The sequence below is a fragment of the Entelurus aequoreus genome, linkage group LG07, assembly GCF_033978785.1.
Source record: "Entelurus aequoreus isolate RoL-2023_Sb linkage group LG07, RoL_Eaeq_v1.1, whole genome shotgun sequence".
In the NCBI taxonomy this organism is placed as follows: Eukaryota; Metazoa; Chordata; class Actinopteri; order Syngnathiformes; family Syngnathidae; genus Entelurus; species Entelurus aequoreus.
The window spans coordinates 69836401-69980579 of NC_084737.1; the positions used below are offsets into that span (position 1 = coordinate 69836401).

A 144179-nucleotide genomic window follows, 5' to 3' on the forward strand; every position below is an offset into this window, starting at 1 on the left:
ACCGGAATTCTCTAATAACTAAAGTTCCTTGGGTGAATAATGTAAACTCACTACACCGGTATGTTTTAGCACTTTCATGGCGAGTTTATTGACAGATGTAGTAAGAACTTTACACTACTTTATATTAGAAATGGCAACAGCAAAGGATGAATGTCCCACAACAAGAAGATAGAGAAAAAGAAGAAGCTTATCGACTACAGTGGACGCGCGCACATTTTCAGGACTTATACAGGTCCCAAATACAGATCAGCAGGTACCAGAAGGTAAGAAAAGTTTCTTTTGCATAATATTGCGAAACAAAACGCCAGATAATATGTCTTACCTTATACACACACCATAATAATACTGGTATGTTGAAGCACAGTACAATCCATCAAGCGGTGCGGCTTCATAGCTTACCAAAGTCGTACTAAAACAATTTAATAGATTTTTGAGCACTGTGTGTAATGTTCTATATTTTCAATGGAACATATAAAATGTTGGAGTTGTTTACTTGAGTCATATTGCAGTCTACGCGTATCTCTTATGTGTGACTGCCATCTACTGGTCAAACTTATCATTTCACCATGTACCCAATAAAATATCTTCAAGGTCGGTAAGCACAACCAAAATGATTCCATATATTATATTGCACCGGGTTTTAAGGCGCACTGTCGAGTTTTGAGAAAATTAAAGGATTTTAAGTGCGCCTTATAGTCGGAAAAATATGGTACCTTAGTGCACTTTATTTGCTAACTCAATGTCACATTTTTGGTGCCTACTGTGTTGTTTGTCAGTGTAGACATGACTGGGACTGGGCACAATTTAGTTTTTCTTATTTTTGCATCAGCAAATCTTTTTTTTTTTTTTTTTTTAGTTTTACCACATTGCATTTTTGTATTCTGTATATATTTAATGTTTGCATCGTTTTGCCATGACCCAGCCTAATGTAACAGCGACGTCTGGCGGGTGTGGTGTGAGGTTTACCAGTTTTAATTGCAAAAGGCTTAATAATCCTATAAAACGAAGAAGGAAAAAAAAAGATATTACATCATCGCTGTCATCTGGACGCCCAGGTAATCTTCTTGCAGGAGACTCATTTTAAAACGTCTGATAACTTGAGGCTGAGGAGAGGATGGATAAGACAGGACTACCACTCTTTATTTCCGGGCAAATCGAGGGGGGTTGCTATATTGCTACACAAATATGTTCCTTTTGTGCACTCGAATAGTCATTCTGATTATTATTATTATAGAGGTTTATTTGAAATAGGGACAGATACAAAAACATAGACATCTGAAACAGTTATCCGATGCATGCATCACAGTGTTTGTAGCCAAAGCTAATTTACAACACTTGTCCCAAACAACAACAACAACACAGATCCAACATCATTAAAATGGGAAAACAAAAAATAGAATGAGTTGATAATAATGATAATAGTAATAATACAAAGTGCAGACTAGATAAAAGCCAATAATAATAATAATAACACAGACAAAGTGCAGACTAGATAAAAACCAATTAGTAAAAATGAGTAAAAACTAAATATGAGAACACGATTGTTGCTCAACTAGCCATAATTTTGTTTGTTTTTTGAAAGTGACAAGTGCAAGTATACTTTCCATAGTTGTGGTCCTTTTATTGAAAAGGCAGTCTGGGCAAAAGATGTTCTACGGAATGGAACACAACAGTTGCCTTTTGACACTGCTCGGGTGGTAGATCTGGTACCACTTTGCAGTCTTGTAATTGCCTTGCAGAGCAATTGGGGAGCAGAGTTATGCAAGCATTTAAAAACCAGTTTGACTGTGTGTGACAAAATAAAATTGGTAAAACATAAAATATTGTATTTGGTTAAAATTTGGCAATGATGATATCGTATACTCTTCTTGTCTAGAACTTTCAAGGTGCGGTTATAAAGACACTCAAAGGTCTTGATTGATGACTGGTGTGCCTGGGACCATGTGGTTAAGCCATCCCAATGATCCCAATGGGAGGTTTGTTTTTGTCACAGGCTAGATTCCCTACACCCCAGTAGCCCTTGTAATTGTTTATGCTCCCAACTATGGTGATGACACCTTTTTCAAACATATTTTCTTAATCCCCCTGACTTTTCAATGCACTATTTAATACTAGGAGGAGACTTAAACTGTTTGGCTCGATCCCCAGCTTGATCCGTCATCAACCAAACCTTGCCCTCCTTCAAAGTCTGCTAAGGTAATCCAGTCTTTCATGAAGGTAATGTTCTCTTTCAGATGTCTGGCGTTTTTTTAATCCTTCCAGAATGTCTATCACACTTTCACCCACATTGACTACTTTCTAGTTTATAATAAATTACTTTCATCCATATCTATATACAAATATGACACAATTGTTATCTCTGATCATGCTCCAATTTCAATGGATTTACTCTTTAAAAACCTGTAAATCCCACGTGCGCCATGGTGTCTAAATAGACAATTACTTTTAAATGTGGACTTTGTGTTGGGCGTCAAATAGATTGTTTTTGTGCTCTTGAACAAGACTCCCGGGATGTCGGCCTATGTACCATTGGAGGCGCGAAAGGCATACATTAGGGGGGAGATAATAGCCTGTACAAGTTATGAGAAAAAATCAGGAAGAGAAAAAAATGTAGTAGTTTGACACAACACATGCACTATTTTGCCAAAAGTATTTGGCCACCTGCCTTGACTCACATATGAACTTGAAGTGCCATCCCATGGAATTGTCCAAAATGTTTTGGTGCCCTGGAGCATTCAAAGTTCCTTTCACTGGAACTAACGGGCCAAGCCCAACTCCTGAAAAACAACCCCACAGCATAATTCCTCCTCCACCAAATTTCACACTCAGCACAATGCAGTCCGAAATGTAGCGTTCTCCTGGCAACCTCCAAACCCGGAATGGTCCATCAGATTGCCAGATGGAAAAGTGTGATTAATCACTCCAGAGAAGGCGTCTCCACTGCTCTAGAGTCCAGTGGCGACGTGCTTTACACCACTGCATCCCACTCTTTGCATTGGACTTGGTGATGTATGGCTTAGATGCGGCTGTTCGGCCATGGAAGCCCATTCCGTGAAGCTCTCTGCGTACTGTACGTGGGCTAATTGGAAGGTCACATGAATTTTGGAGCTCTGTAGCAACTGACTGTGCAGAAAGTCTTTGCACTATGCGCTTCAGCATCCGCTGACCCCTCTCTGTCAGTTTACGTGGCCTACCACTTGGTGGCTGAGTTGCTGTTGTTCCCAAACTCTTCACTTTTCTTATAACAAAGTTGACTTTGGAATATTTAGGAGCGAGGAAATTTCACGACTGGATTTGTTGCACAGGTGGCATCCTATGACAGTTCCACGCTGGAAATAATAATAATAATAATAATAATAATAATACCTGGGATTTATATAGCGCTTTTCTAAGTACCCAAAGTCGCTTTACATGTTAAAAACCCATCATTCATTCACACCTGGTGGTGGTAAGCTACTTTCGTAGCCACAGCTGCCCTGGGGTAGACTGACGGAAGCGTGGCTGCCAATTTGCGCCTACGGCCCCTCCGACCACCACCTATCATTCATTCAACATTCATTCACCGGTGTGAGCGGCACCGGGGGCAAGGGTGAAGTGTCCTGCCCAAGGACACAACGGCATGGTAAGAGGCGGGGAGCGAACCTGCAACCCTCAGGTTTCTGACACTGGCGCTCTACCCACTACGCCACGCCGCCCCAAATCACTGAGAGCGGCCTATTCTTTCACAAATGTTTGTAGAAACAGTCTCCAAAGTGCTTGATTGTATACACCAGGCCAAGTGATTAGGACACATGATTCTCATCATTTGGATAGGTGGCCAAATACTTTTGGCAATATAGTGTATCTCCGTTAGATAACTTGAACTGTGCCTCCCAAACCCTTGACACTTGTAAGTAACTTGATATCCTTGCAACAGACCGTCTTACTGAACCAATTCTCTATGGTTCTTTGAACATGTCGATAAAGCTGGTAAACTATTAGCTAATCAACTCCGCCAGATATCTATTTGTGTCCCTCTAGTCATCTGCTTATTGTTCTACTCCTGAGCATGTGTCTGGTTACAATTTGAACTTGGGGAGAAGTGAAATATTTCCTATAAATTCTGCTGCTAAATTGCCTCGAGTCAAGTCTGGGGCTCAACTACTATAAAGATTTATACATTGCCAACATTTTTGCCTCTTTCCAGCAACTTTGTGATACATTTTAATCCTTAATATTATCTTTTTTAGATATCCCAGTTTTGTTCGTGATCCTTTTTTTTAGAACCTGGTTCAGTTTAAGCGCAATTTTGGCTTGCAGACTATATCTAGTCTTGCACCCATCACTGCTAATCATACTTTCCCTCCCTTATCATGCTTTTTAGGATGATCAAGTCTGAGGATCAACAACATTAAGATGTATACATTTCCAGCACCTTTGTGATACATTTTCACTCCTCAATAATCACATTTTCGATATCCACAGATCCGCAGTTTTGTTCGTAATGCTTTTCCCAAGGTTTCCAGATTTGGGGCAGGGGGGGGAGAACATTTGATTTGTATTTTATTGTATTTCTGGTAACTGTGTAAAAAAAAATTTTATGAACAAATGTTTTTTAAAAAATTATATCAATTGACGTGAACATGTGTCGCCATGGTGATGTAAGTGTGTGTATGCACGTGACAACAGCTTCTTCTTCCTGGCTGAGTGCTAATAATAAGCCGTGGATTCAACTTTGTTTCACTTTTTATAAAGTGAAACAAAGTTCAAACCTGATGTTATCTATAATATTAAGAGTTCTGTTTAGTTATGCCGTGACGCGTCAGAGGGGCTTGATAGCTGTGTGTGTTTGTGTGTGTTTTATGTTAACTGTCGAAGAATCAATCTAATCAATTGATAAACACTCAATTATAAATGTAGTTTCTATTAAATAGTCACATAGGTCAGTAAGCATGGTCCAAATGCATTAAAGGGATCATACTATGATATATTTTTTACATTTAAAACACTTCCTTGCGGTCTACATAACATGTAATGGTGGTTCTTTGGTCTAAATGTTGTATTGGTTTTGTTTTCCAGACCCTTTCTGATGTGCTGTTTTGTGGGCGGTCTTATTTACGTGCCTCCACTTCGACTGTGTCTTCTCCCCGTCAGCCATGTTGTAGTTTCTAGCGCTTCCATATAAGGTCCACTGACAGATATAAGTTCTATCTCCATGTATGGTAAAGTTTTACCTGAAAAACTATGCACGAGTCCGCCATTGTAGTCTAAGGCTGTAACCACTAAGCGCCTTCTTTTTTGCTATCCTCTTGTTGTGGGGCAGACTGGCTCGTACATGCGCATGCATCCTCCGCTTACAATATAACGATATGCTCTGCGCCCACTTTTGCTTCAAAACAAACCTCGATGGAACTTTAGATAAAACTGAGGTAATTAGTTAGTATTGCAGGGACAAACTTTCTTATCATTGGCGCACAAGTTTAAAATAGCATCTTATAGCGAAATATGAACGTGAGGATGGCGCCGCTACCATAAATGCAACTTAAATAGGGTTTCCAAATGTCCCTTGAAACACAGAATCATCCCGTATTCAGAAACAAAAGTATGCATTCTGTATTGAGCTGTTAAGAGACGCACTTTGTCTAGTCCGATTATTTTTTGTTTTTGTGTTCCCGGGTTGATGCGCTCTATAAAAGAGAAAGGTAAATCGTGACTTCACACGCCAGTTTTAGACTTGGACTTAGACTTAGACTTCCTTTTTATTGTCATTCAAATTTGAACTTTACAGCACAGATAACAACGAAATTTCGTTACATAAGCTCATGGTAGTGCAAGATAAAAAAGCAATAAGGTGCATATATAAATAAATAAATATATATAAATAATATATAAATATATATATAAAATAAATAAATATATATCAGTATATATAAATAAATAAATAGATTAATGTACAGATAAATATATTGCACTTTTTCACATGTGTCCACGTTTATGGATGTATGTTATATTGTCTTTTTTATTCCAGCGAGTTAATCCATTTTGGGGGAAGTTGAGGGGATAATTTAATTAAATTTTGACTCGGTAGTTTCACCACAGTTGCCAAAACAATACACGTGTTCTGCTGTCTGTGGCTGCAATAAGCTAAATATTTATGCGAGCATGTTTGTTTGGTCCTTCAGTGTAGTTGGTTCAAGGTCATCTTTCAATGAGGATATTACACATCCAGTTTGCTCCCTTCAGTAGCAGACGAGAGGTATTTGGCTTAAAACTATTAAGGGGATAGCAGATCCATTCTATGTGTCATACTTGATCATTTCACGATATTGCCATATTTTTGCTGAAAGGATTTAGTATAGAACAACAACGATAAAGTTCGCAACTTTTGGTCGCCGATAAAAAAAAAAGCCTTGCCTAAGTAGCGTGACGTCACAGGAGGAAGGATTCCTCACAATTCCCCGTTGTTTACAATGGAGCGAGAGAGATTCGGACCGAGAAAGCGACGATTACCCCATTAATTTGAGCGAGGATGAAAGATTTGTGGATGAGGAACGTTAGAGTGAAGGACTAGAGAGGCAGTGCAGGGTGTATCTTTTTTCGCTCTGACCGTAACTTAGGTACAAGGGTTCATCGGATTCCACACTCTCTCCTTTTTCTATTGTGGATCACGGATTTGTATTTTAAACCACCTCGGATACTATATCCTCTTGAAAATGAGAGTCGAGAACGCGAAATGGACATTCACAGTGACTTTTATATACACGACAATACATCGTTGACGCACTTTAGCTACGGAGCTAACGTGATAGCATCGGGCTCAAATGCAGATAGAAACAAAATTTTAAAAAACCCTGACTGGAAGGATAGACAGAAGATCAACAATACTATTAAACCACGAACATGTAAATACACGGTTAATAATTTCCAGCTTGGCGAAGCTTAACAATTGAAGCTAACGTAGCTACGGAGCTAACGTGATAGCATCAGGCTCACATGCAGATAGAAACAACATTTTAAAAAACCCTGACTGGAAGGATAGACAGAAGATCAACAATACTATTAAACCATGAACATGTAAATACACGGTTAATGATTTCCAGCTTGGCGAAGCTTAACAATTGAAGCTAACTACGGAGCGGTGGCGGGCGTTGTAGCTTTCGACGACACCCCGGCCGCCATCGGTCGGCAAGAAACATATATTTCCCCAAAGTTACGTACGTGACATGCACATAGCGACACGCACGTACGGGCAAGCGATCAAATGTTTGGAAGCCAAAGCTGTACTCACGGTAGTGCGTCTTCTATCCAACTCAAACACAACACAACCTCCTGATTGTGTTGCTGTAGTCTGCCGCTAATACACCGATCGCACCTACAACTTTCTTATTTGCAGTCTCCGTTGTTCATTAAACAAATTGCAAAATATTCACCAACACAGATGTCCAGAATACTGTGGAATTGTTCGATGAAAACAGAGCAGTTTGTATGGTGACACATTGGGTACGAAAACTTCCGTTGCCGTCGTGACGTCATGTGCATATGTCGTCATACATAGACGTTTCCAACCGGAAGTTTAGCGGGAAATTTCAAATTGCACTTTATAAGTTAACCCGGCTGTATTGGCATGTGTTGCAATGTTAAGATTTCATCATTGATATATAAACTATCAGACTGCGTGGTCGGTAGTAGTGGGTTTCAGTAGGCCTTTAAAATAAAGCAAATGATGCAATTTTTCTTGGTCCCCTTTATTTAGAAAAGTACCGAAAAGTATCGAAATAATTTTGGCACCGGTACCAAAATATTGGTATTGGGACAACACTAGTAGACTCCATATGGAAGCGCTAAAAACAACAACAAAGATGACGGGGAGAAGATGCAGCCGAAGTGGAGGCACACAAATAAGACCGCCAAAAAAACGGCGTATCCTGAAAAGACTGTCAGAAAGGGGTTAGAAGATGGTCTGTAAAACAATCTATGCAACATTTTGGACCAAAGAACCACCATTACATGTTATGTAGACCACAAGGAAGTGTTTTTTGTACAAAAAAAAATCATAATATGACCCCGTTAAGTTGATGAGAGAATAAGCCAAGGCCAGATTTGACAAGGAACGCCCACATGTTATGGTTGCTCCACCCAGAGTGTGTATCTCCGATGAAAGTGCGCACTGACAGGCTTAAGTTAAGGGCAAAATTTGTGCGCAACCAAAATCCGCACAATCGCTCCGCTTTTTCTACCGAAGCACATGGGACAATAGGGCCCGTAGTCAACAGTATTAGGTGACCACAGATGAAGCGCTAGCTGTCCAAAGTCGGGACCCAGGGTGAACCACTCATCTGTGCATCAGTTGGGGACGTCTCTGAGCTGCTGACCTGTCTCCGCTCGAGATGATCTCCTGCTGGCCCCACTACGGACTGGACTCCCACTATTATGTTAGATCCACTACGGACTCGACTCACACTATTATGTTAGTTCCACTATGGACTGGACTCTCACAATATTATGCTAGATCCACTCGATGTCCATTGCACCGGTCGCGTAGGGGCGGGGGGCGGGGGGGGGGGGGCGGATGTTCCCAGATGTTCCCACATCTGCGGTCCCCTCCAAGGTTTCTCATTGACATCCCATTGGGTTGAGTTTTTTCTTGGATCCGAGCCGAGGATGTCGTTGTGGCTTGTGCAGCCCTTTGAGACACTCGTGATTTAGGGTTGTATAAGTAAACATTGATTAATTGATTGATTGAACAGTATACCATCTACTTCAGGGGTGGCCACACTTTTTCTGCAGGTGAGCTACTTTTGAATTGACCAAGTCGAGGGGATCTACCTCATTCAAATACATATTTTATATTTATTTATTTATGGATACATTTTTGTTAACAAGTTAAATGTGTTTTATGATAATACAAGCATGTTTAACACATATAGATTATTTTCTTTCATGAAGACAAAACTATAAGTTGGTGTATTACCTGATTCTGATGACTTGCATTGATTGGAATCAGACAGTAGGGCTGATAACGTCTGCATTTTCAGATGGAGGAGAGAAAAAAAAACTTCTTTCTGTCCAATACCACATGAAAATGGTTGGTTTTTGGCATCTTATTTGTCCAGCTTCCATACTCATTTTTATACACTTTACAAGAAATACATTGGCAGCAAACTCCGTAGCTTGCGAGCTTGTGCACGCCAGCTTTCTGAGACTCTTATGTTGTTAGCGCAGGCAGGATGAAGCAGCGCTTTTATTCTGAAGACAGGAACTGTGCAGTCGGTCTTTAGAGTTTTGACGGCAGGAACGGCGCGAGAATCTATTGAAATAAAAAGTGTTTCTCGCCTTCCTGTCTGTCATTTTTTTCTTAATAATGAGCTCGCAGCAGTCAGCGTCATCTGACAAGACCCTCGGGTGCCGTGAATGTCAATCAAGTGACAAAAGTGACGTCATAGTGAAGATTGATGATCGCTAATTTTGAGGTCTATTTTTTTAATGCCTGGCTGGTGATCGACCGACACACCCTCCACGATCGACTTTTGCCAGTGTTTGGTAATTCCATAAAACACATTAAATGCCATGATAGTGCCATGATATCAACATGATATTGGTTCAAAAGGTTATCCTGAATATTGTAAAACCATTAACTTATATATGTAATTTATCATTCCAGACTGGCTGCTTTCCAAGTCAAATGAAAATCGCTAAAGTAACTCCGCTCTTCAAAAGTGACAGCAAACACGCTTTCACCAATTACAGACCAATCTCTCTTTTGCCTCAGTTCTCAAAAATCTTAGAGAAACTATTTAACTCTCGACTTGAATCTTTTCTTGAGAAGCATCATATAATCAATGACGGTCAGTATGGCTTTAGGTCCAAAAGAACAACTTCAATGGCAATAACTGAATCTATTGATGAAATTACTAATGCACTGGAGCATAAAAGATATGCAGTTGGTATTTTTATTGACCTAAAGAAAGCATTTGATACCATTAATCATTCAATTCTACTAGATAAAATGGGAAGATATGGAATTAGGGGGCTGGCTGGTGACTGGTTAAAAAGTTATTTAACAGGGAGGGTACAGTTGTTAAAATGGGTCAATTTTTATCTGATACTCTTGGCATTGCTTGTGGTGTCCCCCAAGGGTCCGTGTTGGGGCCAAAACTGTTTAATGTATATATTAATGGTATGTTTAATACATCCAAAATACTGAAATTTATACTTTTTGCAGACGACACAAATTTATTCTACAGTAGTGATGCCTATAATGAGCTCATAAATACAGTAAACACAGAACTAAACATAGTAAAAAAAAAATGGATGGACACAAATAAATTATCTTTGAATATAAATAAAACTAAGATAGTAATGTTTGGAAATCGCAACATAACGTCTGAACAGAAAATAAGTATTGATGGTACCCAAATTGAAATCGTAAATGAGAATACATTTTTGGGAGTAATAATTGATAGTAAACTGTCATGGAAACCTCATGTCAGACACATTAAAACAAAAATCTCCAAAAGCCTCTCAATTATAAACAAAGCAAAACTATACCTCAATGAAAATGCACTCCGTACTCTACACTGCACCTTGGTACTGCCATACCTTACATACTGTGTTGAAGTATGGGGGAATACTTACCAAAACACAATGCATCCTCTGATCATATTCCATAAAAGAGCAGTACGGATCATTCACAACGTTGGTTATTTAGAACATACTCATAATCTGTTTATGCAATCAAAGTTGCTCAAATTTGATGACCTTGTTAAATATAATACATTAATAATCTCATATAAAGCTTTTAACAAATTATTGCCACCTAATCTACAACGTTTTTTTATAAGACGAGTGCAAGCTCATAACTTGAGAGGCTTTGGATATTTCTTATTGCCGAGAGCTCAAACCACTCGTAAACGTTTTTGTGTGTCTGTATGCGGAGTAAAACTATGGAACAAACTGGACTTACAACACAAGCAATGCCAAACTATTATTCGATTTAAACTATTATACAAACATGGGGTCTGGTTCAAATATAGAGATGAGGGTCTTTAATTTGACCTGCTGCTGTACTCTGTCTCAAAGTGTTAACATGTGCTCAATGTTTCCTTACCATTAATGCTATGTTGTCTATTACCATTATTGCTATGATGTCTATTACCATTGTTGCTATGTTGTCTATTACCATTATTGCTATGATGTCTATTACCATTGTTGGTATATTCATTATTCCTACATTGTTGATACAAATGATTGTTACAGTGTAATAATTATTGTTACCTGTGGTAATGCCACTATGATACAACATCTGTATTATAATCCTTGAACAAAGTGAGAGTGAAACTCATGTGAATAATCACTGAATGGAGAACTGGGGGTGGGATTAAATAAGTTATCTTCTTCCCACTCCCTTTCAGGCAAAACTGGACAATAATGCACTATATTAATTTATATTATTATGTTTTGTCAACTTGTACGTTTTTGTCATTGCCTGAAATAAATAAATAAATGAAAAAAATAAAAATACAAAAAAATAAAGACTCTGCAGGGTGTCCCCATAGGAAGCATTCTTGTGAACTAAGAGTGAAGTACTGTATTATACGGACACAATTCTCCATTCATAATACATACATATCATAATTGTTAAAACATGACATCAATACCGCAATCACACAAAGCTTTGCGATCAATTTAACTGCGACTTCCGGTCACCGTTTCCCTGTGCTTGAAAGTTCAGTTAGGGCGAATGTTTTCTCCTGCATGTTGCTTCTGTGTGGCGATGTCTAAAACACATGGTTTCACTTTTTCCTATGGAGCGCGCGGTCTTCAAAGTGTCCCCCTTCTTACGACACTGGATGTGAGCAATGGCTCGTCACGTCATTACGCTTACATTTCTTTTTGAAGAACTTGTACAAGGTGTTTTTATTTGTCTTACGCCAAGGGTTGGGTCAACTTAGCCTTTTTAGGAATAAGAAAAGACAGAGTCGGTTCTCCTTAAGGTCTCCAAAGCACGTGAAACAAAAGCTGTCAGAATTATTGATGGTGTGTTATCACAAGAAAACTGGCTGACTCCCTGTCAACCTCAGTCTTCTTTAAGCTGTTTGCTGTACATTTTCTCATCTCTGTTTTTTTTCCCTTATTTCTGGCAAACTCCAAACCACAGATCTGTAGGATTTCAACAGCTTGAGAGTTTAGGAATTTGACATTTCCTGCCTGTTGGTTACTGAGGTGTGTTCAGCATTCCTACAAACATTGTGAATGGTTCAACGTCTTATTAATCATGCTGCATCTATATATCTTAGAAGAGAGGGTCTATTGGTCTCAATGGGAAATGACTCTGCTGAGAAAAATACTGGCCCATGGAAAAAAGTAATTGAGAACCCGTGTGTTAAAGGCCTACTGAAATGATTTTTTTAAAATTTAAACGGGGATAGCAGATCCATTCTATGTGTCATACTTGATCATTTTGCGATATTACCATATTTTTGCTGAAAGGATTTAGTAAAACACATCGACGATAAAGTTCGCAACTTTTGGTCGCTGATAAAAAAAAGCCTTGCCTGTACCGGAAGTAGCGTGACGTCGCAGGTTGAAGGGCTCCTCACATTTCCCCATTGTTTACACCAGCAGCGAGAGCGATTCGGACCGAGAAAGCGACGATTACCCCCATTAATTTGAGCGAGGATGAAAGATTTGTGGATGAGGAACGTGAGAGTGAAGGAATAGAGTGCAGTGTAGGACGTATCTTTTTTCGCTCTGACCGTAACTTAGGTACAAGGGCTCATTGGATTCCACACTTTCTCCTTTTTCTATTGTGGATCTCGGATTTGTATTTTAAACCACCTCGGATACTATATCCTCTTGAAAATGAGAGTCGAGAACGCGAAATGGACATTCACAGTAACTTTTATCTCCACGACAATACATCGGTGAAGCACTTTGGCTACAGAGCTAACGTGATAGCATCGTGCTTAAATGCAGATAGAAACAAAATAAATAAACCCCTGACTGGAAGGATAGACAGATCAACAATACTACCAAACTCTGGACCTGTAACCACACGGTTAATGCTGTACTGCCGGACGAAGCCTAGCAATGCTGTTGCTAATGACGCCATTGAAGCTAACTTAGCTACGGGACCTCGACAGAGCTATGCTAAAAACATTAGCTATCCACCTACGCCAGCCCTCATCTGCTTATCAACACCCGTGCTCACCTGCATTCCAGCGATCGACGGCGCGACGAAGGACTTCACCCGATCATTGATGCGGTCGGCGGCTAGCATCGGATAGCGCGTCTGCTATCCAACTCAAAGTCCTCCTGGTTGTGTTGCTGCAGCCAGCCGCTAATACACCAATCCCACCTACAGCTTTCTTCTTTGCAGTCTCCATTGTTCATTAAACAAATTGCAAAAGATTCACCAACACAGATGTCCAGAATACTGTGGAATTTTGAGATGAAAACAGAGCTGTTTGTATTGGGATACAATGTGTCCGAATACTTCCGCTTCAACCATTGACGTCACGCACAAATGTCATCATACATAGACGTTTTCAACCGGAAGTTTCCCGGGAAATTTAAAATTGCACTTTATAAGTTAACCCGGCCGTATTGGCATGTGTTGCAATGTTAAGATTTCATCATTGATATATAAACTATCAGACTGCGTGGTTGGTAGTAGTGGGTTTCACTAGGCCTTTAAGGTCTTTGTCAGGGGTATTCAACTAAACCAGGGGTGCCCATTACGTCGATCGCGAGCTACCAGTCGATCGCGGAGGTGTATCAGTCTAAAAAAAAATAGACCTAAAAATGTGCGATCATCAATCTTCACCAAGACGTCTTTTTCGTCACTTGATTGACATTCACGGCACCCGAGGGTCTTCTGAGATGCTGCTGCGAGCTCATTATTAAGAAAAAAGACCGACAGGAAGGCGAGAAACACTTTTTATTTCAACAGACCCTCGCGCGGTACCTGCCCTCAAAACTCTAAACACCGACCGCATAGTTCCTATCTCCACAATAAAAGCGCTGCTTCATCCTGACAAAATAAGAGTCTCAGAAAGCTACAGAGTTTGCCGCCAATGTATTTATTGTAAAGTGTATAAAAACGAGCATGGAAGCCGGGACAAATAAGATGCCCAAAAACCAACCGCTTTCATGTGGTATTGGACAGAAAGAAGGACTTTTTTTTTCTCCTCCTTTTGAAAATGCACTACTGTCTGATTCCAGTCAATGCAAGTCATCAGGATCAGGTAATACACCAACGTATTAACTTGTCTTCATGAAAGAAAGGAATCTATATGTGTTAAACATGCTTGTACTATCACTAAACACCTTTAACTTGTTCACAAAAACGTCTCTTTCATAAATAAATAAATATAAATTATATATATATATGAATGAGGTAGATCCCTTCAACTTGGTCAATGGAAAAGTAGCTCGCCTGCAGAAAAAGTGAACTAAATTGTTCAGGGGGCCACTTTTCCAGAAAGTTAAGGACCAGGGGGCCAGATGTTTTAGTCTTATTTTGTATATTCTGAGGAACCAGTGTCCTCTAAAGTAGATTTTTGATTTGGGTTTATTTAATGTATTCCAGGAGAGTTACAGAAGCGCTCTGCTGTTTTTAGGGACCTTCTGTCAAAAAAGCTAGTCCAAAGATCTTTATGACAGCGACTCTCACGTTTTTAAGAATCTGCTGCCAAAATGTTAGTTTTTCACAAGTTTTTTGAACCAAGCCCAAATTATGTAAAAGAGAGGCCCTGAAAGGGAACCTTGAGTAACACTACCAGTATAACTAAAGAAGTTGAACAAATGACTACTGACTGCATCTAAAGTAAACAAGCTACAACACCTTAGTGACATATTGTAAAATCACATTACGAAACAAATGTGTAACTGCCAAAAAAGGAGAGGACTTAAAGCGGTGCCTAACTGGCTCCAGTTATGTAAATCACAAGTTGGGAACCCAGTGTTCTACATTTGCTCGCAAGGTTAAAAAGTCAATGCAAGGATCTGCCAATGTGTTTACAGTGGTCCAAGTTCCTCTAGACATAAGGAGCACTCTTGTGGTTTTTAGGAGTTTGCTGCAAAAATGTTTGTCTCCCAAGTTTTGAACTGAACTCGGGGGCTGGTATGGTGTCATTCCTGGACCAACTTTGGCCCTCGGGGCCGGCAGTTGAATAAGCCTGGTCTGTGTAATTAGCGATAAGGGACTAAATGCAATTGCAGTCTTTAGATATACATAACTAAATTGGGGCAGCACGGTGGAAGAGGGGTTAGTGCGTCTGCCTCACAATACGAAGGTCCTGGGTTCGATCCTGCGCTCGGGACCTTTCTGTGTGGAGTTTGATTGGCCCTAGTGTGTGAATGTGAGTGTAAATGTAGTCTATCTGTGTTGGCCCTGTGATGAGGTGGCGACTTGTCCAGGGTGTACTCCGCCTTCCGCCCGAATGCAGCTGAGATAGAATCCAGCAACCCCCGAAAGGGATAAGCGGGAGAAAATGGATGGATGGATAATTAAATTGCTGAGAGAAAAAAAACAGTAGGATATTCACAGTGTAATTCTGACAGTCACAATTCAACTGGCAGGAGATTAACACCAGTAGAAATTGGGGACCATGAGAAAGGCGTAAAGGTTAGAGTGTTTTTCTGGCCGTCATTGCCCCTGCCTCGAGTCAAACTTTGACTTCCAAGAGTTTCTGCTGGGCTTGCAGTCACTTGAAAAATGAGCTGGCCTGGCGCCTAATGGGAGCAGCATCGCAGGCCTACACCTGGTGTGGTTTGCTCGAACGTTTGCCTTGCAGGCACGTCAGACAGTTGCGCAAATGACATTTTTTGTGCGTTCAATTGTCGTTCTGAATCCTCACTGACTGAGTAGAGTGTTCTTTTGTGTCAGCATTGTAACAGGTATGAGTAAGTTTACAGATATCTGAAGTTTGATTGTAGGAAGCAGTTAGTGCTTTGCTCAAGGGCATGGAAGTGACTCGGGCAATCGGTCTAAATGTACATATTTCAATCCCTGACACTGAGTTATACGGCTGGTTTAACGTTAGATTCTGTTCATCAAAGCATACAATAACTAGATTGTTATTATACATAGTGCATATTCATATACAATATATAACTGAAATACTGTTAAACGTCCCTGGGCCTTTTGGAAGGCGCTATATAAATCCAAGTTATTGTTATTATTAATAAACATGCATGTTCGTAAGTACATTTTGTGTGTCAGATATGCAATGAAATTCTGTGAATATCCACCATACATGAACTTTTCTGTCAGTATCAGTCAACTACTTGGTATGACGTGTTAGTTCAACATTAGTTGCATGTATACTAAATCTATTGAGGCATATACTATACATAAACATGGCTGTTTGGGGACGGCATGGCGAAGTTGGGAGAGTGGCCGTGCCAGCAATCTGAGGGTTACTGGTTCAATCCCCACCTTCTACCATCCTAGTCATGTCCGTTGTGTCCTTGAGCAAGACACTTCACCCTTGCTCCTGATGTGTCCTGGTTAGCGCCTTGCATGGCAGCTCCCGCCATCAGTGTGTGAATGTGTGTGTGAATGGGTGAATGTGGAAATAGTGTCAAAGCGCTTTGAGTTCCTTAAAAAGGTAGAAAAGCGCTATACAAGTATAACCATTTACCATTTACCATTTACTTGTCAGTGCAAAAGTAGTGTTAGTAACCACAAGCAAAATATACAGTTCAACCCCCTAATTACAGGGCGCGAAGAATTAGTCCAGGGCGGGTAAAGAGTTGTGTAAATCAAATTCTGGTCGGAGATGTGTCAGGAAGAAATGCAAATGTTTTAATTATGTTGAATTCGTTTTTTTTAGCACTAAAAAAATATATATATTATTGACTAAATACTTTCACATGATTGTTTTAGCACAAACATGTATGTTTGAATAAGAAATTGTTATAATCGTTTTACATTGATAAGAAGAAAAAAAAAATAATAATAATAGAGGGTGTCTCAAAATAAAATTCTGCTGAAGACCTCAATTTAGACAAAGTGAAGTGAATTATATTTATATAGCGCTTTTCTCCAGTGACTCAAAGCACTTTTACATAGTGAAACAAAATATCTAAGTTACATTTAAACCAGTGTGGGTGGCACTGGGGGATCAGGTGGGTGAAGTGTCTTGCCCAAGGACACAACGGCAGTGACTAGTATGGCGGAAGCGGGGATCGAACCTGCAACCGTCAAGTTGCCGGTACGGCCACTATACCAACCGAGCTATACCGCCCCACAAAAGGTAGCCCTGCCTAATTATTCATACCCATGGCCAATTGAAGTGAATTGATTAATGTCGAAATTATTAATTTATAATTAAAGCGAATGGGTTTATTTTAGCTAATTGACACAAGAAAGTTGAAAATGTTATTTTGTGGAGGAAAATAAAAAAAAAATGAAAACATAATTTCCTTTTTTTTTTTTTTACATTTTGATAAACAGCTGAATTCATGTAAATAAAACATTCACTGATTTTCCTAAAAACGAGCATCCAATATTCTTTATGTGAAGTAAAATAAAATAAAACACAGGGTGATTAAAAAAACAATCATCACGCATGTATTCAGTTGTAAAGCATTGTAATAGACCAGGGGTCACCAACCTTTTCGAAACCAAGGGCTACTTCTTGGGTACTGATTAATGCGAAGGGCTACCAGTTTGATACACACTTAAATAAATTGCCAGAAATAGCCAATTTGCTCAATTTACCTTTAACTCTATGTTATTATTAATAATTAATAAATATTTACACTTAATTGAACGGTTTAAAGGATGAGAAAACACGAAAAAATTACAATTAAATTTTCAAACATAGTTTATCTTCAATTTTGACTCTTTGAAATTCAAAATTCAACCGAAAAGAAGAAGAGAAAAACTAGCTAATTCGAATCTTTTTGAAAAAATTAAAAATAATAATTTATGGAACATCATTAGTAATTTTTCCTGATTAAGATTAATTTTAGAATTTTGATGACATGTTTTAAATAGGTTAAAATCCAATCTGCAGTTTGTTAGAATATATAACAAATTGGACCAAGTTATATTTCTAACAAAGACAAATCATTATTTCTTCTAGATTTTCCACAACAAAAATTTTTAAATAAATTCAAAAGACTTTGAAATAAGATTTAAATTTGATTCTACAGATTTTCTAGATTTGCCAGAATAATTTTTTTGAATTTTAATCATAATAAGTTTGAAGAAATATTTCACAAAAATTATTTTTCGAAAAAACAGAAGCTAAAATAAAGAATTTAATTAAAATGTATTTATTGTTCTTTACAATAAAAAAAAAAAAATTTACTTGAACATTGATTTAAATTGTCAGGAAAGAAGAGGAAGGAATTTAAAAGGTAAAAAGGTATATGTGTTTAAAAATCCTAAAATCATTTTTAAGCATTTTTTCTTTAAAACTGTCTTTTTGAAAGTTATAAAAAGCAAAGTAAAAAAATTAATGAATTTATTTAAACAAGTGAAGACCAAGTCTTTAAAATATTTTCTTGGATTTTCAAATTCTATTTGAGTTTTGTCTCTCTTAGAATTAAAAATGTTGAGCAAAGCGAGACCAGCTTGCTAGTAAATAAATACAATTTAAAAAATAGAGGCAGCTCACTGGTAAGTGCTGCTATTTGAGCTATTTTTAGAACAGGCCAGCGGGCTACTCATCTGGTCCTTACGGGCTACCTGGTGCCCGCGGGCACCGCGTTGGTGACCCCTGTAATAGACCGACTCAATGGTCATTTGATACAGGAGTTATCCAAGTTTTACCATTTCACCGTTGTGGTCATGGAATCCTTTCGGCGCCGTTCAAGTGTCGGAAGACCGCGTGTTTATCTACCCTCAAAATGGCGACTCCTCGACAGAAGGCATTTTGTGTGCTGAAGTTTGCCAAAACAAATGGCATTTGCGTGCTTTTAGAACAGAATTTGGCATTGATCCACCCCATGGTGGGAGCATTCGATGGTGGGTTAAATTGTTTAAAAGAGACTGGCTGCTTGTGTAAAGGAAAGAGTCCTGACATGAAAGATGGAATAACAGCAGCAATCAACATGGTGGATCGCGACATCCTGGGGCGCGTTTGGGAGGAATTTATATATCAGGGGTAGGGAACCTATGGCTCTCGAGCCAGATGTGGCTCTTTTGATGACTGCATTGGCTCTCAGATAAATCTTAGCTGACATTGCTTAACACGATAAGTAATGGATAATTCCGCTGGTAATCACGGTGTTAAAAATAACGTTCAAAATAAAAAACATTCTCATGCATTTTAATCCATCCATCCGTTTTCAAGAAGTCGTATTAACGGTAAGAAGTATTTTATTTATCATTGGTTAGCTTCAGAATAACAATGTTATTAAAAAGAATAAGAGACGTATTAAACTCTAAAAAATCTTGGTCTCACTTAAAAATACACGCATTTAGTTATATTCAGTGTTAAAAAAAATATTATATGGCTCTCAATGAAATACATTTTGAAATATTTGGCTTTCATGGCAATCTCAGACAAAAAGGTTCCCGACTATATCGTCTTTATGTTGCATGAAATAAATACTCAAAAGTTTTGCTCAACACGTGTTCAAGCTAGGTTTTCTATGGTTTTTCATTTTTGAAATATCGGGTGGCGTATTTTTTTTTTAATCACCCGTTTTACATATTATGGGCAAACAATTTGTCCTAGCTGTAGTTTTCCTAAACTAACTGGTTAGTCTTTTGTAACTTTCTTGTGTAGTTGTGGTCATTCACCAAAAATGAACAAACAAAAAGTTGCTTTCATCCAAAGTTTGCCCAAGATGTCACTTAATTACTCTCGCATGTGTTCCCTTATATATATATGAGCAGTATACGTAACGACTTTTTGCAAGCCGGAAAATTTCTAAAATGTCAAAGTCGTCAGCAGAAAGCAACTGTACCAAGTATCAGTAACAACTATATTTAGGAGGGATGTTACGTAAAGTTGTTTGTCTACTTGAGAGGGCAGATGGCTGTTTGAAAAGGCATCAGATAAGGAATGACCAAAGCATGTCTTACTCAGGCGTATTGATCCAGATGATGTCCAAATGACAGTAATAGATGCACTCCTTATCCTTGTAGGAATAACAGGTGCAGCGCTTAGATCTGGACTTTGGTTCCGACGCCTCATTGTTAAGAGCCGCGACTCCACCGGAGGTCAACTCCGTGCCGGGGCCTGAGACACCTCCGGGCTTGACCTCGGATATGACCCACGCCTCACACCTCCACACACCTTTTAGTGCACAGGAAATATGTTATTAGGGAAAGAAAACTGGCAAAGGTATGGCTCGTGTGACTGACCTTGTAAGACAATCAATGCAAAGATTTTGCAGAGCATGATTCTCGCCTGCATGGGAAATACCCTCGCTTGTGTTAAATATTCCCAAATCGAAGGAGAGCCTGTTGACAACGTGGCGATACGGTCATATTAATCCGCTTGCGTAGAGAATCAAAATCCACTGATGTCCATGTCGCAGATCCGGGTGTCAGAAAAATGTGTTCATCCCCGCTGCTCCGTTCATTTTTGTGCCTTCATGCCGTACATCCCCGCGTGCAGCGCTGCTGGAGATGACATCAAAAGTGCTCGCCCTGCTACACTCCCTCTGCAAAGCACCGTGTGCAGTCGAGAGCCAAGCTCCAGCCCGCCCTCTAAAAAAAAAAAAAAACAAATTAAACCTAGACGGGCTTTGGAGAGTCTTGGGTACTCCCAAACCTCCCCCTTCTCCCACCCCCTCCGACAAATGTGTGTGTGAGACGGACCGCTCCATTTGACCTGCCGCTGCGGATGCACGACAGGGATAGTACTTATCTTTAGTTTAGAAAGAGAGATATATAATCACTGCATGCTGTAGCGTGAGCCTTATAATATTCGAACATGCTACAAATTAGTCTAGCTATAGAATGTGAAGTGAATTATATTCATATAGCGCTTTTTCTCAAGTGACTCAAAGCGCTTTACATTGTGAAACCCAATATCTAACTTATATTTAAACCAGTGTGGGTGGCACTGGGAGCAGGTGGCTAAAGTGTCTTGCCCAAGGACACAACGGCAGTGACTAGGAAGGCGGAAGCGGGGATCGAACCTGCAACCCTCAAGTTGCTGGCACGGCCACTCTACCAACCGAGCTATACCACCAGAATGAGGGGGTTTTTGTTTTTTATTATTATAATTGTTACCTGTGCTCGAGTCATAATAGCCTTAGGCCACTCTGTGTGCAATGTGGAAAACAGGCTGAAGCAAAGATCCAGAAAAGATCCACCATGCGAAGATGAGGTGCTGCCTCTTTAGTGCAATAGCGGGCATTTTAGCACCATGAAGAGGAACAGGCACAGTTTATACCTGTGCCTTTTTTAGTAGTATTTAAGTAACAATAATTACATGTCATTTCTTTGAAGGTATAATTAGGCAATAGTATGTGTACTCACCTGTTCATTTGACGACGTACCGCGGGGCTGACTCTGCAGAGTACATTCCGTTCTCCTGACTTTACGCTTAATATTGTCTTTTTGTACTGAGCAGCCTGGACAGAGATGCACGTGTGTCAAAGCGACCGCATTCCTAATTGCATGAGAAAGCAAGCCTGCCATTGTCCAAACTTTTTCCACTGAGGGCCGCACAATGAAAAATCTAAGGATTCTGATGCGTATATTTAATTTTCAAAGCCAATACAACATAAGGAAGGGATTCATAATAATAATAATAGATTTTATTTGTAAAAAGCACTTTACGTTGAGCAAACAACCTCAAAGTGCCACAGTGTTAAAAAAAAGAAAATAGTAATAAAAATAATAATAATAAAAGATAATAAAAATAAATAAAACATAAAATTAGAAACAGCCCAATAGCTACAACCAGCATGCATATCTATAAAAATCTATAAAAAGGCTTTTTTAAAAAGATGGGTTTTTAAGCCTTTTTTAAAAGCATCCACAGTCTGAGGTGCCCTCAGGTGGTCAGGGAGAGCGTTCCACAGACTGGGAGCAGCGGACCAGAAAGCCCGATCTCCCATAGTTCGTAGCTTTGTCCTTGGAGGTTGGAGGAGGTTAGCCTGTTTGGAGCGGAGCTGTCGTGTGGAGGATTTGGGGGTGAGCAGTTCTTTAAGGTAGACGGGGGCATTTCCATGGAGGCACTGGTGAGTTAGTAAGGAGATTTTGAATTCAATCCTGAGTGGAACAGGAAGCCAGTGAAGGGATTTGAGAGTTTGTGTGATGTGGTCATATTTCCGCACTCTCATCAGGATCCTAGCAGCACTATCTATTTATTTACTACCATATAGCCCCATACCCGGATGGGTCTTGTGTGTGAGTGCGTGTGTGTGTATGAGGAAAAAGTCAGAATCACCACCACAGACTCAGTAACATCCGGGTATTTTAAAAAGGAGAGAGTTAAAAAAAAAAAAATCACATGTAATTACTCCAAAAACAACAAAACCCAATAAAAAGGTGGAATGTTATTGCATGGCCCATAGCCCGAATAAAAGTGCCAAGATTGGCTGCTGAAAATGATAACAACTGACGCGGTGGCCAAAGTTGGAATCGCCGCAAAACACATTTTAAGATATTCGACACTCTACTGCCATCTGGCAGCTACAGTGGATTGTGCCCCCGTCACCCCAAAGTAAATGGTGCACCACGCCCCAATTTGTCATGGTTCATGTGTCAGGTAAACCGTGACGAATAGGGCCTTATAAATCAGCTTCCAATTGTAAAAAAAAAAAGAAAAAAAAAAGATAATGATAAATATTGAACAAATGATTTCTGGGCCGATAAATTTAGTAACAAAATAGCTCCAACAGATTAAGAAAATTAAATTAAATACCGGCGTATAAGTCGCACCGGCCGAAAATGCATAATAAAGAAGGAAAAAAACATACATAAGTCGCACTGGAGTATAAGTCGCATTTTATGGGAAAATTTATTTGATAAAACCCAACACCAAGAATAGACATTTGAAAGGCAATTTCAAATAAATAAAGAATAGTGAACAACAGGCTGAATAAGTGTACGTTATATGAGGCATAAATAACCAACTGAGAACGTGCCTGGTATGTTAACGTAATATATTATGGTAAGAGTCATTCAAATAACTATAACATATAGAACATGCTATACGTTTACCAAACAATCTGTCACTCCTAATCACTAAATCCGATGAAATCTTATACGTCTAGTCTCTTACGTGAATGAGCTAAATAATATTGTTTGATATTTTACGGTAATGTGTTAATAATTTCACACACAAGTCGCTCCTGAGTATAAGTCGCACTCCCGGTAAAACTATGAAAAAAACTGCGACTTATAGTCCAAAAAATACGGTACAATTAATGAGGTGGATTAGGGTGAGCAAATCAAGTTGCTCCTTTTCGTCCCCTGAGCTCTTTGTAAACAAACATGGCATCAATCATTTGGGATGTCTTCACTGTTTAATTGTTTCAAAGGAAGACATTCTCCGTGCTATTTGCACCAAATGCAAACCGCTCGGAGGAAAACACAACACGCTTCAGCACATCAAGCATTTTAAGCCACATGAAATGCCAGCATCACTACGAGGGTGTTTTGAAAGCCTACGAAGACGCCTGAAAGCCAGCTGCCCCAAAGGAAGTCTCACAGAAAGGTGTGCACAAACTACATTTAAATTTACATTTAAAACATAATAGATATCTGCAAGTTCGTCGGTTATCGGCTTCGTTCTTGAGGAGCAGGAAGCTATGTGTCGTACCGGCTTAAAAAAAACACATTATGCAGTTTTAAGCGTCAATATTTCAACTTTTTTCCGTTACTTTACACGTATTTGCTTTTTTATTGAACCTTTCGCATCTTTTTGGACAATCCTGCACTAAGCTGATGTCTTGTGAGATTTACACTGAAACACACCTCCAAGTTATTGTGCAACTCATGAAGCAGGTTTTTCCATTTCAAATTCCACAACTTTAGAGGTGCTCAACCCTGCGGGTTTTCCTGTTTTTGTTATGTTTGGGACTGGACAATTTGATTGACCTCACGGCATGGCGTGATGCACCATACTGCATGGGCTGTGGTTCTCTTCTTACATTTTTACAATGGAATCTTGAAAAAACATTCCACGGTAAACTTCGGTCCGAATCTACGAAGAGAGTGCGTGTTATTAAGTGGGCGTGTTGGGGTGGGGGCTCTACCAAAACCGCGTGTGCAATTGATAGCAAGTGCAAAAGTGGTGCAGACTGCACTATTTAAATGAAGGGTTTTTTTGTCACTATGGAGACACTCATTTATTCCACAACATGTACTCTAACCTGTCTATAATCTGCACCACCGTTTGGCAATATAAAAGCACATTCTAGGCCAGTGGTTTCTCGAACTTTTTTCACCAAGTACTGTCACGGCCCGAGCGCACCCCAGTGCGCAGTCATCTGGGCGCATCTCCAAAAGCGCCACTCCAGCTTCAGCATGCGGCTGCATTCCATCGCCAATCAGCAATCTACACACCTGTCGCTGCCTTCTTAAGCCAGCGCAACCTGCTATCCTGTGCCAGAACGTAGTGACCTGTTCCTGTAGAGTAAACTGTGATATGTATCGTATTGTGAAGTCCTTTTCAATACCCAGCCCCGAGGGCAAGGATAACCTTACTTGGACAAATTTCCCGAAATGCGTTGCAAGAGACGTTTCAGGGATTTTGACTCATTCTTTCAATTGCATTAAAGTGTCTATTTATAATAATAACAATGATGGATTAATCCGCATATCCGTAGAGTAAGCCAAAATTATCCAAGCTATATGCACACTCTCTCTCTCTGTGTTTCTCCCCCTCCGTGTTGATTGGTCTCGTGTCCCCCTTGTCGCCTTCCAGCAGCATTCCTCCGTTCCCGCGTTACAAGATGCGTGTCTCGTCTCCCTGTGTTCCCCTCTGGTTCTCTAGCTGCTCGACCTCCCGCCTGCACACGGACTTTGACGCCTCCCTCCTTCCCTCGACCTCACTCCTGCTCACGAACTTCCGAGCCAGCCTTGCCCCTCTTGGACTTCCGCCTCTCGCTTAACACTACTGGTAACACTCCTCAGTTAATTTACACACATAGTCGCACACCACACATATTCTGGATTAGTCACACTCCCTTCTATTGTGTATATATATATATATATATAATAACAGAGCTAAAACGACGTCACTGCTGTCTGTGCCGTCTTCTTCCCCTGTACACACGTAACAAGTACCACGTAATGACCAACATTAATATACAGTAGCGTAGTAGGCCTAAACAGAAATCAAAAATAAGATATGGGTTTTATTTAACAAAGCAATTTAATATTTTTGGACAGTATTTTCATTTGCACTTTAATTTGATTGACAGTTTATTTATGAAACTTATTTATTATTAATTTAGTTGGTCTATTTTAGTACAACATAATTGTATGTAAATTAATGTTCTTATTGTTGATTCCCCTCTTATGCAGTACATTTGGTTAGTACTTATTTTTCTAATCAGCCTGACCTAAGCCTAATGTTTATGTGTTAAATTGATAATAATGTTTCTGATTAACACACAGTTTCATATAATTTTACAAGGTTGTAAACTGTAAGTAGATTAGGTGTAATTATTGAATATGATTAAAATCAAGACTGATATTTCGAATTCTGTGTTAATATTTGAGTGGGACCCGGGGCCCTATGTAGCGGAAAAGTTGGGCTCACAGGTCAAAAAGGATAAAAACCCTTGATCTAGTGTACATGTATACAATTTGTATTTTAAGCTGCATTTTTTAATGTATCGGTGAACTATGTAGATCGTAGAATATTGCAATACATTGCAATATGTCGCCACATCAAAATACCGCAATGCTGTATTATAAACTGTGATATGTATCGTATTGTGAAGTCCTTTTCAATACCCAGCCCGAGGGCTATGATAACATTATTGGACAAATTTCCCGAAATGCGTTGCAAGAGACGTTTCAGGGACTTTGACTCATTCTTTCAATTGCATTAAAGTGTCTATTTATAATAATAACAATAATGGATTAATCCGCATTAACGCATTCATTTTGGCAAATAATAAAATTAAAACCACAGTATATATCCAAAAAAATAGACGGCGTGGCGTAAAGCGGCCGTGCCAGCAACTTGAGGGTTCCAGGTTTGATTCAAGCTTCCAGCATCCTAGTTACGGCCGTTGTGTCCTTGGGTAAGACCAGGGGTCCCCAAACTTTTTGACTCGGGGGCCGCATTGGGTTAAAAAAAATTTGGCCGGGCTGTGTATATACACTACCGTTCAAAAGTTTGGGGTCACATTGAAATGTCCTTATTTTTGAAGGAAAAGCACTGCACTTTTCAATGAAGATAACTTTAAACTAGTCTTAACTTTAAAGATATACACTCTATACATTGCTAATGTGGTAAATGACTATTCTAGCTGCAAATGTCTGGTTTTTGGTGCAATATCTACATAGGTGTATAGAGGCCCTTTTCCAGCAACTATCACTCCAGTGTTCTAATGGTACAATGTGTTTGCTCATTGGGTCAGAAGGCTAATTGATGATTAGAAAACCCTTGTGCAATCATGTTCACGCATCTGAAAACAGTTTAGCTTGTTACAGAAGCTACAAAACTGACCTTCCTCTGAGCAGATTGAGTTTCTGGAGCATCACATTTGTGGGGTCAATTAAACGCTCAAAATGGCCAGAAAAAGAGAACATTCATCTGAAACTCGACAGTCTATTCTTGTTCTTAGAAATGAAGGCTATTCCACAAAATTGTTTGGGTGACCCCAAACTTTTGAACAGTAGTATATATATATATATCTATATATATATATATATATATCTATATATATATATAGATATATATATATATATCTATATATATATATATATATATATATATATATATATATATATCTATATATATATATATATATATATATCTATATATATATATATCTATATATATATATATATAGATATATATATATATAGATATATATATATATATATAGATATATATATATATATCTATATATATATATATAGATATATATATATATATAGATATATGTATATATACATATATACATTGTCTTTATAATCCGTTTTGTCATTTAACATCAATTAACATTGATGTTTATCAACATTTAACATTGTCACGTTATCGATGGGAAAATTCATTTTTAGACAATATGATTTGCCTGAGCGACTAGGAGACACCAAGAGTAACAAGCGGTAAAAAATGTATTGTAAAGGAAAGATTTAAAAAATAAATAAATAAAAATAAAAATCTTTTTATTTATTTATTTATTTATTTTTTAACTTGGGACTTCCTGTGGGCCGGATTTTGGATGCTGGGGGGCCGGATCCGGCCCGCGGGCCGTAGTTTGGGGACCCCTGGGTAAGACACTTCACCTACCTTGCTCCTAGAGCCACTCACACTAGTATATAAATGTGTATGAATGTGTATGTGTACCTCTCAACATCCATCAGCATCAGCACCGGCTCCCCCAGGGCTGCGTGCTAAGCCCCCTACTCTACACCCTCTACACTCATGACTACACCCCTGCTCATGCCAGCAATACCACTATTACATTTGCAGACGACACCACAGTAGTGGGACTCATTTCTGGGAGGGATGAGTCTGCCTACAGAAATGAAGTGGAGCGGCTGACTGGGTGGTGCAGGGAAAACAACCTGGTCCTTAACACCACCAAGACCAGGGGTGTCCAAAGTGCAGCCATTTGCGGCCCGCAGCTAATTGTTTACCGGCCCGAAATGCCTGGAAATGCTATTGCACAAAATAAAAAAGAACATTAAAAAAAGTGGAATGAGGTGAAATCTAACGAGAAAAAGTTGCAATGTTGACACAAAGCTGCCATGCAGGCTGTTTTTCTTTTTTCTTTTGTCTTTCTTTATTTTATTTTTTTTTTGCCATTGCTCAAAAAAATAATAATGACAAAAAATCCATGTTATAATGAATTATTTTCAGGGCTCCAATTACTTCAAATAGTTCACTTTAAAATGTTTTATGTGGTAAATATTGCATATATTGTGTAGTTGCCTTTTAAAAACATCAACGTTTTCTTTGACAACAGAGCAAAACAAACAAAATAATAGTTCAAACGTAAAATCGACAGATATATCTGAAGTTGATCTCGTAACTCAAGTGTTGAAAGTTTAAAAAAAATAATAATAATAAAAATGTATCACTTTATGAGTGGGGCACCTTTTGGATCCCAAATATATTTAGTGGTATTTTATTTATCTTTTCACTGTGATGACTCAAAAATATTAAATAATTAAAATCAATGGTGTCCTGCATTATTGATCTTTTAGGGCTCTAATTACTAAATACTGCATATTTCAGTTGTACTATAAAAAAACAAAGTTGTTTTTGGCAGAAAAGCCATAAAACCTTTATTTTTTTTAAGTTGATATAGAGATTTACTGTAAGCGTTAAATAAAAAAATAATAATACAAATTAGACTTATTTTTAACATTTTAATAACTGAGACCCTTTATGGTCCCCGGGACCCCTAAAGGTAAAATAAATAATGTCACATCGAATTATTTCCAGCTGTGTTCTTTCCGTAACTTTAAATTATTTAAGTGATTTATTAAAGCTGGGGTACCTAAGTTATATTCTTTAACTAAAAAAAATCATATTACAATCGTATTGTACATCGTAACAGAGAGAGAGAGAGAGAGAAAAACGTCCTTTGTCATTCCAAATTTGAACTTTACAGTACAGATAAGAACAACATTTTGTTGCATTAGAGTGTTGTAGTGCAGGACAAAAGAGCAATAAGGTGCAGATATAAATAAATAGATTACTGTACAGATAAATATATTGCACTTTTGCATATGCATCCACGTTTATGGATGTATGTTATATTGTCTTTATATTCCAACGAATTAATCCTTTTTTGGGTGGGAATTGAGGGGATTATTATGATGCGTTCAAGAGTCTTATGGCCTGAGGGAAGACGCTGTTACAGAACCTGGAGGTTCTGCTACGGAGGATGCGGAACCTCTTTCCAGAGTCCAGCAGTGAAAACAGTCCTTGGTGGGGGTGGGAGGAGTCTCTGCAGATTTTCTGAGCCCTGGTCAGGCAGTGGCTCAACAGTAATAATTTCTGACAAAATTGTACGTCTGCATGCTGTCTGGGCCTTATAATTAGATATTTTAGTCAATAAAACCCCGGAAGACAAAATCATTAGTCAACCACTCCAGATCCAACCGCAGGATTTAGAGAAAGGAGGGGTCAGCAAAGCCCACGATAGAGCCTCCTCATTGGCATATGCGATATATAGTGAAGAGCGTGCAAAGTGCAAACTTGTTTGCTTGCACTAAAGCAAGGCTTCCGAACACCCACTGGAAAGATCGCAATACCTGCGCTAATTGTTACAGCATACTCTGCTAAAAAATCCAAAACAAGGAAAGAGCCAAAAGTCTGCAAATAAATGTATTCAAGATGAAGGCATTTGGGCCAGCCTTCGACTAACTTTGGACGCGCAAGTGGCTGTTTTCCTTCTAGACAGGTAATCTAATGTTCCATTTTTCTACATTTTCTGTGTATCCTTTTGCGTGGCGATGTGCGTTACCGATAGTTTGCAACAAAATACAAAGTAGGGGATCCTTCGATGCAACTTCAGACTGTGCACAATGTTGTGCACTTCCAGAGAGGAGGAGGAGGGACTATCAGCGAGGTGCGCATTTGCAAAAGAGTCGGGGGCGGGATTTATATTTGGAATTCTGCCTGGTGACACAAGATTCAAGTACCCCAGCTTTAAGTAAATAATTTAGATTTTCATCTAACTTTGTCAGCATGTTCGAAATAAACTACGACTGCGAATTGATGCATTCCAGGCTAATACGGTCGTCACTAAGAAACATGTATTAACTGTCCAGGCACTTTACTGTATGACATTTAAACATTCTTAACTGTCATGCAAGTATAAGGAGAAGTTACACAGGTATAACTTTTATATATTGAACTGCCGTTGTGTCCACCTGCTCCCAGTGCCACCCACACTGGTTTAAAAGTGTAACTTAGATATTGGGTTTCACTATGTAAAGCGCTTTGAGTCACTAGAGAAAAGCGCTATACAAATATAATTCACTTCACATATAGCTGAACTAAAATAAAGTCAAACTCAACTTTTGACGAACACACATGATATAATAAAAGGGAACGGAGAGTGATACTGTTGGCAAATTTGCCTTTTTTTAAAGTATTGAAACACGAATAATTTGTAGCAGCAGGCAGCTTTATTCCATGTGAGTGCAGTTCATACAGAACACTTAAATATACAGTGTGAAGGGGGCTTGTGTGCAAAGGTGTTTTCAATGCTGGGACGCAGGATGTGTAGTTGCAGTCACAACTTGGTGGTGTTTAAGTAGTTGTGCAACAATAATCATCATCACCATGGACTGGACTTTCGCTGATGTGTTGGACTTTCACAATATTATGTCAGACCCACTCGACATCCATTGCTTTCGGTCTCCCCTAGAGGGGGGGGGGGGTTACCCACATATGCGGTCCTCTCCAAGGTTTCTCATAGTCATTCACATTGACGTCCCACTGGGGTGAGTTTTCCATATGTGGGCTCTGTACCGAGGATGTCGTTGTGGCTTGTACAGCCCTTTGAGACACTTGTGATTTAGGGCTATATAAATAAACATTGATTGATCATTTGTCCAATTGTCTAATTACCGGATGTTGTGTCGCTCTGTGAAAACACTTTTTCAGAATCGGAATCAGAAATACTTTATTAATCCCTGAGGGGAAATTAAGATTTTCAGCACAATCCCATTCAAGAACAAACAAACATTACAAGGAGACAGAACATGATCGCTGACGGGTCTGCCAACTTCCAGCGCCCTTTTACACTTGTAAAGAACATAATGTCATGGCTGTCTTGAGTTTCCAATCATTTCTACAACTCTTATTTTTTTGTGGTAGAGTGATTGGAGCACATACTTGTTGGTCACAAAAAAGATTCATAGAGTTTGGTTCTTTTATCCGATGAGATGGCAACTTGTCCAGGGTGTACCACCCGAATGCAGCTGAGATAGGCTGCGGCACCCCCCGCGACCCTCAAAAAAGGGACATGCGGTAGAAAATGGATGGATGGTTCTTTTATGAATTTATTTTGGGCAAACTCCGCCCAAAGAAGAAACCTTGGGTCACTAATGAACTGCTAGACTTGTGTGACAAGCGGAGAGCCCTGAAGAAGAGTAAGAACTCACCTGAAGGATCTGATGCTTATAGAGTAATCAATAAGAGCATCAAGAAAGGCATGCAGTCAGCAAAACAGAACTGGATTGAGGGAAAGTGCCAAGAAATAGAGAACAGCCTGAATGCCAACAACAACACCAAGAAGGCATATCAAACTGTTAAGGAGCTAACAAGAGCAAAACAAACCAGAGTCTCTGCAATCCAGAGCAAGACCGGTGATTGCCTAGCGGAAGAACAGAAGATCCTAGACAGGTGGACAGAATACTGCTCTGAGCTCTACAACCACACGGCACGCAGAGATCCAACAATCCTGACATGTCCTCAACCCACAGAGGATGAAGACACACTCCCCATCCTCCGTGAAGAAGTTGAGGCAGCAATCCGAGCACTGAAAAAAGGAAAAGCAGCTGGAGTGGACAACATCCCAGCTGAGCTCGTACAAGCAGGGGGAGAAGCCATGATCGACACCCTCACCATCCTGTGCAACAAAATCTGGCAGAGTGGTGAGTGGCCTACATCATGGACCCAGTCACTTATCATCACACTTCCGAAAAAAGGCAATCTCCAACTGTGCCAAAACTACCGCACCATCAGTCTTATTAGCCATCCCAGCAAAGTCCTACTGAAAATAATACTAAATAGGTTAAAACCCCAAGCTGAACTGATTATAGCTGAAGAACAGGCTGGATTTAGAGCAGGGCGGAGCACCACAGAACAGATTTTCAACTTGAGAATCATTTGTGAGAGACATCTGCAGCATCAACAACACCTTTACCATGTGTTTGTAGACTTTGAGAAAGCCTTTGACCGGGTATGGCATGCTGCACTGTGGGCAACCATGAGGAAATACAACATCAGTCCTAACCTTGTCAGAGTCATTCAACATCTGTACAATAAAGCTACCAGCGCAGTTCTCTACAACGGCGCTATCGGAGACTGGTTCAGGACAACAATTGGAGTGCGCCAAGGATGCCTTCTCTCTCCCATTCTCTTCAACATCTTTCTGGAGCGTATCATGACGGATGCCCTAGCAGATCATGAAGGAACTGTCAGCATTGGAGGCAGACCAATCACCAACCTCCGTTTTGCAGATGATATCGATGGGCTAGCTGGAGAAGAAAGAGAACTTGCCAGTCTAGTTGAAAGGCTTGATACCACCTCCCGAGCCTACGGAATGGAAATCCATGCTGAAAAGACCAAAATGATGACCAACAACAAAAATGGCATCCGCTCAGACATCAAAGTCAATGGACAGGCACTGGACACGGTGTCAAGCTTCAAGTACCTCGGTGCAATCGTGTCCGATGAAGGATCCAAACGGGAAGTCCTTGCCAGGAGTGCTCAAACAACTGCTGCCCTGGCAAAACTCAAACCCATATGGAAAGACACAAACATCAGTCTGGCATCAAAGGTGAGATTACAGCGCTCACTTGTAATGTCGATCTTCCTTTACGCCTGTGAAACATGGACCCTTACAGCAGAGCTGCAGAAAAGAATTCAGAACATGGAGATGAGATGCTACAGAAGACTCATGGGTATCTCCTACACCCAACATGTCACAAACGAAGAAGTCCGGCAAAAGATCAGCCAAGCCATCGGCCCACATGATGACCTGCTCACCACGGTCATAAAGCGGAAACTGAGGTGGTACGGACACATCACCAGATCCTCAGGCCTTGCAAAAACAATCCTGCAAGGCACCGTACAAGGTGGCAGGAGACGAGGGAGACAAAAGAAAAGATGGGAAGATAACATCGGAGAATGGACTCACCTGAAACTCACCGAGGCAATGAGAGCTGCTGAGGACAGAGAGGGATGGAGAGAGCTGGTCAACAGATCGTCTGTGGTGCCCCAACGACCCTTTGGGGTTATGGGATAGGTTAGGTTAGGTTAGGATTATGGGTCTACTGAAAATGTGACCAAATCTGCTGGGTCAAAAGTACAGCAATGTTAATATTTGGTTACATGTCCCTTGGCAAGTTTCACTGCAATAAGGCACTTTTAGTAGCCATCCACAAGCTTCTGGTTGAATTTTTGACCACTCCTCTTGACAAAATTGGTGGGAATTGTGGCCAAACAGCTCAATTTTTGTTTCATCTGACATCACATGGACAAATGTAAGACCTTCTGGAGGAATGTTCTGTGGTCAGATGAAACAAAAATTGAGCTGTTTGGCCACAATACCCAGCAATATTATATCAGGGGCGGTATGGCGTAGTGCAGGGGTCACCAACGCGGTGCCCGCGGGCACCAGGTAGCCCGTACGGACCAGATGAGTAGCCCGCGGGCCTTTTCTAAAAATAGCTCAAATAGCAGCACTTACCAGTGAGCTGCCTCTATTTTTTAAATTTTATTTATTTACTAGCAAGCGGGTCTCGCTTTGCTCGACATTTTTAATTCTAAGAGAGACAAAACTCAAATAGAATTTGAAAATCCAAGAAAATATTTTAAAGACTTGGTCTTCACCTGTTTAAATAAATTCATTAATTTTTTTACTTTGCTTCTTATAACTTTCAGAAAGACAATTTTAGAGAAAAAAAATACAACCTTTTTACCTTTTAAATTCCTTCCTCTTCTTTACTGACAATTTAAATCAATGTTCAAGTAAATTTATTTTTTTTATTGTAAAGAATAATAAATACATTTTAATTTAATTCTTCATTTTAGCTTCTGTTTTGTGAAATATTTCTTCAAACTTATTATGATTAAAATTCAAAAAAATTATTCTGGCAAATCTAGAAAATCTGCAGAATCAAATTTAAATCTTATTTCAAAGTCTATTGAATTTATTTTAAAATTTTTGCTCTGGAAAATCTAGAAGAAATAATGATTTGTCTTTGTTAGAAATATAGCTTGGTCCAATTTGTTATATATTCTAACAAAGTGTAGATTGGATTTTAACCTATTTAAAACATGTCATCAAAATTCTAAAATTAATCTTAATCAGGAAAAATTACTAATGATGTTCCATAAAAAGATTCGATTTAGCTAGTTTTTCTCTTCTTTTTTTCGGTTGAATTTTGAATTTTAAAGAGTCGAAATTGAAGACAAACTATGTTTCAAAATTGAATTGTCATTTTTTTCGTGTTTTCTCCTCTTTTAAACCATTCAATTAAGTGTAAATATCATTAATTATTAATGATAACATAGAGTTAAAGGTAAATTGAGCAAATTGGCTATTTCTGGCAATTTATTTAAGTGTGTATCAATCTGGTAGCCCTTCGCATTAATCAGTACCCAAGAAGTAGCTCTTGGTTTCAAAAAGGTTGGTGACCCCTGGCGTAGTGGGTAGAGCGGCCGTGCCAGAAACCTGAGGGTTGCAGGTTCGCTCTCCGCCTCTTGACATCCAAATCGCTACCGTTGTGTCCTTGGGCAGGACACTTCACCCTTTCCCCCGGTGCCGCTCACACTGGTGAATGAATGATGAATGAGTGATAGGTGGTGGTCGGAGGGGCCGTAGGCTCAAACTGGCAGCCGCGCTTCCGTCAGTCTACCCCAGGGCAGCTGTGGCTACAAATGTAGCTTACCCCCACCAGGTGTGAATGAATGATGGGTTCCCACTTCTCTGTGAGCGCTTTGAGTATCTATTATATACAATATATAAAATCTAATCCATTATTATTGTTATTATTATATGTTTGGAGGAGAAAAAGTGAGGCCTTTAATCCCAGGAACGCCATTCCTACCGTCAAGCATGGTGGTGGTAGTATTATGATATGGGCCTGTTTTGCTGCCAATGGAACTGGTGCTTTAAATGGGACAATGAAAAAGTAGGATTACCGCCAAATTCTTCAGGACAACCTAAAATCATCAGCCCGGAGGTTGGGTCTTGGGCGCAGTTGAGTGTTCCAACAGGACAATTACCCCAAACACACGTCAAAAGTGGTAAAGGAATGGCTAAATCAGACTAGAATTAAGGTTTTAGAATGGCTTTCCCAAAGTCCTGAAGAAACAAGTCCATGTCAGAAAACCAACACATTTAGCTGAACTGCACTAATTTTGTCAAAAATTCAACCAGAAGCTTGTGGATGGCTACCAAAAGCGCCTTATTGCAGTGAAACTTGCCAAGGGACATGTCACCAAATATTAACATTGCTGTATGTATACTTTTGACCCAGCAGATTTGGTCACATTTTCAGTAGACCCATAATAAATTCATAAATTGAACCAAACTTCATGATTGTTTTTTGTGACCCACAAATATGTGTTCCAATCACTCTATCACAGGGGTCACCAACCTTTTTGAAACCAAGGGCTACTTCTTGGGTACTGATTAATGCGAAGGGCTACCAGTTTGATACACACTTAAATAAATTGCCAGAAGTAGCCAATTTGCTCAATTTACCTTTAACTCTGTTATTATTAATAATTAATGATATTTATCTTTGTAGAAACACTGATCATCTTAATGATTTCTCACAATAAATATATATAGAAACAGATAAATATCAATATGCAACACTTTATTTTTATATTTTTTCTAAGTGCACATTTTTCAAATTGAACATTTTCAAATGATCACTTCTAAGACAGTCTTGTGAAATCACAATATCCCATTTTAACTAGCTAGCCACTAACATTTTTTAACAAATCATGAATTACTTTGCATCATGTTTGTACAAATAATAACTCATGTAAAATACAAAAGTAAACTCTCAAATTTTTAAATCATGCCACACTTTGAACTGGACACCAAATCTGTTATCTGTTTCTTTGTCAGTTAGTGGGAAGCCTGGCATTGCATGCTGTTAACTAGTGTGTTGTACTCTGGTGTGTAACTTGACACTGCAACTCTGAGTGAGTCTTGCAGATGTGCATCAGTGAGGCGTGTTCTGTGTTTGTTCTTGATGGAGTTTATGTCAGAAAAGGCTGATTCACAAAGATAAGATTTTTCCTCATTGTTTGCGGAACCTTCTTAATCTTTTGGACATATTTTCACAGCAATCTGGCCTTAAGCTTAATTATGATAAATGTAAAATGTTAAGAATCGGAAATCTAAAGGGAACGTCCTTTCGAATGGAATGCAAAGTGCCTGTTTTGTGGACAGATGGACCAGTTAACATACTTGGTGTTGTTGTCCCAGAAAATCTGGAAGATCTAGGCTCAGTAAATTATGATAATCGACTAAGAAAGCTGGACAAAATTATGCAATTATGGAAAGGGAAATCCCTAACCTTGTATGGTAAAATGTCTATTGCCAACTCGTTAATTATTCCTCAGTTTATTTATTAGTTTTTGTCATTACCAGCTCTATCACAAAACTTTTTTAAGATTTATGAGCGGAGGGTCTTCGATTTTGTCTGGAACGGCAAACCAGAAAAGATTAAAAGAAAGGTTTTGTACAAAGAGTATGAATATGGGGGCCTGAAACTTCTCAACCTTGAAGCTATGTGTCTGTCTTTAAAAGCATCAATTGTTCCAAAGATGTATTTAAACATTGAGTGGTACACAAATGTCCTGTTGGACAAAAAACATGTACTGTATCAAAAGAAATTGTATCCTTTTTTACAAGTGATCCCCTCCCAGAGAGTCTGCTGGGAAACATGGCGGGGTTCATAAAGGAAATAATCCACTCATAGTGGTGTTTTCAATTTTATGTGCCAGAAAAAAGAGACGATATTTTGCAGCAGTTAATATGGATGAACTCTAATATTGTAATAGATGGAAAGCCTTTCTTTTGGAAAAATATGTTTGAAAGAGGAATCATTTTTGTAAGAGGAATCATTTTTGTCAATGATATTATCAATGAGAATGGTAAAATTAAGAAGTATGATGAATTTAGAGCTATGTATGGTGATGCTTGCTCAAGCTTTTCATTTTATTAACTAACTGGAGTAATTGGGAAAAGATGGAAACAAATAATTAATTATGGAACTACTAAATTATTAGTTTGTAAACCTCTAATAAGAAATTATAGTTGGCAAAAAGGAACTAAAATAAATAGAAAAATATATAATTTTTATTTAATAAAGAAATCTTTGAAGGCTGCCAAATGGAAAATGGGAGGACTTTTTTGACTGCCCGTTGCCATGGGATGCCATATTCAAACTAATCTATAAAACCACTATCGATGTGCAAAATCGTTATTTTCAAATTAAAATTATTTATAACTTCTTACCCACAGGGAAAATGTTAAAATTATGGAATATGACAGAGTCAGATGATTGCCGATTTTGTTGTCAGGAGCCTGAATCCACCCTGCATTTGTTTAGGTATTGTCATATTGTGTCTTTGTTTTGGGTGGAAGTTGAAAAAATGTGTTTAAGGATTGGTGTGTTTATGAAGCCTAATGTGGTTTCTGTTATTTTAGGAGAGTTCATTGACAATCATGATTTAGTCAATTTAATTATAGTACTCGGTAAAATGTTTATTTTTAAGGCCAAAAACAGATATTCACTTACTATTACTTTCTTTAAAACATTTATTCAGTATTTTCTAATTTTAGAAAGTTACATGGTTGAAAACGATAATGATGCCAAAAAACATTAAAAAAAAGATGAGAAGTCCTCAAAGGCTTATTTTGAAAGTATAATTATGTTTATAGATTATATGATATCTGTTGTTGTGTTCCCTAATTTGAGTGACCTGGACATAATCTGGACTGTACATAAATGCTTATTTTGAAAATGTAATTTTGTTTATAAATTATATGCAATCTGTTGTGTTCCCTAATTTTTTTCTGTGTACATGAATGAAGGTGTGTGTTGCTGAGTCCGACTTGGACATTATCTGGACTGGGCCTGGTTAAAAAAAACCTTTAAACAAATCTAATTTCATTGACAACCTGGTCTGTTGAAGATAAGGCCCTTTTTTAAAAATAAAATAAAATAAGATAAATAAATAAAAAACATTTTCTTGAAAAAAAAAAGAAAGTAAAACAATATAAAAATAATTACATAAAAAATGGTAATTAATGAAAATGTTAGTGGACCAGCAGCCTATACAATCATGTGTGCTTCAGGGACTGTGTCCCTTGCAGATGTGTTGTCTATGTTGTGGGAACCAGAATATTGGTAGCAGAAAGAAATAACCCCTTTTGTGTGAGTGGGTGTGGATGAGTGTGCATGGGGGAGGTTGTTTGGGTTGATGCACTGATTGAAAGTGTATCTTGTGTTTTTTCTATGTAGATTTAATTTAAAAAAAAAAAAAAAAAAAATATTTTTTTTTAAATTTTTTTTTTTTTTTTTTTTTTTTTTTTTAGAACAGGCCCGCGGGCGACTCATCTGGTCCTTACGGGCGACCTGGTGCCCGCGGGCACCGCGTTGGTGACCCCTGCTCTATCACATAAAAATAAGAGATGTAGAAAGTATTGGAAACTCAAGACAGCCATGACATTATGTTCTTTACAAGTGTATGTAAACTTTTCATCTCGACTGTACACTGTGGTGGCCTCTGCAGTGTTCCACGGGGTGGGGGGGAGCATGGCCAGAGACAGGAGCAGACCCAACAAAGCAACCAAGAGAGCCGACTCCACCCTCGGCCGCCCACTAACTCTCGGCCAGTGTCCAGTCTGCATGGATGAGCGAGGATGCGTCTAAGGAGACCGAGGTGTCCGATACCTGCTCATTCAGCCAAGACACTGTGAAGCTCGTCCGTCCAGGCGCTTAGCGCTAGCTCCGCATTCCTGTCTCTTCATCCACATTTCCTCCTTTTTGGGAAAGTTCTTAATGGGGTTTTATGCTGTTTCGGGGGTCATCCTGCTGTTTTGTGTAAAACAGACGTACGGTACATCCTCAAAAACAGCTACATTTGATATTTGATTTTTGGACATATTCAGCGTTTTTGACAGGTGTGTCCTCGTGACTCATAACCGCACTCATTCCCAAATCCTCCTCAGACTAGGATTTGTTCTGCCAGAAATATCTGGCGCCTTTTCCTACCTGGGGAAAAAGTGATACATTCAAATAAATCAGCGTTATCTTCTGTTTTCTTCCCCCCCGTCAACCTGAGTTGAGGGGTGCAGTCAATAAGTTGACCGTGTGCAGCTCACATGTCACATGATAAACACAACCTGGTCGTTTTTATTACTCGACCAGGTAGGTGCTTCTGATGTTATTCTGGTCAAACAATCATGTCTATGGAGTATTTACGAATTGATGTAAACACATCAACACACTGGCCTCTCTCATCTGTCATTTTTTTTTTTTGAATGAACTTCTGAACTGTACTGTTCCAAAAACTGATAATATAACAATGTAAGGAGGGTCTTTCCTTTTTTTCAGTGTACACGCGCACCCTTTACTTATATTTTCCTTTCACCCAACTGTGACCTGAAGCATGCTCAACTCTACATTCCTGAAGAAAGCCGCCGTGCTATTGTCATTTTTAAGAGAACACACGGATGAAGGGATCATGCCTGTGTTCAGAGTACAAAATCAAGGCCTTAACTATCTGGCTTTCAAAAAAACAAAGCAAACGATGCCGACAAAGGAAAAGATCAATAGTAAATGCAGGAGAAGAAGAAAGAACAAGGTACTGTACTTGGAGTCACAATAACAGAGTAGCCGACTGGACATGAAGCAATTATACAAGCATTTGGGCTATTTGGTATAATATAGTTGACCTCTTATTAGTTGAGTTTTAGAAACAATTGTTCCAATAGTATAGCAAGGTGGTCCTATAGGTTCAAATCTGGGCGTTGTTTTGGACTCTGACCTTAGTTTTATACCACATGTAAAGAATTTAACAAAAATAGGTTCTTAGCCAGAGTTCGCCCGATTCTCTCTCAGGGCAACACGGAGACGCTAATGCAGGCTTTTATTACAAGTCATTTAGATTATTGTAACGCCCTGCTTTCTGGTCTTCTTAAAAAGGTTATTGCACCTTTACAATTACTCCAAAATTCAGCGGCACGTGTCCTGACGAAGACCAGAAGGCGGGCTCACATTACACCAGTTTTAAAATCTCTGCATTGGCTCCCCGTGTGTTTCAGGATAAATTTTAAGTTTCTTCTTATGGTTTATACATGTTTTTATGGTATTTGGTCTTCTTATCTTTCATATTGGCTTTTACCCTATGAACCTTCCCGGGCCCTGAGATCCTCAGGCACTCATCTCCTAATTATTCCCAAAGTAGTCAGGACACAAACTCACGGGATGGCATCTTTCCACCATTATGGCCCCCGTCTATGAAACAGCTTGCCGGAGGACCTTAGGGCTGTGGAGAACGTTCATGTTTTTAAGAGCAGGCTTAAGATCCACCTTTTTGATTTGGCTTTTACCTGATATTAATTATTTTATTGAAGTAATTTGTATTTACATCTGTATCCTATTAGTTATGCAAGATTTTATTTAGTTATATTTATATATTTATTTACTGTATATATATATATTTTTGTATTTTTGTAAAAATTTTTATTCTCTATTAATCTTCATTTGTCCTACTTGTATTTTATTCTTTATCTCTACTCATGGTTCTTACTATTTTACAAGTTTTATTATTTTTATTTTCCAACGTTCCTTAGATGAGCCATCTGCCTCAGGGGCTATCGGCAGTGCTTGTGGGGGCGCTTTTTTGTCAGTGTCCTGGTGGCCATGGTCTGATGACCTCCTGGTGCAGATGGCTCCTGTGATAGTGTTTACTCACATGTCTCCTCTGTACTCAGCCATGCAATCATTGTTCCATATAGTTGCATATTTGTGTGTATGTTGTGTGTATGTGTGTGTGTTTGTGTTTGGTATCTGTGTCCATGCGTACGTATGTGATAATGGGGGATATGGGTCACCGGGGTATTGTTTTTAACTTTGTACAGCACTTTGCGTTGCATGTATGAAAAGCGCTTCATAAATAAAGCTTGATTTGATTTGAGCTTTAAATCTCGGACATCTCTGTGTGGAATTTGCATGTTTTTCTCCGCGGTCCAAAAACATTCATGCAAGGCTATTAAGAGACTCTAAATTAGGAGGGCACAAATATTATGATGTTGTAATCCAATTATATTTATTTACTGTATATTGTGTATTAAAAGAAGACAAGCACAACATCAAACTAACCTAATTTCCGGACCATAAGCCGCAACATTTTATAACCTGCACTTTAGACAATATTGCGGCTGTCACGACTTGGTCCTTGGGTTTTATTTTTCCGGAAGGCAACGGAAAGTTGGCGCGTGCAAGGCGTGTATGTGAGTACATATTTTATTTTAACACTAACAAACTACAAAAAAAGGAAGCAAAAAAAAGGAAGCAAACAAAAGGCGCGCACAATGGCGGAAGTACTAAACTTGGCTATAAACACAAAACTTGCACAAAGGCAGAAACTATGAACAATGAAACAAAAAACACTAACTGTGGCATTAATAAACAAAAATTACTTGGCATGGAACTGAGAACAAGGCATGAAGCAGAGTGATGAAAAAGTGTGCAGAGCATAAATGTGATGTCGCCAGGCCGACTAACAGAAAACAATGGACTTAAATAACACAGACATGATTAACAACAGGTGTGTGACTCAAAATGTGAAACAGTTGCGTGACATGACAGGTGAAAACTAATGGGTGACCATGGAAACCAAACAAAACAAGGAAGTGAAACCAGGAACTAAAAAAGAGTCCAAAAACCAAGCAAAACATGGCCAAACAAAAACATGATTAACACAGACATGACAGCGGCAAACTTATAGACATATCCGTGTTCACGAGATCTATTTGCCGCCAATAAATGAAGCCTCGTCACATTACACCAATTAAATGGCCAAACTGGTCTTGGTGGATCAATGAAATTGTTCACATTAAATCAAACGCACTCACACAGTCATTCATTCAGCCTTTTAGCGCATGAAGGTGGCCAAGCTGGTGCTGGAGTCACAAAAACACATTGTGACAGCAATAGGTGGAAAAAGGATTGCCTTTGATAGATGTCCTCACAAATATTGATATGAATACAAAGCAGTATATGCCTTGGCGAAAAAGTGAATTTTGTATTTTTGCATTGTTGAAATAAAAATGTTATATATGTATATACTGTATATATGTGTATGTATGTATGTGTATATATATATATATATATGTATATACTGTATATATGTGTATGTATGTATGTGTATATGTATATACTGTATATATGTGTATGTATGTATGTGTATATATATATATATATGTATATACTGTATATATGTGTATGTATGTATGTGTATATATATATATAATACCTGGGATTTATATAGCGCTTTTCTAAATACCCAAAGTCGCTTTACACGTGTGGGGGGGGGGGGGGGGGGGGGATTAAAACAACTTTATTAGGAAAAGAAACTAAGAAAAGAAAAAAAAATATATATATATATAATTGTATAATAATAATAATAATAATAATAATAAAGAAACACCAAGGGCAGGGTCAGTTTGGAAAGGCTAATGTGAAGAGGTAAGTTTTTAGGGTGGTTTTGAAGGTAGGGAGGGAGGGGGCTTCTCTGATGTGCCTGGGGAGGGATATATATATATATATATGTATATGTATATGTTTATGTTTATGTATGTATGTATGTGTATATATATATATATATATTATATATATATATATATATATATATATATATATATATATATATATATATATATATATATATATATATATATATATATATATATATATATATATATATATGTTTATGTATGTATGTATGTATTAGGGATGTGCGTATCGGTCCTGTGGTATCGATATATCGATACTCACACGCTACTCATTTGGCATCACTTTTCTGAAAAAAGTATCGATATAAACCAAAAAAAGGCGTGTGGGGGGTGCAAGCATCACTTTCAGATGTTTTTGATGACTTACTTAACTTACTATGTGCTGGGACACCCCTGTACCTGGCAGAGTATAGAGCTGGCCCAGTCACGTGACAGGAGACAGCGAATGAGCGTCGTCAACGTGCAACACACACACACACACAGCCAGCCGACAGCGATGCAGCCAGGCATATCCAGTGTTGTCCAATTGTTGACTTAAATCAGGCATTGTTTTTTTTTTTTTTAGTAATGTTTACTGAATATTTTTGTTTAAATGATTATCCTAAATTCAAATAATTTCCACAGAGGGGAATTTACTGTTAGTTGAAAATTGCTTGCGTATTTAAAACCAGATAAGAAAGAGATACAATTTGGAGATTCTTCATCTTTGCATTACAGTTTTATTTTTTTCCAAGAAAATCTTGAATATATGATTGGTTTTAATCTGTAACATGATTTCGAAAACATTATCTATTTCATATTTCATTAATTGCTAATTATATCACAAACTTTAAAAAATAACTGCAGCTTCTTGCAATTCGGATTTGACTGTTAATTGGAAAGCCCTAATATTTAATTATTATTATACTATATATAATATTTAATTTATTTTTCATATTTATGTTATTTATTTTAATTTTACTTTTATTATATATTGACCATAATAAATGTGGTATAAATGGTCTGTATTTGTCTTGTGATTTGTCTTAAATAATAACAATAGTAATAATATTTTTGACTGACAAAAAATTGCCAATAAGAAATTATTGGTATCGGTATCGGTATCGATGAAAATGCAAGAAAAAGTATCGGTATCGTATCGAATCCTAAAAGTGTGGTATCGCCCATCCCTAGTATGTATACACTACCGTTCAAAAGTTTGGGGTCACATTGAAATGTCCTTATTTTTGAAGGAAAAGCACTGTACTTTTCAATGAAGATAACTGTAAACTAGTCTTAACTTTAAAGAAATACACTCTATACATTGCTAATGTGGTAAATGACTATTCTAGCTGCAAATGTCTTGTTTTTGGTGCAATATCTATATAGGTGTACAGAGGGCCATTTCCAGCAACTATCACTCCAGTCTTCTAATGGTACAATGTGTTTGCTCATTGGCTCAGAAGGCTAATTGATGATTAGAAAACCCTTGTGCAATCATGTTCACACATCTGAAAACAGTTTAGCTTGTTACAGAAGCTACAAAACCGACCTTCCTTTGAGCAGATTGAGTTTCTGGAGCATCACATTTGTGGGGTCAATTAAACGCTCAAAATGGCCAGAAAAAGAGAACTTTCATCTGAAACTCGACAGTCTATTCTTGTTCTTAGAAATGAAGGCTATTCCACAAAATTGTTTGGGTGACCCCAAACTTTTGAACAGTAGTATATATATATATATATATATATATATATATATATATATATATATATATATATATATATATATATATATATATATATATATATATATATATATATATATATATATATATATATATATATATATATATATATATATATATATATATATGCTTCCGGGTGCCTGTCTTGGTTGGGGCCTGCTGGGTCTAGTCCCAGCAGATTTGGTAACATTTTCAGTAGACCCATAATAAATTCATAAAAGAGCCAAACGTTATGAATGTTTTTTGTGACCACCAAGTATGTGCTCCAATCACTCTATCACAAAAAAATACGAGTTGTAGAAATTATTGGAAACTCAAGACAGCCATGACATTATGTTCTTTACAAGTGTTTGTAAACTTTTGACCGCGACTGTATACTCTATATAATACTAACTTCTTAAAGTCTGCCTTTTTTGCGTCTTGAGCACAATAGTGCAGCTTCCCTCCCATGCAGAAGTAAAACAATAAAAATACAAAGATGGTGTTGATGTACAGTAGATGCACTGCACGGCTGCTTCTAAAATGCCCATAAAAAGTGGTACATGTCTCCTGCTTTTTTGAATATATAGCAAAACACCAGAGGTAGGAGCTGAACATGGATGTGATGTAAATGAGTGTCTCCGTAGTGATGCACCGTATAGTACACGCAAAATTCTCATTTAAATAAGGCGGTCTGTGCCACTTTTTGATTGCACACGCAGTCTTAGTGGATCACACGCCCACTAATAGTACACGCTATTCCATAGGGTGCACACGTTGTTTAGCTCGTGGTATTTGGATCTTAGTAAATCAAGCCCCTTCTGTATTATGTTTTTGCAAGAGTTTTTCTGTCCGTCTGTTTGTTGGTTAACAAATATCTTCAAAGGTTATGGGCGGATTTTGTGTAATCTTTTAAGAAATGAGATAAATTACAGATGATTACATTTGGGGATCACTATCCGGATTCAGGATTTTTGAGAGTCTGCACCCTCCAGGGACTTTTCTAGTTTCTTATTTATCTGCTACTCAGTGGTCTAGTGGTTAGAGTGTCCGACCTGAGATCGGTAGGTTGTGAGTCCAAACCGAGTCATACCAAAGACTATAAAAATGGGACACATTACCTCCCTGCTTGGCACTCAGCATCAAGGGTTGGAATTGGGGGTTAAATCACCAAAAATGCTCCCCTCACCTCCCTTGGGGTGTTCAAGGGTGATGGGTCAAATGCAGAGAATAATTTTGCCACACCTAGTGTGTGTGTGACTATCATTGGTACTTTAAGTTTAACTCGGCAAGGCTGCATTGGAACTGGGGGCTCAAACCTACAACCTTTTGGTTAGAACCTGAGCACTCTTTTCCACATATGATTTAATGTGATCATTCCGACTGACCTGGATTGTAACTCGCCGCCTTGGAAGTTAGCCTTGGCTAGGAGACCCATGTATGCAATGTTTTATGAGAAAACATTTTTATTGTGGAAAGCCAGGGGATTTACGGACTTACCCCTGAAGAGCTTCGGACGTAGGGCACACAGAAACAATAAACTGGTGATATTGACAGTGCAGGAGCTGCAGGTATAAGCCTGTTGAAATGAATATGATCGAGACTGAGTTTTAGTAGTTGCACACACATCACGTGAGGACAGTTGTGTAGCTACTGATGTTTTCTTATCTCTACAAAGATAGCTGTGATGAACACGACACTCAAGTGTTGAGTCACCTTTTCCACTATACGTCTGCCAGATCTTGCAAGAAAAAACAAGTCCAAAACAGACATAGCAGCAACCTACCGCATTGTGTAAAAAAATATAGATGTATATATTATTGCACTTTGCGTAGGCAACAGCAAATTTAATGCAACAATTTTAAATAACTATAACATCAACAGCGTTGCTAGGTGCTAAACATACAAGCTAACCATAGCAAACCATAATAAAACTTACTGTGATATTTCCACTCTCGCTGGGATGCCCACCGACGGGACACTAACATAATTCCGTTTAGATGAAGATTTAATTGCAATCCTCACGAAGGGTTTAAAAAAAGTTGCAGCAACAAGCATCTTTTTCACCATCTCGGGGGATGTGAGAGTCGACCAGCCTGTCGGTCCATGGCCACATTTGTCTACTACCAGGTGAAAGATTCATGAATTATAATCGAAAATTAACTTTTAAGCAAGTTTGGGACGAAGCAGAAGCAGCCGCCGGCTCAGTGTCTCAACAATAGCAGCGTAAGCTAGCATTAGCTTACTGCTATCAATGTGCCATGTCTGCGTTGGCAATAATAATAACAATATCATTCATAATTGGTTAATGTTTCAGGTCACGACATGTAAATGGAATATTGTTGGCGGTTTATGGATGTTTTTAGAGGGTATAATCAGCACAACAGAGGACCCTCCATCTGTTGACTCAATTGTTAGCTATATTTTATTTTAAAATGTTGTTTGTTTTTAAATCTCTTATTTAAAGTTAAAGTTAAAGTACTAATGATAGTCACACACACACTAGGTGTGGTGAAATTAACCTCTGCATTTGACCCATCCCCTTGTTCACTCCCTGGGAGGTGAGGGGAGCAGTGAGCAGCCGCGCCCGGGAATCATTTTGGTGTTTTAACCCCCCAATTCCAACCCTTGATGCTGAGTGCCAAGCAGGGAGGTAATGGGTCACTCTAACCACAAGGCCAGCGGAATAGCGCCACAAAATATGTCAGACCTTTTAAAAATGTACACCCCCACAAGGTCCCTGAGGTCAGCTGATCGGTTTCTTCTTGACGTCCCAAAAATCCACAGGGGATTGTGCATTTTCTGCTGTGGCTCCAAAACTTTGGAACAATATCCCTCTTGCTATTCAGATGTCTACCTCTTTAATGAGTTATAAATCACGTCTTAAAACCTATTTTTATTGTTTGTCTTTTAAACCAGCATGAGAGTTGTGTGATTCTAGTCTATTTTCTTTTCTTTTATGTATTTTTTATTTTTACAGTTAAATGTTTCATTTTATTGACTTTCCTTGTATGTATGTTTTAACTCCTGTGCAAACTTTGTGAAACTTTTATAGTTTTTTTTAAATGTGCTTTATAAATAAAGTGGATTGGATTGGATATTTATTTACGATTACGAATGTATTAAAAAAGCCAAGCATAAGCGTTCTTGTCTTGCATAAGGATTGTAAATGACAAACAGCACATCAATTTCCAATTTTAGCATATTTCCACTATTGATAGTATGGTCAGAGTGCAGAAGCGTTACTAGAGTGACGTGGAATCTACGGAAATGGCAGAAGATATTCGGAGCCGAATATTCAAAGTGGCCGACTGAATTTGTGACATTTTGTGAGGTTTAGATGGTATTTTTACATACTTTGCGGATTGTAAATACAATTGTATATAATTTAATGGATACAATGAAACACAATTTAGCATATGAAGTCAACTTGTTTTCCCACTCTCCCGTTCGACTCACCTGCTATTGTCATCTGGCTTGTGTTTTTTGTCCTTTTATTTAATTTTTTTGTACATTTTCATGACATAGTGCTTCACTTTTTCCACATTTTGTTATGTTACAGCAGAGGTGTCATACTCATTTTAGCTCAGCGGCCGCATGGAGGAAAATCTATTCCTGGTAAAGCACATTCTGAAAATGTACACATTACAAATATTCCTCTTGGCAAAACACTTCACGTTCGTTGACAACATCTGAGGAAATATTTGGTGCAGTTTCAAAAACACAATGGAGAACACTATGAACTTAAGACTTTGCCTCAGTGTTTTTACAAAGCCATTAAAGTCTAAGCACTTCCTGTTTAACATTGTCATGTTGGCGGTTCAGTAAAGACATGTTTGGGAAAGCAACAGAGTGTTTCTTCAAACCGGTGACATCAATTGGTGACATCCACAACTGCCACATAACATTCATTTATCATCATTCAAATATTACAATTATAATATCATTAAAACAATTGTCAAAATAACACCATAATAGCCGAACTAAAGGGAACATACAAAGTTTGTACATTAAAGCATAAAATAAAATAGAACAAACATCAAATGTAGAACCACACATTTTTACAATGGAGTTCAGAGTGCACATCGTGCCTTCAGTAAATTGCACACTACAAAGATGATGGTCATGTTGACTTAAGTCTTTGCATAATTTACAATAAAAAAAGGTATTGTGCGTCGCTATAGCGTTATTAGTCTGCCGCCAGCCACAACAGGAGCAGCTGATTGCTTGCACCTACGCTGATTAGAGTAGCAGCAGCCAATCCAGATGGCGCTTAAAGTCAGCCGATACGTCATCTTTAAACAGTGGGACGTGTGAAGTGGGTTACACTGGAATTGCTATTGCGATATCCAGTGGACACATTTAGAACAGAAGTTTCTTGCATTAAGAAATTGCAGCTCACTTAGAAAAATCATTTTGCGGGCCGGATTGAACCTGTTCGTGGTTCTGATATGGCCTGCAGGCCATATGTTTGAGACCCCTGTGTTACAGTTTTATTCTAAATTGGAATAAATTATTTTTTGTCTTTAAAATTCTACAGACAATACCGCATAATGATAATGTGAAATGGTGTTCTAAAAAAACATTTCAAATTTATAAAAAATTAAAAAACACGTACATAAGTACACACAGCCTTTGCTCAATACTTTGTTGATGCACCTTTGGCAGCAATCACAGCCTCAAGTCTTTTTTAATACGATGCCACAAGCTTGGCACACCTATCTTTGGGCAGTTTTGCCCATTCCTCTTTACAATACCTCCATCAAGCTCCATCAGGTTGGATGGGAAGTGTTTTTATCCAGGAGTCTCTGTACATTGCTGCATTTAGTCTAGTCAGGGAGGTGATCAAAACCTCTTGGTAAAAAGTTTGCCAAAATGCAACTGAAGGACTTTTAAACCTCGAGACACAAAATGATCTGCTGTGATGAGACAAAAATTAAACTCTTTGGCGTGAATACCAGATGTTTGGAGGAAACCAGGCACCGCTCATCACCGGGCCAATACCATCCCTACAGTGAAGCATGGTGGTGGCAGCATCATGCTGCGGGGATGTTTTTCAGCCGCAGGAACTGGGAGACGAGTTAGGATGAAGGGAAAGATGAATGCAGCAATGAACAGAGACAACCTGGATGAAAACCAACGCTTCCCATTCAATCTAATGGCAAAACTGCCCAAAGATAGGTGTGCCAAGTGTGTGACATCGTATTCAAAAATATTTGAGGCTGTAATTGCTGCAAAAGGTGCATCAACAAAGTATTGAGCAAATGCTGTAAGTACTTGATTTTTTTTTTGTTTTCTATTTTAAATAAATTTGCAAAATGTAAAAAAAAATTTTACTTCACCTCGTCATTATGGGGTAATTTGTGTAGAAGTTTGAGGACAAAAAGGATGTAACATAACAAAATGTGGAAAAAGTGAAGCGCTGTGAATACCTTCCAGATGCACCTTATGGTTCTGCTGTTCATGCATTTTTTCTTGTCAGCTAAAATTCAAGTTGTCATTCCCCTGTGCCTGTCGACAGTTAATGCATGTTGTATGTTTGGAACCAGTTCTCCCATTACATTCTGACCCCAAGCTCGTTGGAAGTTGTCTGATTCAGACACCTGGATTGTGGTCCTCCTCACTCATTTCCCGTCCGTTATTTGCCTTCCTGTCACATACACAAAGCCCCCTTTTTTTATCAGAGGTTTGCAGTACGTGCCAAGTACATCTACAATATCTAGAAATCTGAACAGCAGCCGTTGTCAAAGTCTGATGCTCGTGAATGCAGCAGCTCGAGAACAATGGAGATAAAAAATGTCTGCTATATTGTAAAAGCAAAATGGATCAACTTCCATAGCCTATGGTGAGAAAAGTATTTAAGTAAGTAAAGTAGCAATGATTGTCAGACACACACTAGGTGTGGTGATATTATCTTCTGCATTTGACCCATCACTCTCACCCCCTGGGAGGTGAGGGGAGCATTGAGCAGCAGCGGTGGTCGCCCCCGGGAATCATTTTTGGTGATTTAACCCCCAATTCCAACCCTTGTTGCTGAGTGCCAAGCAGGGAGGTAATGGGTCCCATTTTTATAGTCTTTGGTATGACTCGGCCGGGGTTTGAACTCACGACCTACCGATCTCGGGGCGGACACTCAAACCATTTAGTCCAGAAGAATAAAATAATTGTTTGTCCAATGAGGATATAATATGGGGTGACTATGAAATGTTCAAAAAAAATGTTGGGTTTGTTGCCTATCAACTTTGTTCAACTAAAATAACAGTATTTCATTGGGGCTCTTCTGTTTGTCCTAATATAATCAAACCAATAGCCCACAATTTAAGAACAACAGAATGGGAAATAATGCTTTCAAGATGATGTCTGGCATATTCTAAAATAATATTCATGACTCAACTGGATGAAAACAACCACAACTTGAAAGGCTATCAGTAAAGCGCAGACCTCTTCTGAGTTGGAAAGGTTGGTTCTGTAACATTTTATAACAAAAAAAATGTTTTATTTACTTTGTTACATATCTTTCTGAGAACCGGAATCCTCTACAATGGGCATTTGTTATTGTTTTTGGTTTTTTTAGCTCCGTTTTGTTTTTTAAAGTTGCAAATATTTAAAAACTTCAAAGACCCATATTTGGCAACACAAATAAACAAAGACTGCAGAAGACACTGGTTACATGAAAGTATACATGTTTTCATTATGAAATAGGACTATAAAAGCACACCGAAAGGAGCATCAGTTTTGATACGTGACAAAATCTATGAACATATTGTTTTGCACAGCCAGACTTTGTTTCGTTTTGTTTCTAGAAGCGTGTATAACAGTGCATCGAATATAAATAATCCCGACTGTGTGGTTACAGTTGAGGGAAATTGGAGATACCATGACTTCATGACTTAATGTCAATCATCCATCCCTTCCTCCTTTACCACAGGCCACTTGTTAAGATAGCAACGGGTGTGGAGCGTGCCTTAGGGGACTAAAAGAGGCACTGTGACCAGATCTTCAGTCAATCATAAGGTCTGTCAAGCGGTCACTCGGTTGGCAGCACTGCCAATCTAAGCCAGTAAAAGAAGAACAACTAAAAATGTTGGTTTGGCAATAAAACAAGAATTTAACCTCAGAGTCGCGGAAAACACAGGGGACGGGTCTGAAAGGCACACCCACTAAATTATGCTGGAAAAACATAACTGTTTTGTCATGTTGGATAAGGAGAACAGTGTTGAGTGGTTATTGAGAATTTGAAGCCTTGTGCAGTAAGGAGCTTATTAGAGACTTCTGGAGCGACCGACTGCCAAATCAAACTTGTTTGGCTCCTTAAGGATTCATGAGGTTTTGAAAAAACTTTAAAGGCCTACTGAAACCCACTACTACCAACCACGCAGTCTGATAGTTTATACATCAATGATGAAATCTTAACATTGCAACACATGCCAATACGGCCGGGTTAACTTATAAAGTGCAATTTTAAATTTCCCGGCAAACTTCCGACTGAAAACGTTTCGATATGATGACGTTTGCGCGTGACGTCAACGGTTGACGCGGAAGTATTCCAAGCCCATTGAATCCAATACAAAAAACTCAGTTTTCATCTCAAAATTCCACAGTATTCTAGACATCTGTGTTGGTGAATCTTTTGCAATTTGTTTAATGAACAATGGAGACTGCAAAGAAGAAAGTTGTAGGTGGGATCGGTGTATTAGCGGCGGACTACAGCAACATAACCAGGAGTACTTTGAGGATAGCAGACGCCCTAGCCGAACGACGTCACCTTGACTTCCTCCATCTCCGGTCCGCCAACCGCATCGGTGATCGGGTGAAGTCTTTCGTCGTACCGTCGATCGCTGGAACGCAGGTGAGCACGGGTCGTGATGAGCAGATGAGAGCTGGCGTAGGTGCAGAGCTAATGTTTTTAGCATAGCTCTGTCGAGGTTCCATAGCTAAGTTAGCTTCAATGGCGTCGTTAGTAACAGGATTGCTAAGCTTTGCCAAGCTGGAAAGCATTAACTGTGTATTTACATGTCCAGAGTTTGGTAGTATTGTTGATCTTCTGTCTATCCTTCCAGTCAGGGACTTCTTTGTTTTGTTTCTATATGCAGTAAAGCCCGATGCTATCACGTTAGCTCAGTAGCTAAAGAGCTTCGCCGATGTATTGTCGTGGAGATAAAAGTCACTGTGAATGTCCATTTCGCGTTCTCGACTCTCATTTTCAAGAGGATATAGTATCCGAGGTGGTTTAAAATACAAATCCGTGATCCACAATAGAAACAGGAGAGGGTGTGGAATCCAATGAACCCTTGTACCTAAGTTACGGTCAGAGCGAAAAAAGATACGTTCTGCCTGCACGCTAGTCCTTCACTTTCACGTTCCTCATCCACAAATCTTTCATCCTCGCTCAAATTAATGGGGTAATCGTCGCTTTCTCGGTCCGAATCTCTCCCGCTGCTGGTGTAAACAATAGGAAAATGTGAGCAGTCTTTCCTCACGCTACTTCCGGTAGGGGCAAGGCTTTTTTTTTATCAGAGACCAAAAGTTGCAAACTTTATCGTCGTTGTTCTATACTAAATCCTTTCAGCAAAAATATGTCAATATCGCGAAATGATCAAGTATGACACATAGAATGGATCTGCTATCCCCGTTTAAATAAAAACAATTCATTTCAGTAGGCCTTTAAAAGTCCACTCTGTAATCCATGGCAACACAGCCTGATTATATTTGTGCTCCTGCTGTTGTGATGTGAATGGGGGGTCCTGGTGTAGGACCAAAAACATTGTTTTGTAGGGCTTATACCAAATTGATCACATCGTGCTGAAGACATTTTAAGTAGATTACTTTAGGTAGTTATTAGCCTTCATCATCTCCATTACAACAGAGCTATTCAACAGGCAGCCCAGGTGCCAAATTGGGCCCATACTGAGCTCCGAGCTCAATTCAAAACTTGGGAGACAAACATTTTTGCAGCAAATTCCTAAAAACACAAACATGCTCCTGTTGTCTAGAGGAATTTGGACCACTGTAAAAACATTGGCAGATTCTGGCTTTGACATTTTAACCTTGCTAGCAAACTAAATGTGTTATTTACATACTGTAACTGAGGCATTCGCCTAGCCACCCCTTTAATCCTTTGGCTGTTACACATTTGTTTCATATTGTGATTTATGTAACTAAAGCAGGGATATTCAACTAAATTGTTTAGGGGGCCACACTTCCAGAAAGCTAAGGATCGGGAGGCCGGACGTCTCTCTTTACTATTAGTCTTTAGAAGCAGCGTCCTCTACAGTAGACATTTGATTTTGGTCTGTTTATTTTGTCAGAGTTACAAGAGCGCTCTGCTGTTTTTAAGGACCTTCTGCAAAAATGCTAGTCAATGATCATGTCTATGACAGCCCTTCAGAGTTTTGAAGAATCTGTTGCAAATAACTCATAAGTTTTTGAACTGAACTCGCGAGTCAACAGTTGAATAGGCCAAATAATTAAAAAGAGAGGACCTAAAATGAAACCTTGAGGAACACCACTAGTATAACTTAAGAAGTTGAACAAATGACTACTGACTGCATCTAAAGTAAAGAATCTACAACAACAGCTTACTGTAGTTACTGTAAGGACATTACGAAAAACTTGTGGGAGTAAACTGTAAGAGTAATTTGTTACTCAGCAAAGTACCGGTGACGTTATTTTTCATTTTGTCATTTGATACGCTATTATGTTCGATAACATCTTTAGCGTCAAAGATGTTTATGTTAACTGATTGACAAATAAAAACACTATATACAGTAGTTTAAAACATTTGGCATTTATCTGAACTCAATAGATTGCAGTGTGCCATATGATATGCTGAGAAATAAAAATGTATAAAAAAAAATACATATTCTGTAAAGTAACAATATTAAATATTGAAAGTACCAAACCCAATACGGTACCAAAAATGTAAACTTAGGTAAAAAGACACAAAGGAACATTTGGCCTTTTTAAGTAGTGCTATTCTCTGCACCTGTATACCAAATTACAGCCTGAAAGAATTTAAGATAACACTATTAGCACATTTTGGGCAAATAAATCACATGCATTCAGTAAAACGTTTAAAAACATTCCAACAAAGACAATAAAATTGCATTTGTGTACAAATATTGGTGTCACGGCTGGTTACACCTTATTTTGAGTTTGCTAGTGTTCTCCTGTGTTTAGTGTTTTAGTTCCTGTCCTGCGCACTTATTTTGGTGGCACTTCCTGTTGTGTTGGTGTTTTCCCGTAACCGTTTCACATCTTTCTCTGAGCACTGATCCACACACCTGCTTTCTGTTAGCAATTAGGTCTACTTAAGTTGAGACTGAGCCACCATTCTTTGTCGGGACTTTGTTTACAATGAATAGTCATTCATGTGGATGCTCTTCCCTTCTGCCGTGAGTTTTTGCTGTGTTCCAGCATTCCATTTTGGGGTTTTGCAGCCTGTCATTTTTAGTTTAGTTTTTGCATAGCCTTCCCTATGCTTCGGTGCCTTTCTAAGCGACACTCGTCTTTTGTTTTTCTTTGTCATTACATTTGTTATTTACCTTCACATTGCCTCCTCGGGCTCCTGCATCCTGGGAACACACCACTATCGCTGTCATGCGGCCCGAGCGTCACAATTGGGGTCTTTTCTTAAGCTAATTTGAATAACACAAGCGAGTAATCAACTGTGATTAATCATGATTGGTACAAATTGCAAAATGTGATGAATCTGATTTAAATAAATTGGCTTCATTTGGGCTTAGGTTAGCAGCAGCAGCAAGTGTTATGGCATGTGTTGATGTGAGGTGCGATTAGAGTGGCTTGAGGCAGACGTGGATAAATGATTTTTTACTGGACCAAGTATGCATGTTACATAAACATTCTTGCCTTTAATTTCAATGAGCGAAAACTTTCAGTTTGAGAACGCTACTTTTGAATTTCCCTGACTGCGACTTGTTGCGATTATCGCGGGTCTTGTGTGTCAGCCAGAGCGTGCAGCAAGACGGCGTGAGCAGGGCATGATCCGCCTACCCAACCAATCATCATGAGCGCATTTACAACGGCATCATCATCCCCGCCCCTGCTCTCTCTCCAGGCAGCGGATTTGTGGTCGAAACATAACACCCTGCGCGTCATTCAACCAAACTGTAGTAACGAGCCACTATTTGTGCAACGATGGGAACAGTATTTAATTAGATTAATTGTTACTGAACAAAAATTACGCCATTATACCAACACTGGTTATCGTATTTTCCGGACAATAAGGCGCACTTAAAATCCTTGTTTTTTTTCCCCTCAAAACTCGACAGTGTGCCTTATAACCCGGTGCGCCTAATGTAAGGAATAAGTTTGGTTTTACTCACCCACCTCAAAGTTATTTTATTTGGTACATGGTGTAATGATGAATATGACCAGTAGATGGCAGTCAAACATAAGAGATACAGTAAGTCGAGGCTGTACAACAGGGGTGTCAAACGTACGGCCCGAGGGCCGGATCAGGCCCGCGAACAGGTTTTACACGGCCCGTGGGATGAGTATAAAAATTAACCTGAAATTTGTGAATGAAATAATCAGCTGTTCTAAATATATCGCAATAGCAATTCTTTGTAGATGATGCTAGATATGTACAAAATAAACCACATGATGTTAGTACATCAGTCAAGGAAAATGATCAAATTACATAAATAACATACTGTAATTTGAATTTGATATCATTTTTTTTATCTTGATGGATTAAAATATTAAAGCCAATGAGTTGACTGATAAACATTTTCACATAATTTATTCAGAAAATATAAATAACGACAAATAACGATAGAATACTATTAACCGCAACATGTAAGTGTAAAAAAAATACCATTATGATTTGCACATTTTCAGAATGTGCTTGTTCTATTTTTAAACAAAACAAACAATCTGAAGTGGTCTTTATTTTTAAGTTATTGTGCCATGATTTTACAAGTCCGGCCCACTTGGGAGTACATTTTTCTCCATTTGGCCCCCCATCTAAAATGAGTTTGACACCCCTGCTGTACAATGATGAGTCTCAAGTAAACAACACCCACATTTTAAATGTTCCATTGAAAATATAGAACATTACACACGGTGCTCAAAAATCTTATCAAAATTTTTTAGTACAACTTTGGTAAGCTATGAAGCCGCACCGCTTGATGGATTGTACTGTGCTTCAACATACCGGTATTATTATGGTGTGTGTGTATAAGGTAAGACATATCTGGCGTTTTGTTTCGCAATATTATGCAAAAGCAACTTTTCTTACCTTCTGGTACCTGCTGATCTGTATTTGGCAGAGGTGGGACCAAGTCATTGCTTTGCAAGTCACAAGTAAGTCTCAAGTCTTTGCCCTCAAGTCTCGAGTCAAGTCCCGAGTCAAGACAGGCAAGTCCCGAGTCAAGTCCAAAGTCAGGACTAGAAAGTCTCAAGTCAAGTCCCAAGTCCTGCATTTTGAGTTTCGAGTCCTTTCAAGTCCTTTTAACCACAGACTAATATTTTTTACACAGATTGTGTATGCTTTTAAAACGCTGTATGTATTTATTAAAACAAGTGCATTCGAAATTGCAGGAAAAAAAATGGTGCTGACATTGCAATTCATAATAGCACTATTAACCAGTCATTTTAATAGTTTAAACAATTTTAAACATTTAACTCATTCCTTTACAGAATAAACACATTTGCAAAAACAAACATTAACATACTATTGGTTGTATTTTATGAAAATAACATTACCACAAAGTTGAGAAGGAGCAAAGATCTTCAATATTTGTATGTGAGAATCACAAAGAAATCTTCTGGGGGAGGATGACACCCCTACAGGGGTTTGGTTTACAAACTTTCAGCCCCACCTAAAACAAAATTCACCAGCCGCCACTGATTATGATGCATTCTCATTTTAGGCAAAGTATAAGACAATACTTTCTTAACAGTATAATTGTAACCAGGAATAAGTCTTCAAGTAACAATATTCAAATACTAACATTGTTGGGTAAGACAGCATTTGGTTTTATTCTGAATCCAGTGAAACAGATTGGTGGTTTTAGCTGATATAAAGACTTTCAGGTGTTTATGTATGTTTAAGTATTTGGCAGATGCTTTTATCCAAAGCGACATACATAAAAAATAGATATAAAACAATCACTGTAAACATTATCATTTAAGGGAAGAATGTAATACAAAATATCAATACAAAGTGTCAAGACAGAATAAACTCTCTGCTGCTGCAGCAACAGAGTTACAGTCTATAGGTCCCTAAAATATATAGATATCTAATGTATTCATACATTGTTTATGTAGGATATACGCATGTATATATAATCTAATCACATTGTTTCTTCAACTTAAAAATAGCTGACCGTTTTTTTCCCCCTTCTCTGGGATTATATTCCCAGTTTTGATCTCGGACGTCTGGTCATTTATAGCGTATAAGAATATTATATTACTGTTGAGCAAACTATGAATAATAAAAACGCCAAAACATGTGTCCGTTATCATAGCTACACGTATGACAAAAAAAACGCGTGAAAATCAGTCGTATTCAGTGAGGTAAAATGAATTAAATTTGCTGACAGTTCATTGCTCCTGCCAAATGAATTGCACTGAGTGGAGCGGATCACCACTCCAAGATGGCGGCTCCGCGTCTCGTCTGCGCCAGTAGGCAGTAGCGCTCAATGCTGCGTACCCTTATAAGATGTCTATGGTTATAACGTTAGCAGTGAGTTTACAGCCTCACTGATTTAACTACACAGCAAATAAAAGTCATGTTACTTAGCCAATAAACGTTATCTTACATTCAAAACTTACCCTTCTTTGTGCAACTTCAAATGTCGAACGAAGTTGGAAGTTGTTGCGTCTCCGTCTGTAATATTCGAACTGCATGATTTGCATAGGGCAATTCGTTTTTTGTTGACCAAGTCGTAGTTTTTATACCCGAACGAAACCAACTTTGGCATAATTGTTTCTCACTGCCGCATTGTTTGACAACTCATGTTCGGTGGTTGTCCTGCAATTGGATTGGATGAGAGCTGTTGGATGAAAACAACGTAGATTTAATTTGATTGGCTGTTGTACTGACAGCACACCAGCTGACAAGCAGCACACACGCTTATAGACACAGACGTATAAAATGAAAGATACGGAGCGCTCCCAAATAACTTTTTAAGGTTTGGGTTTTGGGGAAAGTAGCAAGTCATTTCAAGTCAAAAGCCTCAAGTCCAAGTGAAGTCACAAGTCATTGATGTTAAAGTCTAAGTCGAGTTGCAAGTCTCTTTACATTTTGTCAAGTCGAGTCTAAAGTCATCAAATTCATGACTCGAGTCTGACTCGAGTCCAAGTCATGTGACTCGAGTCCACACCTCTGGTATTTGGGATCTGCATAAATCCTGAAAAATTGCGCGCGTCCGTGCCATAGTTGATAAGCTTCTTCTTTTTCTCTATCTTCTTATGTGACATTCATCCTCCACTGTTGCCATTTGTAATATAAAGTAGTGTAAAGTTCTTACTTATATCTGTCAGTAAGCTCGCCATGAAAGCACTAAAACATACCGGTATAGTGAGTTGACATTATTCACCCAAGGAACTTTAGTAATTAGAGAGGACTGTCTGTGTTGTTGTTTCCGGATGAGGAGATGCTGCTTTTTTTACTTATTGATGTAAGTAAAGTCTGAATGTCATTAAAACAGTTAGCTCCATCTTTTGACACTTCTTCCACCCCCGTCCTTGCACGCTACACCGCTACAACAAAGATGACGGGGAGAAGACACTGTCGAAGGTGAGCCACGTAAATAAGACCACCCACAAAACGGGGCATCCTGAAGCGACTGTCAGAAAGTGGCTTGAAGATGATCTGTAAAACATAATTTATACAACATTTTGACCAAAGAACCACCATTACATGTTATGTAGACCACAAAGAAGTGTTTTCAATGTAGAAAAAAATACATAATAATATGACTCCTTTAATGCGCCCTATAATCTGGTGCGCCGAATTTTTGAAAAAAGATAAAAAATACACCATTCATTGGCAGTGCGCCTTATAATATGGTATATAAATCACAGGTCTGGACCCCAGTGTTTTGTTTTGTAGCAAGGTTAAAACGTCAATCGAAAGATCTGCCGTAATGTTTACAGTGGTTCGAGTTCCTTGATGCAACAAGAGCACTCTAGTTTTTTTAGGAATGTGCTGCAAAAATGTTAGCTAAGTTTTTTAACTGAATTCCGAGGCTGGTATGGTGTCATTCCCCGGACGGATTTGGCCTGCGGGCCGGCAGTTGAATAGCCCTGAAGTAAGGTGTTGCTGTAGCATGTTTACTTCAGATGCAGTCAATAGTCATTTGTTCAACTACCTGAGTTATACTAGTAGTGTTCTGTGTTCCATTTTAGGTCCCCTTTTTTTAATCACTTGGGCAATTCAACTGGGATCCCGCGACTTCAGTTAAAAAAACCTGTGAGAGACTCACATTTTTGCAGCAAAAAAACTATCGTGTCGTCATAGCGATGATCTTTTTTGCATAAGGTTCCTATAAACAGCACAGCATTCCTGTAACACCGGCAAATAGAATAGACCAAAATCAAATGTTCACTGTAGAGCTGGTTCTCTGGAGTATACGAAATAAGACTTATCGTGAATGGAGAATTCAGGCCTCCCGGTCCTAAGCTTTCTGGAAATGTGGCCCCCCAAAACAATTTAGTTGAATACGCCTGGCTTACAACAATCTGTTTTAGATATGTACTGCACTCAGAGACTAAGTTATGCTCACTATGTTGTAAATTATGGGAAATACCAAAGCCCTCAGGAAAGAAAAGAGCTTCTCGATCATTTGGCATGTATACATTGTGAGTAAATGAGCAATACCTACCGCTGAGAGGTTCTGCTAAGGTCTGTGACTACTGTGGCCACATTGGGAAAGTAGCCAAACCATGCAGCAAATTTGATCTTAGGTCCTGTATACCTTGGCCTGCAGTGTTTATGTCGGACTCTAAAATGAGCTTGATTGTTTAGTTCCTGGTGGGTGGCTCAGACCAAAAAGCAGCAGCTTTCATTTATTTAGGTTTTCACAGGAATCTGACAAAGGCGCAAGATCTCCTTCCACTCTTGACAAGGAGGTGTTTCAAACAATAAATAGAAATGCTCTGCTCAGACATTATGTTGTCAGATATAGGGAAAAGCAAAGCATCCCAACCCACAGAGGTTACATCAATCAAATGAAAGGAACATAATGCCTGTACCCATGAATTGCGGGAAGAATGTAAAATATTGGCCAGGCGTTTGTCATCAAGACATATAAACAGATTGAATGGAATCCAATATGTCAGGCTGTGAATGCAGCCGGTGTCTTTTCCCAATGAACCATGAACACTCTTACATTAATTATGCTTGACAGTTCAAAGGAATACACAGACATCTAACCCATTCCAGCAATACATGAATGCAAGAGCTGTCAAAGTTAATTCAACAAAGAGTTAACAAAAGTTTTCTTCAATGGCACTATTTTTTTATCGTGCGATGAACATGCGTCCTTAGGGACTCAGTCCATACCATAGTGGTGGAAACGTAGATACTGAGTCACAGGAATGAGCGGAGAGCAGAAATGGGCACATAAATGGCGTATATTCAAGTGATATGTTTAAAAACATTTCCTGGATGATATTCTGACAATAAAATTGTGTGAGTGTGCGTATGTGCATATATATATATATATATATATATATATATATATATATATATATATATATATATATATATATATATATATATATATATATATATATATATATATATATATATATATACCGTAATTTCCGGACTATAAGCCGCACCTGACTATAAGCCGCACCAGCTAAATTTAGGGGAAAATACAGATTGCTCCATATATAAGCCGCACCCGACTATAAGCCGCAGGGTTTTGATGTGTAATTACCGTAGTATATAGGGGTTCCTGCTACCACGGAGGGGATTGTCGGGACAGAGATGACTGTTTGGGAACGCAAAGCGTCCCATTTATTAACAATAAATCTTTCAATCATTCAATCAAACTTTCACATCTTTGACATGGAGAACAGCATTCGTGCAGAGTACAAATAATACAACGGTGCAAAGTAATACAAAGTGCTCGCCTGTACGTTATCAAAATAACCAGCCTACCGGTATATGAAAAGTCAGTCTTTAATCATTGTGTCATCGTCTTCCTCCTGCGTACTAAAACCACCGAAATCCTCTTCGCCGGTGTCGGAGAAGAACAGGCCGTAAATAAGCCGCACCGTTGTATAAGTCGCAGGGACCAGAACGAGGGGAAAAAGTCCGGAAATTACGGTGTATATATATATATATATATATATATATACAGTGTATGTGTGTATATATATATACTGTATATATATATATATATATATATATATATATATATATATATATATATATATATATATATATATATATATATATATATATATATATATATATATATATATATATACACATTGTGTGTGTGTATATATATACACTACCGTTCAAAAGTTTGGGGTCACATTGAAATGTCCTTATTTTTGAAGGAAAAGCACTTTTCAATGAAGATAACTTTAAACTAGTCTTAACTTTAAAGAAATACACTCTATACATTGCTAATGTGGTAAATGACTATTCTAGCTGCAAATGTCTGGTTTTTGGTGCAATATCTACATAGGTGTATAGAGGCCCATTTCCAGCAACTATCACTCCAGTGTTCTAATGGTACAATGTGTTTGCTCATTGGCTCAGAAGGCTAATTGATGATTAGAAAACCCTTGTGCAATCATGTTCACACATCTGAAAACAGTTTAGCTTGTTACAGAAGCTACAAAACTGACCTTCCTTTGAGCAGATTGAGTTTCTGGAGCATCAAATTTGTGGGGTCAATTAAACGCTCAAAATGGCCAGAAAAAGAGAACTTTCATCTGAAACTCGACAGTCTATTCTTGTTCTTAGAAATTAAGGCTATTCCACAAAATTGTTTGGGTGACCCCAAACTTTTGAACGGTAGTATATATATATATATATATATATATATATATATATATATATATATATATATATATATATATATATATATATATATATATATATATATATATATATGTATATATATACTGTATGTATGTATGTATGTATATATATATATATATATATATATATATATATATATATATATATATATATATATATATATATATATATATATATATATATATATATATATATATATATATATATATATATATATATATATGTATGTGTGTGTATATATATATATGTATATATAAATATATATGTATGTATATATATTAACAAATTGGAAAGTGTTGGGTGTACATTTTAATAAGGTACACTTATTAAGGATACAAAATGTTGTGATTCATTTTGATTGATTTTGAGTCAACCATTGAAAAATGTGAATAATCACGACTGAAAATTGTAATTGTTTGTTTGACAGCACCAATATATAAGTATATTGATGTACATATACTAATCTTGTTCATGCAGCGTAGATCAATTTGGTCAACTATTATGATTTTTTTGCAGGAAGCGACAGAACCTCCACTAGATCCGACTCGCGCTTGCCAAAGACAAGATAACGACCATTCTGTTTTCTTTCATAATCCTCCTGTCACTGAGGCACATCTTGTCATCTTAAAGCACAGTTAACAGTTGGACCCAGAATCATTTTGATACTACGACAGTTTTTCCTGATTTTTGCCTTGACACACCACCACGATTTGAGATAAAACACCAGGTGTCGTGAGCTGCCAGTCACTAGCCATCTGATTTGGAGTAATTTACTAAAGGGTTTAGGAATATTTGCCTAAACTCTGGTCATTTTTACAACTGTTCAATTTATTCCTCTATTCATCAACAAAAATGGCAGAAAACAGCAAAAAGACAATGACTACATTGTTTGAGTGGAGATCTGTGGCTTGAATAAAATACGATTTAAAATGTTGACAGTCCTATAAATAAGACAAAACGCTCAATTCTACTTTTTTGTGTAAGTAGCTTTAAATGTAATGAAAGTTGGAGAGAAATGGTAAAAATATTCAGGAGATTTTACAAAAATATGACATTTATCATTCAGGAATTAGTTTCCTTCCTGGCAATTAGAGATGTGACGATCGCGAACAAATCGAGTCTTTTGAACGGATCTTTGAAGTGACAAAAAGAACCGATTTGCCATTTTTATCATTTATTCTAGTTTTATTTATACTTTTATAGACATACAGACATATAATTTGTATTCAATATTTGTACATTTCTGTGTACTGTAGGGAACATTTTTAAATAGCGATGTCATTGTCAATGGATATGGGATGTAATATGGAAAGTTTACAATGAAAACATAAGCCAAATAACATTATCATTAATGTTTCAGAATAATTCCGCACAAATAAAGTATATATTGGTTTGAGTTGTTCTCATCCAAATGTTATCCAACAACTGCTATTAATTATAGTTTCCTTTTAAAATGAGTTATTTCTAAAAACAATAAGAAATATAACGTGACAGTTTTGAACGGCTCTTTTTTTATTTATTTTTTTTAACTTAATCATCCATCCATTTTCTACCGCTTGTCCCTTTTTTGGGGGATTGCGGGGGGTGCTGGAGCCTATCTCAGCTGCATCCGGGCGGAAGGCGGGGTACACCCTGGACAAGTCGCCACCTTATCACAGTTCAAATTAATCAATCCAACAAAATAATACACAATAATACCATAATAATACAATTCCAAAGCCAAACCCGGTTTTGAACGGCTCTTATGAAAGGAACGGTTCCTCAGTGGCTCCCTTCTAAGAGCCATGAATCCCATCTCCACTGGCGACGCCTTGCCTTGATTTGCTGTCTGTGTGACTTGCTGCCTTCAGTACTTGAAAAATATGCCTGTTGGCTCGAGATCAGAGGTACTCTGCATGGATTGTGTGTACTTGCCATATTTGCTCTTGACGAGAGAGGAAAAGCTAATACGGCATATTCAAACATTGTTACTCACACATTTTGACTTCATTGTCCTCATTTTGATTTGGTCGTAATCATCATGTGCATCTGTTTTCTTAGCATATTTTTAAGATGGGTAGATAACTAAAACTTGTTTTCTAGTTAGGAACTAGGCTGCAAGAAAGATGCTCATTGAATTCTATTAGATGAGTGTTTGGTGCCACCGAATGGTGATTCTAATACAATTCATCATGTGCAGCAGTGCAGTAAAACAGCAAGTTAGTCCTTTGACATGATTTATTTTTGTCATTTTATTGGAGCGTAAAGTACATCAACTCTTTTTCGCTGTCAAATAATACGGATCAATCCTTCAATTCATATCGGTACATAATTAGGTTGTCTACAGTCAGAGAGAGAAAAAAGCAATCACCAAAACGTTGATCTGCTGCTGATATTATTAGTTTACCCATGGATGCATGGATATATACAGGCCATCCTTTTTATGGCAAGTTTTTTTTTAATTATGGTCCTTTTTGAAGGGGGACACATAGCCAGTCTGGGGGTTAGAATTCTTGCTAAATACTGAATCATTTCTTAAATTTTTTTAATGTGTTTTTGTTGATATTCTATGAAACCCAACATTAAAATATGGAACGTTCATTTCTGTGTGTTTATGTGGGGGGGTAGACTTAAATATTGATCTACACCACTGTGCTGTGTGTATATATAGGAAATATCTCCTCCATATGCTAAATGTAGAGCACGGGTTGCCAGCCGATCTTTTAGATTTCACTAATGGTTGTCTTTTAAGGGCTTATAAATAAAGATGGTATGGATATGATAAAACAGTGGTTTTAAAACTTTTTTCACCAAGTACCACCTCAGAAAATAAGTGGCTTTCTAAGTACCAACAGGATGACCACTAGCATAGTAGGCCTAAGTATTCATTAAAAAAAAACAAGGCATAGGTTTTGGTATATTTAATATTTTTGGCCACTGTAACATTACACACAGTTTGAACAGTAACACTGTATTTGAATATAGGAAAATGAAACACCACTTCAATAAAGTGATTATTTGGCGTACCATTAGATCGGGGGTCAGCAACCCGCGGCTCTTTAGTGCCGCCCTAGTGGCTCCCTGGAGCATTTTTTTAAAAAGATTGAAAATGGGGAGAAAATCTTTTTTTTGTTTTAGTAAGTTTTTTGTTGGAGGACAAACATGACACAAATCTTCCCAATTGTTAAAAAGCCCACTGTGTAATATGTTTGTGTGTATGCTTTACTGATGACAGAATATAGTGAACATCGTTTTGTCCTACTAATTTAGGCGGTTCTTGAACTCACCATTGTGTGGACTGTGACACAACAGTTTGTTTACATCATACTTGCCAACCTTGAGACCTCCAATATCGGGAGGTGTGTGTGTGGGGGGGGGGGGGGGGGCGTGGTTAAGAGGAGAGTATATTTACAGCTAGAATTCACCCACTCAAGTATTTCATATATATATATATATATATATATATATATATATATATATATATATATATATATATATATATATATATATATATATATAAATACTTGACTTTCAGTGAATTCTAGCTATATATATATATATATATATATATATATATATATATATATATATATATATACATATATATATATATATATATATATATATGTGACGGTCCACAATTGTGAGACTGTGAGTCCACTTGGGTCACGGGATTATCAATTGGAAGGCGTCACAGTTCTGAGCACTTCCCGCAGGTAAAGTACATACCACTTCTCGCCAGCAACAGGCGCTGTTGCAACACTTCATTCATAATTTAATCAAGCATAATGAACGTCTGTTTCTACATATATATATATATATATATATATATATATATATATATATATATATATATATATATATATATATATATATATATATATATATATATATATATATATATATATATATATATATATATATATAGCATGGCCCAAAACCGGTCAATCCTTGCTTCCTGGGGAAGATCTTCCCTGGCAAGCAATTGGTACTCCAGTACTTGTACCCGGAGGCTGGTCAGGTCCAATCGCAGCTGCGGCAGACTTTTTTGGGGGGGGGGCGTGGCCTCCAGCTCCGGCTGAATACCGGGAGTTTGTCGGGAGAAAATCTCTGTCGGGAGGTTGTCGGGAGAAGCACTGAATATCGGGATTCTCCCGCTAAAAACGGGAGGGTTGGCAAGTATGGTTTACATGTAAAATCTTGCACTCCTTCTTTTTCTCATTTTGTGCACCAAAAGTTTTTTTGATTTATTGATATATTTTTATTTCAAATATAAAAACAAGAGCAAGCCTGATCCAATACAGTGCTATAGCCTTAACAGCCATTATAACAAAATGAAAAACAATGGAGAATAAAAAACAAAAACAAATGAGCATTGGACTTTCTTTTTCTTTTTTCTTTTTTTCTTTCTTTTTTTTTACATATTTGAAAAGGAGTGAGAAGAAGTTTACACTTATTTAATCCCACCCCTTTTCTTTAAATCATAAATTACTCTGAGCTAGAACTACCTATTCACTCAATGTACAAACTTAATGAACTTGTATATACTGTACATACATCATAGATATATACATACATATGCACACCACACACATACATAGCCACATCATTACCACTAGTGATCATGGAAATGGTATGATGCCACCACAACAACACCACTGCCTCAATGGACAGCCCCACACTCTTCTGTAACACAAACAACCCAATATCAAAGCCCTTCTTCATCTCTGTACCTCTGGAATACCATGTATTTATACTTCTTTTTGCACCAAAAGTTTAATACTGTGCGTGAATGCATTAAGGTGTGCTTTGTTGATGTTATTGACTTGTTGGAGTGCTAACCAGGCATATTTGGTCAGTGCATGACTGTGAGCTAATCCATGCTAACATGCTATTTCGGCTAGTTGTATGTACATATTGCATCATTATGCCTCATTTGTAGGTATATTTGAGCTCATTTAATATCCTCTACTTTTATCCTCTTTTTATATAATTTAGTTTTGCATGTCTCATGACACATTATCTGTATGTAATATTGGCTGCATTTCAGATAGTTGTTTGTGTGCCATGTTGTTCCAGACAAACAGCAAACATTACCTAGCTTGCCAAAGATTGAAATAAATATATTAAAAGAAGACAGCCTGTCGTTTACTTTAACTTGGACACACACATCTATACCTTTGGCCATTAAAAGCCAGATAAATCCCCAAATGATTCCCGAGCTCGGCCACCGCTGCTGCTCACTGCTCCCCTCACCTCCCAGGGAGTGGAACAAGGGGATGGGTCAAATGCAGAGGGTAATTTCACCACACCTACTGTGTCTGTGACTATCAGTGGTACTTTAACTTTAACTTTTAACCTCGTCAAAGATAAGAGTGAATGTTTCTTAGACTTGGACTAAGACAAACTTTATTGATCTACAAGGGAAATTGTTTGACAGACAGCTAAAATTGTAAAATGGTGAAAATCTCAGGAGCTACTGTGATTTGCTGCCACTCTTTCAGGCAAACATCAAAACCATATGGTTGCAGCATAGGCTCAAAAAGTTTACAAAGAACTAAGCAAAAAACACATGAAAACAAGAGGGAAAAGTTAATAAACACGAAGGACATAAGAGACATTGAGCAGAAAGCTGATGCAACCTGCTGCCACCACAGCGGTGCCATTTCTACATACAGGCACAGAAGTCAAAGGCAACATCCATCCATTTTCTACCGCTTGTCCCTTGCTGGGTCACGGGGGGGCTGGAACCTATCCCAGCTAAACTTGAGCGCGAGGCAGGGTACACCCTGAACAAGTCGCCACCTTATTGCAGATAGACAATCATTCACGCTCACATTCACACACTTGTGTCAGTTTAGTGTTGCCAATCAGCCTATCCAAAAAATTATTAGTGATGAAAACAAAAAATTTGCAAAAAAAATGATAAATTATACAAATTGTGCTTATACGACTGCACCAACAAACGACCAAACAAAAACACCATCCTAACACACCACAGCGGCCTCTGCAATGCTTCACACCATCGTCCACTGGGCGGCCAAAGACAGGAACAGACCCAAGTAAGCAACCAAGAGAACCGACTGCATCCTCGGCTGCCCACTAGCATCCGAGCACCGTCCGGTCGCCGCGGATGAGCGAAAGTCAGTTCAGGGAAAGCGAAATGTCCGACACGTGTTCATCCAGCCAGGACCCCGCCGGAGAGAGAGCGGACGCCAGCTCTTCAGCCCCGTCCTCTTCTCTGCATCTCCACTGGAACCTCCACTCTGCCCATGCAGACTCCGGTCAGTAGAGTGGTATCTGGTGCAAACAACCAAGCCATGGTCAAAAGGTGCCTTTTAAGCAGATCCAATAGCCCGCAAAAAGTTTAAAAAAAGGGAAAACATGAAAACAAGAAGGGAAACCTCAAAGAACACAAAGGGACACAAACACGAGCACAGAGCCCTTGCAACAGGCTGCACCACCAATGCCACCAAAGTCAAGTCTTCAGTAAACAAGAGGTCATCTGGAGCGGCATTACAACGCGAACCATCCACAATTAAAGAAGCTCTTTCCACCACAGACGGCTCTTTGTGTAAAGAAGTCATGGAAGTTTTCTCATGTCATAAAAGCTGTTGTCAAACAGATCAACTCAATTAGAGCCAAAGCTCTTCAACACCGTTTATGCAAAGCGTTGATGAATGAGCTTTACACCACTTATGATGACCTAACTCTCCATGCTAGCTGAGTCGTGGCGGAGTGCTGGGGAGATGTGTTGATTGTCTGCCAGAAATGAAGACGTTTCTGACAACGAGGAATGAGGAGCACAAAGAACTATGCAAAGATCCGTGGCTGCTTGACCTTGGTTTTTTTAACAGATGTAACCTCAAAACGGAATGCCATTAACACTGCAATTTTGAGGGAAAACTAGTACCTGTTCCACATGAAAAGTGCTATGGATGTACTCAAGGCCAAGGGAAGTTAACACATTTTCCTAACCTGGAAAAAAATATCTCAAACCATCAAAGACAAGGCAGTTTTTCACCCAGAGGCGTACTGCAAACACCTGGGCAAAGTGACAGCAGAGTCCAGTGGGAGTTTTGGCAAGTTAAATATCATGGAGAACATTGCTGCTTTTGCATCAAGCCCTTTCCAGACCCTTGACGCAGAGCAGGTAGCTGCCAAATTCAGACCTGGAAATAATGGATTTCAAATGACATTGAAGTTAAAACCAGGGAACAGTGTCTTTTGGGGACTGCTCTTTATCTTCCCTATTTTGGTTCCACTTACCTGTGTGTAATAGCTTTTTCACATATGAAATGACTAAAATCAAAGTATGGGAACTGCCTTACTGACAGAAACCTCACAGACAGATGTGTGTAATTATGAGACAAATGACGGCAAAACCTTTAGAAAGTATTCAGTCACAGCCATCACACTGACTTGAGTGACCTTCTGCAGAAACATTTCCTTTTAGGCAGTAAAAAAATCGTTTTCACATGTCGAAAATTAAATGTTGCAACCTTAACACTTTGGGGGACCTGGAACCTGTGTGGGTCTGTTTATTGTCTTTGAAGAGGACACTATGTAACACAATGTTCATTTTAAATGTTTTCAGGATGAAATATGGCCACAATAGTTGTAAAGGAATTCACCTCAAAATGTATTTGCAAAGTTATTTTTAGCATGAGCTATTGAGTGAGTATACATTGGAGTTCCTCTGGACCCTTTTGGCCCCCATTGACTCCCTTTTATGAAGGCCATTTTCGATATAATGTAAACCTGTTATTTTATAACGCCGAATTAGCATTCCAAGTATTTCCTTTTGCAAATCCTTGTAGAGGTGTTATTTGACCCCTTAACCACCGGATACCGCCATAGGGTGTATAGCAGGGGTCACCAACCTTTTTGAAACCAAGGGCTACTTCTTGGGTACTGATTAATGCGAAGGGCTACCAGTTAGATACACACTTAAATAAATTGCCAGAAGTAGCCAATTTGCTCAATTTACCTTTAACTCTGTTATTATTAATAATTAATTATATTTATCTTTGTGGAAACACTGATCATCTTAATGATTTCTCACAATAAATATATATAGAAACAGATAAATATCAATATGCAACACTTTATTTTTACATTTTCTCTAAATGCACATTTTTCAAATTGAACACTTTCAAATGATCACTTCTAAGACAGTCTTGTGAAATCACAATATCCCATTTTAACTAGCTAGCCACTAACATTTTTTAACAAATCATGAATTACTTTGCACCATGTTTGTACAAATAATAACTCATGTAAAATACAAAAGTAAACTCTCAAATTTTTAAATCATGTCACACTTTGAACTGGACACCAAATCTGTTATCTGTTTCTTTGTCAGTTAGTGGGAAGCCTGGCATTGCATGCTGTTAACTAGTGAGTTGTACTCTGGTGTGTAACTTGACACTGCAACTCTGAGTGAGTCTTGCAGATGTGCATCAGTGAGGCGTGTTCTGTGTTTGTTCTTGATGAAGTTCATGTCAGAAAAGGCTGATTCACAAAGATAAGATTTTTCCTCATTGTTTGCGGAACCTTCTTAATCTTTTGGACATATTTTCACAGCAATCTGGCCTTAAGCTTAATTATGATAAATGTAAAATGTTAAGGATCGGAAATCTAAAGGGAACGTCCTTTCGAATGGAATGCAAAGTGTTTTGTTTATAAATTATATGCAATCTGTTGTGTTCCCTAATTTTTTTCTGTGTACATGAATGAAGGTGTGTGTTGCTGAGTCCGACTTGGACATTATCTGGACTGGGCCTGGTTTAAAAAACCCTTTAAAAAAATCTAATTTCATTGACAACCTGGTCTGTTGAAGATAAGGCCCTTTTTTTTTAAAATAAAATAAAATAAGATAAATAAATAAAAAACATTTTCTTGGATAAAAAAGAAAGTAAAACAATATAAAAATAATTACATAAAAAATAGTAATTAATGAAAATGTTAGTGGACCAGCAGCCTATACAATCATGTGTGCTTCAGGGACTGTGTCCCTTGCAGATGTGTTGTCTATGTTGTGGGAACCAGAATATTGGTAGCAGAAAGAAATAACCCCTTTTGTGTGGATGAGTGTGCATGGGGGAGGTTGTTTGGGTTGATGCACTGATTGAAAGTGTATCTTGTGTTTTTTCTATGTAGATTTAATTTTTTTTTTTTTTTAATTTTTTTTTTTTTTTTTTTTTTTTTACATTTTTTTTTTTTTTTTTTTTTAGAACAGGCCCGCGGGCGACTCATCTGGTCCTTACGGGCGACCTGGTGCCCGCGGGCACCGCGTTGGTGACCCCTGGTGTATAGTCACAGTGTTGGCGTGAACGCACTTTTTGTGTCTTTTTACGCATTGAAATCAGGAAGGACGCGCAATTCCAGAAACCGCGCGTCCCACGGACTCAGATTTTTTGTATTTGTTTACTGCCCGGGTTGCTTGTTTTTTTTTTTTAAATTTGATCAATTATCACTTTCCGCAGGTGTTTTGTTTTGTTTATATTTGCCGGATAAAATTTGTGTTTTTATTGGTCGTAAATTTTGATTTGCACAACTTTACCGCGAGGGGGTGTCAAAAGAAAGACTTAATGTTAAACAATAAGGTGAGTGTAAAGTCAACCTTTTTAACTTCATCCTGTGCCATTACTCCAGTAAATGACTTGTTTTAGTCTTTGTGAGTCCATGGAAACTTCACTTTTATCTCCTGCTGAAGCGACATCAACCAGCACCCGACCAGACTCCTCCACCCCAAAAACATACTTTGTAGGTCAACAAACGGGGCGAATATGTGCCTTTTGAAGTATTAATGTGCTAGGAGTGTTAAAAAGGAGTCTCTTGGAGAAGTGGCTGACAAGTTAGCAAGTGTCGCTCACATCGCTGATAATGACGTCATCCCCGTCATTGTTTACTGAAGCAGAGATGCTAACTGTGCGTTATGATAAACGTGCATGCGTCGCCAGCCTCTGCTTTTTATCGTTAGACTTATCAGATTTAATTTTGTATTATCTATAGCAGGGGTGTCAAAAGTGTGGCCCGTAGGCCATTTACTAATGTTTTAAAGGCCTACGGACAAAAGACAACACAACAAAAGTGGAATAAAAAAGCTTACAGGTGAAATGTCATTGCTCAAAACATAATATTGAATCAAAATCAATGTTTTTATGAATTATTGACCTATCCAAGGCTCACATGAATATTCCACTTGGAAAAATATTTTTTGTGGAAGATTTTGCATATTTTGAGTGTTTGCTGTAAAAAAAACATAGTTTTCTTTAACAAAAAGAGCAGAAAACAAACAAAAAAACAACATTAAAAAAAACAACAACTTAGAATTGACGGATAGATCTGAAGTTGTTGTAGACTCTAGAGATTTAAGCGTTAAATAAATAATGCATGTATGCCCTGGCACGTGATTATCATAATTTTATGACCGAAGCAAAAAACTTTTTACACTTTTATACTGAAATAAATACACCTACAACTTATAATATACAAATATAGAAATAACTACTGGCAGCGGTAAAGTTTAGATCCATAAAGAAAAGAAGAAAGTGAATGAATGTTTATAACTGGATACATTTACATATGCATAAAAATGTGTTTTCTTTTGTATTATTTTTTGAATGAATTAAGTAACGTTTATGACAACCTTTTTCCAAAACACAATATAGAATGTGAAATATAACAGGATAATGCATACATTTATCATTTGTTTTAAAAATGGTTATAAAAAAGTGGCACCCCAAAAATTTACTGTGGGACCCCATTTTTATGACTTGATGGGGGTCCCTGGAATCCCATTTTGAAAATTCCTAGCGCCAACACTGATTCATATTACACACAGAGTTGCTTTGAATCTACTTATCCATTCATCCATCCATTTCCTACCGCTTGTCCCTTATATGTAATGAAAATTATGTTGGTGATTTCGTAGAGACATAAGGCCCTTTTCCACCAAACTTTTGGTTCCTGGAACCTCTGGTTCCTGGGTCAATGGGTTCCGGTAGAAGTGTGTGGTTTGTGTTTCCACCACATTTCACAGTTCAGGGTAGTTTATAGGCTGATGACGTATGGAGGAGTGGTTCACTTTATTTCTACACTGTTACCATGTAAATAAACAGACAGTATTAGTTCACGGTTCTTTTACTAAAAAGTAAGTAATTGAAATACAAATCAATCGTATACAAAACAATATGAATTATAAAATAAAGTGTATCGAATTGTTCATAAAAAGTCAGGCTTTTGTCCGCAATGTCTTACAGTCAGAGCGTCGTCCTCTCAGTAAATGATGAATTCATGAGGTGCTGGTGATTACTTTTGGTCCATTTCAGCTGTAAATAAAACAAAACCCAAAACTAGTGGAGTCGGCACGTTGTGTAATTAGTAAATAAAAACAGAATACAATGATTTGCAAATCTTTTTCAACTTATATTCAATTGAATAGACTGGAAAGACAAGATATTTAACGTTCGAACTGAGAAATTATTTTTGTTTTGCAAAGAATCATTAATTTTGAATTTAATGGCAGCAACACATTGCAAAAAAGTTGGCACAGGGTCATTTTTACCACTGTGTTACATGGCCTTTCCTTTTAACAACACTGATTGTTGATATATTGATAGCCCATTTGGTGATATCCTTTACACACTGACGTCGCTTTCTGATGCAGTACCGCCTTAGGGATCGAAGGTCCGTAATATCGTCACTTACGTGTAGTGATTTCTCCAGATTCTATGAACCTCCCATATGGTGTAGCGGTTAGGATTCCTGGTTTTCACCCAGGCGGCCCGGGTTCGACTCCCGGTATGGGAACTACTTCTTTACATGTCAAACTACTTCCTTAACGTAAATGACCGCCATAACCACAACACCAGGGGGAGCTCCACTAACCACGTTAAACCCAGATTCCGAACTAACACAGGTCTTAACTCATTCTCTTTCTATGCCACATCAATGTGGAATGCGCTCCCAACAGGTATAAAAGAAAGGGCATCTCTATCCTCCTTCAAAACCGCAATAAAAGTTCACCTCCAGGCAGCTACAACCCTAAACTAACACCCTCCCCGGATTGCTAATAATCAAATGTAAACAACCAAATGCAGATACTTTTTCTTATGCCTTCTGATCTCTCTCTCTCTCTCTCTCTCTCTCTCTCTCTCCCTCTCTCTCTCTCTCTCTCTCTCTCTATGTCCACTACTTGATGTCCATATCCCCCCCCCCCCTTGTATTATGATGATAGTATATATGATAGTATATATCTGTATCATGAATCAATTTAAGTGGACCCCGACTTAAATAAGTTGAAAAACGTATTCGGGTGTTACCATTTAGTGGTCAATTGTACGGAATATGTACTTCACTGTGCAACCTACTAATAAAAGTCTCAATCAATCAATCAATATCACGGACCGTAGATAGTGAAATCCCTCAATTATTTGCAATAGTTCGTTGAGAAATGTTGTTCTTAAACTGTTGGACAATTTGCTCATGCATCTGTTCACAAAGTGGTGACTCACGCCCCATCCTTGTTTGTGAATGACTGAGCATTTCATGGAAGCTGCTTTTATACCCAATCATGGCACCCACCTGTTCCCAATTAGCCTGTTCACCTGTGGGATGTTCCAAATAAGTGTTTGATGAGCATTCCTCAACTTTCTCAGTCTTTTTTGCCACTGGTGCCAGCTTTTTTGAAACATGTTGCAGGCATCAAATTCCAAATGAGCTAATATTTGCAAAAAATAACAACACTTTCCAGTTCGAACGTTAAGTATCTTGTCTTTGCAGTCTATTCAATTGAATATAGGTTGAAAAGGATTTGCAAATCATTGTATTCTGTTTTTATTTACGATTTACACAACGTGCCAACTTCACTGGTTTTGACTTTTGTAATATATAAATAATAAATGTCAGTGTTTATCTCACGCAGACAACACAAACACATCGGCTTTAACATTAACTCGTTAGCATTAGCATTCTGTTCACTCGGGTTGAGACTAATAACTTATTAATTACACAAATAGAGTGTTACTGACTACTTTTACAACATGTAATAAAGTAAATAGTTAATATTTGATGTTATTTACCTTCGTTCCACTGGTGTACTTCCTCCATATTTCCACATTTATCCAATGAAGTCAGAGTAGAAAGCATCTGAGGTGGACTTCATATTCCTCTGGAAATGGGTTTAAAAGAGTCCGTCCTCTTCTCGTAGCTTTGCGTAACGTAATTAAGTTTGTAAAAACTAATAAACAACAATAAACTGCATATTTACGGCTGAGTAAAAACACTACAAGATAGTTCCACTTATCAGCGTTTTTCAGTACCAAAATGCCCCACAAAAGTTGCTGCATTTCGAAAACTCCTTTCGTTCTTCTTTCTCTCCATTGTCAAGTTTGGTGTAATTGAAATACACAAGAAATAAGAAATAAACAAGTCGTGAACAAAAACATTATATTGCTGGGATGTTACTGACGTCACACGTCCGGCTCACGTCCCGCCCAATGAATACTGGTGGTGGTCAAGCTAGCTCTGTTTTCAATGGGTACTCTGTGCCATTTAGCCTTTCTCAAAGAAAAAATTCCCTATGCTTGTGTTGTTTTCGGCTGTACGAACCATTCAAATCGCGAAATGATAAACGTTTCTTCCGAGTTCCTCAAGAGGTTGTCAAAAAAGGCAAAAAAGTGCAATAATTGTAAAAACGACGACGAGAAATGCATGCAGCTCTCGCTTTGGTTTAAGGGAGCAGGGTCGAAGAATGCATGAGTTTGCCCTAGTAATCACTTCGTTAAAGGTTTATTTGATATACTTTTAACGCCTATTATTTACCATTGAAGGGTTATCTTGTCATAATTAGTGTTTCTTAAACACATGTTTGCTACGAATGTTTCGAAAAGCACCAACTCGGCGTGTAAAAGTAAGCCAATGTGAGCTAAACCTGAAAGAGTTAAACTTTTACCAAAGGCAACAATTATGTATAAATCTTTCAGCACACAAAATGTTGACATCTATAGTTATATTTTGATAAAGACGGGGAAAAACACCCTGCTCGTAAAGGCGCGTGCAACAGCAACAAACATGGCAGCTTAGATGCTAAGTTAAATCATGAAATGAAACCTTACCCGAGCAAAAACGATACATATTTACCCGAGAGAGTCTTGATACCAATTTCATTGACCCAGCCACACACAAAAAAGTTGTAGACCTCCATGCATTTCCAAGTTTTCATCTGTTTTGTCGTGTAGAATGGCGTCTGGATCACAATCGTTCGATATGTCTGAGAACGCGACCGACGTATAATCCTTGATATCACTCGACAAATCTTTTTTTGATAAAGTATAGGGATCTATTCCATTGCACAGTTTAATTTTTTGCTCGTATCTGCCATATGCAGAAAGATTTAAAGGCCTACTGAAATTATTTTTTTTTATTTAAACGGGAATAGCAGATCCATTCTATGTGTCATACTTGATCATTTCGCGATATTGCCATATTTTTGCTGAAAGGATTTAGTAGAGAAAATCGACGATAAAGTTCGCAACTTTTGCTCGCTGATAAAAAAAAGCCTTGCCTGTACCGGAAGTAGCGTGACGTCACAGGAGCTAGTATTCCTCACAATTCCCCATTGTTTACAATGGAGCGAGAGAGATTCGGACCGAGAAAGTGATGATTACCCCATTAATTTGAGCGAGGATGAAAGATTCGTAGATGAGGATCGTTACAGTGAAGGACTTGAGAGACAGTAATGGACGTATCTTTTTTCGCTCTGACCGTAACTTAGGTACAAGCTGGCTCATTGGATTCCACACTCTCCTTTTTTTATTGTGGATCACAGATTTGTATTTTAAACCACCTCGGATACTATATCCTCTTGAAAATGAGAGTCGAGAACGCGAAATGGACATTCAGTGCCTTTTATCTCCACGACAATACATCGGCGAAATGCTTTAGCTACGAGCTAACGTGATAGCATCGTGCTTTAACTGCATATAGAAACAAAAAAATAAACCCCTGACTGGAAGGATAGATAGAAAATCAACAATACTATTAAACCGTGGACATGTAAATACACGGTTAATGCTTTCCAGGCTGGCGAAGGTTAACAATGCTGTTGCTAACGACGCCATTGAAGCTAACTTAGCAACTTAGCAACGGGACCTCACAGAGCTATGCTAAATACATTAGCTCTCCACCTACGCCAGCCAGCCCTCATCTACTCATCAACACCCGTGCTCACCTGCGTTCCAGCGATCGGCAGAAGGACGAAGGACTTCACCCGATGCGTTTGGCGGCCCGGAGACGTAGGAAGTCAAGGTGAGGTCGGCGGCTAGCGCGGCTAGCGCGGCTAGCGCGGCTAGCGCAGCTAGCGCTCCAACAAAGTCCTCCTGGTTGTGTTGCTGTAGTCAGCTGCTAATACACCAATCCCACCTACAACTGTCTTCTTTGCAGCCTTCATTGTTCATTAAACAAATTGCAAAAGATGTCCAGAATACTGTGGAATTATGAAATGAAAACAGAGCTTTTTGCATAGGATTCTACGGGTACCATAACTTCCGTTACTCTGACTTCGTCACGCGCATACGTCATCATACCGCGACGTTTCAGCCGGATATCTCCCGGGAAGTTTTAAATGTCACTTTATAAGTTAACCCGGCCGTATTGGCATGTGTTGCAATGTTAAGATTTCATCATTGATATATAAACTATCAGACTGTGTGGTCGGTAGTAGTGGGTTTCAGTAGGCCTTTAAGCCTCTTTTGGACTCAGATAGTTTGCGCGCTGCTTGCTGTACAACAGCTATCTTAGCTTAGTCGACTGGTTTTCACTTCCGGGAAGAAGTCACATGTCAGAATATAAGTAATTGGTTGGAGGTCCGGTTGCTAAGTTAGCTTCAATGGCGTCGTTAGCAACAGCATTGTTAACCTTCGCCAGGCTGGAAAGCATTAACCGTGTATTTACATGTCCATGGTTTAATAGTATTGTTGATCTTCTGTCTATCCTTCCAGTCAGGGATTTATTTATTTTGTTTCTATATGCAGTTAAGCACGATGCTATCACGTTAGCTCCGTAGCTAAAGTGCTTCCCCGATGTATTGTCGTGGGGATAAAAGTCACTGTGAATGTCCATTTCGCGTTCTCGACTCTCATTTTCAAGAGGATATAGTATCCGAGGTGGTTTAAAATACAAATCCGTGATCCACAATAGAAAAAGGAGAGAGTGTGGAATCCAATGAGCCAGCTTGTACCTAAGTTACGGTCAGAGCGAAAAAAGATATGTCTTGCACTGCATTCTAGTCCTTCACTCTAACGTTCCTCATCCACGAATCTTTCATCCTCGCTCAAATTAATGGGGTAATCGTCGCTTTCTACAGAGAAAGCGACCGAATCGCTCTAGCTGCTTTGAAAACAAAAGGAAAATGTGAGGAGCCTTTCAACCGACTACGTCACGCTACTTCCGGTAGGGGCAAGGCTTTTTTTTATCAGAGACCAAAAGTTGCGAACTTTATCGTCATTGTTCTATACTAAATCCTTTCAGCAAAAATATGGCAATATCGCGAAATGATCAAGTATGACACATAGAATGGATCTGCTATCTCCGTTTAAATAAAAACATTTCATTTCAGTAGGCCTTTAAATGGTGGTGGAATGTGCACTCTGTTACCCTTGCAAACATATACAGTAAGTCAACCTTCGACAGTTCAGACATGAACCCTGCATGTCTAAAAACCATCTTGTGACTGGAATGGACATGTTAGCTTCCCCTTCATCTATCATCATCAAGTCGTTGTTCAGCTCAGATGCCGCTGAAGTTTGATGGAGTGGTCCAAGTACTGCTTTCAAAGAAGCTTCCTTATAATGTAAAGTCTTTGGGCATCCTGCACATATGGGAGCTGTTTTTTTAGGGAATATTAGTCAATTTGACGTCTTATGTAAGAGTTAGACATGCTGGGAAAAATGCAATAATGGAGTCATTGAATGTTCAGGACATATTCTGCAGGTATGAGGTGATATGACGACTCTTCTGTGCGGCTTAGTCATATGACACAGAAAATGGCCTCGCTCTGACCTTTGCAGCAATAACAGCTTCCACTCATCTGGGAAGTCCTTCAACATGATTTTGGAACGTGTCTGTGTGTCTTTCGTGAAGCCCTAAGTCACAGAGAGGGCCTGGTTTGCAGTTGCTCTCTCTTGTTGCTAAACGGATTGGAGATTTGACATTGGTGAACAAGTCAAATCTTTTGAACGGCTCTTCCAAGCAAATGACGAGAACCGAATTGCATTTGCGAGCCATTTTTATATGCAAATGACCCACTCTCAGTTCATATTCCCACTACCTAAGTGGACTAGAGGCACAATGACAAAAATAAATTCCAAAGGAAACGTGACATGTAGATGCATTTTGTTACGTACGACGGGGGAAGGAGATGACAATGGCAGGGATCAGTTCAATAGGTTTATTGAACTCGACCTTGATGAAGTGGTGGAGTGTGAATGCTACTAAATGTGAATGGTGCAAGACGATGTGTAGAATCAACAATGTCAATGTTACCAGAGTTTGTTGTAAGTGTGTGTTGGATCAATCCTTCGTCAGACCAAAGGGGCATAGCGAGAAGGCAGTCCGTGGGCAAGCAAGCGGTTGGGGGCTGAGAGAAGCAACGAGGTCCGTGTCCAAGCAGGGGTCGAGTATCGAGGGAGGCGGTCCGGAATCCAGAGGGAAGTCGAGGCACACAGCTCAATCACGGGAAACAGGGGAAACACTGCGGGGAACACAGAGGACATAAGACATGGGAACAGGGAAGGCACAGAGAGAGAGAGCAAGTACGCAGGAGGGAATCCAGAGACGGAATGCTTACTACGAGGAGTGAACTACGTTCCGGCACTGGATCTTCGGGTCCGCTGGTCTTTATGCTGTATGTCTCCATTAGACCCAGGTGCACTGATTGTTGATTGCCTGCAGACTTGCAGGCACGTGGCCACGATGCGGGCAGAGTGAGCAGCGGCGTGTCCCGGCGCGCTTCTAGCGGAGGTGCCGGCGGAGCTTGCAGCAGATGACATGCGGGGTTGCGCGTGCGCCGTGACACATTTTTCATTTACACTTAACATTAGTGATAGTGCAATTTGCATTCACATGTATATAGTGTTTTAATTTGTATTCTAGTTGTTTTTGTTTTTTTTATTATTCACACTGTCTTCATCTATTTGTAAGCTATATTTTTTTAGGTGAGGAAACATTTAGAACTGTGGTCTTCCTGTCAAAGTATCGAGATAAGAAACCAAATATCTAAGGTACATTTAAACCAGTGTGAGTGGCACTGGGAGCAGGTGGGTAAAGTGTCTTGCCCAAGGACACAACGGCAGTGACTAGGATGGCGGAAGCGGGGATCGAACCTGGTAACCTGAAGTTGCTGGCACGGTAGCAACTCATACTTGATCAAAAAAAGATTTGTCGAGTGATATCAAGGATTATCCATCGGCTGTCGGTTTAAAATTGGTACAGTAGATAGCAAGTTATGTATGAAGTGTCGGGCAGCTTAAGGAACTCTTGTTCATTTATTGTGGGAATGTCAGAGAATAAAAGAGTTATGGTTGAAAACAACAAAAGAAGCAATCACATTCCTAAATATAAACATCCCAATGACACTGCAAACTGATCTGCATCAATTTATTAACGTGTCATCAAAGAGTAAAAATGCATTTCTTTCAATATGCATCATAAGAAAAACGGTAATATTATAAAAATGGATAGATGTTGATAGTCCAACTCATACTGACTGGTACACACAAGCTATGGAGATGATATCAGGAGAAAAAACTGAATTTAGTTTAGATATTAATGAGTCATATATTGGAATATGAGATCCATTCTTCATTTGTTTTAACTATTAAATCAACTTAAAATATGACTTATTTTATCTTTGTGGAAAATATTGGACACAATGTGTTGTCAAGCTTATGAGATGTGATGCAAGTGTAAGCCACTTTGACACTATTGTTCATTTTTTAGATGTTTCTATTTTATTTTTAATAAATGGCTGTGATGATAATGTAAATGAGGGATTTCTAATCACGGCTATGTTGTGATTATTATTAATATTGATACTGTTGTTGATATTATTCATTTTTGTTTGACTACTTTTGGATTGTTTTGTGTCATGTTTGTGTGTCCTCTCAATTGCTCTGTTGATTGCTATTCTGAATGTTGATGGGCCGGGTTTGGTTTTAGAATTGGAATTGTATTATTATGGTATTATTGATGGCGAACTGTCTTGTGATCCAGACGCCATTCTACACGACAAAACAGAGGAAAACTTGGAAAAACATGGAGGTCTCCAACTTCTTTGTGTGTGGCTGGGTCAAGGAAATTGGTGCCAAGACTCTCTCGGATAAATCATGCATCGTTTTTGCTCGGTTAAGGTTGCATTTCATGATTTAACTTTGCGTCTTAATAAGCCATGTTTGTTGCTGTTTCACGCTGCCTTTTACGAGTTTACGTGTTTTTCTCTGTCTTTATCAACATATAACTATAAATGTCAACATTTTGTGTGTGCTGAAAGATTAATTCATGATTGCTGTCTATGGTAAAAGCTCATTTTTCTCATATTGGCTTTCCTTTATTTAGACTTGCTGACTTGGTGCTTTTGGAAACACTCGCAGCAAACATGTATTTAAGAAATACAAATAACATTAAGATAATAATTAAATGTGAAATAACAAATGTTAAAAATACATCAAACAATCCTTAAACAAAGTGATCACTGCAAACTCATGCGATCTTTGACCCTGCTCCCTTGGACTGTGAGTGTGAGCGCCATGCTTTTCTCGTCATTGTTTTGTAAAATGTTGCACTCTTCCGCCCTTTTTGATAACCTCTCGAGCAACTCCGAAGAAACGATAATCCTCTACGCGATTCGTACAGCCGAAAACAACACAAGCATAGGGCATTTTTTTCATCGAGAAAGGCTAAATGGCGCTTAGTACCCATTGAGAACAGAGCTAGTGGGACATGAGCCGGACGTGACGTCAGTGAAATCCAAGCAATAGATTACTGAGGAGCTAGCAGCTACACAACAGCTAAGCACGCAAAAGCACACAAGAGGGTCCTTTAAATGAACAATATTGCAGTTTAAAACATGACATTTGTCCTAAAAAAAAATATCAAGTAGTTGCATATTACTTACAGATACAAAGCCTCCAAGGCAGATGCTTATTAAAAAGTATCCAGTAATAAACGCGTCTGGATCATTCAACTTTGTAGAGCTTAATTTAAAGGGTTCATGTCATGATTTTTTATTTTTTTACATTTGAAGAATATAATTGTGGTCTACATAACGTCTAAAGGTGGTTCTTTGGTGAAAAAATTGCATAGATTTTATTTTACAGACCTATTTTCAAGCCAATTTATCTTCCCTTCAAAACAGCTCGTTTCGAGATTATTGTGACCACTAGATGTCGCCAAAACCCAATTTAACACTTCCCTTCTAAATCCGTCATAAGGTTAGTGTTTTCATACTCACCATCTCTCTCTGAGTAATTTCACTTCATCAAACCTTTTGTAACATTCCACAAAATAATAAAAGTATGCACTTTTATGCCATAAAATGAATGTTTTTCATACCAATCAATCAATCAATCAAAAAACCTAACAATGTCCCCTGGTTAATTTTACTTGATCAAGCCTATTCTAACATTCCACACTACAAACTAATACAATTATGTACCATAAAATTGCGCTGATATCGAATCGGATTGATATCATTTAAGGCCCTAATATAGGGGTGTCCAAACTTTTTCCACTGAGGGCCGCACACGGAAAAATTTCAGCATGCGGGGGCCATTTTGATATTTTTCATTTTCAAACCATAACAAAATATCAGGATTTTTTTTTTTTAACCTTTAGGGCTCCCGGGGACCATAAAGGGTCTCAGTCATTAAAACGTTAAAAATAAGTCAAATTATTATGATTTTTATTTATTTAACGCTTACAGTAAATCTCTATATCAACTTCAGGTTGATTTTCTGTCTCAAGTCAACTTTGTTTTTTATAGCAAAACTGGAAATATGCAGTATTTAGTAATTAGAGCTCTAAACGATCAATAATGCAGGACACCATTGATTTTAATTCTTTAATATTTTTGAGAAATCAGTGAAAAAATTATAATAAAATCCCACAAAATATGTTTGGGATCCAAAAGGTCCCCCACTCATAAAGTGATATTTTTTTATTTGTTTTTTTACTTTCAACACTTAAGTTACGAGATCAACTTCAGATATATCTGTCGATTTTACATTTGAACTATTATTTTGTTTGTTTTTATGCTCTTTTGTCAAAGAAATCTTTGATGTTTTTATATGGCAACCACACAATATATGCAATATTTTTTCCACATAAAACATTTTAAAGTGACAGTTTTGAAGTAATTGGAGCCTTGAATAGGTCAATAATTCATTATAACATTGATTTTTTGTCCTTTTTTTTTTTGAGCAATGGCAAAAAAAAGAAAAATAAAGCAAGACAAAAAAAAAAAAAAAAAGCCTGCATGGCAGCTTTGTGTCAACATTGCAACTTTTTCTCGTTAGGTTTCACCTCACTTCACTTTTTTAAATGTTTTTTTTAATGTTTGCAATACTATCAATTTTGCAATTTTTGCAGAATGTGTGGCGGGCCGGTAAACAATTAGCTGCGGGCCGCAAATGGCCCCCGGGCCGCATTTTGGACACCCCTGCCCTAATATAAGTATTGTATCTAAAGTTAAAAAGTTAGATTGGGACACCCCTCCAAGGTACCACCTTGTGGAATGCATACAATGAAAACACAAGCCAGTTGAATTTAATATAATCAATATCTTAAAATATGTCCCACAAAGAGATTACAAATTTGTATTAATTTTAATTATTCAAATCCAAATCTGCTACCAGTAAATGTTTCCTTGGTAAAAACGACTATTTAAAAAAAAAAAAAGAAAACAACAAGCCAGTCTTTTGAATGGCTCTTTGAAAGAAAAGGCTCTTCAAGATCCAGCTTACTTCAAAATTATTAACAATATTGTTGATTCCTGGAGTTTGGTTTGTAATATCACAGTGAGTCGACGTATAAAACACAACACAGTAAAACAGTGGTTCTCAATCTTTTTTTCCTCAAGTACCACCTCAGGAAAAAATTGGCTCTCCAAATACCACCATAATGACCCCCATTAAAATACAGTAGCATAGTAGCCATAAGTATTACTATGTATACTATGTAAAGGAGCTTGCAGGCTTTCAAAGTTTTAATGAATTTTACCCCGACACACACAAAATATATACACTTTTACACACTAACGTGCACACTTAGGGAAAACAATAGCTTCAGTATTTTTGATGAAACTGAATGTTTTAACTTAAATAACGTTGAAGCCACATAAGAGCTGTTATTATTTGATGGTGTATAGTGCCATTGCATACTCACACACTGACAATCGACACAAAATGTTTTCAAAACCACATTTACACGCCTCTCTAAAGCAATAGCAACCCACCGAGATCATTGTTTTTTGCATATAGGTCTTTTCTTGACAGATGATGATGATTCCCGGGCGCCGCACCGCTGCTGCCCACTGCTCCCCTCACCTCCCAGGTAGTGAACGAGGGGATGGGTCAAATGCAGAGGACAAATTTCACCACACCTAGTGTGTGTGTGACAATCATTGGTACTTTAACTTTAACTTTATGTTACCATTTGAATGAACAGCAACACTTACATGAAAGTAATTCTCACATCAACTAGTGGTTGAGAGGTGTAATTACATCCAAAACCTTTTTATTTCCAAGGGGCAGGCTTAGATCCATTCAGTATTCATGGTAAAAGCATTGAAACACAGGCCTGGCCCTAACCAATCTGGTGCCCTAGGCAAGATTTTAGGTGGCGCCCCCCCCACATCGGCAGTGAAGTGTATATACTCACAAGAAACCGAATAGCTTTGTCTTTGACCTTTTTTTTTACTTAAAGAAAGCAAATTAACAATCAGAATAGTTAACAAGATACAAAAAATATGAATTAATAAATGAATACAAAAAAATAAAAAATGAATATATGAAATACAATATTTTTTAGATACATAAACACAAAATAAAACGTGTCAACAAGTTGCATAAAATAAATTAAAAATACAATATAAATAAGGCCCTGCACAAAACAAGATATCAAACTAGTATGACTTTAACAACTATATTACAAAAAAGGGGATCCTACAGAGTTCTCTATTTGTGCTTTTTAATATTGCATTAACTAGAATGACTTACAAATGACTGTACACCACCCCCTCATCAACCTCACATCACCTGCTACAGCCTTACTCTCCTAGTCTTTCTTGCAGCAAAGTCATCTACAACATCATCATATGACAACTGATTTGAGACCACATGATTTATGCTTATGATGGAAAGTCCACTGAGACGTTCTTGCATCATAGTAGATCTCAGGTAGGTTTTAATGAGTTTGAGCTTAGAGAAGCTTCTTTCAGCAGCAGCCACTGTAACAGGAAGAGTGGCAGAGATTCTCAGAGCAACCCACATGTTGGGGTAAATTTCTGTCAGCTTCTTCTCATGCAGGAAGGTCAAGAGTTCCATGTTTGTCATGTTCTTTGATGGCAATGGTGGGAAATTCTGCATTTCCATTGCAAGTTCTGTGCCATTAATGTCCAGCTGGCTGTCATGGGTCAGAGTAGTACTCAGGGTTTGGCACTGCTGTAGCAGCTCTTCTTTTTGTAAGTTGTGGAAATTGAGGAGTACTCCAAACTTGCCATTCACCTCTCCAAGGCTCTGAAATCTCTCATCAAGTGAAGAGATGGCTGTATATGCAAATTAGATTAGATTCAATTTATTGTCATCATTACAGTGAAATGCTGAATAGCAGAATGCAAAGTAACAGTATAATATATTATATGAGAATGTTATGTTATGATTATCTTTAACCGAATCACAGCAGTGCTCAAATTAAAAAACAGCATTCCCTCTCATGTGATATTGCTTAATGATGTGCACTTTAACAACTAGGCTTACAACTATACCTAATATATAAAGTGACTATTACCTGCAGGGCAAACATTAGCTAACCAGAAGGCAATAACAATGTAAACAAAAAACACCTGCTTAAAAGATCTAATACAAATGTCCCTGAGGAATGTAAGGTGGGAGTACTGTAATTACCTAACATTACATTATTATTTTCCATAACAATTTAGCCCCCTCCACAATATTAACCCGACGTTAAAACAGAACTAGCTATTTATTGATTAGCAATTGCCGAATCATGTAACATTAGCTTAATGCTAAAAAGCCAGGTTACTATCACATTCTGTAACAGACAAATAATTTCATGTAGGCTAACGTTACCTACCTGCTACCTCTGTCTTTTTCTCCTTTCTCCTCCTCTTCTTTTCTCTTTTTTCTTCCCTGGGCACCTGACAGTTTTGGCCGTTTTGACATCTTGTGTTTATTTTTTGATGTGGTGACGTCCAAAAGGAGTCATGATACGGGAAGGGAGGGGGCGCACTGTGTGACTCTTTTTGGACGTCACCACATAAAAAAATCAACACAAGATGTCAAAACGGCCAAAACTGTCAGGTGCCCAGGGAAGAAAAAAGAGAAAAGAAGAGGAGAAACGAGAAAAATACAGAGGTAGCAGGTAGGTAACGTTAGCCTACATGAAATTATTTGTCTGTTACAGAATGTGATAGTAACCTGGCTTTTTAGCATTAAGCTAATGTTACATGATTCGGCAATTGCTAATCAATAAATAGCTAGTTCTGTTTTAACGTCGGGTTAATATTGTGGAGGGGGCTAAATTGTTATGGAAAATAATAATGTAACGTTAGGTAATTACAGTACTCCCTGGTGTACAGTAATTTGTAAGTCATTCTAGTTAATGCAATATTAAAAAGCACAAATAGAGAACTCTGTAGGATCCCCTTTTTTTGTAATATAGTTGTTAAAGTCATACTGGTTTGATATCTTGTTTTGTGCAGTGCCTTATTTATATAGTATTTTTAATTTATTTTATGCAACTTGTTGACACGTTTTATTTTGTGTTTATGTATGTAAAAAATATTGTATTTCATATATTAATTTTTTATTTTTTGTATTCATTTATTTATCCATATTTTTTTTTATCTTGTTAACTATTCTGATTTTTAATTTGCTTTCTTTAAGTAAAAAAAAAGGTCAAAGACAAAGCTATTCGATTTCTTGTGAGTATATATACTTCACTGCCGATGTGGGGGGCGCCACCTAAAATCTTGCCTAGGGCGCCAGATTGGTTAGGGCCGGGCCTGCTGGGTTCGATCGAACCCTAGGGGTTCGGTGAGTCGGGCTCAGGGGTTCGGTGGAGGTCAAGACACACCCAACTCATCATGTAAATAAAAACTTCTCCTTATTGGGCGTATTACGGATACGGCAACAGTAGAAGTCACACTGATTTGCATGTGTGTAATTTGTTGTGAGTTCATGCACTGTGTTGGTTTTGTTCTTTGAACAAGGTGATGTTCATGCACGGTTCATTTTGTGCACCAGTAATAACACATGGTAACACTTTAGTATGGGGAACATATTCACCATTAATTAGTTGCTTATTAACATGCAAATTAGTAACATATTGGCTCTTAACTAGTCATTATTAAGTACTTATTAATGCTTTAAACGACATGGCCTTATTATAACCCTAACCCTCTAACCCTGGCCCTAAGCCTAACCCTAACCAAATAACTCTACATTAAGTCTTTGTTACTTAGAATATGTTCCCCATACTAAAGTGTTACCAAAAACATATAACTTTGTCTTGAATTTGAAAAAATTAATTTTATTTTTCACTAAAGAAGGGTTCGATGAATGCGCATATGAAACTGGTGGGGTTCGGTACCTCCAACAAGGTTAAGAACCACTGGGTTAAATGTACAGTAAATTAATATCTCCTATTTGGAAACACTTTGCAACAGGTGCATGATGCCATTTCAAAGAAGAACTTGTTCAAAACTATGTGGTCAAATTTCCTCTCTCTAACCTTTAAATGTAACTAATTTGTCGGGGAAAACCCGCAGAAAATGACCTTTTTTCGGTCAAACGTCACTCAAGGGATATATAGAATGTATTCTTTGTTAAGTCAGCAGTCCAAATAAGCAGTAGAAAACTTGTGGACATAGAGGCCGACTCCAGATTTATTTTGAATAGTGGAGGCTTTTACTAGCGATATGGTTTTTTTAAATACACCTATATTTAGACTTAGACTTAGACAAACTTTAATGATCCACAAGGGAAATTGTTCAACACAGTAGCTCAGTTACAATGATGGAAAGTGCAAGGATGGAAAGGACAATGCAGGTATAAATAGACTAAATATAGCGATATAAAATATAACATATATACGAATATATACATAATATGTGTACAGTATATTATACAGTATATTAGGGTTTTGAATCTTTGGGTGTCTCACGGTTCGATTCAATATAGATTATTGGGGTCACGATTCGATTCAAAATAAAAAAAATGTTCTCAATTCAACACGATTCTCGATTCAAAAACGATTTTTTCCCGATTCAAAACGATTCTCTATTCATTCAATACGTAGGATTTCAGCAGGATCTACCCCAGTCTGCTGACATGCAAGCAGAGTAGTAGATTTTTGTAAAAAGCTTTTATAATTGTAAAGGACAATGTTTTATCAACTGATTGCAATAATGTAAATTTGTTTTAACTATTAAATGAACCAAAAATATGACTTATTTTATCTTTGTGAAAATATTGGACACAGTGTGTTGTCAAGCTTATGAGATGCGATGCAAGTGTAAGCCACTGTGACACTATTGTTCATTTATTTTTATCTTTATAAATGTCTAATGATAATGTCAATGAGGGATTTTTAATCACTGCTATGTTGAAATTGTAACCAATATTGATACTGTTGTTGATAATATTAATTTTTGTTTTACTATTTTTGGTTTGTTCTGTGTCGTGTTTGTGTCTCCTCTCAATTGCTCTGTTTATTGCAGTTCTGAGTGTTGCTGGGTCGGGTTTGGTTTTGGAATTGGATTGCATTGTTATGGTATTGCTGTCTATTGTTTTGTTGGATTGATTAATTTAAAAAAAATAAAAAAAAATAAATAAATCGATTTTTTTTAAATGAGAATCGATTCTGAATCGCACAACGTGAGAATCGTGATTTGAATTCGAATCGATTTGTTCCCACACCCCTATTATATATACAGATATATTATATTATGTCTATAACATACAATATATATACCAATGACCATGTACAATATTACAGTATATGTGACAGCAGCAGCATAAAATAGAGAGTAGATCCAGCAGAAAATAGACATTAAAAACAAAGAGAAGTAGCTGACATGTCAGGTGTCAGGTAATAGGCAGATATCATTTATTGCTGTATGGCGAGTGATTACAGCTGGATTGAGTGCGGAATGAAGGATATATATAGTATAATATATTATATATAATATTATTATATATAATTATTATGTATAATACATAATATAATCCCTTTTAAAACAAAGTGTCGCCATTTAGTACATTTTTAAACAGGCCTTTGCACTGAGTTAAACTATGGTGTCCATGGCATTGCCTGTATGTATACACTGACTTCCATTCCAATTCTACACATACGGATCAAATAAATGTCATTGTAAAGACGTATGTGTCATGTTACTCATAAAATAAACTTGTAACATTACGATAACAAACCTCTAAGGTGCTGAAATTGCGTGATGCTTTCAAGTGCTCGTGGCTGCGAGTGGACCGTCATAAGCGGTGCTTTCAAGTGCTGGCCGCGACCTGTCGAGGTAAACACTGCACAGTAACAATTAGACATGTACTTTTCTCTGGGTGTCTCCGTGGTGAAAGGCAATTCCTTAAAGTGACAGCTTTCTTTGACACGTCATATTTTCAAGACGTCTAGTTAGGAAACTGCTACTTTCCTCCCACTATGACGTAGGTTATAAGTCACGTGACTTTTGTATGTGGGCGTGTCTTTGGCGAGCTGGCTCGGATGACTCATAGCTCATTGCGGAAGTGCTCGTTCTTCCCCACCTAATTCAATTTTTGAATCGTTTTAACAACACGGAATAATTCATGTGTCGTATTTATCAATTGGAACGAATTTTAAAATGTTGTATAATCGGACCCTTTAATTCGTGTTAAACGAACTAATGTGGCTAGTTACTATCAAACTAGCTTATTAAAGTTCGCACAACGGACATGTAAGTGAGAGTGACTCAATGTTCGTATGGCTCCCTATTTAAACACTAGCCAACAATAACAAGAGCTGGAAGTACTAATCAGTCTTAAACTACGTTGCTTTTGAGATGCTCAACAGATCAGTATTTTTTAAGACGTTGTTGTGTTGTAATATCCATGGTTCAATGATAGAGGATGTAAAATATATGTTTAAGGGAGGGAAGATATGTTGTACGCTACAAATGCAGCCAGCCTGGCCCCATACAGGATGTCTTGAGACAAAGACCAGGTTGGATTGAAGTCAAAGAGTGAGTGGTTTATAACATTCATTATTGCATCATGGCACATCAACTTCGATGCCATATTTGTGCTGTTATTGTGTCTTACAGTGACGGCGAATGGGACTTCCACTGGTGTGGTGTGGGCTGGCTGAAGGAGAATTTGTTCATGGAGGAACATGTAAGGGTAAACCACTTTCGCAATCATTACGAGGTAAGGAATCGTGGGCCTGATTTGCTGAAGGTTTGCGCGTGCTAAAACACGTGCAAACTTGATAGCACACGCACAGTGTGGATTGCCTCTCCTAAGTGACGGTATTTGTTATCCATCCATCCGTCCATTTACTACCGCTTGTCCCTTTTGGGGTCGCGGGGGGGTGCTGGAGCCTATCTCAGCTGCATTTCATGCTATAAATCACTAACGGCTATTCGGATAAAAGAAGTCAGCTAATTGATTTGTGCATTTGGAGCGGTTAGAAATAGAGATGTCCGATAATATCGGCAGCCCGATATTAGCCGATAAATGCTTTAAAATGTAATATCGGAAATTATCGGCATCGGTTTCACAAGTAAGTATGACTTTTTAAAACGCCGCTGTCATAGTGGTTCACGGACGTAGGGAGAAGTACAGAGCGCCAATAAACCTTAAAGATACTGCCTTTGCGTGCCGGTCCAATCACATATCTGCAGCTTTTCACACACACAACTGAATGCAAGCCATACTTGGTCAACAGCCATACAGGTCACACTGAGGGTAGCCGTATAAACAACTTTAACACTGTTACAAATATGCGCCACACTGTGAACCCACACCAAACAAGAATGACAAACACTTTTCGGGAGAACATCCGCACCGTAACACAACATAAGCACAACAGAACAAATACCAAGAACCCCTTGCAGCACTAACTCTTCCTGGACGCTACAATATACACCCCCGCTACCCCCTACCCCACCTCCCAACCCCGCCCACCTCAACCTCCTCATGCTCTCTCAGGGAGAGCATGTCCCAAATTCCAAGCTGCTGTTTTGAGGCATGTTTAAAAAAATAATGCACTTTGTGGCTTCAATAATAAATATGGCAGTGCCATGTTGGCATTTTTTCCATAACTTGAGTTGATTTATTTTGGAAAACATTGTTACATTGTTTAATGTATCCAGCGGGGCATCACAATAAAATTAGGCATAATTATGTGTTAACTCCACGACTGTATATATCGGTATCGGTTGATATCGGAATCGGTAATTAAGAGTTGGACAATATCGAATATCGAAAAGCGGCAACAAAGCCATTATCGGACATCTCTAGTTAGAAATCAGAAATAGGGGAAATTAAAATTTTCAGCACAATCCCATTCAAGATCAGACAAACATTACAGGAAGACAGAACAAGATCGCTGACGGGTCTGCCAACTTCCGACTCGCCTTACAAAAAAGCTGAGATACAGGTAAAAGGGGACGGCGTGGCGAAGTTGGTAGAGTAGCCGTGCCAGCAATCGGAGGGTTGCTGGTTACTGGGGTTCAATCCCCACCTTTTACCATCCTAGTCACGTCCGTTGTGTCCTTGGGCGAGACACTTCACCCTTGCCCCTGATGGCTGCTGGTTAGCGCCTCGCATGGCAGCTCCCGCCATCAGTGTGTGAATGTGTGTGTGAATGGGTGAATGTGGAAATACTGTCAAAGCGCTTTGAGTACCTTGTAGGTAGAAAAGCGCTATACAAGTATAACCCATTTATCATTTATTTAAACAATGGTGGGGTTAGGGGGGTGAGAAAAAAAAAAAAAATCGGTCTAAGGCTGGGCCCCTGGAGAGGGGGTCCAGACTGACGCCAACGGAAAAAAACAATTCATAGCCATAGCACACATCCCTCTTACATGTGTGGAAGAGGGAAACATCAAAGAACACAAAGGACATTAAAATAGCAGAGCTGATGCAACCAGCCACTTCTACATACAGCTATGACTAAAAAGTAGAAGAAACATATACACTGTGGTGGCCTCTGCGGTGTTCCACGCCATCGTCTGCTGGGGTGAGGGCAGCATGGCCAGAGACAGGAGCAGACCCAACAAAGCAACCAAGAGAGCCGACTCCACTCTCGGCCGCCCACCAACTCGGCCAGTGTCCAGTCTGCGTCTAAGGAGACTGAGATGTCCAATACCTGCTCATTCAGCCAAGACACTGAGAAGCCTGTCCGTCCCGGCGCTCAGTGCTAGCTCCGCAGCCCTGTCTCTTCATCTGCATCTCCTCTAGTCTCTCCAAACCAGAAGTGGAGAGGGAGTCGAAGAGACAGAAATTGGCTATAAAATCCAGGGCAGAATCCACAAAAGCAGAAACGAAAAGGAAAATGCGTGCTGCTCAGAAATTTGCCTGGAAGGCTCATGTCAGAGCCATTAAAGCAAAAAATACAATTAATTTAAAGTAATATGTACAGTGTTTTTCACATCATATTACTGTAAATTGAAAAAACTCTACCACAATTTTTATGGTTAAATTCTGTCAACTGAGTTGCCAGGTTTCTACCGTAAAATCTACGGTTGTTTTGTAAACGGATGAACAGTAACACATTTTTTTGCGGTAAAAACTGGCAGCCCAGTTTCCAGAATTATTTATAGTTAATATTTACAGTAATATGTTGCAAACACAACCGTAAATTCTACAGTAAATTTCTGGCGACTAAGCTGCCAGTTTTTTTTAAGTAAAAAAACAGTGGTACTGTTCTTTCATTAACGGTAATATGTTGCACAACTGTATATTTTCAGTGAAATTCTAGTGACTAAGTTGCCAGTTTTTTATTGTAAAATCCAAAAATGTTTTACAATGTATGTGAAAAAAATATACATAATAATCAAATGCCTAGGCAAATTTTTATCATTTTCGCTGTTACAAGCGGCCCTCTGAGGGCAGCCATAACTGCGATGTGGCTCTCAATGAAAACGAGTTTGACACACCTGGTCTATGTGTCTACGTGGTAAAAGCCCCGTATAGTACACGCAATATCCCTATTTTAATTACGCGGCCTGCACCACTTTTCAATTGCATGCATAGTCTTAGTAGATCACATGCAACACGCCCACCAATTGTGCACACTATTTTATAGATTGCGCACACTGTTTAGCGCCAGGTATTTAGATCTTAGCGAATCAGGCCCCATTTGTCGAGCTTTGTTTTATCAATCTTCAGTTTGTAAACATCAAATGATAATTTTTTCTGTGTTTATGATTCAGCTGACTCGCAAAGACTTCATGTTGAAAAACCTGAAGAGGTTCAAAAAGAATCTAGAAAGAGAGGCCAGCTGCATGGAAGGCTCCAAATGTGATTTCTTCCCCTGTACCTTCGCACTGCCTAATGAGTATCATCTCTTTGTGGAGGAGTTTAAAAGAAACCCTGGCAGCACTTGGATCATGAAGCCGGTAAGTTGATCGCAGATGGAATATGACCTACATAAGGAAAAACTGACAGCTGTTCTGTATATATAAAATTTAAATGTCCTCACTTACTGTAAAGAAAAACATGAATTGGTATTATTTTACAGGCTGCAAAATCTCAAGGCGCAGGCATCTTCCTTTTTAAAAAGCTGAAAGACATCATGGATTGGAGAAAGGTAAATGTGTGTTTATTTTTTAATAAAAACATATTGACCCGCCTGATATAATCTGATTGATGACATTGTCCTTAAGCATGACGCCACTCGCTCAGAGGAGCAGAAAGATGCAGGTCAAGTGGAAAGCTATGTGGCACAGCGCTATATTGAAAACCCCTACCTCCTTGGTGGTAATTCACTGACTCAAAAATACTGTACACCTTTCATAGGAAGAAGTAAACCAATATTTAATTTTGTCTCCGTAGGCAGGAAGTTTGATCTGCGGGTCTATGTGATGGTCACATCAGTATGTAAATACATATGTGAAGTCAACATTCTATTTAGATTGTATTTTTTTGCATCTAACATGTAATATTGTGGCTCAGTATTTTCCATTGAAGGCATGGCTTTATCGGGAGGGCTTTGCTCGCCTGTCAAACACACGTTTCTCCCTGAGTAGTATTGATGACAAGTGTATCCTTTTCAAACATCTAACAATGATATTTATGTTAGTTGTGTGGTTTTATTTTTAACACACTGCTTATTTGTTGAACAGCAGTTTGGTAATGTTCCTTAGTGCCTTTTACAGACGTACATCTCACGAATGTGGCCGTTCAAAAAACAGCACCTGACTATGATCCTGAAAAAGTGAGTCATTTCATGTTATCAAAGAACAATGTTGTGCTTTTCCCCACCCCTAAAAGCTTGTGTCCACCTTTACACAGGGATGTAAATGGAAGATTCAGAAGCTCCGTCGGTATCTGACTGCAAAACACGGACGGCTGGTGGTAGAAACTCTGTTCAAGGATATGGATAACATCTTCATCAGCAGTCTACAGAGTGTGCAAAAGATTATTATAAATGACAAACACTGCTTTGAACTCTATGGCTATGACATTATGCTGGATGAGAACCTCAAACCGTGAGTTTAAATACAAAAACACACGTTTGTGTTGGTATACATGCAGGCCTGGCCCTAACCAATCTGGCGCCCTAGGCAAGATTTTAGGTGGCGCCCCCCCACATCGGCAGTGAAGTGTATATACTCACAAGAAACCGAATAGCTTTGTCTTTGTGACCTTTTTTTTTACTTAAAGAAAGCAAATTAACATATTATATGAGAATGTTATGTTATGATTATCTTTAACCGAATCACAGCAGTGCTCAAATTAAAAAACAGCATTCCCTCTCATGTGATATTGCTTAATTAACATTAATGATGTGCACTTTAACAACTAGGCTTACAACTATACCTAATATATAAAGGGATGGAAAAGTGATTATTACCTGCAGGGCAAACATTCACTAACCAGAAGGCAATAATAATGTAAACAAAAAACACCTGCTTAAAAGATCTAATACAAATGTCCCTGAGGAATGTGAGGTGGGAGTACTGTAATTACCTAACGTTACATTATTATTTCCATAACAATTTAGCCCCCTCCACAATCTTAACCCGACGTTAAAACAGAACTAGCTATTTATTGATTAGCAATTGCCGAATCATGTAACATTAGCTTAATGCTAAAAAGCCAGGTTACTATCACATTCTGTAACAGACAAATAATTTCATGTAGGCTAACGTTACCTACCTGCTACTCTTGTCTTTTTCTCGTTTCTCCTCCTCTTCTTTTCTCTTTTTTCTTCCCTGGGCACCTGACAGTTTTGGCCGTTTTGACATCTTGTGTTGATTTTTTGATGTGGTGACGTCCAAAAGGAGTCATGATACGGGAAGGGAGGGGTGCACCCACGGGGGGGGGGGGGGGGGGGGGGGCGTAATGTTGTAACAAATAATATTTCTATTAAATAGGCTTTACTTTGCATTTTAATTAACGTGGGATTATTTTTTGTATTTAGAAATAATAGTACCAACTTTTCTTTTTTCTTTTTTTTTTTCTCCAACATTTGTGGCACTGGCGCCCCCTGATGGACGGCGCCCTTAGCATTTGCCTATACGGCCTATGCCACGGGCCGGCCCTGTATACATGTCAGCACTGCATCAAGCAGCTGCACTCACTGGCATTCATGTATGTTTATTGTACAAACAGAAAAGTATACTTGCATGGACAGGTACATATATATGCACATAAATGCATGTTCACATGCAGAGACAAGCAAAACTGGCCTGTTATTATTGCTCAGCTACATGTTTTAAAAATCAAGTAGTAAAACTTTTAGTGTCTGGATGATCAGCATTTTACTTGGAAAACTGACATGTATAGGCAATGATCCTGTTGTAAAATAATAATGACAGTGTCTCCTGTATACGCGTATCTTGTTTTTACCAATAAGGCCTGACTGAAATGCTTGCTGTTCTACAGATTATGATCAAAGTGACAGTACCCCATATTTATTTGCAGATGGTTGATTGAAGTGAACGCATCACCGTCGCTTGCACCCAGTAGTCAAGAGGATTATGACATGAAATACAGCTTGCTGGAAGATACTGTAAATATCATGGATATGGAAGGAAGGTAAAATACAGTATCTCCTGACATAATTAGCCCCATTGTGATTCTGTAAAACTGGAAATAAATATTTTGTACTAAGTTAAGGGATGACATTACAACAATCGAAACCTTGTTTACACTGCACAAGTGACACAGATCGAATACTTTTTCCCAGTCTAAACGCTCCAAAGTGCTTGAAATCTGATTTTCTTGCATCCGATTTGGGTCGCATCAGGAGGTAGTCCGAATCCGATTGGAATCTGATCTTTTCAAATGTGACTGCAGTCTGAACGAAAATGCGACCCTGATTGCGACTTTTACGTAATCTTCGAGCGAGCTACGTCATTTGTGTGCGCAGGAAAGACGCGGCTTGACAGCGGAAGTGGATACGTCATCACAACATCCGGTTTCGGTGAGCAAAGTATTTTTTGGCGGTCAAATTTTCGGCGCATCACTAGTCAACAGTGCGCAATTAATTTATGTAATTTCTAGATACCGGTATATACTTTGATTCCGAAGAGATAGCAAATGTTGAAGAACCGGAATTTATGTATACACTGTGGCGTATTTTCTTACTTGCCTGATGTGGGATCTGGGTCGAGGATGTCGTTGTGGCTTGTGCAGCCCTTTGAGACTAAGGGCTACATAAGATCGATGATTGATTACATGTTACGTACATGGCGTAAGTTGTTTACATAAGTGAGTTGAAAATTAAAGCTAACCCAGATCCACGCTGATGTTCGTGTCTCCTCTACTTAACAGCCATAAAACGATAAAACCCTCCCAAATATAATTCACTATCAATATCCATTCATACATTATATTACTTAAATTTATTTTTACGTAAAAAAGACCGTCATTTTTAAAGTGTGACTGCTTTATTTTTTATTTTGTAGTACTGGTAGCGACTTCCTTGTTCATTTACAGAATCTGGTCAACTTTTTCACTTAATCGAACTGTGCATGCAAGTGACGTCGAGGCAACATCGGGGCCCCTGCGCATTTATACTGGAGTCTGATAAAAATCACATTTTACCTGTAATCCAAGCAGTCAGCTGTAAAAATGTGGTCTACATTGGTCTGCAGTGTAAACGTAGTCTAAAAGTGTTGTACCTTCTCAGGTTGACTGGGAAGGAGAAAAGAGTGGGCGGATATGATCTCATGTGGAATGATGGGCCTGTCTATAGAGAGGAAGTCGACCCTGAAATATTTGGCTGTTCGTGTTTAAAAGCCAACACATACTTAGGTAAGGCACTTCCTTTGGTCCAGAAATGTTTACACTATGTGACAGGGCATGACACAACAACACATTATTATTTGTGAACTGAGAAAGTGTGTTTTCATTTGTTTTTGCAGGGTGTGAAAATGATAGGGCAAGCCAGCTCATTTGGCTTTTTAAACATTTTCAATCCCCGAAGAAAATGTAAGCTGTACAATGGATTATGTGTTGAATAAAAAAAATCACATTTGCCGTATTGTCTTGTGTATCTTTTCTCTTGCTGCGCCGCGTTCTACACTCAAGCAGTGTGTGAGTCGTGTTATAGCTGTAGGAAGGACCGCATCCACTGCACAAGAAGAAAGTGAAAGTGACAGTGTAGGCAAGATTTGAGGAGGCAGGACTGAGACTGGGAAGGCTTGGGGCTGCCTTTTGAGGTACTAAGCGTCCATGCTGACATTATGGGTAGACTAGAACTTTTTGTTTGTTTGTCATAAAAAAATACAATCATGTATTAATAAATATTAATAACAGAAAGAAACAACCCTTTTGTGCGAATGAGTGTAAATGGGGGAGGGAGGTTTTTTGGGTTGGTGCACTAATTGTAAGTGTATCTGGTGTTTTTTATGTTGATTTAATTTAAAAAAAAAACTTTTTTATGTATTTTTTTATTTCTTGTGCCACGGCCCGGTGGTTGGGGACCACTGGACTAGAGTACATTACATATATCAAGAATACATCCATACATTTTCTACTGTGTATCAGGGTCACATGGTGCTGGAGCCTATCCCAGCTGTACAAACCAGACTACAATCTAGACTGGTCACCAATTAACCACAGAGCACATAGACAGCCATTCACACTGTCATTGAGTGGGGACTGAACACACGTTGCCTGAAACTGAAGCCAGGAAAGTCAACCGCTAATCTCAAGCACCAACTTTTATTATATGAAAGTAAAACACATACTGTATGTTGTTTTCATTATTATTAGGTGTTCACATGGTTTTTCTGTCTCTGCTATCGTACACGTTGTTATTGTGTGGTGTGGTGCGAAGGAACCAACTTGAGAAACTGCAGGTATCTTTATCGACACACCATAGGGCCAGTGCTGATGTACTTACTGTGTTACTGTGTTTTGCTGCAGAGAGAAAGGCCCTAAAAGGGTGACCAGGACAGCGGAGAAAATTATCGGCCACCCTCTGCCTTCCCTAGAGGTCATTGCTCAATCTCACTGCCTCGACAAAGCAAATAAAATCCTGGCATAGACAGATCCCACCCTGGTCTGCATGTGTTCTAGCTGCTGCCATTAGGGAGCAAAAGCAGGACAAACTGCGTTAAAAACAGTTTTTACCTACGGGCTATTAAGATATTGAATCTGTCCCACCGTTCTTCACTGTTGCACTGCTATTTGTATCTTATTTATGTACTTATTTTGAACTGCTCCTAACAGAGTAGCTACCTATATTACCATCATGCTCACCTGTTTGAAGATAATAAAGCCGTTCTTTGTTTTTCTATCGATTGCTCACTGGCAGATTTTGACATGCACCATTAAACTAGGGATACTTGAAATGAAGCACAACTAAAAATGTAAACATGGATACAATTAATGTGACCAATATTGTTACCATAAGATACTACAAAATGATTTTTGAAATTGAAAAATGTTTTTGTTACAACCTAATTTTGCTCAAGACTCTGTATCGTGTAGAATTGTCCATTGGTGACTTCAAAAGCACACTAACATGACTATTTTTAGTGCATATCAATGAATGTGTTTTATCATAACATTTTTGTATTTACAGTATTATATATTCTAACCTTCACCAAATTCCTGTTTCCCCGTAGTTTCCGGGTAAAGCGGAAGTTCACCGGAAGTAGCCTGTTAATGTGTTGTGACGTTACCCTGACAACAAGGTCTGTCATGAACGTTTTCAAACTTTTTACAACTTACAGGTAACTCATCATCCCAATGATGTCATTGTCAAAAAACAAGGTAAACTTGCATGTGAATCTTTGATGTCATGTAGTGCTACAATTGTGAACGATGATGTTAGCAAAATTCGCTCGGCTCAAGCTGGCCTAGGCCTAGGCAAGTTCTCGTTTGGAGTCGCTGCAAAGTAGACTTAGTTGTGTTATCATAAAACAAAACATATCCTGATAAAGTACTTGATGTTTACCTCTCTTGTGGCTAATGTTTTGGTCACTGAGAAGTCTAAAACACAACTAAAAACAGTAGTGTTAGTCACTGCTGGACCAGTTTGCGCATGCGCTGCAAACATAACTTCCTTATACAGGTAAAAGCCAGTAAATTAGAATATTTTGAAAAACTTGATTTATTTCAGTAATTGCATTCAAAAGGTGTAACTTGTACATTATATTTATTCATTGCACACAGACTGATGCATTCAAATGTTTATTTCATTTAATTTTGATGATTTGAAGTGGCAACAAATGAAAATCCAAAATTCCGTGTGTCACAAAATTAGAATATTGTGTAAGGGTTAAATTTTGAAGACACCTGGTGCCACAAACTAATCAGCTGATTAACTCAAAACACCTGCAAAGGGCTTTAAATGCTCTCTCAGTCCAGTTCTGAAGCCTACACAAACATGGGGAAGACTTCAGATTTGACAGCTGTCCAAAAGGCAACCATCGACACATTGCACAAGGAGGGAAAGACACAAAAGGTTATTTCTGAAGAGGCTGGCTGTTCTCAGAGCTCTGTGTCCAAACACATTAATGGAGAGGCAAAGGGAAGGAAAAACTGTGGTCAGAAAAAGTGTACAAGCGATAGGGATCACCGCGCCCTGGTCAAGATTGTGAAAAAAAACCCATTCAAAAATGTGGGGGAGATTCAGAAGGAGTGGACAGCTGCTGGAGTCAGTGCTTCAAGATCCACCACCAAGAGACGCTTGAAAGACATGGGTTTCAACTGCCGCATACCTCGTGTCAAGCCACTGTTGACCAAGAAACAGCGCGAAAAGCGTCTCACCTGGGCTAAGGAAAAAAAGAGCTGGACTGCTGCTGAGTGGTCCAAAGTCATGTTTTCTGACGAAAGCAAATTTTGCATTTCCTTTGGAAATCGAGGTCCCAGAGTCTGGAGGAAGACAGGAGAGGCACAGGATCCACGTTGCCTGAAGTCTAGTGTAAAGTTTCCACCATCAGTGATGGTTTGGGGTGCCATGTCATCTGCTGGTGTCGGTCCACTCTGTTTCCTGAGATCCAGGGTCAACGCAGCTGTCTACCAGCAAGTTTTAGAGCACTTCATGCTTCCTGCTGCTGACCTGCTCTATGGAGATGGAGATTTCAAGTTCCAACAGGACTTGGCGCCTGCACACAGCGCAAAATCTACCCGTGCCTGGTTTACGGACCATGGTATTTATGTTCTAAATTGGCCCGCCAACTCCCCTGACCTTAGCCCCATAGAAAATATGTGGGGTATTGTGAAAAGGAAGATGCAGAATGCCAGACCCAAAAACGCAGAAGAGTTGAAGGCCACTATCAGAGCAACCTGGGCTCTCATAACACCTGAGCAGTGCCAGAAACTCATCGACTCCATGCCACGCCGCATTAACGCAGTAATTGAGGCAAAAGGAGCTCCAACCAACTATTGAGTATTGTACATGCTCATATTTTTCATTTTCATACTTTTCAGTTGGCCAACATTTCTAAAAATCCCTTTTTTGTATTAGCCTTAAGTAATATTCTAATTTTGTGACACACGGAATTTTGGATTTTCATTTGTTGCCACTTCAAATCATCAAAATTAAATGAAATAAACATTTGAATGCATCAGTCTGTGTGCAATGAATAAATATAATGTACAAGTTACACCTTTTGAATGCAATTACTGAAATAAATCAAGTTTTTCAAAATATTCTAATTTACTGGCTTTTACCTGTATATGTTACAATAATATTATATTTATAATATAACGTTATTTCGTAACAATATTACGCAATAACGTTAGTGCGTTCAGATTGTTTGAATAAGCGAAAATCGTTTTCGAATAACGGAGCACTTACCCAGAAATGCAAGCAATCTGACCAGAATGTCACCGTAGTGATTAAAAAGGCCGTTTTAAATGTGTCTAATGAACAATGTGGATGGATAAAAGTTTTATAATTTTTTTAATTGTAGTTGTTGACTATTTGAGATTATTAGTTAATAATTTCACGAACCAGTTGTTTGGAAGAAGAAAAAAATATATTGAAATAAGCCGATAAATTCTTTCAAATTTAAAATCGGAAAATATCTGTATCGGTTTTTTATTATCAGTATCTTTTTTTATTTATTTTATTAAATCAACATAAAAAACACAAGATACACTTACAATTAGTACACTAACCCAAAAAACCTCCCTCCCCCATTTACACTCATTCACACTCATTCACACAAAAGGGTTGTTTCTTTCTGTTATTAATATTCTGGTTTCTACATTATATATCAATATATATCAATACAGTCTGCAAGGGATGCAGTCCGTAAGCACACATGATTGTGTGTGCTGCTGGTCCACTAATAGTACTAACCTTTAACAGTTAATTTTACTTATTTTCATTAATTACTAGTTTCTATGTAACTGTTTTTATATTGTTTTACTTTATTTTTTATTCAAGAAAATGTTTTTAATTTATTTATCTTATTTTATTTATTTATTTATTTATTTAAATGACCTTATCTTCACCATACCTGGTTGTCCAAATTAGGCATAATAATGTGTTAATTCCTGGACTGTATATATCAGTATCGGTTGATATCGGTATCGGTAATTAAGGGTTTGGTCAATATAGGAATATCGGATATCGGCAAAAAGCCATTATCGGACATCCCTAATTGAAATGCATTTTGGAAAAACTGCCATTGAGTAGGGAACGGAAGTTGATGAGTTTTGGCGCATGCTCATATAAATCGGGCCGTGACCGTCAAAAAATCATCATAACTACGTCACACTGCAATTTGCACCTCTATATAAATACTGTACGAGTGTTTCGAATAATTAGCTCGCCTTTTCCATTGTTAAAAATTTTACTATATTTTACAAATCACTTCATCTGGATGACCCCAAAGTAAACTAAGAATTCACATATCTCAATTGTTTAAAATGAAGTGTTATAGTTTTTGTTGCATTGCCTTTACCTTAACATTATACACCTCAGAAGATAGATAATTTGAAATGTCTTTTTGTCACCATCTGCCTTGTGTTTTATTGATGCCAACACATTTTCTATGGAATTAAAATCTTCTTTTTTTCTTTCACATTTGCCGACATCTCAGTTCAAAACGTCTAACGATTGTAGCAAACCAGCCGAGAACCGGTGAGTAATTCTACATTGTTTTGAAAATTAAACTATTTTGTCGAATGCATGATCTGAATATTAGTGTTTGCAGGGAGGGGAAATGTGTCGTGCATTTCAAATGTGGCCCCGGCGGTACCATTCATGATGTCTTGAAACAAAGGCCGGGCTGGGTAGAAGTCAAAGAGTAAGTATGGAGCTGTGTACAAAAATATCATCCGTTTTTTTATTGAGTTTATTCCTTTTCTTTCAGTGATGGTGAATGGGACTTCCACTGGTGTGAAGTAGGATGGCTGAGGGAGAATTTTGATCATTCATTCATGGAGGAACATGTAAGGATAAACCACTTCCGCAACCGTTACGAGGTAAGGGAGCACATGCCTTACTTGTTTTATATATGTAATCCACAGCTTTAAGTAACGAAAGTAAGGTTTTTATGTTTCAGCTGACCCGCAAAGACTCCCTGTTAAAAAACCTAAAAAGATATAAAAGGGCTCTAGAAAGGGAGGCCAGCTGCACGAAGGCTTCCAAATGTGATTTTTTCCCCTGCAGCTTTGCACTGCCTAATGAATACCATCTCTTTGTGGAGGAGTTCAAGAGAAACCCTGGCAGCACCTGGATCATGAAGCCGGTTAGTTGATGACAGATGGAATGCATTAATATAATACAGCTGTAATATAATACGAAAATGAGGTCACCTACCTAGGTTTCATTCTAAAGGCTAATCTTTCCTGTGATAAAATGGCAACCAAGGTAATCAAAAAGGTCAACCAACGAACGAGATTTCTCTATAGAATCTCCTCTCTGGTCAACAAAAGCACCATGAAGATTCTAGCGGGAACTCTCATTCAACCCTTTTTCGATTAGGCATGCACCTCCTGGTACCCCAGCACCTCCAAAACCCTCAAATCTAGACTCCAAACATCCCAGAACAAGCTAGTCAGGTTACTTCTAGACCTCCACCCCAGATCACACCTCACTCCTACCCACTTCTCCAAAGTGGGCTGGCTCAGGGTGGAGGACAGAGTAAAACAACTTGCACTGAGCCTAGTCTATAAAATCCGCTACACCTCCCTGATACCGAAGTACATGTCAAACTACTTCCTTAACGTAAATGACCGCCATAACCACAACACCAGAGGGAGCTCCACTAACCACGTTAAACCCAGATTCCGATCTAACAAAGGTCTTAACTCATTCTCCTTCTATGCCACATCAATATGGAATGCACTCCCAACAGCTGTAAAAGAAAGGGCATCTCTATCCTCCTTCAAAACCGCACTAAAAGAACACCTCCAGGCAACTTCAACCGTAAACTAACCAACTTCCTTTCACATCCTACCTCCCCGGATTGTAAATAATCAAATGTAGATACTTATTCTTATTCTTAAGCTCTCTGATCTTTATCTCTACGTCCACTACTTGCTGTACATATCCTACCAAGTCAGTCCTACACTGTTCCAATGTCCATTTCCCTGATGATGCAATTGTTGATGACTGAAGTGTTGATAACAACCAAACCTACCCCCCCACCATCCACACCCCGGATTATAAATAATGTAAATAATTCAATGTATATACTCTGATGATTAACTTGTGTGATGACTGTATTATAATGATAGTATATATCTGTATCATGAATCAATTTAAGTGGACCCCGACTTAAACAAGTTGAAAAACTTATTCGGGTGTTACCATTTAGTGGTCAATTGTACGGAATATGTACTTCACTGTGCAATCTACTAATAAAAGTTTCAATCAATCAATCAATCAAAGCTGAATGTTCACAATGAACAGGAATCAACCTTTTATATAGATGTTTCATCCCTTACAATGGCATATTCCAGGGATATTCAACTAAAATGTTTTGAGGGCCACATTTCCAGAAAGTGAGGTACAGGGGGGCTGGACTTAGACTTAGTCTTAATTTGTATATTCCAGACAACCAGTGTCGTCGACAGTAGGCATTTAATTTTGGTCTATTCATTTTGTCAGAGTTACAGGAGCAATCTTCATTTTTTGAGGACCTTCTGCAAAAAAAAGCACGTCAAAGATTATCTCTATGACAGCACATCAAGTGATTTTAAGAATCTACTGCCAAAAATGTGAGTCTCTCTCAAGTGTTTTGACCCGACCTTGAATAGCCCAAATGATGAAAAAGAGAGGACTTCAAATGGCGCCTTGAGGAACACCACTAGTTTTAACTAAAGATGTTGAACTAATGACTACTGGCTGCCTCTGAAGTAAACAAGCTACAGCAACAGCTTAGTTATATAAATCACATTACACTCAAAAGTTTGTGATTAACGCGGTCCATAAAATACCGATCACGTTCTTGGGATTGCGTTTCATAGGAATCCCTATTTTTTACCCTTTTCTTTTCGAAAAAGTTATGCGCTGTAGCTCGGCTGCCTAAACCTCCTTGGTGGATTGTGCCGCCACGTCACAGAATGGGACTATCCACCAGTTCGTTTGGACATCACTGAGTCAATACATTTTTTTTTTTATTTAGTGACTTTTTTTTCAAATACCTTCTTTTTGGAGACTTTTATAAAGATTTACTCTGTAAGTGTTAGGATCTGGTCGCAAAGGACAACAGGAAGCAGCTTGCCGGTATGAATGCTTGTTTATGCCCTCTGCATAAAATTATATCCAGTTAGCAGGAAGCTAACTGGAACTCAAAGGGTCGCCAACAACGAACAACAAGTGGTCTAAGTGTAGCAATGAAGACGTGTAACTGTTGCGTACAGTAAACTAACACAGGCCATTACTTTAGTGGTTAGAGTGTCCCCCCTGAGATCGGTAGGTTGTGAGTTCAAACCCCGGCCGGGTCATACCAAAGACTATAAAAATGGGACCCATTACCTCCCTGCTTGGCACTCAGCATCAAGGGTTGGAATTGGGGGTTAAATCACCAAAAATGATTCCCGGGCGTGGCTACGCTGCTGCCCACTGCTCCCCTCACCTCCCAGGGGGTGATCAAGGGGATGGGTCAAATGCAGAGGACAAATTTCACCACACCTAGTGTGTGTGTGACAATCATTGGTACTTTAACTTTAACTTTTAAGTGTGTAAATATGCGATACTTTGGTGAAAAACAACATGATTTGACTCTGGTGGGGAAAAAAACTAAAATTTGGGGTCCATGGCGCGATCGCGTTAAATAAAACATTGCGTTACATTGGACTGCATTATATCGAACTTTTGAGCATATGAAAAAAAGTGTAACTTCCAAAAAGGAGAGGACCTAAAAGGGTGCCTTGAGGAACGCTTCAGTTATGTAAATCACAAGTCTGGACCCCAGTGTTCTATGTTTGTTAGCATGTTAAAATTTCAATGCAAGGATCTTCCGTTGTGTTTACAGTGGTCAAAGTTCCTCTATACAACAGGAGCACTCTTGTGTTTTTAGGAATTTGCTACAAAAATGTTTGTCTCCCAAGTTTCGAACTGAACCTGGGGGCCGGTAAAGTGTCATTCCCGGGCCGGATTTGACCCATGAGCCGCCAGTGGAACAGCCCTGCACTATGTGCTCTAAAGACTTACATTTGTTTCGCATTAGAATGAGTATGAATGACCACTCCACTTAACAAGCAACTGCATTCAAGGAGATTTCTCTGTATTTTTTTACAGGCTGCAAAATCTCAAGGTGCAGGCATCTTCCTTTTTAGAAAACTGAAAGACATCATGGACTGGAGGAAGGTAAATGTGTCTTTACTTTTGAATAGAAACATATGGACATACCAACATGATATAACCTGATTGATGACATTGTCCTCCAGCATGACGCCACTCGCTCAGAAGAGCAGAAAGATGCAGCTCAAGTGGAAAGCTATGTGGCGCAGCGCTATATTGAGAACCCCTACCTGCTTGGTGGTAATTCACAGACTCAAAAATACTGTACAGTGTTCCCTCGATTACTTTCCGAACACCCCTTTAGTGTGTACATTTCCGTCAAGTAGGGACAATATTTATTGTATGATTTACGGTACATCGACATTATATGTAATCAGCTCTGTATTCTTCTTTGTGAGCTCTCCACACACTCTTATATGCACTTTAAATGCTTCATACAATCTAAAACTGACATAATTTCAACACTTCAATTGCCTCTCAAATCTTAGTGTTATCTCCATGTACTTTAAAATCTGCAATTCACTGAACCCCAGGCTTTTTGTGGCCCGAAACATGTTTTTTGTTTGTGGCCCTATTTCGGTCTTTAAAATTACCTATGTAACACGCTAGGGCTGACTGCAGCCTAGTGAGTATTGTAAAGGTGTAGGTGTTGTTTCATGATTAGATTGTTTTCTTCAAATTAAAAAGTTATTTAGAAAGTTTTAAACTTTTTTTATGCTTTTGCAACAGAAATATACCATTTATAATTAATAGTTCTTCCTTCGCCAAAATTAATTTACTCAACACCAATTAACAGTGACTCTAGGCAACAAGAAGTAGACTTAGCTATGGGAGTGAAAGCATAAAAGATTCAACCAACATAAATGCAGTTCATGTAGTTTATAAGTAGATATTAAAAATAAGGTATCATTACAAGCTATGTGAAGATATGTATTTACTATAAATAATCATGTATGAACACCAAACAAAAAGACTACATTGACCACTATTCACTTCAATCCGGTATGTTTAATAGTATTGTGTTTATATTCCAGGTAATGTCCAAAGTTTATATGAAAAGGTGAAAAAAACATATGTTGATATGTTCAAGGGGAAAAAAAGTTTGTGATCGCATTGAAGCCAATTTAAAACTGCTATGCCGCTTTGTCATTAATTGAACAAGTAAACAAAACACAATAATGAGCAAAAACTGAAAAACATTTTTTTAGACATTATTACAGTATATGTTCTTAGGGAACTGACCTTTTTTGTAATTTTGCCTATCATTCACAATCCTTATGAGGGAGTGTTTGTTTTTGGATTCTAAATTGTAATAATTGGCTCAATTTGGAATAATTTGGAACAATTTCCCTTGTGGATCAATAAAGTTTATCTAAGTCTAAGTCGTTCTAGGTGGCTAGCAATGGTGCTTGGAGTAATCCATTTGGCCCTTCATCCATCCATCCATTTTCTACCGCTTGTCCCTTTCGAGGTCGCGGGGGGTGCTGGAGCCTATCTCAGCTGCATTCGGGGGGAAGGCGGTGTACACCTTGGACAAGTCGCCACCTCATCACAGGGACAACACAGATAGACAGACAACAGACAGACAACATTCACACTCACATTCACACACTAGGGCCTATTTAGTGTTGCCAGTCAACATATCCCCAGGTGCATGTCTTTGGAGGTGGGAGGAAGCCGGAGTACTCGGAGGGAACCCACGCAGTCACGAGGAGAACATGCAAACTCCACACAGAAAGATCCCGAGCAATCATTCTAAAAATGTATCCAAAAAACGCCAACAATACTCCAGTTACATCTCCTGAATATTAACCAAGTATTAGCAATATTGTTATTATAAGCATTTAAACAGACAAACCATTTGTTGCCGCGCCGTGATCACATAGCGCTAATTATGCAGTGTTGACACACTGAGCTCATAATCGCCTGTTAGTTACCGATAGTTAAGTCTAGATTATAAATCACGCCTCTTATCTGGATAGAATAGGGTTATGGAAGTTGATCATCTGTGACATTCAACATACACCTGGAGATGGCAAGAAAGACACAAAAAGACGCTGGTTTGCGACACCTTTTTTTTATATATATAACCCTTAGCAAGGATTATGATTAATTCTTCATCTAATTAAAACATCCCATCAGTCAGCATCCAATTGAGAGCAGACATTGTACAGTAAGAGGGAGCGGCTCCCATAAGCTTCGTTGTTAGCTGGCTTTCAAATACGTTTATTAACGAGTCAGAATGCATAAAAAAAAAAAAAAAAAAGTGTCTTAATCTCAAATAGAGATTGATAGGCGAAATTCATAAAAATTGCAGTTACCTTGTTACGAAAAGATTACATTTTTGTATATTCAACCTGATATAATTATATAATACAGCCATAAATCTGCCACGATGACTGTGGTCGAAGCGATGCTAAATTAGCATTTATCTCTATTGGCTTTTGAATGGACACGGCTGCATTGCTGCCAAACTGAAATAAAACTATTACAAAGAACACCGCTGAATAAAAGTTTAGCAGAAACAAAGTGCAATTGTATTAATTTGGTCATTCCATCCATCAAAGTAGAATCAATCAATGTTTACTTATGTAGCCCAAAATCACGAGTGTCTCAAAGGGCTGCACAAGCCACAACGACATCCTCGGCTCAGATCCCACATCAGGGCAAGAAAAAACTCAATGGGATGACAATGAGAAACCTTGGAGGGGACCCGCCCCGGTGCAATGGACGTCGAGTGGATCTAGCATAATAGTGTGAGAGTCCAGTCCATAGTGGATCTAGCATAATATTGTGAGAGTCCAGTCCATAGTGGATCTAACATAATAATGTGAGAGTCCAGTCCATAGTGGGGCCAGCAGGAGATCATCCTAAGTGGAGACAAGTCAGCAGCGCAGAGACGTCCCCAACTGATGCACAGATGAGTGGTCCACCCTGGGTCCCGACTTTTAACAGTTAGCGCTTCATCTGTGGTCACCCCCACCCCCCACCCCCACCCCCAGCAGAGCAGAAAAGAAACGGCAGATCAACTGGTCTAAAAGAGGGTCTATTTAAAGGCTAGACTATACAAATGAGTTTTACCGGGAGGGCATTCCAGAGTAGTGGAGCCCGAATAGAAAACGCTCTATAGCCCGCAGACTTTTTTTGGGCTCTGGGAATCACTACGCAAACGCCTGCAGAGCACGACAACCACAATGATGATCAGCTACTCTTGTGACACATCGCCATGATCATGTAGCCATGTAGTGATTATGCCTGAGACCGCGGTATGTGAACTGCAGAGTTGCGAGGGACCACTGTACGTACACTTTACATTCTGTAAGAAAAAGTAAACCCATATTTGATTCTGATTTTGTCTCCACAGGCAGGAAGTTCGATCTGAGGGTCTATGTGATGGTCACATCAGTATGTAAATACATATGCTAAGTCAACATTCTATTTAAATTGTATTATTCTTATAGCATCTAATACGGAAATATGTGTCTCAGTATTTTCCATTGAAGGCATGGCTTTATCGGGAGGGCTTTGCTCGCCTTTCAAGCACACGTTTCTCTCTGGATAGTATTGATGACAAGTGTATCCTTGTTGAACATTTAGTGGTATTAATGTCGATTGTGTGGTTTTAATATTAACATACTGCTTATTTACTGGACAGGTTGAGCATTTGTGTCGTTTCTAAATGTTCCTTAGTGCATTTTTACAGATGTACATCTCACTAATGTGGCTGTTCAAAAAACAGCACCTGACTATGATCCTGAAAAGGTGAGTCATGTATGGTAACATCGCTGTGGAAATAATTCTACCGTTACCTTGTCACTCACCTTGTGCTGGACTTTGCACAGGGATGTAAATGGAAGATCCTGAAACTGCGTAAGTACCTGACTGCAAAGCATGGGATACAGGTGGTAGAAACTCTATTTACAGAGATGGATAACATCTTCATCAGCAGTCTACAGAGTGTGCAGAAGATCATTATAAATGACAAACACTGCTTTGAACTCTACGGCTACGACATTTTGCTGGATGAGAACCTCAAACCGTGAGTTTAGATTTGCCAAACTGTAGGACTATTCTCTGCACATCAACATTCATTGTTTGTCTAAGAAGCTTCGACTGAAATGTTAGTCTTTTCCCACTCCACTCCCCTCCTGCTTGACAATGCTTGGTAAACATATGCCATGACATGACCTGTCATCTTTAACATGTGTATACATGGCCTCACTCATCATCTTATTGTAGGTGGTTGATTGAGGTGAACGCCTCTCCGTCGCTCGCACCCAGCAGTCAGGAGGATTACGACATGAAGTACAGACTGCTGGAAGATACTGTAAATATTGTGGATATGGAGAAAAGGTAAATTACGAGAAGTGTTGCTGATGTATTTCTGTTTATATATTGTACCTATGAATGACGATATTGCAGACATCAACAGTACTGTACCTCCTTAGGTTGACTGGGAAAGAAAAGAGGGTGGGCGGATATGATCTTATGTGGAATGATGGACCTGTCTACAGAGAGGATTATGACTGTGAAATATTTAGTTGTTCATGTTTAAAAGCCAACACAAACTTGGGTAAGGTCACATTGTTTAAGGTATGGAATCTTACTGTTATACAACGTGTCAATAATATGCTATCATTCATTACTCCTGTGACACTCTTATTTTTGTGCAGGATGCATGAATGACAGAGAAAACCATATTTTTAAACAATTTCCCGACCAGAAGATTTGATGTTGTTCCACAAAAGAACTTAATAGGGCTGCACATAGCTTCACTATTGAGTCGTATTTGAAGACTCAGTCAGGTTAGTCTACACCAGTGCTTTTCAATTATTTTCTGTGACACTCCCCAAAGAAGCAGTACATTTTTCATGCCCCCCCCCCCAATTGCCCACCGCAAATATAAATAGTATTGTCTATAAAATTGTTATAAGTACACTTCTGCAAAAAATAACATCCTTAATAATGTTAAACAAAACAATACACCGTTTTTTCATCCTCTCCCACTATAGACAAAGTGAAGCCAAGCGCTACATCCATCCATCCATTTTCTACCGCTTGTCCCTTTCGGAGTCACGGGGGGTGCTGGAGCCTATCTCACATACTCTTTGTTATATTCTAATACAGCAAAAACCATACCTGCCCCCGAGTTAAGTTCACAACTTAGGAGACAAACATTTTAGTTTTTCAAATTCCCAAAAACAAGTCAGTGCTCCTGTTGTATAGAAGAATTTGGACCACTGTAAACACATTGGAAGATTCTTGCATTGCCATTTGAATTTCCTAAAGCCCAGCATCCCCTAAAGCGGACGTTTGGATTTTGCATAACAGGGCTATTTTCTTCAGAAATTTCTAACTGATAAAATACATAGACCAAAGACAAATGTCCACTGCAGAGGATGGTGATTGTAAAAATAATAATAATAATGACGGGAGAAGCGACTTGTCCAGGATGTACCCTGCTTTCCGCCCGAGTGCAGCTAGGATAGGCTCCAGCCCCCTGCAACAAACGGTAGACAAATGGATGGATGGATAAAGGGAAAGTTAGCTTTCTGGAAATGTGGCCCCTTGTGCAATTTGGTTCAAAAGCCTTCTTCTACACGACTCAAATATTTCAGTATTACTTGTGTAAAAGTTACTCTGGTCATTTTTACACTGAATAAGATTCAAATCCAGGATATTTAAGCTATGGATGGCATTTTGCTAAATTTAGAGCCTGATCAACTAAAAGTTTGCGTGTACTTAAACATTTGCAAACTTCATAGCACACCCAAAGCTGATTTACTGAACTTGTGCGCAGAGAATTGTGTTTCTGTAGTGAGCAGAATAAGGAGTTAAATCCATTTATTGTGTCTGTCTTCATGAATATGCAGAATATTTGCTGATCATCAGAACGCCCACAATACTGGGAGGAGAAAATGCAAATGTAATTATTCAGCACACGCAACGTGATTTATCAAGGCTGATTACTGTTCTGCGAGCTCTATTTTGCGTTTTTATGTAGCAAGTCTAAAAAGCATGTGCAAACTGACAAGAATTCTATACACACAGCTGTAAGAAACGAGGTGCTTGTGCTGCAAAGACAGACAATGGACAGATAATCCTCCGTCCTATATGTGTGTTTTAACATATTTGGACTGTCAGAAATAAAAATATTAAACATATCATCTATTCGGCAATATCATTTTGTAATTTTATAGCTGCTGGATGACTTAAGGGACTGATTAAAACAAATTCAATTAATGCGTTTTGGTGTCTGTTGGCGTTTTCTTTAATGCAGTATGTAAACTTTGATTATAATCTCCTATATGAAAAGACGTCTTTCTTTCTTTTTTTCATTTTAATTTTTATTGACATCCAGCATCAGACATTCCTATCCATTACATCATATTTGCATGCATCATACCTCTATTGTCTGCCCTAAATGTCAAAATATTTTCTTGTTTATATCCCAACGATGCCTCCCCCAACCCCAAAAAAAGAAAAAAAAACAGCAAGAAAAGTAAACTAAGTAATAATAATATTTACAGAAAAATCTATTTAAAAAAATACAAATGAATTAATAATAATTATCAAAAAGAAAAGAAAATAATATAAACAGATAGTAAATTAAAAAAAATATATATATAGACAGATAGGGAATAATCTTTTTTTAAACAGTACAATCACTAATTGGAGAAAAATAAAATCAGGCCTATGGGGCGTGACATAATTGACCCAGTTTTCCCAGTATGAAGTGAATTTCTCCAATTTATAATTAATAATAGTCAAGAAGACGTCTTTCAATAAGCTTTTTATTGCGTTTAGATCATTCTGGACGCATGAATGCGCTGCTGTTGTGATGGTTCACTGCCTCCCTGCAGCGCTGAAAATAGCTTCTGTTGCCTATAGATTGCGATTTCATATTGCAGAAAAGGTGTTACATAATATAGATGTGTGCTGTTAGTTCAACAACATCGCACACAGGTTGGAGAGCACAATAACATAAATGTGGAGGGCACATAATGCCAGTAGTATACACAATAACCTCATTTAAATAGGGTGGTCTGCACCACTTTTTAATTGTCCACTCAGTCTTAGTCGATCACACGCAACACGCCCACTAATAGTACACACGATATTAGAGTTTGCACACCCTGTTTAGCGCGTGTTATTTGGATCCCAGTTTATAATAAAAACAATTAGCACTGCACCACGTTTTTTAATTTGTTTTTAAAAGCAGCCTTAAAAACAGCTTCTTTTATACAATTTATAACTGTTACACATTCAGCAAAAAATAAATGAATGGTGTCTATGAAGTCCCTTATTACAAGTAAACACATTTTGTTATAAAATTATCATTCAATTAACTTTTGTATTGGCACCTTGATTTATTGATATTAGTTATATTGGCAGTATTTTTTTCTCTCCATATTCCAATACTCAAGTAATTAAAATTATATTCACTTCCATAATGGCAATGGCATCAGTGATCTTTGACTTGTGGGTGTTAATGACCCAGGTGTATTTATCTTGGAGATGAACAATGTATCTATACATCTGTGTTTGACCGATACATATCTTAAACATAACAGAAAGGAGTCAAGGGTGTAATATACAGCCCTTTGAGACACTTTTGATTTAGGGCTATATAAATAAACATTGATTGATTGATTGATTGATTAATATATAGCTAGGAAATAGTGACGTGAGGTTCGTCAACGAGTCGAGTCTTTTGAGCGGCTCTTTGAAGTGACCGATGAGAACCTATTTTCAGTTGAGAGTTGTTAGCGAGCCATTTTTATTAGGGATTTTAATCATACAGCAACTTGCTATTTGATTAAGAATCGGTTCTCGATTCAACAAAATTCTCTGTTTTAACCGATTCTCGCAGAATATTGTTTGGTATAAATATTTAAATAACACCTTCTCAAAACAGGTTACAGCCAGGTTACAAAAACTCCTCTTTGCTGTCGATGTATGACGGCTAAAAAAAACGTATTTTAAAAAAAAATTGATTTTGAAAAAAATATGAATGGATTGGATTGGCAAACATTTGAATTGCAATTTAAATGTGAATTCATTCTTTTCAGCACCCGTAGTTTTTTCATGAAAATTGCCCACGCGGCTTACAGTTTTAGTGTGCTATTTTTACTGCCGTATCAAGGAGATATTAGCGCCTGACTAAAAGTAATTCAACAGATAGAATAGTGGGGTTAGTTTGGCGTTTACATTTTTATCATGTGCACATTTGTATTCTAGTTGTATTCAAATGTATTGTACACATATGTATACATCCATCCATATATCTTATTCCGCTTATTCGAGGTCAGGTCGCGGGGGCAGCAGCCCAAGCAAAGAAGCTTAAGACTTCCCTCTCCCCAGTCACTTCGTCCAGCTCTTTTTCCGGGGGATCCCGAGGCGTTCTGTTGACGTATTTGTTTAATCCGGAGCCAGAAGATGTTTAAAGAGGACACGATGCATAAACTTTAAAATCAGAAGTATTTATTCCCTATTGGATACAATTCTAATACAATTTGTCTGAGCGCTATCTGTCCCTAGTATCAACATGGCGACTTACACAGGGCCGTTCGGATGCGCCCTTACCCTCGCACTCTTACAATATACAGGTATATCACAATGTATGAATATGCAATGAGGTGTCTGCTTCCAGGGGTGGAATCTTCCTCTGCCTTCTCCTTTCTGGACTCCAACTTCATATCTGGGGTTGTCCTATAGACCTCGGCAAAGAAGCCACATCAACAGTGGCAAGAATGGGGGCGATAAGAGTGAATGTGCATAGGCATGCACTTGGACCCAGTTTCAACTGAAACTTAGAACATATGATTAGTTGCACGGCCTATTCTAAGCATATCTATACTAAACATTTCTTAATCACTTCATCCTTCATTATCTTAATTATATCCCAACGTAATATATCCCAACAGTTCCCAGGCCAGCTTAGAGACATAGTCTCCCCAACGTGTCCTGGGTCTTCCCGGGGCCTTCCACTGGTCGGACGTGCCAATAACACCTCCCCAAGGAGGCGTTTGGGGGCATCCCGACTAGATGTCGGAACCACCTCATCTGTCTTCTCTCGATGTGGAGGAGCAGCTGCTTTACTTTGAGTTCCTCCTAAATGGCAGAGCTTCTCACCCTATCTCTAAGGTCGAGCCCCGCCACCCGACGGAAGAAACTAATTTTGGCCGCTTGTACCCGTGATCTTGTCTTTTCGGTTATAAGTTAAAAGTTAAAGTTAAAGTACCAATGATTGTCACACACACACTAGGTGTGGTGAAATTTGTCCTCTGCATTTGACCCATCCCCTTGTTCACCCCCTGGGAGGTGAGGAGAGCAGTGGGCAGCAGCGGTGCCGCACCCGGGAATAATTTTTGGTGATTTAACCCCCAATTCCAACCCTTGATGCTGAGTGCCAAGCAGGGAGGTAATGGGTCCCATTTTTTTATAGTCTTTGGTATGACTCGGCCGGGGTTTGAACTCACAACCTACCCCAAAGCTCATGACCATAGGTGAGGGTAGGAACGTAGATTGACTGGTAAATCGAGAGCTCCGGCCCAGCTCTTTTTTCACTACGGACCGATAACAGGGTCCACATCACTGCAGACGCCACACCGATCTGCCTGTCGATCTCACGATACAATTTTTCCTCACTCGTGAATAAGACTCTGAGGTACTTGAAGTCCTCTATATGTACACTACCGTTCAAAAGTTTGGGGTCACATTGAAATGTCCATATTTTTTAAGGAAAAGCACTGTACTTTTCAATGAAGATAACTTTAAACTAGTCTTAACTTTAAAGAAATGCACTCTATACATTGCTAATGTGGTAAATGACTATTCTAGCTGCAAATGTCTGGTTTTTGGTGCAATATCTACATAGGTGTATAGAGGCCCGTTTCCAGCAACTATCACTCCAGTGTTCTAATGGTACAATGTGTTTGCTCATTGGCTCAGAAGGCTAATTGATGATTAGAAAACCCTTGTGCAATCATGTTCACACATCTGAAAACAGTTTAGCTCGTTACAGAAGCTACAAAACTGACCTTCCGTTGAGCAGATTGAGTTTCTGGAGCATCACATTTGTGGGGTCAATTAAACGCTTAAAATGGCCAGAAAAAGAGAACTTTCATTTGAAACTCGACAGTCTATTCTTGTTCTTAGAAATGAAGGCTCAAACACAAAATTGTTTGGGTGACCCCAAACTTTTGAACGGTAGTGTATAAATATATACATATTGTTAAAATGGTGGAATCATCTGTAACATACAGTTGTTATTGTGCCACTACGTTTTTTTTAAGGTAAAGTTCAGTTTGTGATAAGATACAAGGATGGACTACTGTAAAATGTAGCTACGTCGCCACCTGATTTTATGTGTAGCTCACCAAAATGTCGAAGAATACTTGCGTAAACTTTTGATGCCGTAGTAAGTACCTCAATTTATGAAATTTCTTAACTCTTAGATCAAAAGACTTGTATCTCTAATCAATTGTCTTCCATTGAAATTGTAATCAATTGAATTGGTACCTGATAACTGTTGTATAAAATAGAATGTACTACTAACAATTACAGTAGTTTTATGAAGTAATGTAATAATAATGTAGTGTTTACCTTAGAGAGTGGACTTCTACGGTCTGTCCTTCCAGCTGCTTCTCCGTCAAAACACGCAGATTTTCCATATTTTCGTGGATAAATGTCCGCCGTTGAGATACAATTTCAACATTATTGGCTCGCGTTACAAATTCTGTTTCAGTATGGTGATACGCTCAAATTGTTTCACCAAGTTAGCAACAAGTTTTCAATGATTTCCTTTTTTTAATTCAATGACTATGATCTGATTCTTCTTAGCACTGTCCTATACACAGAAGTTTCTTTCTTCCCATGTTTGAAAAACAAAATGATGTCGATCTGTAGCTCTAAGCTAATGCTCGCAAGTAAGACCAGATGTTTTTGGCAGATCTTACGGGGTTCACTGTGGCATTTGCTACGCCAATTAATGGCAGGGATGCTTGTAACTAAAATTTTTGCTTGCAACTCAAAGCGTCACAATTAGCCGAGCGACAGCTCTTATCTCAAAACACTGCGCAAAATACTGTTTCATCCATTACTACAGTATTTTGGATTCACAATTATTCAGCACAGTAGACATACGGTTTTGTTATGTCTTTTACTAAATGTTTCTCTCATAAGTATGACAATGTAAACATAATGATGACAATAATAAATACAGGTCAACCACAACAAACACATACATAAATAGAACTATGGTGTATAAAATTTGGAAAAATATGCATTTACATTCATAGCAAACATTACAACGTCTTTAAATTCGACAGAGCTCAGCTCTATGCAAAATATATTTCATATTTTTCAAAGACAAACAATCCAAGCGGGTTAATACACAAAAAGCCCTTTTCAACAAAAATGTAAAACTATTGCATTCTTTCCTGCAGCATGTTGCCATTTCTTCATAAACCCGCTTCTCAGACAAAGTTGCAATGAACACAAATAACACGTCTTAAAAATGAGGCATCAAAGAGCAAACTGAAGCAATAAATAATAATAAATAGAACAATAAAGCAATGAAAACAAAAACATTTCTACATTAAGATCTCCACTGGTAATGGATGTCTATTATCATATTTAGTAATGAAAATATATCAGTTGCTGGTAACCTTCACGATGGAACTTATTCTGAAAGCTGGCCACTAGATGCCCATTTCATTTTCAACATTATTAGCATAACAAGAAATGGCTACGCTGTGCAGTTTGGGTCCAATTGCATGAAGCTGAGTATTCAGATTTTGGAGGCAATACATAATAACTTCCATTTAGCCTACAGTGCAACATTGTGATCTTAAATTACTGTTTCATGTCATGTGCTTTAAAGGTCCTGATGGTTATATTGTTACATGACTGCGACATAACATTATAACATGTTAGTATTACACAGAAAGCGAGCTTAGGTTGAAGCTAGCATGCCAGGTGACCACGGGAGTAAAGCACTACAGGCCTAGAAGCGTTACTTAGCAGCAGATTGGACGTTTTTTGTTTTGCCACCATTGGGTGGAGCCTTGGAGATAGACTGTGGTTCTTTAGCAGATTTTTTCACGGTGGGCTTTGACGGCTGATCTCCTGCCTCCTTCTCTGATTTCTTGGCCTCTTTCTTACTAGACCCAAGAACCCGTTTGTCTGCTCCGACTGCTTTGACCGCACTCTGGTCCTTTTTAACATCGGTCACAGAGTTAGCTCTGACTCGGCTCTTCTTCATATGACTTTTACCATTTGGGGTTGTTGCAGATTCCTGCGCTTGCTTTCTGGCGTTGCCTACTGCCTGCATGTGCCTGAGATGGCGCCTTCCAACTGAGGGGCTCAGAGGAAACTGCACCCCGCCTCCGCCTTGTGCTCCTTGGCCCCTACCTTCTTTGGTAGCTTCTTGCGTCTCACTGCAACTTCTCTTCATGGGTGCACCCGGTCGGGTTCTACGCTCTAGCAGTGGGCTGAGACGTGAGTGGCGCTGGTAGGCATAGGCTGAACAACTCCCGTTACACAGCGGATAGCGAAGGTGACAGTGTGGGCACACCGGGAGGCGGGAGGGCTGGTGTTGGGTGGCAGCAGAGGCAGGCGATGGTGGATTGATGATGCACGGGAAGGCTCGCTGGCTCTGTCGCGGCCCCTTTGGGGAATTCAGTCGTGATGATGGAGCTGTGTGAGGTCTGGGTGAGTGACCTGCCGTGACCTGCGGTCTCCCAGGCGGACGGCTGACTTCTGTCTGCACTGTTTGGATCTGGAGCCACTCCAGCTGCAGTAGTCTCTCCAGGAACCTCTCCAAAGGCCTCACCGGCTTGGGCCTGGGAGCACCACGACCCTCTGTGTGAAGAAACACCGCAAGCTGTCTAAGGCTCCAGGTGTTGAAGGGTGGCGGCAGAAAGTCTGGGTAAGAGTGGGCAGGTGTCTCACTCTCGTTCTTGTCTTCGCCGCCGCCGCAGTCCCCATGTGGTCCTGGGATGTCCGGTGGAAAGTCGTTACAGCTGATGACTTCCGCTCTGAGGTTCAAATGAGGCGGTGTGCACGGAGTGCACGGCGACGGCAGCACGGGCAGCCTCTCCGAGTCGGACAGGTCACTGGCACTGTCGCTGTCGTCAACCTTGTAGGGGTCGTGAAGGGCCTCGAGGATAGGGGTGGGGGAATGCGTCAACGGGTGCTCCGGCGTGTGTCGTAGTCCTGATATAGGGGCCAGCGGGAGAGAGAGAGCGTGGCGATTTTTACCCATCCCCCGGTGATGATTCTGCTGTAGCGGAGTGCTGCACTGGGACGTCCTCCTCTCCTCGTGTCGGAGCACGTTCACATGACGGACATTTCGCTCCTCTGCTGGGCTGTGAGAAAGACACAAGCATGAGTGTGGAGGGAAGAAGAGGGTTGTTGTTTCTTTAATCTTCTATGTTAGGTTTGAAAATCCTAAATGTCATTATTGAGTTTGAGTTTATTTCGAACATGCAAGCATACAACATGATACATCACAATTTCCAGTTTCTCTTTTCAACATGTTCGAAAAGGAGTAGGAATAAGCAGATCTTATTTAATCCCACCCCTTTGCTTTTACATAACAGTTGCTAAAACTTTTGTTCAATTCCTGTTCTCAATTTATTCACAATATACTCCATAAGTAATCACAATAAAAATAAATAAATAAATATTACTCAGTGAAGTAAGTTACATTTCATATGGTGAGATAAGTAAGATTATTTTGTAAATGAATGCATTATAGAATAGAACATATTTTACTACAAAACCTTATTGATGGAGTTGTTTTTGTCATGATCCCACATGACAATTTGTACTTGGTTAGTTTCCTGTGTTCTGTATCTTTTCCTGTCGTGGCGCTCTTATTTTAGTTCTACTTTCTGTTGGAATCCTTGTTTTGCTGCACCTTCACTTTCTGTTTAGTTTCCTGCTGGCGCACCCGTTTTCTATTTCTAATACGGTCTATTTAGGTTAACCTGTTGCCTCCCACCAGCGCTGGATCATTTGTCTTTTGTCAGTATGTGGAATTAAGTTATGGAATGGAATAAGAAGTCATCCAAGTACTAATATGATCCAGTTTAAGAAACTGTTCAAACTCAGTGTTCACAAAAGTATAAAGAAGAATCCTGATAAACATTTTGAACCTTATTGAAAATTAGATCATCTTATTCATCCCGGAATGTGAACCATAAATCAATTAACTATTTATTCATGAGAACTTTATTCATTGTTTATTTATTAAAAATCATTTACTTACTGATTCGTCTATTTATTTACTTATTTTGTGTTACTAATTGAGAACAAACAAAGGTGTTAGAAATAGCTATGGTACAAAAAGGGGTGGGATTAAATAAGATGTGCTTCCTCCTCCTACTTTTCGGACATGCTGTAATGAGAAACTGGTAACATGTGATGTATCATATTGTTAATTGTATGCACAATCTAAATAAACTAACACCGTGCATGTTTAACTGCTGCTACATGCCTTTTGTATCTGATTTTTCTCACTCTCAAATAAGAAAGATAATATTTGATCTGCACGCTGGTTTCTTTCCGTATATCTTGGGGTCACGATCACGACATCAGCAGACATGCGCCAAAGTGACATTTTAATCAAACTAGGGACGCCTGAGACTACCCAACCAAATGCAAATTAGTTTAACCCATCCCTATTATTGCTGTCTCTTGCTAACTAATCCCACACACAATGAGAAACACGGCACCATGGCTCCATGTAAATAAACCAGGCAACCAGGAGAGAAATAAAAGACAAGAATGGGAAATAAAGCAGAAAGTCTGCAGTTTTTAAAATAAATTTGGTTAAATCAGACCAAATGTAAATACCCTATGTTACGTATTGTTTTATTCAGACCTCCCAAGTTCAACGGAAATGAGCTAATATTAGCCTCTTCTGTTTTTTGCTATCACTTCTCTTCACATATAGACAATAAATATACACAATAAATCAGGTGACAGCTACATTCGTCATGGTACTGTAAGTGCAATAAAATATGCCCACGTGAAAAAACGAACAAAAAATTATGACCATAATACTAACTTTTATTGCATAAAAAAGTTGTTATTAAGTGTTTAATTTGAATTTAGATACGTGACAAACTTTTTTCTTTTTGCGTATGTATGTATGCATGAGGGATGTGCCGTCAGGGTAGGCAGGTGAGGAATAGCCTCACGTGTCATTGTGGGGGGAAAAAACAATAAAACCATAAAATAAATATTAATATATGTTTATCAAACAGTGTTGTAAATGTAATTTCAGTATAATCCATTTCAATCATAATTTTTACCTTTATTTGGGCAATCTACGCATGCGCGAATACGCTTCCTTTCTAGAAATATTTCTGACAAGAGCTTCTGTGACGTCACATGCTGTGATATTTGAATGTTTCATCAATGATTTATAATTTATTTAATACAAATATGAGTAATAAAAGAGAATAAGAATATAAAACTTAATAAGGGGTAGATTAAAAAAAAAACCAGGAGTATTATCTCTGCAATTGCAACTACTTTTTATCTTCTGTCTTTGCAATGAATGACACACGATGGCGCCACTGACTCCCATCGCGTAATTTATTTTTTAAATATAGATTTTTTTCAAAACGAGGCACTTAACTAAAATCTTTGTTTGCGGCTTAACAAAAAATACAATTTTAAATTGTCAATATTGTGAATTGATGAAAATAAAGTAGTAAAAAAATATGTATTTTTTAATTTATTTTTATTCAACCTCTATTTAACCAGGAAAAAATCCCATTGAGATTAAGAACCTCTTTTTCAAGGGAGTCCTGGCCTCGAGGCAGATTTATTTATTTGATTTCTTTGCCATTTAAAGGCTGCTGAGCACATCGTTCAGGTTTCTGCACGGATCTGTACAGTTTTAAAATACTGGTACCCTTAAAAAAGTTTGTTTTGTATGCACTATTTTATGTGACATAACTTGTCCAGGGTGTACCCCGCCTTCTGCCCGAATGCAGTTGAGATAGGCTCCAGCACCCACCCCTCGCCACCCTGAAAGGGACAAGCGGTAGAATATGGATGGATGGATAAAAAGAAAACCATGAAAACACTGAGCGAACATAATTGCCGTAAAACAAATTGACAGGAAGTGATGTAGTCATCGGGTGTTTTGGTACCGGGGGTAGTGACAAGAATATTGTTTTCATCCTTTGCTTAATGAATGAATACATGTGGTGTCCAATATGGAGGATTACCGTACAAAATCAAAATACTTCTCTATACTGGACTATCAAACAAAACGGAGGTAATCATACAAAGCATGTGTTTACATGGAGGATACTGCATGTACTTCAGATGGAAATACAGCACAAGCCTTCAACTATAAGAACGACTCCAAATATTTTTTTAATATTATCACAGCAAAAAAATGGGACCAAGAAGTATTTGATGGTAAAATGTTTATGAAAGCGAATTACTCCCTTTCTGTTATCATCTCAATGAGCAACATGTATTAAGTGATTAGAGAATCCATCCATCCATCCATTTTCTTCCGCTTATCCGAGGTCGGGTCGCGGGGGCAGCAGCCTAAGCAGAGAAGCTCTCCCCAGCCACTTCGTCCAGCTCCTTCCGGGGGATCCCGAAGCGATCCCAGGCCAGCCGGGAGACATAAGTATTCCCAATGTGTCCTGGGTCTTCCCAGTGGCCACCTGCCGGTCAGACGTGCCCTAAACACCTCCCTCGGGAGGCGTTCGGGTGGCATCCTGACCAGATGCCCGAACCGCCTCATCTGGCTCCTCTTGATGTGGAGGAGCAGCGGCTTGACTTTGACCTCCTCTCGGATGACAGAGCTTCTCACCCTATCTCTAAGGGAGAGCCCCACCACCCGGCGGAGGAAACTAATTTCGGCCGCTTGTACCCGTGATCTTGTCCTTTCGGTCCTAACTCAAAGCTCATGACCATAGGTGAGGATGGGAACGTAGATCGACCAGTAAATTGAGAGCTTTGCCTTCCGGCTCAGCTCCTTCTTCACCACCACAACGGATCGATACAGCGTCCGCATTACTGAAGACACCGCACGATCCACTCTTCTGATTAGAGCATATGCATTTAAATTAAAGACACCATTTAATCAATGCCTCACCCGCTGTGAGGGTGACCGCACGTCACCGTGTGTTTGTATGTGTACATGGGCTGGGGTGGGTTTTGGATGGCCTTTAGGGGGCCTTCAGGAGGCTGTAGTGTGGGGGTCCCACAATGTGGTGCCTGACTGTACCCAAAACAGAGCCCTCACAACAATACCTGGATAATTTGCTTGTATTCCGAGAGGTGCCAGCTTTCAACCTGGAACTCCTCGTCTGTGAACCCTGTGAAATAAACTTATTTTAGTACAAACATAACACATTTCACAATATCAGCCATGCATTTACCTTCTGCACTGCTCCCACGTTGTTTTGATCCTGACTCGGGCCTGGCTGGCCACTCTTCCCTTGGCCCGCTGCTTTCTTCATCTGCTTGCCTTTCTTCAAACTGTGCGAACAAGATCCAACACGGCCATCTTCATCTCAATCTTTAAAATGCATTCCAAGTAGAGATGTCCGATAATATCGGCCTGCCGATACTATCGGCCAATAAATGCTTTAAAATGTAATATCGGAAAATATCGGCATCGTTTTTTTTAATTATCAGTATCGTTTTTATTTATTTTTTATTAAATCAACATAAAAAACACAAAATACACTTACAACTAGTGCACCAACCCAAAAAACGTCCCTCCCCCATTCACACTCATTCACACAAAAGGGTTGTTTCTTTCCGTTATTAATATTCTGGTTCCTACATTATATATCAATATAGATCAGTGGTTCTTAACCTTGTTGGAGGTACCGAACCCCACCACTTTCATATGCGCATTCACCGAACCCTCCTTTAGTGAAAAATATATATACATATTTTTTTCAAATTCAAGAAAAAGTCGTATGTTTTTTTACTGGTGCACAAAATGAACCGTGCATGAACATCACCTTAAAGAACAAAACCAACACAGTGCATGAACTCACAACAAATTACACACCTTACACACATTACCATGAATTGATTAACGTGGACCCCAACTTAAACAAGTTGAAAAACTTATTTGGGGGTTACCATTTAGTGGTCAATTGTACGGAATATGTACTGTGTACTCTGTAAACTGTACTGTGTATTCTCTTCCTTTGCAATCTGCTAGTAAAAGTTTCAATCAATCAATCAAAAAAACCTGCAAATCAGATGGAAAATTAGAAGGAACGTTGTTTGGGGGTATCCATAATATGCTGATAGGGAGAAGTTTTTAATTACACGATAAGTCGGATGTCTCTTTACGCTGATAGGGAGAAGTTTTTAATTACGCGATAAGTCGGATGTCTCTTTACCTCCGTGGCGGAGGCTCCGCCGAACCCCTGAGGCCGACTCACCGAACCCCTAGGGTTCGATCAAACCCTGGTTAAGAACCACTGATATAGATCAATACAGTCTGCAAGGGATACAGTCCGTAAGCACACATGATTGTGCGTGCTGCTGGTCCACTAATAGTACTAACCTTTAACAGTTAATTTTACTCATTTTCATTAATTACTAGTTTCTATGTAACTGTTTTTTATATTGTTTTACTTTCTTTTTTAGTCAAGAAAATGTTTTTAATTTATTTATCTAATCGTGGCGGTGTTGGTAGAGTGGGCGTGCCAGCAATCGGAGGGTTGTTGGTTACTGGGGTTCAATCCCACCTTCTACCATCCTAGTCACGTCCGTTGTGTCCTTGGGTAAGACACTTCACCCTTGCTCCTGATGGGTGCTGGTTAGCGCCTTGCATGGCAACTCCCGCCATCAGTGTGTGAATGTGTGTGTGAATAGGTGAATGTGGAAATACTGTCAAAGCGCTTTGAGTACCTTGAAGGTAGAAAAGCGCTATACAAGTATAACCCATTTATTTATTATTTATTTATTTAATTTTATTAATTTAGTTAAAAAATGACATTATCTTCACCATACCTGGTTCTCCAAATTAGGCATAATTATGTGTTAATTCCACGACTGTATATATCGGTATAGTTGATTTCGGTATCGGTAATTAAAGAGTTGGACAATATCGGAATATTGGATATCGGCAAAAAGCCATTATCGGACATCCCCAATTCCAAGTGCACAGAAGCGAGGCCTACCTGGTGTTAGGTCCGCTATTTTCAGTGTTTTTCACTCGGACCTTCTCCTTGCAAACGACGTGTTCCAGCGTCGTGGATGCTGCGCGCTCCTGTATGATGGGCCCCATGTTGCAGTTCGGTGGCGGTCATTTGAGGACGAGATTTAACTCACGCTCGGTCTGAAACGGAGAATCGGAGGCTCCACTCGGAGAACGAGGCAGTAAACATCCATTTTGCCAAAAGTGCTGCAGTGCATCCTGCGTCAGTGTCGACAGCTGCTTGCAGACAACGCGTCGCTTCCGTCTTTCTTAGTCGCTTCTCCCAGGCAACACATTGTCTTTGATTCCATTGAAGCCGCGGCACAACAGACGTATAATAAGCCTTTCGTACGTCTCCGACATCGCCATTAATGTAAAAAAAAAACACCACTGTCATACGGGTAATTCGCTTTGTTTGGCTCGCCGTCCTAGTCGCGGACAGGTTTGTTTACCTGCCCCTCACTGGCTCGACACCACTGCTCATGTTGACGTCATCAGCACCAGGGCATTATGGGACTTGTAGTTGTATGGTCAAAGCTTCACTTTTAAGTCAACCATTAAAGCTGTTAGTGGTTTTCTTTGTCGTTGGTAAAGAGTTGCTAAAGTTTACTCAAGACGCAGATGGGTATACATGTGTAAGAGAGCAGACTATATTTGGATTGCAGATGCTTGTTGTGATTTACAAAAACTACATCCCCCAGATGTACTGATGCTCCCGAGGACGCTTCCTAAAAGCTTTATGCAAGGGAGCTGCTCGTCCGCGAAGGAAACTCCTGTTGTCTGAGAGCTATGGAGACGCTCACTAAGCTGTGTTATTGTCGGACAGACAAACACACGGACATGGAGGAGCAAGCCTAGACTGCGGCGTAAAATGCAGATGTACTTCTACGCTTGTATGGTGAGAAAAAGAACGCCTGTGCTTCGCGAACTTTGAAGTTTAGCATTTCATGCAGCCTTGCACGTCCTCACAATACACGCCCACTTTTTTCTTTCCTGCATTGGATGTAATGTTATTACATGCGCAGCCGTAATATTGCACATTGTCACTTTAGAGCATAATTTGCAAGCATTTAGGTTAGGCCAGGGGTCTCTAACCTCTTCTCTTGGGAGAGCTACTTTTACAAAAGGAAAGTACTTGAAGTGTATTGCTGGTCTTGTCATCCTCGTCCGGACAGAAGAATGACACGGCAGTGCGGCTAGATTAAAAGGTAATCGGAGACGCTGTACGGAACCAAAAGTTGCTTTATTATACGCGAGCGTCATTATACAGGACTGCAGTACCAGGAGGCGCTTGGGTCAAAACTAAACTGCAGAACCCAAACCATCAGTTTTAGAGACTTAGACTTCCTTTTATTGTCATTCAAATTTGAACTTTACAGTACAGATAAGAACAACATTTTGTTGCGTTATCTCATTCTAGTGCAGGATAAAAGAGCAATAAGATGCAGATATAAATACAAACCCCGTTTCCATATGAGTTGGGAAATTGTGTTACATGTAAATATAAACGGAATACAATCATTTGCAAATCCTTTTACACCCATATTCAATTGAATGCACTGCAAAGACAAGATATTTGATTTTTAAACTCATAAACTTTTTTTTTTTTTTTGCAAATAATAATTAACTTATAATTTCATGGCTGCAACACGTGCCAAAGTAGTTGGGAAAGGGCCTGTTCACCACTGTGTTACATGGCCTTTTCTTTTAACAACACTCAGTAAACGTTTGGGAACTGAGGAGACACATTTTTTAAGCTTCTCAGGTGGAATTCTTTCCCATTCTTGCTTGATGTACAGCTTAAGTTGTTCAACAGTCCGGGGGTCTCCATTGTGGTAATTTAGGCTTCATAATGCGACACACATTTTCAATGGGAGACAGGTCTGGACTACAGGCAGGCCAGTCTAGTACCCGCACTCTTTTACTATGAAGCCACGTTGATGCAACACGTGACTTGGCTTTGTCTTTCTGAAATAAGCAGGGGCGTCCATGGTAACGTTGCTTGGATGGCAACATATGTTGCTCCAAAACCTGTATGTACCTTTCAGCATTAATGGCGCCTTCACAGATGTGTAAGTTACCCATGTCTTGGGCACTAATACACCCCCATACCATCACAGATGCTGGCTTTTCAACTTTGCGCCTATAACAATCCGGATGGTTCTTTTCCTCTTTGGTCCGGAGGACATGACATCCACAGTTTCCAAAAACAATTTGAAATGTGGACTCGTCAGACCACAGAACACTTTTCCACTTTGTATCAGTCCATCTTACATGAGCTCAGGCCCAGCGAAGCCGACGGCGTTTCTGGGTGTTGTTGATAAACGGTTTTTGCCTTGCATAGGAGAGTTTTAACTTGCACTTACAGATGTAGCGACCAACTGTAGTTACTGACAGTGGGTTTCTGAAGTGTTCCTGATCCCATGGGATGATATCCTTTGCACACTGATGTCGCTTGTTGATGCAATACAGCCTGAGGGATCGAAGGTCACGGGCTTAGCTGCTTACGTGCAGTGATTTCTCCAGATTGTCTGAACCCTTTGATGATATTACGGACCGTAGATGGTGAAATCCCTAAATTCCTTGCAATAGCTGGTTGAGAAAGGTTTTTCTTAAACTGTTCAACAATTTGCTCACGCATTTGTTGACAAAGTGGTGACCCTCGCCCCATCCTTGTTTGTGAATGACTGAGCATTTCATGGAATCTACTTTTATACCCAATCATGGCACCCACCTGTTCCCAATTTGCCTGTTCACCTGTGGGATGTTCCAAATAAGTGTTTGATGAGCATTCCTCAACTTTATCAGTATTTATTGCCACCTTTCCCAACTTCCTTGTTACGTTTTGCTGGCATCAAATTCTAAAGTTAATGATTATTTTCAAAAAAAAAAAAGTTTATCAGTTTGAACATCAAATATGTTGTCTTTGTAGCATATTCAACTGAATATGGGTTGAAAATGATTTGCAAATCATTGTATTCCGTTTATATTTACATCTAACACAATTTCCCAACTCATGGAAACGGGGTTTGTAAATAGATTACTGTACAGATAAATATATTGCACTTTTGCATATGCATCCACGTTTATGGACGTATGTTATATTGTCTTTATATTCCAGCGAGTTAATCCATTTTTGGGGGCAATTGAGGGGTTTATTTTGATGTGTTCAAGAGTCTTATGGCCTGAGGGAAGAAGCTGTTACAAAACCTGGAGGTTCTGCTACGGAGGCTGCGGAACCTCTTTCTAGAGTCCAGCAGTGAAAACAGTCCTTGGTGGGGGTGGGAGGAGTCTCTTTATATTCCTATCCCCTGTTTTTGTGTGCGTGCTCGGTCAGGAGCGTGCATCATGACCATAAAAGGAGATGTTCGTGCGCAAGTGTCTGGGAAGACAACAGATGCTGGTCGTATCTTAGATGTTTACATCAAGCTAAACATTCAGGCCCTGTTTACACTAAGCTGGATAAGGTTATCCAGGGTAAATCCCACCTAACCTTATCCATGTCCACACACAACAGTGCCACTGTTTAAGATCCCCTCCCCCCCTCTGTCCGCCGGCGCAACGCGACCTAGTACGCATGCACGGAAAATGCACACGTCATAGTCACCTCCAGTGTTGCTATGTGTGCAAGTTCTTAAATTTAACTTATCTGAACAATATCCGGTGATGTGGTATTTCAATTAACTGGAATCCAGTGTGTTGTCCATCCATAAGTGAACCGTAAGAACCGATTTCCAATTATTATCTCAGTGATTCTCAAACTGTGGCGGTACACGAGCTCCATCCAGTGGTACGCAAAATATTATATTCATCATTCGGTTGGTTAAAATTTATTTTGAACACATATGCAGCACGGTGGAAGAAGGGTAAGTGCGTCTGCCTCACAATACGAAGGTCCTGGGTTCGATCCTGCGCTCGGGATTTTTCTGTGTGGAGTTTGCATGTTCTCTCCGTGACTGTGTGGGTTCCCTCCGGGTACTCCGGCTTCCTCCCACTTCCAAAGACATGCACCTGGGGATAGGTTGATTGGCAACACTAAATTGGCCCTAGTGTGTGAATGTGAGTGTGAATGTTGTCTGTCTATCTGTGTTGGCCCTGCCATGAGGTGGCAACTTGTCCAGAGTGTACCCCGCCTTCCGCCCGAATGTAGCTGAGATAGGCGCCGGCTCCCCCCGCGACCCCGAAAGGGACAAGCGGTAGAAAATGGATGGATGGACGTATACAGTTTCAATATGGTATGGTATCACATAATGTACATATTTTCGTTTCTCCTTATATGTCCAAAAGTTTTTAAGTACAGTGTTTTCTTTTCAAACACAGTGGTCCTGTTGGTTTAAGTTTATTTTGAACATGTATGTAGTCACAATATGATACATCATACAATTTACATATTCTCATTTCTCTTTGCAACATGTCCACTGTGTGTAATGTTACAGTTGCCAAAAAATATAAATATATGTGTTAAATAAAACTTCTGCCTTGTTTTTAATGAATACTTTGGCTTACTATGCTAATTTATTTTAATGTTGGTCATTATAGTGGTACTTGGAGAGCTAAGTGTTTTTTGAGGTGGTACTTGGTGAAAAAAGTTTGAGAACCACTGTATTATCTTATACTATTGTCAACATTAGTACTCATTCATTGTTGACTTAATAGAGCCATTCAAAGTAGCACATCAATTATGAGCTTAATTGAGTCTTTACTAGAGCCTTTAACTCAAAACACTTGTATCTCAAATCAATTTCCCTTTGAAATTCATTGAAATTACTTTCATTGGTTCTTGGCCCGAGCCAAAACAGCACAATTTTAGCATGTTACATGTCTTTTAAAAAGAAAAAAATTTAGAAAATAGTTACCTTATGCTCAGTGCATTCAATCGATCGCAACTATTTATACTCCAAGGGCTTGTTGGAGGGCAGCACGGTGGAAGAGCGGTTAGTGCGTCTGCCTCACAATACCAAGGTCCTGAGTAGTCCTGGGTTCAATCCGGGGCTCGGGATCTTTCTGTGTGGAGTTTGCATGTCCTCCCCGTGACTGCGTGGGTTCCCTCCGGGTTCCCTCCGGGTACTCCGGCTTCCTCCCACCTCCAAAGACATGCACCTGAGGATAGGTTGATTGGCAACACTAAATTGGCCCTAGTGTGAATGTGAGTGTGAATGTTGTCTGTCTATCTGTGTTGGCCCTACGATGAGGTGGCGACTTGTCCAGGGTGTACCCCGCCTTCCGCCCGATTGTAGCTGAGATAGGCTCCAGCGCCCCCCGCAACCCCGAAGGGAATAAGCGGTAGAAAATGGATAAATGGCTTGTTGGAGGATAAATAGTTGGAGTTTTGTCAGCTGCCGCTAGACTAGATTGGACCAATCTCAGTCTATGAGCATGAACTGATGAGGCCCTACTTAAATGAGAAGCGTTTTAGTCTTCTAAGACAAATCGAACAGCTCAGTTACGATCTATTGAATGCCCTAAAAATACAATGACCTGGAGGAATGAGAACATCCGCAGATACAGTATTGTATGAAAACAATACAATCAAATGTACTACAAACAACTACAGCAGTTTTATGAAATAATGTCATAAGAATGTACAGTATTAACCTTGGAGAGTGGAATAATTCTACTGTATCTCCTTCCAGCTGATTCGCTGTCAGACACACCATCTGCAGCTTTTCCATATTTTCATGAATAAATGTACACCGTTAAAATGTTATTTGAACATACTTGGCTGTTGTTAGACTCATCTTGCGTCAGTACGGTGCTTCGCCAACTTGGTGGCAAAGTCTGTCATGTTTTTGATGATTTCTTTTGGGTCTATGGCCTAAAAATTTCAAATTTTTTCCCCCAAAAAATTAAATTTACCCTATTTCCCAATTTTTTCCCATACTTTTTTAAAGAAACTAATGACTGCAATAATACAAAATAAGGTGTGCTTTAATTTGATCAAAAACTAGAGTAATGCATACATTGCACCTTACCCTTAGCAAAAGTGTAATCTTTATAAATGTGGTTCTTTGACTTCGTATGAAATAATTTTCAAAAAACTGAGCAGACACAATTTAGCTCTTGTAGCTTATTCTGGCATATTTACTGTGATATTTTTGCTTTTAGATTGATCAATATGCATTGTCCTAATTAAATAAAGTTATTCAACATAGAGCTTCCTATAGGAGGCAACACTTCTGTATTGAATAAAATGCTTCTGTAAACAAAAGTGTAGCATATCATTGCATGCAAATAAATAACCCCAACATTGGAGTTTGATTAGTACAAACTTAAATCTTCTGTCTAGAATAAAATACTTCTGTAAATAAAAATGTAGCATTGAGAGGTCTCTAAATTAGTAAGTGGATAAAGGCAGGCCTTTTCACTGTTTGGGGACCACATATTTTGCCGCGTGCAGAGCGACCGCTTTAATGAGGGTTCTCCACTGTGCTTCTTTCTTACCCTACATGGTACCCTCTGTAAATATTTCTGCCACAGTAAGCTACTTTTTAGTGGGAGTTTGTATTTTTTATTTTCTTGTTCGCCTGGTAAAGAGTTGCATTTCCCGCACTCGGCTGGATGTTTCGGTTTCAGATACTGGAATAAGTTTGTTGTGCTGCTGCGTTTATTTATACAAACTTTGCAGCGTCGAGTCATTTATTTGTTCCACGCCTGTTGCCGCAAAACCAAACCACTGACAACGCTATTTTTTTCATTGGTACAATTGTCGCGCTCTTGTTTGTTTTAGCAATAGCCATGTTGAGCTCTTTGTGTGTAAATCTCCATAATGAAGGAAGGGGGACGGCGGAAGCTACGGAAGCTCCCTTGCAAAAAAATAAAGAGAAAAACAGAGTTTTGTATTTTTTCAATCGTCTACAACAAAAAAAAATTGAATTTTAGGATAAAATCGATTTATCGGCCAGGCCTAATTACTTTAATTCAATTAATATCAGCCACCTCTTCTTCTCGGCATTGTCTTTTGCACTCACTTTATTCCTTTCTGTTTTTGGAAAAACAAAATGATGTCACTATAAAAAGATAATGCTAGCAAGTAAGACGAGATGTTTTGGTCGGATTTTACGAGGTTTACTGTCTCATTTGCTACGCCAACTAATATGTTTGCTTGTAACTTACAGTATAACAATTAGTTGAAAGACAACTCTGATCTCATATCATTCTTAAGTTGCGGCCCCACTGTATTTGATTGTTCAACTAGCGTATAGCAGCTGTTTGCTATAAAGCATCACATTTCTTGAACCCACTGGCGAGCTACTCGGAAAGGCATGGAGAGCTAATGGTAGCTTGCGAGCGACAGGTTGGAGACCCCTGGATTAGGCAGTAGCCGCAACAAACGACATACCACATCAAAACGCACAGTTCCGAAAGTATAATATGTTGAAAATTGTAAAAATATGTTTAGATATACAGTACAGGCCAAAAGTTTGGACACACCTTCTCATTCAATGTGTTTTCTTTATTTTCATGACTATTTACATTGTAGATAGTCACTGAAGGCATCAAAACTATGAATGAACACATGTGGAGTTATGTACTTAACAAAAAAAGGTGAAATAACTGAAAACATGTTTTATATCCTAGTTTCTTCAAAATAGCCACCCTTGGCTCTAATTATTTTTGCACACTATTGGGTTTCTCTTAATGAGCTTCCAGAGGTAGTCACCTGAAATGGTTTTCACTTCACAGGTGCGCTTGAAGCTCGTCTGGAGAATGCCAAGAGTGTGCAAAGCAGTAATCAGAGCAAAAGGTGGCTATTTTGAGGAAACTAGAATATAAAACATGTTTTCAGTTATTTCACCTTTTTTTGTTAAGTACATAACTCTACATTGGGGCGGTATAGCTCGGTTGGTAGAGTGGCCGTGCCAGCAACTTGAGGGTTCCAGGTTCGATCCCCGCTTCCGCCATCCTAGTCACTCCTGTTGTGTCCTTGGGCAAGACACTTTACCCACCTGCTCCCAGTGCCACCCACACTGGTTTAAATGTAACTCAGATATTGGGTTTCACTATGTAAAAGCGCTTTGAGTCACTAGAGAAAAGCGCTATATACATATAATTCACTTCACTTCATAGTTTTGATGCCTTCAGTGACAATCTACAATGTAAATAGTCATGCAAATAAAGAAAACGCATTGAATGAGGAGAAGGTGTGTCCAAACTTTTGGCCTGTACTGTTTGTACACAGTAACTGATTCCAAACATCATTTGCAGGTGAGCAGGACATCAGTTTCTGACAGAATGGACCCCAGCTGGTTTATTGGACAAGAGAAGATTTCACTCACAAACTCTGACCCGGAAACAACATTGTCCAGCTCTTGCAGAGTATTTTCTAAACCCTGCGTGACCATCAACCTGACCAATATGCTACGGGGTGTTAAAAGCGATTCAGAGAAGAGGCCGATTCCCATCCGGCCGCCAGGTCCCAGAGGGTCTGCGCCAAAGCATCAGGAGCTCCACACCTCTTCCTATGAACCCATGCCGAAATCCATCATCCGACGGTCACAGTCCCTGCCGCCTGTCACAGAGGAGAAGAGGCCATGCAGACCGGTTGGGGTACGCTTTACTGACTCCCTGGGCCTCGACCTGGAGAACATCAAACTTTTCGATTCAAGAGAGGAACCATCTGTGCCATATCATGTCAGCTTCAGGTTGCTAATGGGTGCAGAGTTAGCAGATGGAAAACACTTGGAGATATCATTGCCGTATTTAAAGCCACTTTTTGACCACCAGCCCGGTGATCATCCTGCGTTTGTGCGCCATCTCTTCAAGCGCAAAGTGCGCCTCGAGAGAGTCTTGTGTTTAGAATTTGGCGTCATCGGAATCGTCCAGGTGCTCAATCTGGATTTTAAAAAAGATGTAACGGCCCGCTATTCATTTACAGAGTGGAAGAGTTGTGCAGAAGTTAAGGCCTCGTGGGTGTCCACCACCTCCAAGATCTGTGAAGGGGAAGGTCAACTCTGCTGTGACGTGTTCCATTTCCACCTGCCCGTCCCTCCATTCCTGCAGCCTGGAGCGGTGTTGGAGTTTGCCATCCAGTACAAAGTCTGTGGAGCTGAATACTGGGACAACAATGGCGGACAGAATTATAAGTTAGTTTGTCATAACTACAAGCACACTGTGCCCAAAGAATGTGAGGACAGCATGGTTCACTTTTTTTAGGACTCTAGCACTATTAAGCACAAAACACACTTATTGAAAAATGTATGACTTCTTTGTAGTACAACTGTAGCACAGTCACATTTATTTTTATGAACCTATAACTTCTTTGATAGACTGCCAAAAAGAAATTAACAAACACTAAACATTTACAACTGCGGTTTCCAGTTTTAATTTTGGCACTTTTTATATTGCACTTCTCTAGAAAGCACCTTGTCTAAATGGACATTAAACTCACTAAATATTCCATGTTGCATATATCAAGTGGTAATGAAAGCACCTTTGTTCAATATTTATTTCACCAAAAAAAAAGACTAATTCAACACAGATAGGAATTCAGTAAATATAGAAAATGGATGTATGGATTTAAAAAAATAAATTATATTCTCTAAATTTGTTAAGCCGGTGGAAAAATACTATTTGAAGTAATTAAAATGTTTTTGTACTTTGCTACTAACCACAAATAAATGTAATAGCTGCAGTTTCCAGTTTTAATTGTGGCTCTTTTATTTGCACTTCCCTTGAAAGCACCTTGTCTGAATGGACATTAAGCTCACTAAATATACCACGTTGCATATATCAAGTGGAAATAAAAGCACCCTTTTTCAATATTTATTTCACAAAATAAAATGACTAATTACACACACAATTCAGTAAATATATATTTTTTAAATATTCTCTAAATTTGTAAAGCCGGTGGAAAAATACTATTTAAAAAAATTTAAACATTTTTGTAATTTGCTACTAACCACAAGTAAATGTAACAACTGCGGTTTCCAGTTTTAATTGCGGCTCTTTTTATATTGCACTTCACTAGAAAGCACCACCTTGCCTATATGGACATTAAGCTCACTAAATATTCCATGTTGCATATATCAAGTGGAAATGAAAGCACTTTTGTTTAATATTTATTTCACCAAATAAAATCACAAATTCAACACAGATATGAATTCAGTAAATATAATAAATATATATATATATATATATATATATATATATATATATATATATATATATATATATATATATATATATATATATATATATATATATATATATATATATATATATATATTCTCTAAATTTGTAAAGCCGGTGGAAAAATACTATTTTAAGTAATTAAATATGTTTTGTAATTTGCTGCTAACCAAAAATAAATGTAACAACTGCGGTTTCCAGTTTTAATTGTGGCTCTTTTTATATTGCACTTCACTGGAAAGCACCTTGCCTATATGGACATTAAGCTCACTAAATATTCCATGTTGCATATATCAAGTGGAAATGAAAGCACTTTTGTTTAATATTTATTTCACCAAATAAAATCACTAATTCAACACAGATATGAATTCAGTAAATATAATAAATATATATATATATATATATATATATATATATATATATATATATATATATATATATATATATATACATTTATATATATATATATGTATGTATATATATATATATGTATGTATATATGTATGTATATATATATATATATATATATATATATATATATATATATATATATATATATATATATATATATATATATATATATATATATATATATATATATATATATATATATATATATATATATATATATATATTATTCTCTACATTTGTAAAGCCGGTGGAAAAATACTATTTTAAGTAATTAAAAAAGTTTTGTAATTTGCTACTAAACACAAATAAATACAACAACTGCGGTTTCCAGTTTTAATTGTGGCTCTTTTTATATTGCACTTCACTAGAAAGCACCTTGTCTAAATGGACATTAAGCTCACTAAATATTCCATGTTGCATATACAGTATCAAGTGGAAATGAAAGCACTTTTTTTCAATATTTATTTCACAAAATAAAATGACTAATTCAACACAGATATGAATTCAGTAAATATAAGAAATACATATACTCTAAATTTGTAAAGCCGATGGAAAAATACTATTTGAAGTAATTAAAATGTTTTTTTTAAATTGCTACTAACCTCAAATAAATAAGTTTATTTGCGTAATAAAAAATTATCACATTTCTGATGTCTAATACCATTTTTTTTTTTTTTTTAGCAATAATAGAGGTATGGGTGATGTATAAGCCTTGTTGAGTGACGTCACATTACCGTAATAACCATAACACTCATAAATGCACAATTTTTACCAGACTTTGTATGACTTTACAATGGGATGGTGTCAATAGTACCTAAATAAAATTATATATCTTTCGATTTTAGTATTGTTAGTACACCGAATACATACATTTTAAGACTTAGGAAGTTTAGAAAGGGCATTATTTTGCACCTTACGGTAATTTTGATGACGTATGTTTTGTTTTCTTGTTGATTGGCCCTCAGGAATTGGCGCCCCTTCGCCGACATCGTCTGAAAGCTAGCAAAACAACACATCTCCGTATATGACCTCTATTTAAGTCTTCAGCTCACTATTGCTCTCATTGTTGTTGTTTTTTGTCAACCCGAATTCACTCTAATGTAAGTTTTAATGAAACGATTTACATGGGACTTGCTTAAAACATATACAAATTAACCACAGTCTACTGCCACCTATGCTAGGAGACTGTTCGGCAACATGGAGGCTAACGTGACATGTCATATTGACTAAACCAATATCCGAACAACGTTTTTGTTTTTCATTCCAAAAACAGGTTTTCCCCCCCGGATGTTTACAAGCCGCAAGGAGAATGACTTCAGAGGTAGAATCAAATGTTTGTCATCAATATAAATCGCCTTTTATAAGCTCCAGCACCCCACCCGCTACCCCGACAGGGGGACAAGCGGTAGAAAATGGATGGAAGTAAACGGGGGTATATGGCAAAATCTTGTTGAGTTTGGGTTTATTTGGAACATGCATGCATACAACATGATGCATCAACATTTCCAGTTTCTCTATTCAATATGTTCGAAAAGGAGTAGGAAGAAGCAGAGCTTATTTAATCCTAGCCCTTTTCCTTTACATAGCAACTGCTAAAATTGTGTTCACTTCCTGTTCTCAATTTATTCACAATAATACTCCATAAGTAATAACAATACAAATAAATAAATAATAAGTAAGTTATATTTCATATGGTGAGATGAGTAAGATTATCTTAAAAAGGAATGGATGAATGAAATAAATTCAGAGTGTTTTATCATGGTTCTCCTTTGTACTTTGTAAACACTTTAAGTTTGAAGAGTTTCTTTAAGTGGCTCATATTAGTCCATTGTTTGATTTGTTTGCTTAATTCGTCCATAATTTAATTCCACATACTGATATACTGAAGGTCTTAAGTGTTGTACGTGCGTACAAAAGTTTTGAATTTTTCTCTAAGATTATATTTCTCTTTTGTTGAGAAAAAATGTTTATTCTTGGTTAGCAGATTATAGTTTGCTTTGTGTATAATTTTAGCTGTTTGCATATTCACTATGTCGTGGAATTTCAGTATTTTTAATTCAATAAATAAAGGGTTTGTTCTCTATATCCAACATTATGTATTATTCTAACTGATCTTTTTTGTAACGTCTTGTTAACGTTTGTATTCACAGTTGGAAAAAGCACTTGAAGATATACTTAAGAGTGGAGACCATGCAACTCTGAATGGATTCTTGCGAAACACCACAAATGTGGCAACTCCCATAAAATGTCCACAACGGTTTCTAAACAAACTGGATGTTCTCATGACCGGGGTGAGATACGATAATGTATACCCCTTACTAAGGCTGCACGATTTTTCTCTCCATAATTGCGATTCAATTTGCGATTTTCATATTTTATACAAATCAATGTATAAAACTGCGAATGAAGGAAGATATTTTACTTTTAGACTGCCAATCAACATATCTTTGTCTCAAGGTACAATATGCAATAATTTACTTAAAAAATAATTTACTTAAAAAATATTTGGCTTTATGCTGACAGACTCAGACCTTTTCATGCCCTTAAACTAGACCGGTGCAAATTAAGGCCTGGGGGCCGCTTGCGCCCCGTTAAGCTTTTCAATCTGGCCCACCGGACATTCCCAAATCATTTTTTTAGATCTTTAAAGGCCTACTGAAATGAATTTTTTTTATTTAAACGGGGATAGCAGATCTATTCTATGTGTCATACTTGATCATTTCGCGATATTGCCATATTTTTGCTGAAAGGATTTAGTATAGAACAACGACGATAAAGATTGCAACTTTTGGTATCTGATAAAAAAAAGGCTTGCACCTACCGGAAGTAGCGTGACGTAGTCAGTTGAACATATACGCAAAGTTCCCTATTGTTTACAATGATGGCCGCATGAAGTGAGAGAGATTCGGACCGAGAAAGCGACAATTTCCCCATTAATTTGAGCGAGGATGAAAGATTTGTGGATGAGTAAAGTGCAAGTGAAGGACTAGTGGGGAGTTGAAGCTATTCAGATAGGGAAGATGCTGTGAGAGCCGGGGGTGACCTGGTATTCAGCTGGGAATGACTACAACAGTAAATAAACACAAGACGTATATATACTCTATTAGCCACAACACAACCAGGCTTATATTTAATATGCCACAAATTAATCCTGCATAAAAACACCTGGGTGTTTGTTATGCTAGCTCCTAGCTCCTCTGCTAGCTCCTAGCTCCATAGAACACGCCAATACAATTCAAACACCTGATCAACACACACAATCACTCAGCCCAAAAGACCGTTTACCTAACCCAAGGTTCATAAAGCTTATATATTTTTAAAAAGTTACGTACGTGACGCGCACATACGGTCAAGTTATCGAATGTTTAGCAGCCAAGGCTGCATACTCACGGTACCTGATATTCAGCTGGGAATGACTACAACAGTAAATAAACACAAGACATATATATACTCTATTAGCCACAACACAACCAGGCTTATATTTAATATGCCACAAATTAATCCTGCATAATAACACCTGCGTGTTTGTTATGCTAGCTCCTAGCTCCTCTGCTAGCTCCTAGCTCCATAGAACACGCCAATACAATTTAAACACCTGATCAACACACACAATCACTCAGCCCAAAAGACCGTTCACCTAACCCAAGGTTCATAAAGCTTATATATTTTTAAAAAGTTACGTACGTGACGCGCACGTACGGTGCGGTACGTGTTATGCTAGCTCCTAGCTCCTCTGCTAGCTCCTAGCTCCATAGAACACGCCAATACAATTCAAACACCTGATCAACACACACAATCACTCAGCCCAAAAGACCGTTCACCTAACCCAAGGTTCATAAAGCTTATATATTTTTAAAAAGTTACGTACGTGACGCGCACGTACGGGACGGTACGTGTTATGCTAGCTCCTAGCTCCTCTGCTAGCTCCTAGCTCCATAGAACACGCCAATACAATTCAAACACATGATCAACACACACAATCACTCAGCCCAAAAGACCGTTCACCTAACCCAAGGTTCATAAAGCTTATATATTTAAAAAAAAGTTACGTACATACGCAAAAAAAAGCCAAAGCTGCATACTCACAGTAGCACGTCTGCGTCTTTGTCATCCAAATCAAAGTAATCCTGGTAAGAGTCTGTGTTGTCCCAGTTCTCTACAGGCGTCTGTGTATCCAAGTCAAAAGTCCTCCTGGTTAGAGTCTCTGTTATCCGAGTTCTTCCATCTTGACTGCATCTTTCGGGAATGTAAACAAAGAAGCGCCGGCTGTGTACTGTTGTGGCTGACTACGTTCGAAAAATACGTCCATTTCGCACCGACAACTTTCTTCTTTGCTTGCTCGGCTTCCTTCTCCATAATGCAATGAACATGATTGAAACAGATTCACGAACACAGATGTCCAGAATACTGTGGAATTATGAAATGAAAACAGAGCTTTTTCGTATTGGCTTCAATGTGGAAGGCATACCCGTGTTCGCCGGTCTACGTCACGCGCATACGTCATCCTCAGAGGCGTTTCGAACCGGAAGTTTAGCGGCAAATTTAAAATGTCACTTTATAAGTTAACCCGGCCGTATTGGCATGTGTTATAATGTTAAGATTTCATCATTGATATATAAACTATCAGACTGCGTGGTCGGTAGTAGTGGGTTTCAGTAGGCCTTTAAGATAGAAACTGTAGCTGCCATTATGATGTGCAGTGATGTTTTCAAATGACCGTAAGTCTTGAACTATACAAAGTACTTTAATGGTTGGAATCTGCCCTTTTGCCTGATATGCTAGTTACTATGGTAATCTAAGTCACAGCAGGTCAGACCAGGCACCAAGCAGTGTGAGTGGGGAGCGTTTCCACAGAGTGTTTCCAGAGCGGCCAGCCTGAAATGAGGGTGTCAGGGACAGACGCGGAAGGAGATTTTTACAACAAAGTTCTAAATCTTAGTGATGTATCAGATCGTAGGTGGAGGGTTTTTTTACCTTTCGTGTTCATATTTCGCTGTGTTTGTTGCGTTTTGCTTGATTGTAAAATATGTTGATCGAGACGGGGTGTGACGTTCATATGTTGTCAATATTCAGTGTTTTATCGTCCATAGTTAATATTGTAAATCCCACATTCTTTATTTTCATTTACATTCTGAGTGTCTCATTCAATAAAAACATGTAAAATTCCATTCTGTTATTTAAGGCGATCTGTCATAACGTTTTTAGCATTCAATCAGACATTATTGTGAGGTTTTGTATTAGTGTTCCTAAAAATAGATATATCAGCCCCCCAGACAATTTTTTTTCTCTAAATTTGGCCCCCTGAGTCAAAATAATTGCCCAGGCCTGCCTTAAACTGAAGAAATAATTGGTAAAACTATTGTTCATAATGTACTCCTAATATATAATTACAGTGCAAGTAAACATTTAAAAGGATATCAACTTTTGTTTTTCATTACAGAAGAATTGTTTACCATTGTACTGTAATTGGAAGGTAAATATATTGGTTATCCTAAATACATTTTACTTAAATAAATGTTGAACATCTTAAAATGCATTTTTTTCCGATATGGAAAAGCTAGGACGGTCGGACGGACGTCTTTTTGTTTGTTGCCATAATGTGATCACAGCATTCTTGCTCGTTTGTTTGTGTTGATGGGATTATTTTGCCCAACCGATTTGAAGCTGAAATATTACTACAACGGGATATTTAGCTTTCTAGTCATATTTTCTTTTCTCCTAATTTTTGTTACTTTGCGTAACTTCCCACTGGCGAGTCACGAGGCTGGTTGTCAAAGCTCCATGTGTGTGCGGTCTTGCTGAGTCTCTCCGCCCACCGTGACAAATGCTGTGAATGACTGAAAAGAGGGCTCACTGTATTCAGTTAATTCTACTGTTAAATAAACGCGCTCAGGTGCCAAGACTGTCTTTTTCCTTGTTTGAAGTGAGAGACAAACAAAGACAAAAGGCTCAACCATTATGATTGGCGAACATGTCTGTCACTCAAATGCCAGTGACGATGGAGAAAAAAACCCCAAAACATCAGTCTTTTATTGTTATGTAATCGCAACTAATTTAAACCCCAATGTTGATTCAATGTTGATTTATCGTGCAGCCCTACACCTTACATTATACAGTATGTTGGTTGTATACTTGATGACACCGCCACATGTAAATAATGTATTTAATTCAGAGTTTGGAACAAAACGATTCCACCACAGCCTGTGAGGGTCTAGCAATCCTCCACAAATGTGGGAAGAACCTGAAATTACCCGATGGAAGCCAAGGGCTGTCAGGAATAATTACTCAAGGCCTGATAAAAAAGATAAGTATAATAACCATGCATTTGTACTATAACTTATCAAATAAAACATTTGCTGATTCATATATTTTTGTGTACATGGTGCAGTGGTTTGAGAAATGCAAGAAATTGTGGATTCAGCGTGGGTCACATTCGGACGAGTACTTGTCCAGACTTTCTGAAAACTTCTTTGATGCTGTAATGGTGAGCTAGTGTTTTAATTTAGTACGTCTTACCTTCATATTATGCTTTTTGTTAAGTGTATCTGTCCTGTGTGACAGGTGGTCCATGAAGCATCCCAAGAAGGTATCTCTCTTGTTTTTTTGACAGTTTAATTTATCCTTATGTAAATATAATCACACTGTGCTCATATCGCACTAGAACCATGATCATAAAATGTGACGTTTAGTTATGTATTTATAGGAGCGTATGGAATTACTGAGTCCTTCCTGTATTCCATTGGCCAGTTGGTAATCGATGCCAGAATTTACATCGTAATCAAGAAAGAGGTTTTGATTCATCACTTTTGATCAACATTTCCTGTCCTTTTTGTGTATGCTCATTAATTTAATTGATACTACCTTCCAGGCAATCCGAAAACTGAACATGATTTTGGAAAAAATCCCGGTGGAACTTAAGAAAGATAAGAAGATCCTGACCTCACAGGAGGCCTCAGAGATTATGTATGTTCATGACATATTACAAGTATATCCACATTAATTCACACATTATTTCTACTGTGTTCACTCTGCTTTTTCATGTTTTTCCAGGACCAAGTTGGCTGGGCAGATATTGCACTGTGGGGGTAATCATTGTTTAAAATACCACAATCTGCCGTTATTCATAAATACAGAAAGAAAAACTAATACAAATTCTGCCTGTGTCAGATTATGACTTGCAAATAGCTCTAATCGAGGCATTGTTCCGAATGACAACACCCATCCAGAGAAAACAACTGACAGATCACTGGTTCAGCATGGCTCATGTGGCCGGTGCCTTTGTCCAGATCCAAGTTTCTGAGTTTGAGGCGGTAAAAACATCCATTACATCAAGTCCATTTACAGTTTGTTGCAGTGCCCTGACCATGCATTGTAATAATTTCAAATTTTCTAATTTCAGGATTGTCGCAGTT

General features: G+C 38.6%; 7 protein-coding genes and 1 non-coding gene across 19 annotated transcripts in view; 5 read left to right on the plus strand and 3 right to left on the minus strand.

Moving 5' to 3' along the window:
- edn3b (endothelin 3b) overlaps positions 1-21460 on the minus strand; it is a 79067-nt gene extending 57607 nt beyond the window's left edge. For 2 of the 3 annotated variants that reach the window (XR_009826679.1, XM_062052229.1), the window contains exons 1-2: positions 20309-20755; positions 20027-20240 (exon numbers count right to left, since the gene is read on the minus strand). Coding sequence is in view for 2 of the 3 variants with exons in the window: in XM_062052229.1 (XP_061908213.1) it covers positions 20027-20240; positions 20309-20360 (266 nt within the window). In the remaining variant the exon portion in view is untranslated. Of the gene's footprint in view, positions 1-20026; positions 20241-20308; positions 20756-21433 lie in introns of those variants that run through there. The other variant, XM_062052230.1, reaches the window with a different exon arrangement.
- Positions 21461-54670: 33210 nt separating this feature from the next.
- On the plus strand, positions 54671-98338 carry LOC133654214 (probable tubulin polyglutamylase TTLL9). The gene is made up of 13 exons (XM_062054376.1): positions 54671-54708; positions 90772-90864; positions 90946-91048; positions 94060-94245; positions 94368-94436; positions 94513-94606; positions 94682-94722; positions 94802-94889; positions 95005-95063; positions 95141-95337; positions 96776-96889; positions 97986-98110; positions 98221-98338. The coding sequence occupies exons 1-13, from the start codon at positions 54671-54673 to the stop codon at positions 98289-98291; spliced, it is 1278 nt and encodes a 425-aa protein (XP_061910360.1). The 3' UTR covers positions 98292-98338.
- Positions 74076-74147, plus strand: trnae-uuc (transfer RNA glutamic acid (anticodon UUC)). The gene has a single exon. It is a non-coding gene; the product is annotated as a tRNA-Glu (tRNA).
- Positions 85348-90289, minus strand: LOC133654216 (uncharacterized). Its single transcript, XM_062054380.1, has 2 exons — positions 90065-90289; positions 85348-86157 (listed from the first exon to the last, which is right to left on the minus strand). The coding sequence occupies exons 1-2, from the start codon at positions 90189-90191 to the stop codon at positions 85652-85654; spliced, it is 633 nt and encodes a 210-aa protein (XP_061910364.1). The 5' UTR covers positions 90192-90289; the 3' UTR covers positions 85348-85651.
- A 1604-nt stretch (positions 98339-99942) lies between the features above and the next one.
- On the plus strand, positions 99943-111813 carry ttll9 (tubulin tyrosine ligase-like family, member 9). Of its 2 annotated transcripts, none has more exons than XM_062054374.1 (14): positions 99943-100078; positions 103363-103403; positions 103477-103569; positions 103636-103747; positions 103813-104013; positions 107013-107081; positions 107162-107255; positions 110380-110420; positions 110504-110591; positions 110719-110777; positions 110858-111054; positions 111255-111368; positions 111464-111588; positions 111689-111813. In XM_062054374.1, exons 1-14 carry the CDS (start codon positions 100055-100057, stop codon positions 111745-111747), a joined length of 1317 nt encoding a protein of 438 aa, XP_061910358.1. In that variant the 5' UTR covers positions 99943-100054; the 3' UTR covers positions 111748-111813. The 2 variants fall into 2 exon arrangements, with proteins under 2 accessions (XP_061910358.1, XP_061910359.1); XM_062054375.1 differs by having other exon boundaries at positions 103828-104013.
- Positions 111702-135859, plus strand: ppp1r3da (protein phosphatase 1, regulatory subunit 3Da). Of its 3 annotated transcripts, none has more exons than XM_062054379.1 (2): positions 111702-111820; positions 134434-135859. In XM_062054379.1, the coding sequence occupies exon 2, from the start codon at positions 134461-134463 to the stop codon at positions 135379-135381; it is 921 nt and encodes a 306-aa protein (XP_061910363.1). In that variant the 5' UTR covers positions 111702-111820; positions 134434-134460; the 3' UTR covers positions 135382-135859. The 3 variants fall into 3 exon arrangements, with proteins under 3 accessions (XP_061910363.1, XP_061910361.1, XP_061910362.1); XM_062054377.1 differs by lacking the exon at positions 111702-111820 and adding an exon at positions 126994-127126; XM_062054378.1 differs by lacking the exon at positions 111702-111820 and adding an exon at positions 127230-127436.
- On the minus strand, positions 118128-126722 carry fam217ba (family with sequence similarity 217 member Ba). Of its 2 annotated transcripts, XM_062054373.1 has the most exons (5): positions 126212-126722; positions 124442-124541; positions 124314-124378; positions 119973-120388; positions 118128-119882 (listed from the first exon to the last, which is right to left on the minus strand). In XM_062054373.1, the coding sequence occupies exons 1-5, from the start codon at positions 126316-126318 to the stop codon at positions 119035-119037; spliced, it is 1536 nt and encodes a 511-aa protein (XP_061910357.1). In that variant the 5' UTR covers positions 126319-126722; the 3' UTR covers positions 118128-119034. The 2 variants fall into 2 exon arrangements, with proteins under 2 accessions (XP_061910357.1, XP_061910356.1); XM_062054372.1 differs by having other exon boundaries at positions 118136-120388.
- A 1202-nt stretch (positions 135860-137061) lies between the features above and the next one.
- sycp2 (synaptonemal complex protein 2) overlaps positions 137062-144179 on the plus strand; it is a 47344-nt gene continuing 40226 nt past the window's right edge. For 3 of the 6 annotated variants that reach the window (XM_062054362.1, XM_062054363.1, XM_062054365.1), the window contains exons 1-11: positions 137062-137867; positions 138041-138088; positions 138918-139058; positions 142940-143071; positions 143147-143251; positions 143329-143353; positions 143471-143556; positions 143636-143730; positions 143818-143852; positions 143935-144077; positions 144167-144179. The exon at positions 144167-144179 is cut by the window's right edge and continues 40 nt beyond it. In XM_062054362.1, the coding sequence (XP_061910346.1) occupies positions 138077-138088; positions 138918-139058; positions 142940-143071; positions 143147-143251; positions 143329-143353; positions 143471-143556; positions 143636-143730; positions 143818-143852; positions 143935-144077; positions 144167-144179 (787 nt within the window). In that variant the 5' untranslated portion in view covers positions 137062-137867; positions 138041-138076. The remainder of the gene's footprint in view (positions 137868-138040; positions 138089-138917; positions 139059-142939; positions 143072-143146; positions 143252-143328; positions 143354-143470; positions 143557-143635; positions 143731-143817; positions 143853-143934; positions 144078-144166) is intronic. The other 3 variants (XM_062054366.1, XM_062054367.1, XM_062054368.1) reach the window with 1 other exon arrangement.

Coding starts and splice junctions, on each gene's coding strand:
- LOC133654214 (XM_062054376.1), top strand. CDS start 54,671: ATGAATAGTCATTCATGTGGATGCTCTTCCCTTCTGCC. Junction 91,049..94,059: donor ACTTTCGCAATCATTACGAG/GTAAGGAATCGT, acceptor TTTATGATTCAG/CTGACTCGCAAAGACTTCAT. Junction 94,723..94,801: donor TCTATGTGATGGTCACATCA/GTATGTAAATAC, acceptor ATTGTGGCTCAG/TATTTTCCATTGAAGGCATG.
- fam217ba (XM_062054372.1), bottom strand. CDS start 126,318: ATGGGGCCCATCATACAGGAGCGCGCAGCATCCACGACGCTGGAACAC. Junction 124,379..124,441: donor ACGTGGGAGCAGTGCAGAAG/GTAAATGCATGG, acceptor TTTATTTCACAG/GGTTCACAGACGAGGAGTTC. Junction 120,389..124,313: donor AATACAAGCAAATTATCCAG/GTATTGTTGTGA, acceptor TCTTTCTCACAG/CCCAGCAGAGGAGCGAAATG.
- ttll9 (XM_062054374.1), top strand. CDS start 100,055: ATGATGTCATTGTCAAAAAACAAG. Junction 103,570..103,635: donor GGCTGGGTAGAAGTCAAAGA/GTAAGTATGGAG, acceptor CTTTTCTTTCAG/TGATGGTGAATGGGACTTCC. Junction 110,421..110,503: donor TCTATGTGATGGTCACATCA/GTATGTAAATAC, acceptor TATGTGTCTCAG/TATTTTCCATTGAAGGCATG.
- ppp1r3da (XM_062054377.1), top strand. CDS start 127,100: ATGCAGATGTACTTCTACGCTTGTATG. Junction 127,127..134,433: donor TGTACTTCTACGCTTGTATG/GTGAGAAAAAGA, acceptor CATCATTTGCAG/GTGAGCAGGACATCAGTTTC.
- LOC133654216 (XM_062054380.1), bottom strand. CDS start 90,191: ATGTCTAATTGTTACTGTGCAGTGTTTACCTCGACAGGTCGCGGCCAG. Junction 86,158..90,064: donor GCAATTTCAGCACCTTAGAG/GTTTGTTATCGT, acceptor TTGCATATACAG/CCATCTCTTCACTTGATGAG.